The sequence below is a fragment of the Phragmites australis genome, chromosome 2, assembly GCF_958298935.1.
Source record: "Phragmites australis chromosome 2, lpPhrAust1.1, whole genome shotgun sequence".
Classification (NCBI taxonomy): Eukaryota; Viridiplantae; Streptophyta; class Magnoliopsida; order Poales; family Poaceae; genus Phragmites; species Phragmites australis.
In genome coordinates, this window is record NC_084922.1 from 41,910,092 (window position 1) to 42,033,786 (window position 123,695).

Consider the following 123,695-nt stretch of genomic DNA (forward strand, 5'->3'; position numbering starts at 1 on the left):
AAAAAGTGAGTTCCTTTGTAATACTCCATTTATATGCATTTTTATCATTTCATGTGATATTCTTCTTTAAATTCAATTTGAATTCAAATAAAACTCAAACATATACAAAATTTAGCCGTTGCAAATATTTTTTTATTTATATGATACTAATAAAAATAAAATATAAGTGAGTGTGATTTAAAGGCGGGATTTAAGGAGTCGATTAGAGCGTATAGAAAAATAGAGAAGGAATCTTTTAGAGAGACTCTCTATAGAATAAGATTTAGCAAGTCGGTTGAAGATGCTCTAAATGAATACAATGTTCATGGCATAAATGACAGAACACGACATTTTTTCTCCCAAAACAAAATGAGAAGAAAATACAGGTTAAATATACTAGTAGCTAGATCCATCAGATTACAAAATGGATAGCAAAATTTAAAGGGCACAGAACAAAATTATTCCACTCCTCCCACTCTGCAGTGCAGTTGCAGCCTCTCTCAATCATCCGACCCTAATGCACGCAACGTCAGTAAACACGATCATTGCAGGGACACACCCACACGCACACGCACATGAGAATACGGTTAGCACTTGGACAACGCCTCTTCCACCCAGCTAGCCGCGCTCAGCTGAACACTTGGAGTTGCAGACTGCATCAAACTGCACTAGCTCCGTGTCCATCGGAGGATGGCTTCACCCCATTTGCCTTCTTGCACTCCGAGTCATCTCCAACAGCGCAGGCGGCGGCGATCTCCTTGACGAACGTGGCGTCATCGTAAACTCCGCTCGTCTTGGACGCCACGGGCAGCTCCAAGGCCTCGTCGTCTTTCTCCTGGGTCTCCTTGTGCTTGCCCCAGAGCACGGAGTAGAGCCCGATCACGATCAGGACGGCCCCGAGGACGCCGCCGAGGAATATCTTCTCGGCGAGGATGAAGGAGCCCATGACGGCCACGATGATCATCATCAGGGGGCTGAACGCCGACGCGAACACCGGCCCGGTCTTCTGGATCACCAGGCCTTGCACGTAGTACGCTATGCTCGACGTCACAATGCCCTGAAACATCAGATGCATGCAAGATCCGTTAGCACTTTATCTGGCGCAACAATTATATATGTTAAATGCCAATCGATCGGAGACTCACTGCGTATGCGGCGGCGAGGAGGTTCATGTCGAAGCCGATGGTCCAGGCGGAGGGGCGGTGCTCCATGGCGAAGGTGACGACGATGGCCTGCAGTGTGCCGACGAAGCAGATGAGGGTGGTGAGGGAGAGCGGCGCCGCGTAGTGCTTCAGGGTGTGCGTCTGCAGGATGAAGAGCGAGGCCCAGGCCAAGGTGGCGATGATGACGAAGAGCGAGCCCAGGAACCCCTCCTTGCCGCTGGGGTCGATGGCGGCGACCGGCGCCTCCCCGCCGTGGCCGTGCGGCTGCACGTAGCTCGTCCACGCCATCTGCATCAGCGGGCCCTTGTACAGCGTCATCATCATCGCGCCGGCCACCGTCACCAGCGTGCCGGCCACCTTCGCCTGGCACCTCACCTTCTTCAGGTCCAACTTCTCCATCCTGCACACCGATCAATCGAACAATGTTAAATCTGAGCTCCAAGCAGCTATTTTCACTTGTGCTCATCGCATTTTCAGATGATGTATACCTGAAAATCACGGCCATCACGAAGGTCATGGCGGGAAGGATGTTGCTCATGGCGCACGCGAAGGTTGGGCCTGTGAACTTCAGACCGACGTAGTAGAAGTTCTGGTCAATGACAGGCCTGTAATTAACAACATGCACGAGGTTAATCACATGTTATTACTACTTCACAAAAGCTGACAATTAGTTCGTGACGTACTACCACTAGTCAGTACTAAACACGTTTGCTGCAGAGACCTTTTCATGACAAATAATGGAATCTTAAAATTGGAGCGTCCACTTATCTCTGTTTTTTCTCCTAAAGAGCTCAAGTTCGGTACACAAAATGACAAGACAAAAAAATTATTTGTTAATAGTGTGCACTAACCCTAGTAGTGCCAGCACGAAGATCTGGAGGAAGACCGACCATGTCATCTTGGGCCTCACCTTCCTGCCATGTCCAATCAAGTGATGGTATGATCAGCTTCGGACGAACTACTGTGCATTTGTAACAGAGCAGAGGAATAATTCAACTTGCTCCCGTTTGTGGAATTTCAGAAAGCTACCTCTCGAGGATCAGAGCGAACGGAGCAATGGAGATGGTGGCGAAGGCATGGCGGTAGACGACGAGCACGTAGTGGCTCATGCCGTGGTTGAGGGAGACCTTAGTGATGACGTTCATGCCGGCGTAGCCGAACTGCAGGGAGATCATGGCGATGTAAGGCTTGGCCGTCTCGAAGAAATCACCGTAGCAGCCCATGGTGAATGACTAGGGATAACAAGCTGCAAGCTTGGTGATCAGCAAATGGCCGGGTAGCTTGGGGCTGGAGAACTCAAGGAGCAAGACAAGGCCTTGAGCTGAAGGAGATGTGCAGGGTGCACTGCTCTATTTGTACTGCTCGCGGCAGGGGCATCTTGGACAGTTCGAGCTATTTCTTCCGATCGAGTAAGGCCGCTGGCCGGCCCATCCACGTTGGATCCGTTTAAGCGCAGACGTCGGCCATTTGCCGCGAGTGGCTTCGCCTTCGTTGGTGGCAGGGCGGGCCCACCCATCAGTTAAAGGAGTCGGTAGGCTTCTGTTGAGTTTCCTGATCGGTGGTGAACACCACCGGGACAAACAAAGAGATCTTATTTTAAAAAACATCAGTACAACTGTATATTCATATCACGATACATGTATTCACATAATATTTACTGAAGATTGAAAATATAGAGCTTAAAAATTGACAAAATCATCATAAATATCTCGCTATCGATAATATATCATCTACTTAAAAAAATTACATCTTAATAAGACACATAAAAAATAATTATAGTGTTTGATCCCGATGAGTAGAGAAATAACCACCTCCACTAGCCATCCAAGCCTAAGCCTAAAACAAAGAGATCTCGACGGCTTCTTTAAGTTGGGATAGTGCTGCGGCATCAACGTAACAAGTAGAGCGGCAAACCATCAGAATTTGGTCATATTTGACATGAACACGAGGCAACAAGATGTACATATTCGAAGACAGGAATCAGCAGAGGTATCTCCGGTGTCGCAAATCACTGTGTGCTTGTAACCTTGAAGCGATCGATCATCAGATAAGCAAACATCTATAGCCGACACGCATGCTTGCCTGCTAGTATTTCGAATGTGGCATGCAAAGACCACTCATTGTACACATAGGGAGGTCGATCGTATTGCAGAACTCGTTTTTCTTCAAAAGTATTTCGAGCAAATTAAGCTACAATGCCATTTCCATGGACATGTCGCTGTCGAGGTGCTAAAGGAGGGACCATTACATTCCAAGGCACATGTTTTTCTTTATAAACAAATCGTAGCCACAAGAAGAAAATAATACACGGTGGATGCAAGCGGCTTCGGAAAGCTACGTCTCCAAAACAGAAGCGACCCAGAACCAGACCTGAGTGCGATCTATGATGGACCATATTATAGTACCGGACTTGATGGTTGTCTCTGGCTAGGTGTTATCTGTTATCCCTCAAAGTCAGCAAATAGCTAGATCGATCGAAGAGTTCGTCTATCTCCTCCGCTGATCTCAACTCATACATAGCTAGACATCGATCGTGCCTGTTGGCGCCGTTCTCCTTTTGGCTTTTGCTCTTCCAAAAGAACAGAAGAGGAAATTGAGACAGAGTTACATGCATGAAGCCACGAACAGAGCTGTTCAGATGCATTGCACCCGCTTTTGCTGCGTGTGTCCTCTTGCACTTTCTTTCTTGGGGCACACCAGCTGTTCAGAGGAGAAGCTGGATTTGACTTGAAACTTGTATATACTAGTAGTCCAAAACCAACTGGATTTGACGGTGCTAATCTCACCTTTTCTGACGGGAGCTTGTCAGTGCTAATTAACACTTGAATCACATATTATATATACATAGTAGTACTACTACTTACGTGTGGTAGTCTAGTTGTTTGACAAGCCACATGCATTGATCTAAGCACCCTTAAGCAGGGTTTTACTTATCATTTTTGAAACGGTAATCGCTCCCTAGCGGTAACCGAAAATATACGGTTATCACGATAACCGCTCAAAATTCGGTTGAAATTCACACAAAAATTATTTTCTAAAATTTGAAATTTAAACAAAAATACCATATTCCCCATTCGATAACCAGTCGAATCGGATCGGTTACTGAGCGATTTTCTCGAATTTTCCGTATTATCGGTAACCACACGGTTTTATCGGTAACCGCTCGGTTTTCTCGATTTATCGAGCGGTTTTCTCGATTTTCAGTTAAGTTCAACAAAAACCCCTAAAAATTAGCTTAATCTTGTAAAATTAATAACTAATTCATCTGAGATTAAAATCAAGTAAAACAAATTTTGTTGGTTTCCATGTAACATGATCTACATGATAAAAGTATTTATACTCATAAAAAAGTTAAAAATTTTCTATGAGAAAATGTAATTGTTAAACCAAGTTAAATGCATAGTTTACTCTTCGCTAATCCAAAAATCATGAACCTAATTTTTTTAGTCTTCTTATATGATCCTATGTCTTTTAAAAATACATGAACTCATGAATTAGTTACTGTAACATGCAGGATTGTGTAAATATGTTGTGACTAGATTAATTCACAACCGACCTATCACACCTCTAAAATTAGTTAAACCACTTTTATTAGTTTATTTATACTATTCTTTATGTAGAAAAAATAATATTAGACATGAAAAAGTTAATTACAGTGTTGTTTCTTAATATTTTCACTTTATGCTTGTGAACTTTGTAAAAATTATGGAGAAATTAATAAAACTCTAAATGAAATGAAATCAATTTTAAAGATTCTCTTAAGATACTTCCTACACAAAAAAAATATGTGTTTGCGTGTTAAGCTTTTTCTTAACCTAAGTTAATAATTGAGCCGCATGTTTCAACTTTTTTCATTTTTTCAAACTTCCTCCCTATAGAATATGATGCAAATGACATTATTTTTGAATTTTTTTTCACATAAGGTCTTAGAATTATCTCTAGTTTTTTTTTATTTTTTTGAATTTTTTTTTATGTTTTTGAATTTTTTGAATTTAAATTCGATTATTGTTCGGTTTCTGAAACCGGACTAGAGCGGTAAGTTCGGTAACCGCGAATTTTGATCGGTTACTGTCGATAAATTGAACCCTACCCTTGAGGTGCTAGGTAGCGACGTACGCATGCATACGTAATGACAGGAGACTATAGCCTATGGGGATTAGGAGTGGCAACGAGTTAGATTGGAATAGAGTGCAGCAAGAATACATCCGATCTGAAATCCGACCCGGATCTACAAATCAAACCAAGTGCAAAAGAACCCCACCCTTAGCCCTAGTGGGGACTCAAGACCTGACAGGGCACCCGTCGCCTGTTGCGCTTCTTCTAGCTTCTTCCGGTGGCACGTAAATCTACGGGACGTAGGCAGCAGCGCTGGCAGTCACGGTGGGTCAGCGATGGGGGCCTCGGTGGCTGCTGCTGCACGGCGGCCGCCTGATGGGCCATAGGCACACGACAATGGCCAGCGACGCATAGAGTTGCGGGTCATGGTAGCCCCTAGCAGGTGACTACACCAACTAGTGTGGCTTGGGGAAGGCAACGACAGTTGGCAAGTGAGACACCAGCTGATGTGGCTTGGGGAATGTAGGAATAGGCCCAAGATATGGACTATGTGATGATGGGAGAAACGATGACGTTCTAAGAGGGGGTAAATTAGGACACTTAGAAACCTAAATCAAATTGACTCTAAAAACTTCATAAGATAAATCTATCTCAATTTTTATCTAAATATGCTCTAGGTTATCTAGTGTGTCTAGTCTACTGCTTAAAAGGATTGCAATCTACTATAGCAAGGTAAATTGTAAGTATGTAAATATGAAAACATAAATAAGGTAGAGAGACAAACTCGACATAAGAGATTTTTATCATGTGGTATCGATGGCAGGAATATCACCCTTAGTCCACGTTGGAGCTCTACAAAGAATATGCTCCCGGTCGGCACCCAGTCACGGCTATTGAGCCACCAAGTCACAAAAATAATATCTCAATCCGGATGAGCCACCAAGGCAAAGCCTCACCACAAGTCTCTCTTCCGGTCTCTTACCGTTGTGATCATTTCGAAGCTTGAGCCACCAAGTCAAGGATCTCCGTGTCCCCGTACACATTTCTTACCGTCACTCCACACCAAGTCGGAGGGTCAACAAGCTTGAGCTACCAAGGCCTAAGATGTCAGCGAGTCACCAAGACTTAAAGGCACTGACGTACCACTCTATACAAGTTAGGATCACTCGTTGATCCCTTCTTCAAGCTGCAGCACCTAGCTACAACTCACTCTAGGCCTATAAGCACTAAACACTCTCTAATCTTGTGCTTAATTGCCTTAGATAATCACTTTAAGCATTTTAGTGGCTTGGATGTCTTCTCAAGTGTGTATGAGATTCCTCTAGACTACAGCAGCATGTCACACCTTCAAATGACTGAGTGAAGGGGTATTTATAGCCTTAAACCCGCCAACTAGCTATTTTTTCAATGGCTCAGAAAAAACTGTTAACACTGGATGATCCGGTAGAACAGTAGTATTAACAGCGAATCATCTGGTGAGTACAAACTTAGAAACTAGCCGTTAAAACTCCACTCACAGCCTCTGTGAACACCGGACAATCTGGTATGCCTTCGAATCTATCACCAGATCATCGGATAGTCCGATGAGTTATCTTGAGTCATCCGAGCCTTTGAAGCCTCTCTGTGTAAAATACTCTGGTGCATTCATTCGGTGTTCATTTCATTCACACCGAACCATCTGATGAGTTGAACCTTCTCTTTTTTTCCCTGAAAATTCTCTGGTGCAACTATCTTTGTGATCACCGGACTATCCGGTGAGTTAATCTTCATTCTTTAGCAATTGCAGTTGCCTCTGCAAGAAATACTCCGATGCTATACTCCGGCGTGCACGAACCAAGCACCGGGCCTTCTGGTAAATTGATCTTTAGTTTTCTGCACTCGTATTCTTCTCTGCAAGAAATGCTCCGGTGTTACCCAGTGTAAATCATCGGACTATCCAGTGAGGTCATCAACTTTCTCCTTTTTTGTTAGAAATACTCCTGTGAGTTCAACACATAGAGCACCGGACTATCCAATGAGGCTTCAGCCTTTGTGCACAATGCTCTGATGAGTGCAAACTCCTTTACACTATACCTTCCGGTGAGGTCAATTCTCCTAGGACTTCTCTAATTCAATCAAACTTTGTCCCAATTGTGGTGATTTCTTGATGTATTGTATCCATGATACCTATTAAAATATATTTTTGACAAACATGTTAGTCTTAATGACTATGTTATCATTAATCACTAAAATCATAATTATGACTTAATAGAGCCATTTTTGCTATAGCTGACGTCGCCTCAACCACGCTTGACGCATCTGGCATCTAGTCAAAAACCATCGCGGTGTTGTGTTGTCCCCCAAATTTCCCACTGGCCACCACGTGCGCATGGGTCCCACATGCACAACTGACTCACACAATGCACGCAACATGCCCTATTCGTGCTTTGCAGGATAACACATGTCTAAACCCGCCAGGCCCGTGTGGGACCTGTGGGTGCAGAGGCCACCTCAGGCCCTGAACCTGCCTAAAATTGGACCTGACCTGACAGCCTTAGGGTCCAATTTCCCACCTGAACCCACCCCGTCGGATCTAAAACCCGCAGAGCCTCAACCTATTGCCTAATGGGGATTCTAGGCAGGAGCAGATCCATAGTGGGGATGGAGGGGCTTGGGACGTATTTGGGAGCTTCTCCTTTAATTTTTGGACATCAAATAGAAAGAAGAAGAGAATAAGAAGAAAAGAAGAAAAGAGAGAGCACCTCCTATTTAATGACCCTAGATTCACCACTGATCATGAGATCTTGTTTGTATGATCAAGAGATAACTAGCTAGAGAATCAGAGAGAGGATGCCTAACAGATCTCAAAGGATATGATTAAGCTCAGCGCACAAGCAAATCAACACTAATAAGAACGCATCTGCATACATGCTTGCGTCACAAAAGTCGACTCCAGCAAATTAAAACGCATATATAGGTCCGGCCCCTTTCTAGATCTATCTCGTCATGGAGAACTTGTAATCGGGTGTGGATAGGAACGCACAAGGCAAGTGGCAAATGACTAGCTAGCCGGACGCCCTGATTCGGAATTGAATTAGTTAGGCGAGGAGAATGATCGGTTTAAGCCATGCTTTTAATCTCGCGACGCTCCGTCTCCTCGCTCTGCTCTGTGTAAATGTGATCGATACAGTCCATAAACTAAGCCCCTCACTTTTGCCGTTCCTATCTCTTCAGCAAGTTCATTCATGTGTTCGTCGTTGTGTAAGCAGGTACCGCACGCATTATTGGATCCTCAAATGCTCACCCCCGTCGAATCATGCTTGCTACTAGCTTGTTAAAGCACCAGAGAGAAAAAAGATTGCGAGCAAAAAGCCCAGAAAGTTTGGGAGGAGCAACAGGTAGCAAAAAGATTTATATCACAGCCCTCTAACCCGGATCTAAGAGGTCACTTCTTTCTTTTTGCCCCGCTACTGTCCACGCTCTCGCCTCCTCACAAACAAGTTAGGAGCTCAATATTCGTTCAGCTGAAAATCTCTAGCGACATGGATGGTTAGGGAAGATAGTTGTATCTACTATCTGTTAAAGATTAAATTCTATATTTACTCTTTGTGTCTTATAAGACAAAATTTTCTTTCAGTAATAGACGATGTACTTTTCGATAACGAGACATGTGATGACTTTATCAATACTCAAATTTTGTACCTCTGATCTTCTTCAGCAATATATTGTATGAGTGCGTACATGTGAGATATGGGTACGTACACGTGTGTCTACAAATTGTACCGATGTTTTTTTTAAAAAAAGAAAAACTCGAGCGTTACTCCTTCCAAACCTACCAGGTGACCAGCATGAGGAGGAAGGCAACGGCCTTCTTTGGTTGGTTGGGACGGCTCAGGATGCGAGTCCACCAGCTTGCGACAGACGATGAAGTTGTCGTCCACGATGATGGGGCCAAGCTCGTAGCTCCTGACCACTGAGTCACCAGATGCCACATTCGAGTATAAAGAGATGGACAGCCGTCTCCGAATGTTGCCGACATAATTTGCAAACCGAAAGTATGCGATGATCACCTTAATTGATCGGAAAAAAGGTCGGCTATACTTAGCGACCAGCGGGCGAGGTTGGGATCAGTTGCTTGCAAAGCTCCACGGTGTGTCGGAGTTGGCATCCGTAAACGCGAACTCTGGCACGCTCGATTCTCGCATTATATTATGCGCTGCCTCCTGCTCTAAGAGGCAGGTGGCGGTTTTTACTTGCAAATATGAATGATGTTGGTTAAATTTGCTCTAGTTTTAGCTTGAGATTCCTCTTTTCTTTGACAGGAACGGCACTTTATTTGACATGTCCCGTCCAACAGCCTGCTACTATCCTAGTCCAGGACTCCAGGCTATGATTTAATTTCGGTAGTAAGCTGGGCTTTGGGCCTCAACTGCTGGACCGTTCGAAATCGCACTTTGCTACGTTCTATCTCAACCATGATAGGCCTGGCCTGGGTCCTCAGATCAGATGATGCCCGGCAACAGCATGAGTTTTGGACTTCAGAGTTGCTATCAAACATTAGTTCGGCCCATCCACTGCTGCTTACCCGTGACAGTAGCAAAGTCTTCTAAAAAAATAAGGCGCAAGTTGCCCTGAAAGAAGAAAGAAAGGTGTCACTTCGCCGCTGATACGATATTAAATATTGATTAACTGAGGGAGGGAGATTGGAGGAGGAAGGAAAGTCAGTTTCCCATCTATAGTAGCAAGAGACGACTCGTCAGACGACTTTGAGAACCAACGTCTATCTTCCAGGTTTTCCCTCCGGCGGCCTCCTCGTTGCCGGCGGGGGTGAGGATTAGGTGGATCGACGTCTAGAGAAGTTTAGATTAGTTAGGGTTTGTTCCTGTGGTGTAATGCGTGGTGTTCTGGTTGGTGGGCTGTGGCGGCGGCAGCGACGACCGGGCTTAGGGCGTGCGAGCCATTTCGAGTTGTGCGTCAGGTGCCGGTGCTGTGCGGTGTCATCGTCTGCAACCTCCCTAGCAAGCTCTTTGGCGTCTGCGCCTTTGCGCCTAGCTTTTGACTTATGGTGGTTCTAAGTAGTAGTAGCAGCTTGTAAAAGTAGCTTTTCTATTCTAGTTTTTGGCAACCCGGCTAGGCTTCTTTCAAGCAAGCCAGGTCGAGGCTTTTGGTCCCTGTGGTTCTCTTCGTCCTCTCCGGCGGAGAGGAGGATTAGTGGGTTTGTTTCTTCCTTGACTTCTTCGGCGATGATAGTGGCGTTGATGTTTTCTCCGGCGATGGTCGAGGGAGGTTGTGTGCTGTTGCGATGGGGGGGTGGGGGGTTGTTCCTCATTCCTTCTGCTGCAGTTTGTTGGTCTTCCGTTCGTTTGGCGTGTGGTCCAATCGCGTTGAAGCATGTTCTAGGCCTCCATCTTCGCTGCTGAGGGTGGAGGTGCTTGTGGTTGTCTGCCTCTTCCGAATTGGGCGACGAAGGTGCTTTTGTTGGTTCACCGTGAAGATGTGCTCGAAGGGAGGCTCTGGGGTACTTGATATTGTGCCTTCTTCATCAACGTCGGGAAGAGGAGTGGAATGGGGAGTGCTCCCTGTTATGGTCGACCTGGGCTGCTCTTTTTACGGGTGGACTATACGGTCGAACCGACGGAGGAGTGGAGGAGGAATACGAGGAGGACCGTGTTGTCTCTCATCTGTATCTTTCTTTCTTCTCTAGAATGCTGTATGCAATTTGGTGATATGCTGTGCTGTCCTTTTAATATAATACTATCCCCTTTCAAAAAAAAAAAAGAAGAAGAAAGAAGAAGAACATCCACTTGGCATTATGGTCAGAAAGTTTCACGTCTTGATCAGCAAGCAAATCTTAAACAAAGCAAAGCATCTGTCGGCATTTGCCGTCTCAAGTCTTGTCACCAATCATTTAATCTAATAAACGTCTGACGACCATATCTAGCGCGTTGGTGACACCAGCATGCAAATCTAAATTTTAATCACGTCTAGAAAATTAGGTTTTTATTTAGATCAAGACTAAAATTTAATTGCATCTTGAAAAATTTAACAGACCAATTTTTTTTCTAAAGTAAAGCTTAGATGAGATTTTTAAGCCTAAAACGCCCGTCTCCCAATTTTTGCAGGCTAAAACTTTGACTCGCTTTAAACCAAACACTATTATATTTGCTCCGATCTTAGTTAGCCTAATTTTAACATAACCAAATTTTGACTTGGTTTCTTAATTCGAGAACCTGACAGTCCTAGCGACAGCTTCCCATTAATTAAACTAGATTAAGCAATGGATACTTCTTTCTAATTTGACCAAGGAGGGTTCTGACCTTCTGCCATAAACCTCTGGGCCACATGGTACCATGCAGAACACGACGCACCAAATAATTGAGCCGAGCGGCGTGCAGCCCAGCGCCCCAGCCAGTGGTGCATAAGACGAGGAGAGACCTTGCCCCTGGGCCTCACATTCCAAGCACAGTGACCCGAATCACTCGCGTCACTCGCAAGCCAAATCGCCATGGAACTCTCCCTGACCTTATCCCCTGCTCTCCAGCTCGTCCTGCTCATCCCTTTATTCCCTCTGCTCTGCTTGCTCTTCCTGCGCCAGGACCCCAAGAAGCAGCCTCGCGCCCATGGCCTCAAGACCTACCCGCTCATCGGCACGCTCCCGCACTTCGTCAAGAACCGGGACCGCTTCCTCGACTGGTCCACTGACGTCATCAAGCGCGACCCCACTCACACCATGACCTTCAAGGCCCTCGGCCTCACCGGCGGCGCCATCACCGCCAACCCGGCCAACGTCGAGCACATCCTCAAGGCCAACTTCGGCAACTACCCCAAGGGCAAGCTTACGGTGTCCATGATCGAGGACTTTCTTGGACATGGCATCTTCAACTCTGATGGAGAACAGTGGCTGTGGCAGCGCAAGGCCGCCAGCTACGAGTTCAGCAAGCGCTCGCTACGGAACTTCGTCGTCGACACCGTTCGGTTCGAGGTCATTGAGCGCCTGCTGCCGCTGCTCGAGCGGGCGGCGCGCGACGGCCGGACGCTGGACGTGCAGGACGTGCTCGAGCGCTTCGCGTTCGACAACATCTGCCGCGTCGCCTTCGACGAGGATCCGGCGTGCCTCGCCGAGGAGGGCATGGACGCGCCCCAGAGCGCCGAGTTCATGCGCGCCTTTGACGACGCGCAGAACGCCATCATGGCACGGTTCATGTCGCCGGTCAAGTCGTTGTGGCGCGTCAAGAGGCTGCTCAACATGGAGCCCGAGAGGCGGATGCGCGAGGCGCTCGACACCATCCATGGCTACGCCGGCAAAATCGTCCGAGAGCGCAGGGAGAGAGGGGAGGCCGGGCTGGCGTGCAGGGACGACTTCCTATCGCGCTTCGCCGCGAGCAGCGAGCACAGCGACGAGAGCCTCCGGGGCGTGGTCACCAACTTCCTCCTCGCCGGGCGCGACACGACGTCCTCGGCGTTGACATGGTTCTTCTGGTTGGTATTCACCCGGCCCGACGTGGAGGACAAGATCGTGCGCGAGATCCACGCGGCGCGCGCTTCCAGCCACGGGAGACCGGGCGCAACGTTCACCTTCGAAGAGCTGCGCGACATGCACTACCTCCACGCCGCCATCACCGAGTCGATGCGGCTGTACCCGCCGGTGGCCGTGGACACGCACGGCTGCAAGCAGGACGACTTCCTGCCGGACGGCTCGTTCGTCGGGAAAGGGTGGCTGGTGACCTACTCCGCGTACGCGATGGCGCGGGTGGAGGACATATGGGGCAAGGACTGCGAGGAGTTCCGGCCGGAGCGGTGGCTCGGCGAGGACGGCGCTTTTCGGCCGGAGAGCCCGTTCAAGTACCCGGTCTTCCACGCGGGGCCAAGGATGTGCCTCGGCAAGGAGATGGCGTACATTCAGATGAAGTCCATCGTCGCGTGCGTATTCGAGAGGTTTAGCTTCCGGTTCGTCGGCGGTGAGGAGCGGCCGGGGCTCGTGCTCTCACTGACTCTGCGGATGAAGGGCGGGTTGCCAATGCAAGTGATCAAGAGGAAGAAGTAGGCAATCTAATGCTACTTAGACATGCCTGCTTGGTAGTCGTTAGTAACAAGTGTATTGTTTTGTGACTGTTCTTCTCACTTGGTCGGAGAAATAAAACGTCAGAAGGGACTCGATGTACTGTATGCCACTTGTACTTATGAACACCAGTTATAAGTGAATTTGAGCATATGAGTTGGGTTATGTTTGATACGGCGATTAATCGACATTATGGAAGGGTACTTCTCATCACTTAATCAGTGACACATTCCGACCACCAAGCAGTGCGGCAAACACGCTCCTGAAGGTTGGTAAATAGTACTCACTCCATTTCAAAATACAAGACGTGTTAGGATTTGCAAAAGTCAAATTTGTAAATTTTGATCAACGATTAGTCAAATTATATACATTTTTAATGTACAGAAGATGTATCAATATTGTAAGACCCCTCATTACCGAGGTCTCCCGTGCCTCCTGTACCAGTCCCTAGATTAAGTAGCTGATACACACAGTACAACAGTTGTAATATCACAATCAAACTTCGTATGTAAATAACAAGATTCTGGGTAAAAAAACTTACAAACCACACTAAATATTACACACATGGCCTAGCGGCCAGCAGAATAAACAACGGAAGCAAAAACCCAAGCCACAAGCAGCGAGGGAGCGAACGCGACCTCAGAGACTATTCTTCATCCCCGACTTCAACTCCTGCGGAGTCAGCATTAGATTCTTCATCTGGACGATAGCAAGAGTGAGTACGAAATGTACTCAATAAGTCCTATACTACTTCAAAGAGTTGATAGATGCATAATGGTTATTTCAAGGATAAGATTTTATGGCATAGTTTTAAGCGAGAAGCGGGTTTTATGCAACCAATTGTATCAACTATGATTTATTTCAAGATATTTTAGGTAGTTCGAAACCAATGACGAGCTGTTTCGGGGGTTTCTCGGTCCTGGGAGGGGCTACGCCTCGCTCCGCAGTCCCTTTCATCACATCTGGTGTACCTCTAGTATCACACAGCTTCTGGCAGAGTGAGCCAGGAACCATATCATATGGACATCTAATCCACACACTCAATCGTCAAAACTCACTCATCAGAAGTCTACTCAAGTGTGATCATTCCTTCGCGTGTCCATGATCGTGGACACGGCTATTCGAATAGGTTTACACTCTGTAGAGATTGTACAACTTTACCCACGCGATACGCTCAGCCTTCAAACGTAGCTAGCGGAGGAGTGAATCATACCGAGACTCTTCAAACACCTTTCTTGCCGGGCTTTTCCACGAGACACACCAAGTTTCAGAGCTGCATGTTCCGAAGGCCAGCCTCCCTTTTCAAGCCTAAGCCGGTCCCTGAACCTCCAAACAGCGGGACAGATAGACCCTTGGCTGCTCGTTGCTCTCAGCCTCCTGGTATGATGCCCAACTCAGTCCAGTGAAGGAAAAGTCAAGTCCTGCCCATACAGGACGCATGGTTGCACGGGGTGACTAAGCATGACGGCACAAGACTCGGTCCTTAAGCGGCCGGGCTAGGCATCTTCATGGGCAATGAATACCATCGTATAACTCAAGCTCCCAAGAGCATCCTCCCCGGAGGACTACTCTACCTGCCTGCGCCAAAATAGTTTTCACCCATTTTTACACATCACCTTCCATGTCTCACATGACATCAATGATTTTCCCGATCATTACGAAACTCACAACCATAAAGGAATCATGGTATATGAGTTATCATTGATAACATAAATCTTGTCTTCGAAGAGAAGTATTTTTAAAAGCAACGTCTCCGAGGAGACGTATTCCATCCTAAGCATGCTAGATATCAAGGCGTCATCTATTGTTAATATATTTAACAACAGGTATTCCTAGGGTGATATGTATTTTGGATGGTGACATGTATGGCATGGCCGTGTTGGTAGGATTCACTACTACAAGTAATTCGAAAGGAAACACGATATATAACACATGCAATAATAAGTCCGATTTTAGTTGATTAGGTATATTATTTGAAAACATAGGTTTAATATGATCAAGGAAATAGGACTTGCCTTCTCCGGAATTTTCTTCGAAGTCTTGATCGTAATCGGGATCCTCCTCACTCCGGATACTTCCGGCGCAGCACTCGCAAAACTTGGGTTGTCCTGAAATCGTGACTACGATCAATAATGACGGCATTAAAGAAGTATCAATTAAACACCAAATGAAAAGCCAAAAGAGCCCTAATGGATACCACAACGTGACAGATGAGTAGATCTTGATTTTAGATGAATTTCGGCGAAAGAATCACCGAAATCAGAGTCAGAATGGAGAAGTTACGGCTCCCGAAAGATTTAATAAAAATTTAAATCGAGAAATTAATAAATGATACTGTTCATAGGTGGGGCCCACATGCACAGTATGGTTTTGGGCCGAATGGGCTTGGATGGGCCGAATCTGGGCTTAAATGGGCTTGGGCCGGGTTTGTACGAGACGGGCTGCATAGTGTTAGGCTGCATAGTGACGGCCTGCTCGGGTTTGGGCTGGGTGGCTTAGCGGGCTCTAGGAGCTGGGCCAGCCCACTGGGCACGACCTTTGAACGGCTGGGCCGGCCTGGCAGGCCGGCGGTGCTCGGGCCGAGCCGTGGCTCAGCCGGCCAGGCCGAGTCGCGGCCTTTGGCTGGCCCAAGCAAGCGCGCCCACGCGCGGGCGAGCGCCGGCGCACGCGAGCGGCGGAGGGGAGGGGGAAAAGACCGGCGGCGAAGAATTGACGACAGCGCGCACGGGGAAACTCATCGGAGAAGCGTTTTGGCCGGGGCTTCACGAAAACAAGTGCACGCCGTCCATCTACGCGCTATGGTAGACTCGGCTGGGTACTCATCGACGGTGGCCGGCAGCGAGAACGGTACCAGAACCCAGCCGGAGAGGAGGCAGCGGTGCGGCGTAACTGGACATCACTTCTCTCGCACGAGAGAGGGGTCAATCTGGCACGGGAAAGGGGCCTAATGCCTCTAGAGCACATGGCACTGCGGTCAGTGACCACTCAGAGTGTACAAGCATATCGTCGGTGAGGTTTGCACGACGGCGCATAGCGATCTGGCGGAGGCGCACGATGATAAGCAGAAAGGAGCTCGGGCATCGCCTACATGCTATCTAGGGGGTTGTTAGGGAGACCAGGAAGCTCACCGAGCTCAAAAATGAGGAGAAGCAGGTCGGCGGCCGGCGACTTGTCGAAGTAGCAGCGGCGGCGAGGCTCGGCTATCGGCACGGATGATTTCCTGTCGGGCTCCCTGTGATTGGACGGCGGCACGAGGATGGTGACGGCTCACTGGTGAACCCTGGCTGCACGTCGTCGGTAATTGGGTGGCGGAAGGGGTCCAGCGGCGATAATGGCGATGGCGGCTGTGTTGTGGCAGGGCGGAATGGGAAGGAAGAGAGAGAGACATGCGGGGCCGCTATTTATAGAGATGGAGAGAGAGCACGGAGGTGGTGCGTGCGGGCTGGCGTCACGGGGACGTCGACGGCGAGGTGGCGGCCAATGCCCACCTTTTTCTCCGGAGCATGGGCCGACTGCGCCGGCCAAGCATGGGTGGTTTGCAAGTTGCGCGTGAAGGGCATGGGAGGAGAGAGAGGGGCGCGAGGGAGAGAGAGCGAAGAAGCGGGAGTTGGTTGGAAGGGAGAAGGAAGGAGAAGAGTGGAGGTATTGAGTCGTTGGATCGATGACACTTGGACGGTTGGCGCAGGCAGGGCGCGGGCGCGCGCTGGCGCACGCGTGAATGCGCGGCTGGGCCGGCAGCGCGCTGGCATGGGCCGAATCCGCAGGTGCGCACGCGAGTGGGCTGAAGGCGTGAGAGAAAAGGGGAAAAGGAGGTGGGCTGGTTCCGTGGGCTGGAAAAGGAGGGGGAGGAAAATCAGCCCAGGGTGAAAAAAGAGAAGGAGAAAAAAAGAAGAGAGAGAAAGGGAGGGATTTTGGGAAATAATTCAAAATGGAAAAATTTTGAATTTGAATTTGATTTTGAATTTGAGTTTAAGATTAACTCCATAGGGAAAATGTTTGAACTTTATTTGAATTTAATTTGGATGGAGGCCAAAAAGAATTTAAGGGTAGGTTTGAATTTGAGAGACATTCAAATTCAAACCTCCACATAAGAATCAAAAGCAAAAACTCAAACCAATGCAGAGACTATTTTAAGAATGATTCTAGAGTACTTCTAATTACCTAAGCAGCTTATGAACATGAACGTACATGTATACGGTTATATACATGTCCACTTATATATTCTCTTAATCCATAGTTAGGCTAATTAAGCCTAAAAAGTTTTAATTTAGAGAGAAATTTTGTAACTTGTTAACATGCTTAATTCAGGATGTTACAAATATATTCGTATTTCACATATCATTTAATAAGATGGTGGTTCGTAGCAATTAATAATATATTATAAGATAAATTAATGGTTCAAATATATTTTAAAAGATTTTCTCAAATCCTAATAAGCCTTGTAAAAAAATGGAGGGAATATGCTCTTCCTTGAGTAATCCTCAGGACCAAATTTTGCACTGTAACTTGTAAAGTGGTTGAAGGAGTGTTGGGGGTCGCCACCAATGGCCGCCGATGCCCCTTGGCTTTGCTTGTCAACATCCGAAGGCCTCCAGGCTCCGAGCCCTGGGACCCCTTAGGCTAGAGTCAAGGAGCCCGTAGCCTATTTGGCCCACTAGACTGCCATTGCCTCTAGAGGCCTCGAGATCCGTGTTGTCTCGAAGGCGCCGACCTCCGAAGCCTCTCCGAGGCCTCAGACTCCGAGTCGCCTCGGAGGGTAGGTCTCGAGGGGCCTGAGCTTCGGAGGCTGTAGACCTCCTGGAGCCCTATGAAAGCATAAGACCCCATCCAAGGACTGAAAGAGAGAGGGTCCCACCGGCACTAGCCACCTGCTACAAAGCGATTGGTATTTAATGCTATGGTGGTCAGAGGACTGACCGTTTGGACTAGACAGAGCCATCACTGTGGCTGACGATCTGCCGAGCACTGTAGCCATTTGCCATCACAGTCATCGCCATGTTTAGGTGATGTCACCATAGTTGTTGAAAAAGCTGAATTGGGCTTGCAAATGTATTACCAGGCTAGTCCTAGGGCCAGTTGTACAGTGACGACTTGTACCTCTACCAACCCCACAGGGGTATGTTTGTACACTAATGCTCTGAATGGCAATATAAATACCGACCCCTGACCATCGGGCCAAGGGGGATTCTTCAGGACTCTAGGCATTCTCTCCCTCTTCAGTTCTTCTCCAAGATTGAGCCACTCAACTGGGTTGGCTCTCGTCGCTCTCTATTCGCAGAAGGCATTTCTTCCTCCAACAATTGGTGCCGTCTGTGGGAATCTGTAAGCATTTAGAGGGGAGAGATGCCACCGAAGAAGAAGACTGCTAAGGTGGTGGCCCAACGACTATCTCCATGGCTACACCTGTCCAGGACTACTCTGGTAAAGGTAGATGTAGTGGTGGCCCGAGCTTCGGGAGCCAACGGGGGCGCCGACACCTCTTCTCGTCGTCCTCAAGCACCACCTCCAGTTGGTTCGCATGCGCCTGGGCCTCATCCCTGTCGACACGAGGCTCCGCTCCTGGACTCTAACTCACCTCTGCAGACAGACCTACAGGCCGTGTCTTTCCCTAACGGGTTCCAAACCCCTAAACTTCCTAAGTTTAAGGGCGATTCAAACCTAGATGAGTTCATTCACTCATATGCCCTCACCATTGCGGCCAACAGGGGTGGGTTGGCTACTATGGCCAAATGCTTTCCCCTCGCCTTAGAAGGGGTAGCCCTTCGCTAGTTTTGGGCATTGGATCCGAGGTCCATCTACACGTGGACCTAGCTTCGAGATACCTTCTGCAACAACTCTTCAAGACACCTTTGTCGAGCCAGTGACATCTAGGAGCCTGTTTGTCGTCAAGCAATAGCCGGGTTGTCACATCCCAAATCTCGTAAACATGTCATTGAGAATATATGAGCATCATGTTTAATTTTGAGCATTTGTTGAATGGCTGTTAAATTCAATCGACGACTTAAAAATTGTTAGCAGTCTTGAGAGTGACCTAGTTCAGAGAAATTTTGTTTATGTCCCATATAGGCCTTGAGAATTATTTCAATTTAAATGGGTTCATATTGATTTATAGTTGTCATGCAGAAATTCTTAGAATATTTGGAACACCGTAATACCTTTTATGGAATTAAGAAGATAAGGAAAAGAGTATTGTTGATTTTAGAAAAAGGGGACACTTACATGTGGGCCCACATGAGCTGAGTTTGCCCCACCACCTCTCCTTCTCCTTCATCTCACTACACAGAACATGTCATCCGAGCTGGGTCATCAGTGCCAGCTAGGCTAGAACCAGCACTAATAAAGTATCAGTGCTAGTTCGTAACTTCCCACGCTCGATCAATGATCGAGTTGGGTTGAACCGGCATTAATAGTATCAGTGCCAGTTTATAATTCGAGTCGACATTGATACTATCAGCAGACCCAAAATTTTAATACACTCTAATTTTAGCTCGTGTCTCAGGTTTGGCTCATCTCTCTTTCTCTCTCCCTTATCTCTTCAAGCTAGCACCTCACCGGCTCTCTCTCTCCCTTATCTCTTCATGCTCGCACTCACCAGCCTCCTCCTCTCAGCCTCCCTCACAAGCCTCTCTCTCCCCTCACCAACCTCTCTCTCTACTCACCGACCTCCCCCAGCCTCCCCCATCAGCAACTTCGCCCCTTGCGAGATCCACAGCAGGATCCGGCGGCCGGCCATGGATCTTGCTAGGGTTGGAGATCCACGCTGGCCGCGGCCTGGCCGTTATTGCTGAGGCTGTCATCATCGAGGCTGTCATTGTGCACGGCGTCCAGTGGTGAGCGGAAGCGGGTCAGCATTGGGCACCTCCACCGCTACGCGAGCCCCTCCTCCTTCTTTGCTACCCTGCACAAGCCCCTCCCACCCTTCCTCTCCGTCAGCGTGGCCGTGTTCGACCCACCTTGCATCGAGGTCATCATGGGGGAGGGGTTGGCTTATGGCTGTGGCCATTGAAGAGCGCGGTGGGGGCGGTTTGTGAGGAGTGTGTGGTTGGCGTGTTCTGTGGCGGTGGCCTTCGTGCCTAGTGTTTTCTTATGCAGGATGGAGCAAGGCTGTGCCGGCGAGCTGAGCGGGCAGGGGGGGGGGGAGTGGGCACGATGGCAGCGGCGACTCCAACCTATGGGCGCGATTCCACATGAGGTTGCAAGCCCACATTACCGTTTCCATCCCATTGGGGCGTGCAGGCTCCAACCTGTGGCCTCAGTGTAAGGATGTCAATAGGCTTGCACATGCCATGTTTTGGACCCATGAATGTTACCCAAGAGATGCTATTGCTCGAGGCGCAACCCCTCACTCACCCCTTAGCTCTGAAAGATACCGGCTCCCCTAGGTATCATCTTTTAGATGAGTTTCCTGAAGATTTTGCTAGATCGCCCTATAATGATGCATTTATATAGGTTAGCCTAGACTTTTATGTAATGTTGGTTCCTTATATTGTGTTAGCTCCTTTGAACTCAATTAGTATGGCAGCTATCTCTTGTATCGAACTCATTTAATTCATGGACTTGTAGGAGGATTAAGTCCCTATATTATGCCCTAAGTATGAGACTTGTTGATGTACGCTTATGATTGTATGAATATCATGATTGCTTTCATGTGTTTTCATTTCTGATGGTTGCTACCTATCTTTCGGTTGTCATCTACATGTTAGTGATGCTAATTGTTCTATTGCAAGTGTAGAAACATGTGTACAATTATCTCTAGCATGTATATTAAGTCCTTATATTATGCTCTCCATCGAGCCTACGAAGCCAGCCTCGCAGGTGAGGGCCTCTCAGGCCCCATCGCCTCTTCGGGCAAAAGGGGCTCTGACGAGGCTGAAAGCCCTAGAGGGCATAGATCATAACAGCACCAGCGCCATGGCATCCACAACATCGACCATGCACAAGGGGATCCGAACCCGCCCCAATTCAGGGGGCAGGGTGTGGGCGCTCTGGCACCTTCCTTGAACGGCTGTGCACCCTCGACCGGCAATTCAAAATGGGTACTGGTGCACTCTACATGGGGCTAGATGTGGCCATAATACAGAGGATTGCCGGACCCCTTAGCCTTCTGACATGAATATCTTGGGCAACAGGCGACGCGCTCGGCGGGGGATAAGGGCAAAGGCTAGCGGTCTGGGGGTGGTGGGTCTACCGCAAGTCGCCAAGTGGATCACCTCACCTTGCAGAACCCTCCTCAATTGGCTCTATCCCCTTCACCTCCGGCACCTACGGTGCAGCACATCAAAGAGAAGGACCAGGCCAAGCTAGTGGTCCTGGCCATAACCGGAGGAGGGACCTCTGGTGGTTCCTTCACGCGGTAGTGGAGAGGCTACCCGCGTGGGGTCTACCATGATGAGGCAACCAACATCCATCGCCATGTCTCCGAATGGACCAAAGCCCCTGTAACCTTCACCTTCGATGATGTTATGGGGTGAACTTCCCACACACCGATGCCCAAGTCGTTGCAATCGACATCGCCGACGTCGAAGTCCGAAGAGTGTTGGTCAATGGAGGAAGCTCCGTGGACCTCCTCTTCAACCGTGCCTTTGACTTGCTCCACATTCCATGGAGCCGGCTCTCTCTAGCTCAGAGGCCTCTCCAAGGGTTCAATGGGACCCCCTTGATTCCTTGGGCCAGATAGAGCGTCACGTCACCTTCAGAGAGGGCTCCGCCACATTAACCAAAGTGATCACTTTTGATGTGGTGGATGTACCCTACACATTGAATTTGATCTTGGGCTGGGGTGAATAAGTTTAGAGCAGTCTCCCATCAAAAATACTTCTGTATGAAGGTGCCAGGTTTCCAGGGGCTAATCTCCATCCATGGCGATCAAAACCTGGCTAGATGCATCGAGTACGAGCATCCTACCCCACTCGACAGTTGCTACATCCACAATATGGTTGAAGGGCCCCTCGGAGGCCCTCCTTCAGCAAGACTCAAGCATCAGGGCACTCTGAAGCCATGACTAGAGAGGGACATCAAGCATAATCTTGCAGATACTATCCACCCTGACCAAACATTTCAGATCGAGACAGACATCACTCCAGAGTAGGAAGTCCAGCTCTTAGCCCTAGTCCCCTTAGGACCTCCCCAGAGTGGACCATCGCATCATCGAGCATGCCCTCTGGGTCAACTCATAGCTAAGCATGTGCACCAGGGGCTCCGCAAGCTCTCCTCTGAGTGGGTGGAGGCTGCAAAGGAGGATGTCTAGAAGCTGCTGAAGGTCGGAGTCATCCATTAAGTTGTTCACTTCGAGTGGCTGCCAAATCCCATCCTAATCAAAAAGCCTAAAGGGAAGTGGTGCATGTGCATCAACTTCACGACGCTCAACAAGGCCTGCCCCCGAGATCCATACCCGCTCCCTCGCATCGACCAACTCATGGACTCCACGGCTGGCTATGAGCTATTGAGCTTCTTGGACGCATACTTCGGTGTCATACCCAAAATCCTAATCTAGACTTTGAGCATGCATAATCATCATGATATCATGTTTTATGTGGTTGATTTTAATTTAAGGATTAAACCCATTTAAAAAATGATACATTATTAATCAATGCATGTTTCCACCATATATTTATATTTATATCTATGAGTGGAAATGGTTTAGAGGTAGTTAGAAAGACCCTAAAGTCATTTGAGAATGGTAAGAAAAATAAAAGGAAGAAACGCGAAAAATATACTTCTCGCGGTCCGACTAGGAACTCCCGCGGTCTGACAGCCAGAACTCAGAGCATCAGTTAGAGCCATTGACTGACACTCACTCGTCTCTCTCGCTCATTTCACTCCTCACTCACTCCCCTTCACGCAAATTGAGAGAGAGAGGGAGAGGCTCACCTCGATGATCTCAATGGTCGAAGATTGACGGAGAAGACTTCCCCAAGCTCCTTCCTATTGTCTTCTTCATTGGAGATGCTTCAACGTGAGTTCTTCCACCTTGAGGTCAATAACCACCCCAGAGCCTGATCTATGAATCGAAGATTCCCCAGAGTTGGCTAATCCAATAGAAAGCATCCCCACGTCGAGGTGAGAATTCTCCTACCTTTTTCCCATTGTTCCCAAGCTCTAATCGGTCCCCATTTCATTTAGACTCGTGCTCAACCCTAGCCATGGACTTCATCCACGGGGTCCTCGAGTTTGGCCCTGTGCATGTTGCCCATATCACCTAAGAAATACTTATCTAGTCTTGCAGAGTATTTTGGTACCCTTCATGGTCGAAGGCATCACCAGGGCCTTCGTCGGTGACCTCGCCGAGACGACATCGTCAGCGGTGTGACCGCTGCTAAGACCGGTCTGACCTCCAGTTGTTACTTGGCTTGTCAAACCTTCAGTCAAACTCCATAATCAGGAGTCAGACCGCCACTAGGGCCAGTCTGACCGCCAAACCCACGGTCTAACAGCCAGACCTACTCAATATCATTTTATTCTTTGTCCGATCCCCATGGTCTGATCGCAAGCTACTTAGTACCCTGTAACCTTAAGTTGTCTTATACGAGGTTCAAACCTTTTCTTACCCAATTGATTAGCGTTCTTCTGCAAATGCTTCTTAAACACGATGCCTTTCATGTCGTTCACGATCTTGCATCATAAGCATACATTTGCATCGTTCGCTTGTTTATTTGATGCATTCTTGAATTGGCTAGAGAGTGGCGCGTTGATGGTTCAAGCGGTTGAGGCTGACATCAAAGCAGATTTGTACATGAGCAAAGCGTCGGAGCAACAAGGCAAACATCTAAGCATATTTCACTTTATACTTTGGATCGTGTGATGTCTAATTTGATACATTATCGCTTTAGGTATGTTGTGCATGTTAGCGAATCAATGTCGGGAATTGTGGGTAGAACCTATGTTGATGCACTGTTCCTACCTTAAACTATTGATGATCCCTATCCTTGTCACCTAGGTATAACAATGTTATTGTCTAACCTAATAGTTATCCGAGATGCTTAGCAATGCATAAGTCATCGGTAGAAGTCGAGCGATGGTTCGACCATCTTTCGTGAGCTATAGGGCTTAACTATTGTTTCGTAATGAAAATGATGTTGGGATGTATGGGTTGTGAGGATGAGATGAGATGTAGGTGGTTCTAGGGGTAGGTTGGTAGAGGAACCCGAATGCCATAGACAGCTTACATCGATTAAGCCCCAACTTATGTTTGTTGTTGGCTTAAGCACTTTCAATACTTCCACATATTCAATAAATGTACGAATGAGCCAATTATAATATACCATGCTAACTCTTGACTTGCGGCCCTATGACATGTAATAGAAAAAGAATGAGGAGAAGCAAGGTGGCAGGGACACACTCGCGGTAACCCCGGTGCCATAGGGGCATGCGCAAGTGGGTAGTTCCAGGTATGAGAAATGTTATCTCAGGGGCCAAGAGGATGGACCCGAGTCATGTGGGTAAAGATGTACCTCTTGTAGGGTGTCTGATCAATTTGAATTGTTACGCTCTCGGTTATGAGTATGCTTATGTTCATCCGCATCAATCGTAGAGTTTCCAATGTTTGGTTGTAGGTGATTTTGTTGGAAAGTGATTAGTGTTGGTTGTGTTGAAAAGAGTATGATTAGGTGATGGATACATTTCCTGTTTATGATCTCATGTTATGAGGTAAAAGTTGTTAGGTTGTAGATGCTTACAATCTTGATTCAACAAAAAGGCTTTAGCATATAAATTCATTTATCCTTTTTTGGCCGATTCCTTGCTACACATCCTCAAATGCATAATTCTTGAAGTCGGGTTATTATATGTACCCATTATGGATTAAGTCTTACGAGTACCTTCGTACTCATATTGCTTTTGATGAGTTTTGCAGGTGAGAAAGAAATAGTAAATGGTTAGTTCATGCCCACCAATATTGGTGATGGGCAAGAGTAGTGCGAGCTACTCATGTGATGTTGTTTTTGGGTGGTGCCTTAGGGAAAATGGCTCCACCTATCTTTTGTTCTTTATAAACTTTATTTTTCGCTGTGCAGTAACTCGAATCAATAAGGAGATGAAATTGTTCCTTTTGTCCTCCTAGCATTCATTTTCTGTAAATGGTCAAAAACTGGAATAACTTAAGGACATGTAATATATTAACATTACTCACTCTTTACTATGCCTTGATGTGATGAAGCTTATTGTAAAGGCGTATATTCTGATCGTAGGTATAAAACACATGCTAGGACTACTGAGATTAGATTCTGGTTAATCTTTGTGGTCGTGATTGTGTAAATCATCGTCCGAATGATTAATCCGAATATAATTTAGATGGTTGCTCACATCCATATACCACCAAGTGCGGATGGTCTTGGAAGACGAAGATAAAACTAGCTTCATTACCCCCTTCAGGGTGTACTGCTATATCCGGATGCCTTTTGGCCTCTGAAATATTGGAGCCACCTTCTCCCACCTGGTGCGCAAAGTCCAAGAGCTACAACTAGGTCGCAACGTGGAAGCCTACGTCGATGACATAGTCATTAAAAGAAAGCTCGAAGCCGACCACATTGCCGACCTTCAAGAGACATGCAATAGTCTCCGAATCGCAGGTGTGTGGCTCAACCCATAGAAGTGTGTTTTTGGCACTGAGATTGGGAAGCTGCTGGGATACCTCGTCTCCAAGAGAGGCGTCGAGGCCAACCTCAACAAGATCTACACCATCACAGAAATGACACCTCCACCATTGCCAAGGGGGTCCATCGACTGGCCAGCCATCTCGCAGCCATCAACCGGTTCCAAGCCAAGTCTACTAAGCACAACCTTTCATTCTTCAAAACACTGAGGGACTCCGAGTCTGTCTAATAGACGGTGGAGTGCTAGCACCCCTTCGAGGCCCTCAAGACCCACCTATCTGACCTCAGGGTGCTAGCAATACCCCTCCCCGATGAGGGGCTTGTAACACACTGATTTTCAGATTTCTCAAATTTCTAAAATTTTCCAAGATTATTGAATAGCTTCACCAGTAGTATAGGTTTAAAACCTATTTTCTTAATCAATCAATCAATCTAGGTTATTATTTTGTACGCATTACATGCTGAGTTTTGTTAGGAGACAGGTAAATGCATTAGAGTTCTTTTTTCATTTCTTTCTTTTTGGTGTTTTGAGTGAAAAAGATTTTGAAAAGGTTTTTACAAAACTCAGTAGTGAATAAATTAAGGATCTTAATGGTTGGAATTCAAAATCCTTAAATTCACCATCTATTCAATCCTTGATCAAACCTAATCCTTCTCCAGTTCAATTCAAATCTTATCCAAATTCTTGTTTAAAGTCAATCTCTCCTCTTTCTCAAATTCTACCCAAAAATCAAAATTTAAATTCCTTATCTAGTCATATTCTTGTTCAACCTCATCTTTTTCGTTTCTCTTAAATTCACTCTAAACTCAATTTAAATTCAAACCCTATTCAATTTTTTTTTGCAAAAGTTTCTTTTCTAAACCCTAGATATACCTAAAGTGTCTTTGGGCTCAATCTTTCTCAAGTCCAAACCCTTAGCCAAGTCATCTAGAAGGCCCAATACAAAGGATGCACGAAATCTGTAAATTTTCGCGGAGTCCTAGACAGCCTCATCTTCCCATAAAGTTTCAGAGTTCAAAACGGTCCCAAATGCAAATCTTGACAATATCAAAGTTCTAGGTCTCGTCGAGGACTTCGATTTGAACCTATGGAAGTCAAATTTTGGATAATGAAGCTAGAGTTATGGCCCCCGAAATCAGTGCTGCGCAGATAATTCCGAGTTCAAACAGTTTATCTTGTGGCGCATTTTTCGAAACCAAGATGACGTTTTCAGAAGTTCCAATCACTACCAACGTTTTAGATGTTTTCGAGTACTACAATTTAGAATTAAGAAACGTCCAATTTGGAATCTGGACGATGGAGATATCATCCTCGGAATAGAGAGCTATGAAAAAGGAAATCGTAACCAACTCGAACTCGAATCCGATTCGTGTTCAGTTTGGACTCCACCTCAACCAGCCGCCCCTAGCCCTATATATATGAGTTGCACGCCCTCTCCTACCCCTATTCCATGCCCCCCAAGCCATAGAAGTCGCTACTGTCTTGTCCGTGCGTCACTGGAGCGCCGCCGTTCGCCAGAGTCGCCGCCGCCGCCGCCCGTGATGCGCTGTGTCATCTTCTCCGTGAATCCTCCTTCCGCGACCATCAAAGCAATGTAATGACCCCTTCTTCTCCTCCCTTACTACTTTTTTAGCATCATACTAAGTCCCTAGCCAAGCCCTAGCCCCGGCCAAAGCCCGATCTACGCCGCCACGATCGTCGCCGTCGCGGACAACCGCGGGACAGCCACGCTGTAGCTGATTGGCATCAACGTTCCCGACCGACCAGAGGTCAAATCACCAAGCCCTTTCACCGGTGCATGTCCCATGATGTTCCCCACGCCCTCAACAACCAGGTCGGCCAGTAGATTAGCCAAACTATCGAAATCAAGCTCGACATACCCGTTGTCCGGTTTCTGGACGCGTTCTTCGCGCGCACCGGATTTGCATTCGCGTCCCCCGTCAATCCGAAGGTCATATGGATGCACCAACAGCATCACGGCGTGTCCCATTGAGTCTTCTACGTTACCCTAGGAGCCCATCCCCGTTTGTGCAGCGACACGACCAGGACGCCATTGCCAACCACAACACGTCACAACCATCACCCATCTCATCTCTGCTGATTGTTCTTCCTCTCAGTGGATGATCTATCCAAAACTATGCCATAGCATTGTGTTCCCGGGATATATAAACATCTCTATTCAAACGGTTTATCAAGTTTCATAGCCAATCTCCTGGAACGCGAGCGTCTTCGTTCTTGCATCTGTTCGCGGTCACCACCAAACCTAAAAGCAGTTATTGCTGTTTTGCCGCTACCTTGGATGACCCTTTCCAAAACCAACCATACCACTGAGTTAGTCATTCCGCGTTCTACGCCATGCTTCCCTCGTTTCACTAAAACACCACTGAAGCCGACATTGATGTCTGTGGCCACGTGACCGATCGCCATCTCCGACGAAACCCAAATCACCACCGCTACATAGAGTCACCAGTAGTATCCTTAACCTAGAAGTGCAACCTTCGGCCTTTTTGATCCATCATAGGTGATCGATACTAGACCTCAGCGTATCCCTTCTTTAATATAAGATGTTACTTGTATTGCATACCAAGTCAGCGCCACATCATTCTCCTTAGCCTAGTCAGTGAAGTCTAGTCTGGCATACACTTCTTGAATCTTGCGCAATAATGTTGTCAAGCCTGACACAATGATTGTGCGATAATGCCTTTCCTATAGGAAGATAGTTCCGGAAAATCAGTATTTCCTTTTCAGTCTAATCCATCTCTCGAAAGCTGTTCTCTTTTCATCTTAACTCCGATTTAGGCAATTCTTGTGTCCAAATGTTCCTAAAATCATCCCTATCCAACCATAGTGTTTTTAAAGTGTTTTAATGATGTTGGTATGTTTTTCTTAGTGTTTTCTTTGTGTTGTTTGTCGGTAGTTCTCGCGATTAGTCGATAACGTTCCAGAGCAGTTCAAGGAACTTCAAGATCAAGATTTCGACAACACTAAGCAGCATTGGGAAAAAGGCAAGTGTCCTTGATCATATTGAACCTATGTTTTTAAATATTTTGTTTTAAAAAATTGCATGCAATGTCTGTTAATATGATGGGTAGTCACCTATATTAGGGTTTTCCCTAGATTTTCCCTTATCATCCCTTGGAACCTAGATGGTTTATGGTTAGGTGTCCTTTGTGGGTAGATTGCTTAGCCATATTTTTGGGATGTTAAGAAGTGTCATAATCTTGACTAATGAACATATACAACATTGATGGTTAATATGTTAATGGTCTAGCAACATGGAACCTTAGGCCTTGAGCAAAGTAGTTTTGATGGTTGTCATGGTTATGATGTTGGTTTAGTGTTTGCTCAAGTAACCTAAGTAAGGACCGGTTCGTGGAGCGACAACCCAAGAAGTAACATACCAACCATGAGGTTGATATGAGTAAGGCGTGACATACTGATTAGAGTCTATCCAGTGTGTATTGGGTCAGCACAAAAGGGGGCTTCTGGGTAGGAGCTTAGCTTGCGTAAAGCCTGGCGGTGAAACCTAGTGGGCAGACACATACTGGATTAGCCTCTAGTTAGTGGAATGTGTCATACAGTGATTCATGGTGGCACACCACTAGCGTACGTTAAGTGTTTCGCGAACACGACAACATGAAATTCACTGACTCGTGGGGAAAGCTGGACAACCTCTGCAGAGTGTAAAACTGTTATAACAGCCATGCTCACGTATATGAGAGACTTGAATCCTCACATGATTAGTGGGTTGTGATTATAGGTTGTGGTTATGAGTTTGGTTGTGGTTATGGTTTTGGTACAGGGAGTACTAGATGGTTGTGGTTATGATTCTGATACATGGAGTACTAGATGGTTGTGGTTTTGGCTATAGTACAGGGAGTACTAGACGGTTATGGTATGCAAGGTAGGGAGCCTTGTATGCTGCGTATTGGACTGTATGGGTTACATTCACTTAATAATTGCTTAATGCTTTTGAGTCCAAATATGTTTTCATTACTCGTATTTACGCAAATATACCATGTGTTAGCCTATTCTTGATATAAGCCTGCATATCATTATTTTTTCCCACACTTGCTGAGCGCGTCATGTGCTCACACTTGCTATTTTCCCTATACCATGCGACATGTGTGCTGCTGCTCAGTGAGTGAAGATGTTGAAGACTATCAAGATGAGGTTGTGACGTTCTAGGCACGTGTCTCCCGGTCGGTTGCCTGCGGTGTTGTTGGGTACCAGTGCTTCTGTTCCGCTGCAGATATCTTCATAGAAGACGATATATGTCAATTGTTGTAAGAGTTTTACGTTTATTTAATAGAAGTATTTCTTTTGTTACTTCACCTGTGACGTCCTTATGTGTGTTGAACATCCTGGGCACACATAAGCCGATCTAGTTTTGGCCGTTAAAACCGGGTGTGACAGGGCTCCTCCTGTATTTATCCGCCTCCACCTCCGCAGTGAGTGACGTGCTTGTGCGGGAGAAGAATGATGGCCTCCACATTTAGAGGGCAGTCTACTATGTATCAAAGGTCCTATCCAGAGCTAAAACACGCTACATTGAGCTCGAGAAAAGGGTATATGCATTTCTGATGGTCTTGTGCAAGCTCCAGCACTACTTCCTCGCCCACGACATCACAATACCAACCTCGTACCCACTGGGCGATATTCCACAATTGGGAGGCGGCGCAGCACACAGCAAAATGGGTCGTGGACCTAGCACCCTTTGCAGTGAGGTTTGTGGCCCGCTCAGCCATCAAAGCACAAAACCTGGCCGACTTTGTCACCGAACGGACACCCCCTTGCTTGGCTCCCAACAGCCCATCCCAAAGGTGTGTGGACAATATACACTGACGGAGCCTTTAGGTTGATCGGCGCGGGGGCTGGGTCCATCCTTATCTCCCCAACTAGATAACGAGCAGTGTTTGTCGCCCACCTTGAATTCAAGGCAACCAACAACATCGTTGAATATGAAGCTGTCCACTTGGGGCTCCGGAAGGCTCGAGCCTTGGGAGCCGCTAGACTTGTCATGAAGATTGACTCTTAGGTCATCGTCGAGCACATTGGCAAAAGCTTCCAGGCTCGGCATCTGGACCTAGTGAAGTACCTCAAAGCCATCCAGATGGCCGAAGGGTCCTTCCAGGGCATTTCAGTGTGAAACATACCGTGCACGGATAACCAAGAGGTTGATACCTTGGACAAAGCTACCGCTAGGAGCAGGGACCTTTCACCAGGGGACTTCTTTGAAGTTGTCCACAAGCCGATAGCAGGAAACTCTGGTGGGACCTCCGTCACCGTCCTCTCCATCATCCTCCCAGACTAGAAGACCCCCTCATCTCCTTCCTGAATGAAACAGAGGAGCTAGTAGACCCCATTGAACTCTGTCACCTGGAGCAACGCGCCAAGGGCTACCTTCTAGAGGATGGAGGCCTTGTACAGAGCTGGAGTCTGCGCCCCCCTCCTCTGTTGCATTTCCAAGAAGCAAGGGGCCAACATCCTCTGGGAAATTCATAAAGGACTCTGTGGTAGACTGGTTGCCACCTCACACCTTGCACCCTTACAGGCAAAGGACTCCGTCATGGGCTATACTAGCCCACGATTATGTCCAATGCGGAGGAACTCATCAGCACCTACCAAGGATGCCAGTGGATGGGGTGGCGAAGCCACCGGCCTTCGACTCCTGCTGTAGCCAATTGTTCCTGTTTGACCCATGGCACATTGGGGAATAGACATGATCGGGTTGTTCCCCGAGCCCATGGAAACCTCCAGTACGTAGTGGTGGCGTTGAAGTACTTCTCCAAGTGCATTAAGGCCAAACCCCTCACAGCAATCACGTCCAGGAACATCAAGAAGTTCTTTTGGAAGAATGTTGTATGCCACTTCAGCGTCCCGTGTCAGCGCCTTCCTCCTTCTCATAGTGTAAATGAACCACCGATGTATGCAAGCAGCAGTGTTCCCCAGCCAAGCCCTTGGCTGCATTTTGTAATACATGACTAAGGAACATCTCCCAAGTGTGCCCTATCTAACTCGATCTAGAAGACCATGGGTCTCCACCCACCACACCTCAAAGGCCACAAGCCTTAATCACGTTGAGCATAAAACACTTCTCACATCAAAGGCCATAGGCCTCGACCATGTCGAGCAACAAACACTCAGCACCTCTGTAACAACCCAAATGGCTTAAGTAGTCATTAAGCATCGTAAGCATTAGTGGCATCATGCTTAATTGTTTTGATGAATTATGAACATGCATTTTCATATTAAACATAATTGTGAAAACTAATGTTAATTGACACATTGTTAAGCAACTCAAAATATGGCTATACAACATAGGGTTGGAAACAATTTTAGAAATTAGTCCCTGCAATATGAAGAATATATATGATTTTTCCCAAAATTTTGGGGATGGTTTTTTGAAGGCATAAAATTTATCACAAATTAGAAAAGGTTCCATGTTTGGAGAATTTTAGTTTGAAATTTGGCTCAGGCATTATGGGTCAAACCAGTTAAAATGGGTTGCATATGAATTGTAGTTTCACAAAAAAATTGTTCCATAATTTTTGGACCATGGGAAGATATTCTTTTTAATAGAAGAAGTGGAATGGATATTTTTGTCGGCTGGCTACTGTTCATCACCCATCCCTCCCGCTCTCTCTGTGCTCTTTGCCGCTGCCGCCGACTTCGTGGACTTTGGAGGCCGGCCAGTCCATCACGTCATCGAGTCACGGAAGCCGAGCCTTCGAGGGCAAGTGATCGATCTCGCCCTTATCTTCTCCCCCTCGCTCTCTCTGCTCTCCTCTCTCTCTCACTCGGCTGCCCAGTCCAGAGCAAAGCAGAGTGCCCCGACACGGCCGCCACCCAAATCCGCCGCGCCAGAGCACGAATCCGTCGAGCCAGAGCTGCAAGAAGCAAGAGAGAGAACCCAGGGAGTGTCACCGACCGCCTCTCAAGCGAATTCCACCTTTCCCCGGTCGGAATCACCGTGCGGGCGTCATCTTCCTCGGCGCCGGCCAAGTGGCTCCGCCCCTCATCGTCGAAACCGCCGGTCCGAAGCTTCTCCACCCCGACCAATCATGCGGTGAGCTTCTCCTCGCTCACCTCTTCCTTTTGCGCGCGTCCGTTTCCTTTGGGCCCGACGCCGGCGTAGCTCTCTACGAGAGCCGAGCGCCGCCGCCCATAGCCGCACATCACCGGCCATGCTCCGGTCAGGCCCAACGGCCAATGAGCACAACATTGAGTCCACATGCTTGCGTTGATGCTGTAGGAGTGCTCGACCGGGTCGATTAAGCCGTCGTTTGGCCGCCGACGTGCTTGACCGAGCCGCCGCCGTTGATTGCCGCTGTTTGCCGTCGATGGCTGCCCTCTGGTCGTCGCTGGCGACAAAACGTCCCTCAATCGAGTCCCCTGTGTCACACTGGTGCCGTCGGTGCCCTCCGCTGACCACGCTGTGCTGCCGTTCGCCACCGGCGAGTCCGCCGTGCCGCCGGTACTGTGCTGCCCCGCGCTCGTTCAATTTTGACCCGAGTCAAAACCCACCGGGCCCACTATCAGTGACTGTGGCTAGCCGGCCGGGTGTACAAAAAGTTTTCGGGATGTTTTTAATTCCGATATTCGAGAAAATGTGAAATTGAATTTTGGTTCAACACATAATTCGGCTGAAACTTGTAAAATACATAGAAAATTATATATAGCTCCAAAAATCATGAAACCAATTTTGTTAGGTTTATATGATCAGTGTCTACATGTTAAAATTACTCGGAGCTATGAAATGTGTATTTAAATTGCATGGGTTAATAAAACTAGTTTTGAGCTTTATTAATCCATAATTAAATATTGGTAACTCCAAAATTGATGAAATCAATTTTGTTAAATCTTGTTAATTGTTTCCCTGATCATTAAAAATAATAACCCTCATGTTAGACATGATTAAATTCCTATTTAGGGTTAAGCTTTGTGTTAAGCTTAATTAATCCAGGAAAATGAGTAGATGCTTAACATTAAGCTTAATTAAGAAAATTTTGAGGCTTTAAAACTCATGTCATGATGCATTGCATCTCCACCTTGTCATGCACTGTGGAGCATCTGTCATTGCATGTCATTTGTGCTCATCATTGTATGCGTTCTTTAGTAGTGAACGAAGAATCGGAGCGTGACGCGAGTGTGATCGAGGGTGACACCGAGGCACACCATGTATGCGAGTTCTGTTCGGGAAGTATCAGGCGAACCTCGGAGCAGCAAGGCAAGCATCTAAGCATACTGTAGACTTTGTTCAAATTAAATGGAGTCTAAAATTGATAAATTATACTTTATGTATGTTTACATGTGTTGAGTTCAATGTCGGGCTGATATGGGTAGAACCTATGTTGATGCATTATCTCTACCTTGAATTATTGATGAATCCTTATCCTTGTAGCCTTGATATATTTGGTGTCTAGCTTCAAGGATTATTCGAAATGCTTAGCAATGCTTAGGTCCTCGATAGAAGTCGAGCGACGGTGCTGCCGTTTTTCGCAAGCTTAGGGCTCAATCACTGTTTACATATACAAAGATGAGGTTGATATGGATGGTTGAGATGTGAGATTAAGGCGAGATGTGGGCGGTGTTAGGGGTATCTTCTGCCCAGGAGGAGTCCTCTAGGTAGTTCGGGAGAGGAACCCGGATGTCATAGACCGCCTGCATCGTTTAAGGTTGTCCGTCGGTACAGTTGGCTCTAGCACTTTCCGTACTCACCATATGCTGATCTAATGATAAGGTAAGCCGATTATCTTATGCCGTGCTGACACTTGCCTTGTGGCTCTATGACGCGTAAGAGAAAAAGAAAAGGAGAAGCAAGGTGGCGAGGAGCCGGAGGTGTCCGGGACACGCTCGCAGTAACTCCGGTGCCATAGGGGCATTGCAAGTGGGTGATTCCGAGTATGATAAAGGTTGACTCGAGTACCCCCCCCCTCGTGTGTACTTTCGTGAGTAGAACAAGCCGAATGGTCTTCAAGTCATGTGGGTAAAGTTGTACCCCCTGCAGGGTGTCAGAACAATTCGAATTGCCGCGCTCTTGGTCATGAGCATGCTATTGATTCATTTGTATCGGCCGTAGAGTTTACGAATATGGGATAAGGTTATGGTGTGATGGTTTTGGTTGGTGGTTTGTTAATGAGGTACTATGGTTACTATACATACATGTTCAAGTTGTGGTTTACAGGGTAGAAAGGTAGTTGTTTTTGGAGTTAAGTGTAGATGCTCACACATATGTGTCTAGGTTGCTTACCACATATGTTTTACTTAACCTTGTAGCCTACTCTTGCTAACAGCTCAATGCATAATCCTTGGAGTCGAGCTAAGTATATGTGCTCTATATGGTTTAAGTCTTGCGAGTACCTTCGTACTCATGCCTGCGCTTTCAGGTTCTGCTGGTGAGGGTGATGCGTTGTTTGGCTACTTCGTACCCACCGATGCAGGTGGTGGGCAAGAGTAGTGCACCCTACTCTGGTGAGGCGTAGCTTTTGAGGTGGAGCCTAAGGGCATATGGTTCCATTATCCTTTTGCTGTTGTTAAGGTTTATTTTCCGCTGCGTAGTTTCTCTTTGTGTAAATTGTTGCAAATGGTTGCATGCTTAAGAACTTATAATATAACTTTAATTACTCGCTCTTTCTTAAGCTATGTTGTGATATGCATGTTAGAAAGGCATGTGTTCCGATCTTGGACATAAAACACGTGCCAGGACTACCGGAATGGTATTCTGGTTAATCACTGAGGTTGTAATTATGAATAATGATCCTCCTAATGATTAATTAGAATACTATTTGGATGGTTCCTCACAACCTCGAAGACCACATGCCTTGGTCACACCTCAAGGACACATGCCTTGGTCACATCGAGCAACAAACACCCCGCACCTCAAATGCCGTAGGCCTCGGTTGTGTCAAGCAACAAACACTCTACACCTCGAAGGCCACAAGCCTCAGTTGTGTTGAGCAACAAAAAAAAACAAACACATGATACAATCACTAGTATATTGCTTCCTAGCCAGATCTACTCCCTCTCCTCCAACCGTGACTTAAGGGTCCCTACAGTCACACCCTCCTGCTGCTAACGGATGTAGCATGCGAGGGGGCCAAGAAGGAGGAGGCCTCCGAAGCATAGGCACGAGCAAAAGTTAAAGGCAAGAAAGGAAGCAAAGTCTAGGGCAAGAAGGGAAGCGAAGTTTGCCTTACATATCACAATTTTACATACCACAAGTGCAAAAACTGTACTCGACGTTATGTCGTACAATCAATCCAGTCCTAACAGATAGGATAGGTCGTGATGCCTTCGTGAAGTGTGGCAATGTGCGGAAGATTGTCTCTGCCCGCCGGAGCCACCTACCCTGCAGCCAGAGCGGCACAGTGGGCGACGACGTGGGTACTCCTGACGCAAAACCCCCACCCCTGCCAAAAAATGGAATCTCCCTGATCCCAAGGATGTGAGGATTGCACCTCGAAGGGATAGGAGTCAAAGGCCAAAAAGTATAGCTCCTTCGATGATGATGAGTCATGCACGGCCTCCACATCTTCTGTTTTGATCCGGGTCATGACGTCTTTAAAGACATCTGATGGCACTGTTCCGTCGGGGTCCTGTGGGAGAACAAAATACCGAGAGCCGCGCGGGCCAGCAGCGTCGAAAACACTCCACCACTTGGCCACCCTACGGAACAGGAGCCAGCCTCTGATGTAGGACTAGAAAGATCCTCTGGTTCCTCCATAACCAGGATGAAGTGCTCCTGCTATGGGAGGGGTAACGAAGACCTAGACAATTGGGGCGTGTAACACCTGCCTTCTGAAGTAGTGGCCCGAGCGCAAGGTTCCTCTTGCGTCGGGTCGTCGAACCAGTATGTGCAACCCCTCTGAAAGGGTTAGCTACATGACACATATGTCCCAACACAATGCATGAATAAGGTACAAAAGGGACATAGCTCCATAAAAGTTTGCAAAAAGTCAGTGTACATGAAGCATGTGAGTCGACTATACATGCTAGGTCTTTGGCCGTCCGTAGGGAAATAAGGGAAACAAAATTAAAGCCTACTCAGAGCTACACCTCTGAAGGCTGACTCTGCGGAATGTCATTCGCACGCAAAATCTGCTCCCATGGAGTGGCGTTCGGACAAGGAGGTAGCCCAGACGAAGGGATTTCGTGTTGTGGCAGTGGTCCACGAGGGGAAGCATCCAAATGGGGAGTTCCTTGGGCACTTGATTTCATGCTATCCGCCGTAAAACATGGAGTCGCGGGCTGACCATGCTTTTCCCATACCCATCGGCAAAAGCCATCCATGGCTACATGGATCTCTACTGGAGGTGCCTCAAGCCGGAAGTCCTTAGCCACAAAGTCCAGGACTGGTTGCTCCAGTGCTCCAAGCTGGCTGCACCTTGCGCGATGCAGCAGCGCCAATTGAAACACCAAAGCCACATGGACACTGGAGCTAGCATACGCCTTGGCGGCGCTGGCTGTCACCCCTACTGCGGCCCGAAGCCAGTGGAGCATTGATCCTAGATCTCCGGGCTAGAGGGTAATAATGGGCCCTTGGCCCTGAGGCCACCTAGAGCCTTTTCGATGGCATGAGTTGCCTCCATTGTGCGCTCAGACATCCTTAGCATTCCATGCGCAATGCTTCCTCTCTTGCCTGGGCTGCCCCCCCCCCCCCCCCCCGCTCTTGCTGGGCCAAGGTCAACGTGGTCTAGAGATCTTGGATCTCGCCTTCTACAGCAACGCGGCCTGCAATGGCCTGGTTAATGGCCACCTTTGCAACCCGATGGGCTTTGGCAGAATCCCAGGCTATAGCCTCCGCACATCCCTAGTGTGTTGTCTCTTCCTGCAGCCAGCCCTCCATAGACTCCACTCACTTCTCGGCCTCCTCCAGGGCATGACGGAGCCGTGCCACCTCCTCACGAACCAAGTCCTGGACCCGCCATGAGGGACTGATGTTGCGAACAGCCTAGTGCCTTCATTAGGAGCAATTGCTGTGAGAAACAATGGAGGAGGGCTAAGTTTGGTAGCCTAAGAGCTGAATCAGGAAGGCTTCCTCTAAGGATATACTTGCCAAGCTGCAGCCTCTAAGCGCGAGGCCACCTCCTCCAGAGGCCATCGAGCTAGGGATAACTCGATCTCCCCGCTCCTAAGGAGAGATGAGGCAGAGGCAAAGGTACTCAACGCCACAGGATGGAGTGCAAAGTCGTCAAGGATGAGGGACTCAAAGCTCAAGACTTGCTCTAAAGGACCTTCGGCGGCCATCACAGGGGGTGCGGTTCTTACAACCCTGACCATGAGAGCCAAGTCATGATTGGGTGAGACACTCCGGGGTGGTGGAGCTGTCACCTCCATAGTAGTAGCCTCCGGTGCCTCTCAAGGAGCCATCGGGTCCTCTTTGGGAGCCAAAAGCTCTGGGGCAGAGGCTGGTGCCAAGCTGGTTTCAATGCCCCTTACAAATAAGAAAAACGTGAACGTCGGGATCCTTCGGCAGAAACTCGGCAGGGTAGGATGGGAGAAACAGTCATAGCTGCAATGGGGCCCATGACATCATCATCATCGAAGGGGTCAATAATATCCCATGCTACATAGTTATCAAGGGAGGCCTCGCGCCACTTCCACCTTGGCCTTGGCAACCGGGTCCGAAATGGCCGAAGTCTCCTCGATCGCGCCCCTCATAGCTCCAGTGCCCTTGACACGCCTCTTACGCTTCACCCCATCCAACTCTACCTCGGAGGACTCGGCTGCTGAACTAGTGCACAAGGCTATGGTGGTAGACAGAAGCCAATTCCAAAGCGGGATCATGGGGATCACGAAGGTTGCGGCACTAGAGGTCCCGCACCCTAGCTTTCTGGTGGCCCATGGTTCTGCCAGATCTGGTCACATTGGAGCCACCACTCTGAGGTGTGAACAAACACGATTGCATCATTCCCAGCTCCCAACTAGCTCCAGATAGTGGTCCCACTCCACAATGGGAGGTTGGCTGAGGAATTCGTCCACAATCTCGGTCGTTTGCCCCTACGTAAAGCAGCCCTCTGAAAGTAAAAGGCATCTCACGTCTGTGGATTCCATGCTAGACAAAGGAGAGGACACACAAGAACTAACGGTGGGCCCTGTGTACGCGCTCGGCTCGCCTTCCTCACCTTGCTCAAAGGTGTGGTCCTAATATGTCCAGAGGGGCCAGACCCATAGCATAGTGAACTCCTCTAAGAGATCACACATGATCATTCTCCGGGCCACCCTCTGGAGGAGCGACACCCTCGAATCAAGCTGAGCCCTGGGTATGTCTACCACTGGGGTCCAGACAAAATTAATATCCCAGCTGGTGGAGTGGAGGGGGGACCCGAAGCCCACGTTGTAATAAAACCATCCCTTCACCGGGAACGCATCTTGGTACTCCCGTCGAGCTGGAAGTTCATGCTACCAAAATTGAGAGCCTTCATCTCCCCGCCCTCCGTCTGGGCCTTTGGTTAGCAGCTAGCTTCAGGGATGGCGGCGAAGAGCTCTGCTCGCCCCTCGTAGCCCTCCATCCACATGGCCCATTCGAAGGTGGCCAAGCAAGCGATGTCATTGACCGAGAGTTCGGAGAGCTCCATGTGGAAGTGGAGGAGCACCCTTCCGAGGAACAACATAGTCGGGAAGCCAAGGCCCACGTCAAAGAAGGCCTCAAAGACCACGGTCTTGTACCCCACGGTGCTAGGATCTCCCCCCCCCCCCCCCCCCACGAAGCACAAGTGTTGGACCTGGAGGGGATCTTCCCCCTCTCGACCATCCGGTCAAGCTTGGCCTCGATGATGGTTGTTACCCCCAGCGCACTGGTTGAGCAGCGATGGAGGAGTCACTACCGACATGGATTCCACCAGCATGCGCACATCAACGTCCCTACCTGCCATTGGAACCGGATCAAGTATAATATATGTTCTCATGAAACAACATGGACTAAGAAGTGCAACAACCGCAAAAGGTAACTTGAATTTGTGTTGAGAAGGTGATTCAGATGTATTAACCAAATAACTGAAATAGGATGCTCCGTATTATTACAGATAGACAATGGCTAAGAAGATTGGATGTAGAAAGTACACTTAGAGTTGGAAGCCTCAAATTGCAGTGCAATCAGAATAATCGTTTCTTCCCACTGTTTGAGTTTGTCTTTGTGCAGAGAACCTTCCTGCCCTTGGCACGCCTACGCTTCAGGACCTTTCTACCGGAAGTAGTTCGCATCCTCCTTCGGAAACCATGTGTTCGGGCAAGTGACTTCCTAGATCTTGACCTCTTGGTCAAGCAGAGGGCAGCCTTTCCAGCCCTAATCTGCATACCGCGAGATCTTCGTGTTGTTACTCTGTTGTAGCTGAACTCAATTCCCAAAGATGAACCTGGCATACACAATGATAAAATATCAGAACAATGAAGTCACTTCATTGTGAACCCAGATTAGAATTTGATTCATAAAATCTGGAATCTGCAAAAAGCACACAGGTATTCACAAATTGCTCATTTATCTGTCTTTGACTTGTTTTAGTTCTCACAATACTTGTCTGGCTGTGTTTGGATTTTGGAAAAGATTCTACAATGTTTAAGTGGTTCATCCAATCCAACATTGCTGTGCTATTAGGATTTAGGAGCATTTAGAATTGCCTTAGGTGATGGAAAAAATGATTGTGATTAAAGCAGCATCGGTGCACGAGTCTTGAGGTCAAGTCTCTTAATAGTGTTCATTTATGCTTCGACTGTATGATTTATTCTGTTATGTCAGATAATGTTTTGGACATGTGCAGCTTCTTCTTAAAACTTGATTCCTTGTCAAGTAAAATAAAATGGCAATTCTATGTACCTGTTTTGTAAGACTTTGTGATGTCTAGATGATTCAGGACAGAACACAGATACATACAGTCTACAGTTCATCAGATGCTACGGGGAGATGACAACAAATATAAAGTTCCATATTTGCTCCTTCTCATCACTTTGTAAAAACCCAAACTGATCACAAAAATAGTCAAATATGAGCATTCAAACTACTAAAGCAAAATTTGCTGATCCATGATTGATTACAGGAGTGCTCAGACTCCAGGATATAAAATTTCAGATTTTACCAAACCATTCATATCAACCAAATAGGTTCAACAGTAATTGAATTCCAGGTTTTAATCAAATTACAATATTTTCAGACAACTAACTAGGATACCTTTTAATTTTGTTTCCACACGCTAAACCAACATCAAATCCCCAATTTTTCTTATGTTCCCTATCTTGGATTGGCAACAAACCAAACAAGCTCCATACCTCCATCTCTCTTGGATAAATTTCACCGACAACTTCCTGGTATGACCACTGAATTTTGTCGAACAAATCGTACTAGAAGCTTAGAAGAACATTACATGAACATTGTGTTATGCAAAACTTGTTCCAACACGCAGTGCACCGAAGTCCAAACTCCAAGCCCGTCATTTCCCCCCTATGAGTACAAGTAGCAACTACCCTCTAGTTCCCCGACTCGAAGACCGCCCCAAAATCGAAATGCTACCACAGAAATATCAAGTAACCTATCTCACCGGCGAACGAGAAGGAGGACGTGAAGGCCAGCGACGCCGAGACCGATGCCGAGAGCGAGGCCGGGGAGGCGGAGGAGGACGAGACGAAGGAGCTCCGGAGGAACGGCGAGGCGGAGGCGCCCATCGGTACGGCATTGAAAGGGTGGGTGACGCCGCCGATAGCCGCCGCCGAGATCCTCCCGGGGTGGAGGGAGAGGGACGCCATTGGAGAGGCCAGCGCGAGCGCCATGGTTGGAGGAGTCCAAGTGCTGCTTCGGGCTAGCCACTCTCAGGTGCTTCTTTTATCTTATCCACGATAGGATGAGATAGGCCTAGTGGGCCTTCGTTTTCGGCACGTGCAAATTGGCCCATTTGACGAAATTTCTAGAGCGGGTTGATACCCGAACTTCAATACTCACTAACGAAATTGCACGGATAGTTTCAACAGTATAAAAAACACCAACAAGGAAAATAAGTACGGAATTTAAATGCAAACGGCCTAATTTCAGCACAAAGGGCTGCCTACTAGAACCACATTTGTACTCGATTATTTATCTATTATAACTTTTGGCAGTGGCGAGTCTAACATTTTAATAATTTATTAATATTAGGGGGACGTCTTAGTTCTGAGATATTTAAATGATGCACTGTGGTATTATTATAGCTATTATTGTATCGTAAACATCACGTGATATGTAAAGAGGTGAAATACCCGAAATACCTCTCTATGTACATGATTGTAGCATAATATCTTAGGAGCAGACTAATAATTTCCCCTGCCTATTCTCTCCATAAATAAACCCTCAAATGACAGGAGAGGAGGCAGTCAGAGGTTTTTCCCCATTACTCACACTTCCACAGATACACAAGCTTTCCATCTCTCTCACTCCTCTCGGCTCACCGTTTATCTTCAAGGTTGAGTCTCCTCTTATGAGCGGGGCTCTTGCCGTATGCTGTTCGGGGCACATTTTCATGCCCCAATAGATGGAGCTGTCCGTGGGAATTTGGCACAAAATGCTCTGTTAGGAAGTTGAGGAGCAGAAAGAATCTTCGTGAACCGGAGCCCTAAGCACACCCTCGTCTTCGCGCGCAGGATGGCCGCAACCTTTTGCGAGCTCTCGTCACCATCGTGGGCTCGCTGCACGGCTGCAAGCACGCGCATGGGGAGCACCACTATGGCTGCAGGCGCGCGGATTCATCGTCACAGTTGTCGGCTCACCATGCAAAGCGGTGCATGTGGGGGTGACCACTAGCGCGTAGACTCACCACCTTCCTCCGTGAGACTTGAACCCCTATCTTTCCCGCACTGACTGTCGCAGTCGCTAGCTTACTGTGCAAAACTACGCACAGGCGAAGATGTCCACCGCGTCACTACAAGCATGCGGGCTGGTTATCACTGGCTTACCCCACGGAGTGTCGCGTGGGCAAAGCACCACCGCGTTGAGGGCTGCAGACACCCTCACTAAAGTCGCGAGGCATATCTGCACCTCTGGACAAAGCGCCTTCCAATCCGAGGGTAGGCGAACGCGGAGGTAAAGTCTATGTAAGCCTTCACGAATGAGGTAAGAGCATCGCCCATTTATTATGCAAGTACTTCTGCTAGCTTTCTAAAAGCTAGAAAGTATTTCTTAGTATGGAGCCTACCATAGTCCACAGCACTGGCACGATCAGCACATTCTTGGGACTATAGAGCATGCACCACAACCTTCTTAGAGTATGTCCTCATTTATTGTGACATGATGCTGTGTGGGCCACAAGGTGCGGTGAGATCAAATCACCTAACATGCACTTGATGTGGGCTCCTGACACACACATCGTCCTTGGCCAGGATATTTATCCTCTTGGTATGGAAAGTAGTGGTATATATATCTATTTTACACGCTCTTGCAGCTTTTGCTAAGTGGCGGTAGTCGTTTTTACTTCTTCCGGTCGTGGATAGCCCTCTAGCTAGAGCATGCAGTAGGAGTTAATTCACCTGCTAGCCACTCCATTTTAGAGGTTAAAATATCTCAAGGTGGCTGACTTCTAGCCATTCCTTTTTAAGAGGCGGTACATTTAAGTCAATCTAGGGGAAATAACTGCAACTGAAACATGGCACACATTAAATCCCTTCCTGTTGTCTCAGGTTTCGCGCTCCCATAAAAACTCGCTTGGGGCTATCACACACGGAAGTGAGAGATAGCCATAGAAAATGTATTGATGCTAGGTATTTTTGTACATGTGTTCCCTGCTGATAACCTTTTTCATGCAGCAAAAAGATCATAGAAAAATCACCGAGATAGTGGCGTCGGTGTGACCGACTAATCACAATAGGAGCCACATGACCATGCACTGGCTGCAGAGTCGGGAATATGAAGGGGATCCTCACACATCGTTCCCTCTAGGCTCACTGCACCTCGAGCCGTCTCCTCGAACGCGTGAGGGGGGGATCGAACCCTCCAGGCTCACTCAACCTCGAGGGTGTTACCACTAAGCTACCTTGCCGTCCGCATAACAAACTACCTTAGTCAGGGTCGAACATGTTTGTTCTCAAAACAAACTCTATTCCGCAGTCACCATACGCCCAACATATAGCACACAAGCCCACCATATAGAACTTATTCCTACCAGGTAAAAAATAATTCACCCAGATGAAGAAGTGTTCAAACGACTCAGGACGACAATCAGCCCCAATCACGAAACCAGCTAGACTCCATACATATTTTGCCAGGTTACACGCAAAAAAAAAAAAATGTGATGCATCGTTTCATCTTCATTGCAAAAAACACATTTTGTTTAGTCAGAATCGCTCCTTGATAAGCTAACTGCTAACCACGTGAAGATTCCAATTTTCATTGGAATCTTGGCTTTCCAAATCACCTGGTATGACAAGCCATACTCATGTCGGCAGAGGTGTGAGTAAACAGATTATGTTTGCATATTTTACTCCATTGTACTGGATAATATTTCTTTTTATCCCACCTCCTTGCCAAAAAATCCTTTTCTTGTTCGGTTCATTCTGTAATGGATAGTTTTAAGAAGGTACATTGACATATGGTAAATAGGGGATATTGCTCAGGCTAGAATTCAACAGAATATTTCTCCCCCAATAGTTAGAGAGCTCCCTTGCCAGCCATCCAATCTTTTGAGCAGTTTCTCATCTAGATGCAACCGATCAATAATGTGCAGTCTAGAACAAATTGATATTTACCATTTGAACAAAGAAAATTAAAAATTGGATACTGTGAATACTTCAACTCTATGAACGGAGTGTTGTTTAAAAAGACGGCATTTTTATTTTAGATTAGATGTTGCTTTGTAATTTCTACTCTGTGTCTGGCATAAGTACTCACAATATAGCTCCAGTCCTGGCCCTCTTGATTTTTGGACTAAGCTCCCTTTTCGTCCATGGAAAATTTGATATTTATCATTTGAAAAAAGAGAATTAAAAATTAGATATTCACACTTCAACTCTATGAACGGAGTGTTGTCTAAAAGCACGGCAGTTTTATTTTAGAATAAATTTTGCTTTGCAACTTCTGTTGTGTCTGGCATAAGAGTTCTGATTTAGCCTTTTGTCTGCCTTGATTGAGCAATCTCGATCACAACGCAAGCAAATGAATCCAACTGGTCATGTTAAAGGCCGACCAAATGCTAGCATAGCGACGGTAACAACAACGTTCTGTATATACTCGATCATTCCTGTTCTCCACATCCCCCATGATGACAATGATGGATGATTTCAAATCTGTCAGCAATAGTTGGTTTAATTTACTTGTACATAACTATATGAAAGACAGCTAGCACTGGAGGTCTGGAGCTATCCTATAAACAGGTAGAAGAACGGTGTCCAGCTTTATGATCAGTTGCCTATTCCTCATTTCTTGTTGAAGGTAATAGCATTAGGCTCATCCGGGATCGGCGGCAGGCGCTGCTTCTCTTCTTCCACTTGCTCGAGCAAAGCTTGCAGTTCAGCCTCTGACAAGCTCTCCAGTCGTTTCTGTAACAGAAGCAACAGGCCAACAGTGATCAGTTTCGATATGTGCTAGCAGATGTGAAAACTCAGAAGCCGCAAGCAACTATCACACACAGATCTTGCCAAGAAAGCCCTCACCTCCATGACTTGCTTCTCGTAGTCCCTGAGCTGATGCGCGTAGGTCATGTCCTTGTTGGCCACCCGGAACATGTAGGTGGAGATCCACCCCACCGTCATCCCCAGCACCACCAGCAGCTGCACGACGTTGCCGGCCTGCAAGGGGTCGACTCCGAGGAGCTGCGCGTGCATAACGTTTTCGTCAAGGCCGAGCGTGAGTGCTAAACGAACAGCTACGAACGAACAAGGGGGGGGGGGGTGGCAAAAAAAAAAAGTGGCGACACTTCACCTCGAGCCCGTATTTGAGGCCGACGCCGAAGGCGGTGACGCCGACGCCGATCAGCAGCACGTCTTTCCTCGTGTACCCGAACGGCGCCTGCAACGAACGCGTACGCCTGCTTAGTTAGCTGTGGGCTTGGTAACGCGTGCGCGTGTTCTCACAGTTTGAGGGGTGCATCGCTTGAGGTTTGAGCACGTGAATTACCTTCTCTTGTTCCGTGGGCTGCGGATCATTCGGGCTGCTCTCTGATGGCGACGAGGTACTGCTTCTTAGCCCGAAACGCCGCCTCTGCCTCCCCGATCCGCGCAGCTCGTTCGGCGGCAACAAATTTTTTGCTTTGGAGAACAGAGAGATAACAGAGCAGGATTACATAGTTGTAAAGGAAGTTTGGGAGGTCGGCGACCGCTCCGATCAGCTAGCTAATTAACGCGAGAAAATGAGGAGCAGACAGTGAAACGTACGTACCAGAGTGGCAAGGAGCCAGGCAGGTTCTCGTGCCAGAGCGGACGCCGCCGCCGGGGGCGAACGCAGCTGCCGTGGTGGCCCTCCTGGCCGAGTGGGGGGAGATGGAAGCGACCAGAGCAGCCAGGGCTGCCGGAGCCATGCTTGATTCGCGCTACTGCCGCTCGACCGCACACCTCTCCCGCGCGCGGCCCCTTTATCTTATCCGCAGCCACCTGACAAGATGACGCTGCCGAGCCGCGCGGACGCACGTCCTCCTGGACTTCCGTTCCTCTCACAAGCCACAAGCCACAGCAAAACGGCTCACGCGAACGAAGCGAAAATATCGTGCTCGTCTGGCTAAGACGCTCCTCCCGCGCGAACCACACGCGAGGCCGTGCGTTCCCCCCCCCCCCCCCCCCCATGGCCTCTTCTGTGTTCTCCCCGCTGTTCCCCTCGCTCCGGCTGCCCGCCCCGGGTTCGCGCTCTCTTCCTGCTCCGCACGCTGTGCCGTCGACTGACAACGCCGTCCCTCGGTCGGCGCCTCTCGTCGCGGTTGCCAGCCACAGGAGGGAGCTGGTGCTAGGGGCGGCGCTGAGCGCGCTGCTCTCGAGGGCGCCGCTGCCCGCCAAGGCGCGCGAGGTCGAGGTCGGCACGTACCTGCTGCCGGCGCCGTCCAACCCGGGTTTCGTCTTCTTCCAGGCCACCCCCAAGGACACCCCTGCCCTCCGCGCCGGTGATGTCTCAGTTCTTGCCATACTTTCTCATCTGTCCCTGCATCAGTTCATCGATTGAGCTCATTTGTACCAATTCCAGGCAATGTGCAACCATACGAGTTCATCCTGCCGCCCAGCTGGAAGCAGACGCGCGTGGCCAACATCCTGTCCGGGAACTACTGCCAGCCCAAGTGCGCCGAGCCGTGGGTGGAGGTGAAGTTCGAGGACGAGAAGCAGGGCAAGGTGCAGGTGGTGGCCTCGCCGCTGATCCGCCTGACCAACAAGCCCAACGCCACGATTGAGGACATCGGCAGCCCCGAGAGGCTGATCGCCTCCCTGGGGCCATTCGTCACAGGGAACACCTTCGACTCCGACGAGCTTATCGACACCAACGTCAAAAAAATCGACGGGCAAACTGTAATTGCAAATCTTTCTTGAGTTAATTAGAACATGTTGCTGAAAAAGATAGTCGCTTATGCGCGGTCATGGTTCTTGTGATGCAGTACTACAGCTACGTGCTGGAGACTCCACTGGCACTGACCGGTTCTCACAATCTAGCAAAGGCCACCGCCAAGGGGAACACGGTGGTGCTGTTCGTCGCAAGCGCCAACGACAAGCAGTGGTCGTCGTCGCAGAAGGTTCTGAAGGCCATAGTGGACTCATTTCAAGTATGATCGCAGTAAGTTCAATTTGTGAGATAGTTGGTTTGGGTGATCAATTTTTGGCAACATCAGGCCTTTTGAGGTGAGTTGCTTATATGAGGTACTCTGACAAGGCCAACTACTGGTTTTTGAGGCTTGGAAAGTGGAGTGAAGAACGATTTTCTATCGAGTTACTATGATGGCATTGCTGTTCATAGCTTATTGGAGAGGAGAGGTTAAATGTACACAGTGATGATGAACAGATTGTTTTCGATACAACTGTAGGTTATAATCAGCTTACGCTGGTAAGTTGTAAGTGTGATTATGTGACTCCTTTATTGTCACTTTATATGCATGCGTGCAGTCATAGAAGGGCTAACATATATACACTTTTGTCTGAGTATGAAAAAGAAGTGCAATCCAGTATGTTAAACACAACAGTAGATCTTTATGCGCCTCATTAGACGACCTACCATGATGGAAAGCAACCTTGAGTTTTATTTTTTTTCCTTCGAAGAAAGCAACGCTGATGGCCATTGCACCGCAGGTCTTCTTTGTACCGTATTGTTTGCGTTTCAAATTTGCCCACAGCTGTGTAGACTATAGCAGTTCAACCGGCTGGGGCTAGTAAAAAACCCTACCGGCCAAAAAAATCAGCCAAATTTTGTAATCGGGTGTGGGTGCGCGAGTTGCAGCTCCATCTTGCACAGACGTATTAAACGATCGAGATCCAACCGAGCAGCGCAGCTGCGGGTGCGGGAGCAGCTGCCTTGTGCAAAACCTCACGGCGCCTACTGTTTTTTTTTTAATAAAGGGAGTTTTATTTTATCAAGCAAATAAAAATATTCTAGTCTCTATATCATAACGTGAATTTGGCTACTTTTTACAAACATTCTGACTATGTTGTATACTCAACAAATAGCTCATGTTTATTTTAAACACTTAATTTATTGCTAAACCTCCACCTAAATTTTGCAAAGATACCCTGTTTGTAGTTGAGAAATTAAGTTGAAATGTGTCTTAGTTTACTTGTGATGAGTGATTGATATTGATATTTATTTGGTTTGATGATCTTGGGTTTTGCATGAGCTTTGACGTGATTTGAATTGATTTGAGATTTTATTTGAGCATATTGATTATAGACTAATTGAAATTAGAGTTGGAGATACGTGTTTGCTTGTCTCATGGTGTGCAGGTGATGGATGCAACTTGACAATCGACGGTGAGATGATCAGGGCCAAGCGGAGTGATTGGTGTCGAACGATCAAGGAGGTCGGGCAGAGTCAAGGGTGATTCTAGTTGAACACGTAGAGGTCAAGCAAAGTATGGAAAGCGGATGGAGATGGCGTGTTGATATAGTCAAGCAAAGAAGATGTCGATACAAATGACAAGGCGGTCCGAAGAATCGGGGGCGGGAGAGACTTGCTGGCGGTCAGGATCGTATGATGGAGTACACATATCGATATCAAAGTGCTTGCTTAAGGTATAAGCAAAGCGATGAGTCACGCTTTAAGAAGCTTTCAAGCGGTTTCGCGGTTTGGTCTCAAAACCGTGGGAAGACTGGAAGAGTACGTGGTACCATCGCGAAGCTTTCATCAAGGCGAAGCTAAGTCGTGAAGACGCCGTAAGCGTCAGATGAATGGAGAAAAAATGGACCAAAATACTCTCGGTGGTACGTAGGAGTGTACTACAAAAGAGGGGTATTTGGAAAAAAAAAACTAGAAAACTTAGGGGTCAAATTTTTTAGTCTGTAAACAGAGAGATAGGACTATAAGAGAGTTTAATCCAGCCATTTAAACCCCCTTGTACCACCCATTTGAGAGCTTAGAATTAGGATTTTAGAGAAGAGAATGATGAATGTTTAACCTACGTAATAGGTGAGAGTTTTGATAGATAAATCTTTCTAATCTGTTTAAAATAGGGCTGATCTCTTTGAGTAATAAAATTTATATTTTTACATATGCTTGAATTCCCCTTCTTCTAGTTTCATCTATTGGTTCCCTTGCAAGTTTGCAAGTTTTTCGGTTTCCCCCTTTTGATTACATTTTGATTTTTTGGCTAAAATTTCAGCACCTTGTGAGGTCATTTTTCTTATAGCTAGAGGCATAAAATTTGTATACACATGCTTATGTGATGGGGTTTTAAATTCCCTTACCTCTAGATAATCAACTTGGAGAGTTTCGTTACTCGGTGTTCATCTTTTCTTGTTTCTTTGCAAGTTGTGATTTTTCGAGTGCTAAGACACATAGATTGATCTTAAATAGAACCTATAGTTCAAATATCATCTGTGGAGTCGTGTTGCATCGATTTTCTCTTGTTAAAACTTCACTCTATTTTTGCTTCCGCTTGAGTTTTGAGGTGCGTTGAGTGATTCAAATAGGAGAAGGCCATCGATTTCGCAAGAAATTTGTTGAGGCGTCTATTCACTCTCCTTTAGTCGTCAATCTCGTTCCTACAGTAGTCTCCAATCGACGACATGCCGATTGTATTGTTGCACGGTCCTCCTTCTTTTAAAGCAATGATCAAAATCGGATCCAATGCGTACTCTTGTAGATAATCTGCATCGAAGAGTGTATCTTTGTCTTGTCAGATACCACATCATTCCGGCTAAGTCACATCGCACAACAAATGGCAGCGACTCCAACAAAAATTTATCTCTTAAGCCCCTTCCCTAACCCATTTAGCCAAGATACAAACAAATTGGATACACTACTGGGGGATGAAGGCCAAAAGTTACCCATTACAGTTGAATTGCAATAAACAAATGTTAAATTGTCTTATTATAGTTGTAAAAATAATATTTTTCATTCCCTTGTCAATTTATTTGCACTAAGTTTTGACCATGCCTCCAATCCCCATCTTCCTCACCTCCCCATGGTAAGGTTTACAAATGTGTTTGATCTCCGAAAACTGGTCCCGCGATTACCATGAAAAACACGGTAACCACACAGTAATTCGATGGAATACGATAGAACCCGATCGAATTTTATCAAATTTTTAATTTTTTGAATTTTGAATTTAACAAAAACCAGTCCATTTGTAAACACGGTGCAGACTGAATCAAAAGTAACTGCGATAACCGAACGGTTACATACGATTTTGTGAACCATGCCCCCGGCACTGGCAACCGACGCGCCGCGATAGCTGAATGAATCCACCGTCGACCAGCTACCTCCAAGGTCCTTCGCTCACTCCTATGTCGGTCCCTGCCGTTTCCCCCTCCATTCCGCTGCCGAGCTAGTACTACGTCGTCGTTCTTCCCAACGTCCTGCCACCGGGAACCAGAGCTCCATCGTGGGCCATCGACCGACCACCTCCAAGGTCGAGGACGCTCATTCCTCCGCCAGTACCCGTTGCTTCCCCCTCCATTCCACAGCCAAGCTCATAGTCTCATATTGCGTCGCTTTCTTCCCAATGTCCGGCCACCGAGAACCAGAGCTCCACCGCCGCGTCTATGACAGTGAGTTCCCCTTCGATTCGTTACATCCACAGCTTCTCTACACCCTTGCGCAACTTAATACGGCTCAGGGCCCTCCATTCATCCCTACAGCCGATCGAAATCGTGGCGGAAAAAAAGATGGCGGCAACGGCTAGGCCGTTGCCGTTGTGTCGTTCCCGATGACTGTGGTGAATCAAAGTGGCTGAACCGGCAGTATCAGGACGCAACAACATGCACACACGCAAGGTGATAAGTTAGGATTTGCTTAAGTTCATGTAATAGATAGATTTCCTTTGTTAGATGGTTGTGACCCTTTGTTAGTTGGTTGTGATCCTCCGTTAGGGAGGCCAGCACCTGGACTATAAAGGCTGTCGAAGGTGTGCATGATTGGGTCATGAAAAAAGAATAAACTCCTTACGTCGACAAGAGCTGACATCCCGGCATGATGAAGGAGACAGTTCTTCGTCGACCTTCCCTCGATATCATCTGCATTCCAACCCTCGATATCATCTGCATTCCAACCCTCGATATCATCTGCATTCCAACACTCAATCTCATCTTCTCCTCTAGTCGCCCTTGCGATCTCCTCGCCAACCACGCCACATCAGCTTGTATTGTGTTAAGGCCCTACTTCATTTCTTCTCCAAATTTGGTAGAAGATACTTTCTCAGCGTCCTGTTATGACATAGTTTCCTTGTATGAAGAATACTCTTTTTTTTTTACGAAACTTCTGAATACTTGCTATCCAGTTGATGATCACATGTTTTGTATGAAAAATATTGCATTATTTCTTTAAAAAAATAATCCAGAATCGAAATATTCCATGCTCGAGCTCAAATGAAACACAGGATATGCCGCCATATCTGTATCTAGGCGATCAGCTGAACAAGTGCGATTGTATCAAGAAGACATCACTCGGTCGATACAACAATGATCAGGACCATACAAGGAGCAGGGTGCTGCCTACGGCAACGGAGAGGCTGGATTTAGGCTTCGTCTGCTTTGCCCGGCCAGCGTGGCTTGCCCGTGTTCGCCACTTGTAACAGCCGGCTACCGGTGCCCAGCGGCGTGTGCAAGCTCTCCTGCCGCCCGATGCAACATTATACCCTTCATATCCATCTTCAACCATATTCCCTTCATTTCGTTCTCTTTATTTTCTCTCATCTCCAACAGTTTTACTTCGAGGGGAATCGTGAAGAGAAATGAGAGAAAATCTCGTTCTGAAGGGAATGACTCTGAGAATCCCGTTGTGAAGGGAACTGTGAAGGAAAATCGTGGGAGCGCTAAAGGGAACGAAAATCCCTTCACAACGAGAATATTTCCACTGAAGGGAAGCTATTGGGGCTAGGACCATCCATATCTATATTCTCTTCATTTCGTTCTTTTTCTGATTTCTCTCCTCGTTCTCATTCACTTTATTTTCTCTTATCTTCAACAGCTTCCTTCGAAGAGATTCATAAAGGAAAATGAGAGAGAATCTGTGACGCCCACTTAAATTACTCCGGCCCAGCCCAAACTTCCGCCCGTTTAAATTGCCGCTCGGCCCAGCCTAGCCTCCATCTGTTTCCGGCCCAGCCCACCGCGCGCGCCGCTGACCAGAGGGACTCGCCGTCAGCACCGTCGTCCCCGCCGCGCTCCGCAACAGCCCGCGCCGAATCCGAGCTAATCCCGCAACCGCCGCTCGGAATCCGCCGCGCCGCCCGCCCTACGCGCTGCTCCTGCGCAACCACCCGCGCCCGCCCTCGCCTATTTAGCCGCAGCAGCCGCCGTTCCGTTCCCATCCTGCGCACGCACCGAGAAAGCCCGAGCAGCTCCGCCGCCGCCGTCGCCGAGCAATTCCGCCGCGTCAAGCCTTCTCCTCCGCGTCCGAGCTCGCCACCATCTTCGCTGAGGCTCGAGGAACCCGTTTTGCTACTCGCCGAAGTGCCTCCGCCATCGGAACCGAGTTCTCTCCGCTCGCCGGTAAGCGCCGCCGCCCTCCTCCGTCGCTAGCAGCGCCCGAAGATCCCCCGCGGTCGACTAACCTCCTCTCCGGCACCGCTGGTCTCCCAGGAAGCTTCCGCGCCCGCCGATTTCGCCTCTCCGCCGTCGCAGCCGGGTCCCCGTCGATTTCCGAGCGCCGCCGTTCGCCGTTGTCGTCGCCGACCGCCGCCAAGACCTCCCCAGCCGTCGACAAGCCTTCGGTGAGTTTCCCCGTGCCCTCCCCGTTCGGTTGCACCTTTTCCCGAAGAGTTTGGCGGCCGGCAGCGTTAGTTTGCGTGTCTCCGGCGAACTTCCTGCGAAGTCCGAGGCGGCGCCTCCGATTGCTGATCGCCGCCGGCCTGTTCCCCCCCCCCCCAATCAACCTCAGCTGTCGGATCTTCGTTGAACGCTCTTGATTAGATCGCAGAATACCCTTTCGTAGACCAGTAGAAAGCCGCCACGTGTCCTCTTTAATCCAGTCAGCAGTCAAGACACGTCAGCGTGGGTATTCCTGTCCTGCGTGGCAGAGCCAAGTCAGCCCTGGATGCCCAGTCAGCCAGTGACGTCAGCCTTGCGCATTAATTAGGATTTTCAGTATAAAAATAATTCCACCTATTCTCTGAAATTAGGGAAATTTACAAATAAACCCCTAGGCTTCACTATTTTTACATAAAGGCCCTTAGATAGTTCTGAAAAATTGCAATTAGGCCCTGGACTTTAGGATAATTGCAATTAGGCCCCTGGATTTTAGGATAATTATGTTTAGGTCCCTGAACTTTGCACATAAGCCCCTAGAACTTTCTATTTTTACAATTTAGTCCATGTAATCTTTCAGAAAAGCCCCTGTAGAGTAGATTTAGTGTAACTTTTCCATACGAACTCCGATTTAGGTGATTTTTGCGCTCCCGAGATCGTAGCAGCGTGTACTTTCCTTTTATAGCCTTTTTAGAGTTAGTTTCTCCTGTTTAGTGTGATGTATTTAGCTGTTTTGTTATTTCTTTTCGGTGTGTGCTTCGACTCTAGGAGGAGAGCAGAGTGTTAGCATTCAGAATCAAGTTTTTGAAGATTCTGAGCAGCCAACCTACGAAGGCAAGTGTCCTAGATCACCTTGATTTCACCATAGATCATTATAGTTTACTTTTCCTTAGTTGCATGCTTGTCTAATTTTGAAATCCCATGAATAGGGTTTACTAGAATTTGTGTGGCCATTCCTTGTAGCCTCTTTTGGGGTTTTGGGTCATGTAAAAGGGAGTAATGCTAGTGCAGTCAGGGATTAGAATTATTATGAAATTTGATTAATAACTATGAAACAAGTACTTGGGAGAAATGATAATCTTGTAGTCACTTGAACTTAGGGATCTCAACTGGATGGCTAGTTTGTGGTGGAGCTACACAGCAGGGTTTGTGTACGTTCTTGTGTGGGATCCTAAGGACCGGTTCTTGGAGCCTGTAACCTGGCAAAACAGCACAACCATGAGGCCTATATGGGTACGGCCTGACTAAGTAATTAGTGTTATTCACATCCTGTACGCACCAATAGTTGGTTCAGTGGCACAAGAGGGGGGTCTCTGCAGTGGATGGAATCCCTGTTAGCGGTGAAACCTCAGTGGGTGCTTATAGATGTGGAGATACTTTGTAACAGCCTTGTAGTGAGACCCCGGCCATACACCCCGGAAGTGTAAGGCAAAAAGGGAATCACGACTCGTGGGTAAAGTGTGCAAACTCTGCAGAGTAAATAAACTGATCGATCAGCCGTGCTCACGGTCAAGAGCGGCTTGGACTTCTTCAGGATTAGATGGGAACCTTAAGGGTTGGTTTTGGGTAGTCGGGTGGTGGTACTCCCGATGAGTCGGTAGCCGGATATGGGGTATCTAGTGAGTCTGGTAGTCGGATGGAATCCGATGAGTTATGTTCTTAAATTGTTGGAATAAAAATCTAGTAAATAGGTTGCTAGGTTGTTTGAGTCTGGTTTAGCTGAGCATAGTCACAGTAATCCACAAGTTGACTTTTCCTTGTCAATAGCCTGCATGTCATATTTTTTTCTCCACTTGCTGAGTACTTTATGTACTCACGATTGCCTTTTCCCTACCCTCGGATGCTGCTCAGAAGGTGAAGTCTTCGAAGAAGTTCCGGGCGAGGACGCTGAATTCTAGAAGGAAGAAGGCGTTGATTGAAGACCACGTCCTAGGCTGGTGTTTCCCCCGGACAACGTCTGTGGATGGATAGGTGTTCCGCTGCCATTTGAAGATTTATTAGTATTTTCTTTCAGACCTTCGGGTACTTTTGTAAGGAATGTTTACGTTATTTAAGACACAGTTTATGTTATCACTAATGATGTCGCTGCATATATGTAAAACTTGATCCTGGCATACATATGGAATACATCTGTTTGTTTCCTTTAAAACCGGGTGTGACAGAATCTCATTCTGAAGTGAATGATCTTGAGAATCCCTTCATGACAGAAACTATTAAGAGAAACTGTTAAAACGTTGAAGAAAAAAAAAATCTCTTTGTAAAAGATTCTGATATGACAGAAATTGGTTGGGATGGTCTATCCCTCTCCTGAAATTAAGACGGCAGGACTACACATGGTGCTGTTGCTGCGGTTCCGGCCACCTAAAGCATCCGCTGCCCGCTGGTACAAAAGATACCCCGGAGACACTGGAGCCGGAGCATCGCGTCGCACGCTTCGCTCACTTGACCAAAGCGAGACAGCAACAATGCGTCGCCGCCGCCCACCGAAAGCCAGGAGGTGCGAGAGCCACACACCGAAAGCATTTCATGTTTTCTGATGGAAAATGAATTGTTGAATCTGGAGATTGTATGATCTGTTTTCTGATTACTAGTTCATGTTTTGAAGAAAGCGTTTCATGTTTATGTATTGTGCATACTTAGTACTGCTGCAAAATAATCATATTTTGCCCACTAGGCTGTTAAGCAGAAAACTAGTTCTTAGTACTGATTCAAATTTCAATGTTTATGTGCACATTCCGAAGTGTTTCAAGTGTTGGGAGATACAAAACGCCAGCATGTGTGAAGGTGCAAGTAGCATGGTAATGGGACATGGATAAATACGAGAACTAGTTGCTAGGATCACATGTAACTCTGCACGTACCTATATTTTAGTTGTCTTCACTTGGCATTATTAGGAGTCTAGGACAATGCTCGTTTGATTTATTTCTTAAAAAATGCTCACATGATTAAGCGAGCGCAATCTTCAGCTGCTACCACAGCTGAAAGTTGTTATTTTAGTGCTTCAATTAACAAATCATCTCCCCTTCTACTCAATACACATAATCCACATTCAGCTAAAGTATCCGATCGAAAAACAAAGAAGTTTCTTAGACATAATTAAACGGCTATGTTTGAGCACGGATCAAGCTTGAAAAATTGTTCCTACTCAATCTGTCTTGGCAGAAATAGCCAGTTTCTCATTCATGCTGATTCGTATCTTTTGGATTCCTCCATCAGATGTCCCCACAGCTCTGAAAGTATATGTTTCGTTATTATATCTCATATTTTGCATTTCTGGTGCTCTTCTATATGTCAATAATTGACAAGGCAGCTTGCAGCATTTCTTACCCATCTATTTTATGATCTGCAGAGAACTCTGATCAGAGACTTGGGCACTATATCTCTGGCCAGGCTTCAAGTTCAATAAGGTTGTCTGATCTCAAGCCCTTCAAGAGAACAATAAAGCATGTTCTAACAGCCATTTCTAACATTAAAAATGCTCAATCCTTCCTGTTCACCACCATGTATGAGCTTGAGGCCAGTGTAATTGACTCACTACGGTCAATACTCTCCTGCCCAGTTTAACCAATTGGGCCCTGCGTTCCCTTCATGACACTTGAAGAACATCATACCAAGTGCAATGGCGAAGCTACCAGCCAAGGAGACTACACCTGGTTGGATACTCAACCTGTGAAGTCAGTGTTGTATATCTTGCTTGGCAGCTTTCTCTCATGTTGATACATGTGTATAAAAGTTGGTTATAGATAGACTTAGGTTATAATTAGGTGGGATAAAAGATAGAGTTATAGTTGAGCTCCTATTTTCGAGGCCATCGTATAACCGTAACGAGGATAACAATTAAATATGGGGAGAAGTGTCTGTAGTTATGTCCTAAGGATGTATGCAAGATGGCCGAACCTCATTGAACAACATCGTGTCTTGGTGTATTGATATTGTGCTTGGCTTGTCGATCTTAGTGATGCCTTTGTTAAAACCATAACAAGTGGTACCAGAACCATGGAGAAAGATCGTGTGAAGGCATGAGGAGATGTTCCACACCACGTCAGAGATGGCCAAATGGGCCTATCAGGCTAGCCCAGCACGAGCCCGGCTAGGCACGGCCTTACAGGTCCGATAAGATTAACGCGTCTACTGTGTCGGCCCGCGTGCCAGAGACACGACCCATCAGCCATTATGTCGGTTTGGGTCGTCTCGAGCATTGTTGCGGCATGGCCGGCCCAACGGGCACAACGAGGTGGGGCGGCACGGTGGCGGGGCGACACGGGGGCAGGGCGTGGCGGCTGGGCGGCGAGGCAGGGTGGCATGGCGGTGGGGCAGCGAGGCTGGGGGCGAGGCGGCGGGATGGAGCGGCACGGCGGCATGGCGGGTGGCAGGGCGACGGGGCGGGGCGACACGATAGCAGGGTGGGGCAAGGAGGGCGGGGGCGGGGTGGCCAAGCGACAGGGCGAGGCTGTTGGGCGAGGAGGATTGCGGCGGGGTGGCACGATGGCAGGGCGGCCGGATGACGGGGTGAGGAGGCTGGGGGTGGGGCTGGGCAAATCGTTCTTGCGCTAACCCATCTAAACCGAGTCGTACCGTGCTGGCTCACCGTGCCGAGGTGTCGGCCTAGGCACTGTCTGGCTAGTCGTGCAATACCATCCCGGCCCGTCTACCCTCATACGTGTGCCTAGGTTGTGCTTATAGTGTCATGTCTCGAACCGGTCCAGTAAGCACGGCTCAGTTGGCCATCTTTACACCATATAAAGCTTGCATGGTCCAGGAAGAGACATGGCGTAAGGTAGAGCATGGCGATGATCGATGGATTCGAACACTTCGAGCATGATAGCTCGAAGTGTCTGATGAGCTATATCAACGGGGATCATATCAGATATGGAGATCAAATTGATGGCGACTGAATGTTGTTGTTCGATAGGGATCGATCAGACGTGATGTTTAGGTTTGACGGTGCGGCTGAAAGACGTCGCAGACAGATATGACGGCTTCTATTCGTTATCTAATTGATAAACAATGGATCTAGATCAAAATGGCTATTATTTACTTAAGGTGAAGGAGCGATGGCGATAGCAAAAGTCTTACTGGATTTCAGATGTTGATAGTGTTGTTATGGGAAGCAAATTTTATAAGATCTAAAAAATCATCTCTCCTGTGATAATACGTATCCACTTTGCCTCTCTTCTTTAATCCAACTATTAAATCACAAGATAGATAATATAGATAAGATCTTACAAGAATCTTTCTAAATAAAATTCTATAAAATTTGCTTCGGTTTTCATGGGTCTCAGCATGATCGGCAGGATTGTACGACGACTGCGGTTGAAGTCGAGGCGCTCGACTCTAGTCGTGTTGTTTCCCTACGGTATAAGACTCAATGTGTTCGGCGTGCGAAGGCTTGGCCTACACAAGAGAATCACGTGTTGGCGTCCTCGCGTGGCGCGGTTAAGAATCCTAGGCAGAGCAGTGCGCGGCCAGTACGGGGTGCGCGACAGGCGTCGTGTGCCTGCTAGAGCAATGAGGTCCGTGGTGCGGCAACCTCATAATTTTTTATTTTTATATTTCGAAAATAAAAAATATAAACCAAGTATCCATTTGAAAAAATTGCAAAAAAATAGGCCAAGACTTCCAATAGACAATAAGTTTAAAAAAAATAAAGATATCATTCTTCCAACAAGTGACAGGTTAAAAGAATCATTGCATTCTACTAATCTTAAAATTCAAAATACTATTGAAATAGTTATGAAAAAATTTAAATAATGTATGTTGTAGAGTATACTATTATCTAGCTTAATGACTATTTTAAAAGAAATTATGACTATTTCAATAGTGTAATATAGTGTTTTTTTTATTTTTTAACCTGACTGCCCACAGCCAACCGTGAACCGTGCCCGCCTGGCCACCGCGCCCCAGCCCACACGAGCCGTCCTCGATTGGGCGCTCTGCAGGCCACGCTCCCCAGCGCGCCCAACGCCACCTCCACCGGCCCACCAAGCACACGGCAGGCCAGCGTCCAGTTGAGCCGTCCTACTCCGCAGGCCAAGCGTCCCCAAGCTACAAACTGGGTTGCGGTGGCCCGAGCCACAGGCTGCCACATGACCTGAGGTTGCAAGCTTATTTTTATATTTTGAAAATAAAATGCAAAACTAGGCTATCGTCGGCCGTTAAAAGAAGTTCCAATTCAGCATTCACACTCATGTTATAGAAAATTATAGACCAGGGGGGTCCAGCCTGAAGAAAATTATAGTACTGCTCGTTTCCAATCCATCATGCGTACGAAGCTATAGATAAAATTGAGATTTACTATTATACTAAGCAAAAAAATATTCAAACCTGCAAACATTTCCGATTTCATACTTATATGTACACCGAGTTGTCACATAGCAGCAGAACTGCCAAAGTCACAACACAAGTCAGATAACACTCCTGACTCCTAAGAGAACAGCGTAGCAAAGAAACGGCTGTCTCAAGTGTTCTTTCTTGACTCCAAACAAGCAAACATAAAACCTAGCGAATGTCAGACTCGCCTTCCATTACACTCTCTAAAGCACAAGCAAACAAATTCTAGGACGAAGTTATCTTCGTTTATTTGCAGATCTCCACTGCTGGTGGACGAAGCGCGACCCCTCCGAACTGCTCGCTGGAATACTTCTTGTATACAACCTTCAGCTTGCCTTCAGGACCAGTCAAGTGCGAGCTCACGAGCATCTTGACGCAGTCCCTGAAACCATCACAGCAAAGGACGTTATGTCTAGTTCTAGCTATCCAGATACACGATTTAGGCAGAGAGGGTGATTGACATTGGGGGCTTACATTAGCTGTGACTCACTGAACCCTGTGTGGTGTTTGAGCGTGTCAGTCCACAGGGGAGCCTTCTTCAGAGTGAGCATGGCTGCATAGACAGCAGCAGCAGCAACCATCGAAGGAAGGCGCATCACCAGACCGTATTGCATCAGTGACAACTCGGCGAAGAAGAAGACCATGTGCTCCATCTGCATTCAACCAGAGAAATTTAAGCCCATAAGCACAACATTGGTGCATCTCTGATCAACGACCCAAGGCTATCGATTTGATTCTTTACCTCTTTGTCATTTTGTATATCCGATGATGCCGCCTTCAGAAAGCGGACAAGGAATACATATGAAGTAGGAACAGTTAAATTCCACTCAAGCCTATTCAGAATTCCCTTCTCCATTGAAAGAATCTGCTCCCTGCTGTAAGCGCTATCTGATATCAAGATGAAATCGTTCACCTGAAAGTACACAAACATTTAGAAGAAGAATTTGAAAAAAATAAGCACTGCAAAGCAAAGGACAGAGATGGAAGCTTTTTGTGTACCTCGGGGGCCCAAATTTCTTCATACTTGCAAGCTATCAGCATGGCTGAAACGCCAACCAGCTGCAGCTCCCTTCGCAGGACGGGCTGTAGTGAGAGGTATTGGTCGACGATGTACATAGTCAAGTAGAGAGTCTCGGGCATCAACTCAAACTTGTGATGCACTTCAATGATCCAGTCGGCCAGGATAGCCCTCATTTTGGAATTGATCTCCACCTGGGCGTCGATGTAGTCACATGGCCGGCTCTCATGCTGCAACAAGCCAGGAAGACCACTTTCAGGGACTGCTGCTAGCAGATCAAAAAATTGGCATAGCAGAGATCGCTGCAGTTACCTCAGCAATCTTGTAGTACTTGTAGATGTCGTCAATGTAGTCCACGACCGCGAGCTCATTGTCGCCATCCAGCTTGTCGATGTCTTCGATCACTTGCCGAGCCTTATCAGTGATCCCACATGCAAACTGCAGTCCAGATGGATAATAGTCAGACTAATTCCTCATGTTTCTCATTGGGCAGAAACTTGCGACTGGAATTACTAGAGCAAGAAGTTCTTTTGACAGATCACGCACCTTAGAGCGCTCTGACATCACGGAAGTAAGGGTGTTAATGACCTTCTTCCTCGAGCACTTGCGCACAGAGCTGGCGCTGCTCTCGGACTGCGTCTTGCTCTCGTCAGAGTCAGAGCTGATTTCGATCACACGCTCAGGAGGAGGAGGCTTGGCAGGAGCCTTCCTGGCTGGCCTCGGCGCAGGCCTCGCCACCGCTGCAGGTGCAATCGCGGCATTCTGCTGCAAACCAGCGTTCCAGTTAGAATCAGATAAAACCAAATGCTTCAAGACCAGAGTTCTCCTCCAGGATGACTGGAAGAGAAGGGAGCGTGATTGCTCTGTGTACCTTGATTGCATTCTTGACAAGTTGAGCACCAAAACTTCTGGTTACAGGGCGGTTGACCAGCTCCTGCGGCTGCGGCTTCCTGTAACCAAGAACAAGTGTTCAGAGAAAGAAAGACGGGCAATGAAACAGCGACAAGAAAAGTGATTGGTTTCGTTCGTACCCTTCGGTTGCTTGGACTCTCACGACGTTGCCAATGTCGTTCAGGGCTCGACGGTTCTGGGCGTCAGCTCTGCCTGCCACGACGGCCTTCTGCTTTCGAAGAGCGGGAACATCGCCTGACGATTGTTCAGGAGACACGAGATCAGGATAGTATGAGAAATTCATCGTAAGAAGTTGTAATAAAACAAGCCTACTCGGGAATCTTTCGTACAGAATTCGACCGTCGCACAGAACAAAGAAGAACAGAGATCAGAGGCACGAGGATAAAGATTCTACAGAGGTGAGGCGATTCGTTTCAGGAATCTTGCACAATTAGGCGAGCTTGCATCCAGAAGAGCCGGCCCACCCAAAATCTAATCTTCCCACCCAAAATCTAATCTTGAGCAAGAAAAGGAGGAGCACGCAAAGAACCCGAGCAATCAAGAACCCATCTTTCCCAACAAGAAAAGACGACCAATCAAGAACCCGCCTCCAGAACCCAAGATCCGTCGGCTCACCTCTGTCGTGTTGAAGCTGCGGAGCGGCACCGGCGTTGTGGTTGCGTGTGGCCATCTCTTCTTCCTCCTCGTCGCCCTCGCCCTGGCCAAAGAGCCCGGAGAGCACGGAAGCGAAGAAAGACTGGAGGCGCGCGGCCCGCGACCCCTCTTCCCCGCCGGCGAGCGCAGCCACCGCGCGGCTCCGGCAAGCTCCTCTCTCTCCTCTCTACTTAACTGGCCCTAGTCAATCAATGGCGACGCGTAGTACAGTTTCTTTGGGGAAGAGAAGGCTGCTGATTGGGAAGGGGAGGCGGCGATATAACGAGCGGGCGCTGTCGAGCTCCCAACGGTCGGGAAGGGTTCGTATCGCAACGGTCGGGAGGAGCGGATCGGACGGCGGGGATCGGCGAGGTGGAGAAGCAAATTTTATAAGATCATTTCAGATTTTGAATATAATGAATTTGTTTCTTTAAGGTTAGGGTCGTAGTTCTGGTAGGGTGAGATTCCTCTTGGGTTCGCTTCCTACGTGAGAAGGAGCCTTTTTTTTACTGCATATTGAGTGGAGTTCTTCCTTTATAGTTTCCTAAAATATGGTAAGTGTAGTAAATATTAGGTAAGTTAAAAAAACAAATATTAGAGATTTTTTGTACCGCGAGATTGCTTGTGACACAGACAGATGAACCCAATTTTGGGCATCAACGTCTCACCCAGTACCGCAAGGTTCAGTCGTTGTTTTGTCAACATAAATCTTACATAGTGTCATGAAAAAAAAGGTGAGGGCACAAGGGCATTTTAGGTCCATCTAGCATCTGAAATAATGGTCGTCCGATGCAATGATCAAATGGCTAACGTCTCCACCAAAATAAAATCCTAGCCGTCGTCTCTCTCCCCCGTCAGCCACACTCTTCTTGACTCTTCTGCTCGAGCGACATCGTCCACCATGCCCCTCGTCGACAACCCACTTCCATTAAGGCGTCGCCTCAACTCTGCCTCCAAACCTTGCTTCCATGCCTTCGGCAAGCCTCTCCAAAGTGCCCTCTCCCTCCTCGTCTCCTGTGACTCCCCGCTGTCGCCTATTACCATGCTAACACATCTCCGACGAGCCATTCCTTTGCATCCCCCGTCGTCGAGCCCTCCCTCCACCCATGGCTCTAGCGGCACCATCGCCGCCTATTCCCGGTCCAGCCGCCACCTGTGGCCTTCCTTCTAAGTCAGGTTGTAACATCCCGAGTTTTAGCATTTTAGAATATAGTAAAATTCTCTTAAAATTAAAAATTTTGTAAGTAATTAAACCAACATAAAATTAAGAAAAATATATATATTTGAATATATATATATATATATCCTTATTGGAGGGATCGTCATTAAAGACTCCCGATGTCCATCGGCCCCAGAAGTCCGAGCTCGAAGACCACTAGGCTTCGGCCCCCTCGAGGGCCTAGGGCTCCGAGGCGGTCACGGAGGAGCCTTCCAATGCTTCCAAAAGATCAATCAGGAGGGGGCCCGCAGGCCGCCCCCCACATGCAGTGAGGAGACCAGCATTTAATGCTGGTGCAACAATGGTCGCCTGACATGATGGCGCAAGTGATGGGCGTCTTACACGATGGCACAAGTGGTGGGCGCCTGATATACTGGTGCAGTGTTGCGCCAAAATAGATGACCCATTGCTAGGACAACCGCCTTACTAGCCATATGGAAAATTACTGAGCTAGCCCGCTCTCTGGTTGTACAGTATGAGACAGATACCTCTGCGTGCCTCCTATGGGCTCATTTGTATATTCACACTCTGAATATCAGTATAAATATAGACCCTTGGCCATCAAGCCAAATGGAGAAAAAAGATTGCTCAGACAATCTCGGTGTTCCCTCCTTCTCCACCTCTCCTTCAACCTTGAGCCATTCAGGTGATTTGGCTCCCGTCGTTCTTTGTTCGTGTAATATAGTTTATTTCACCAGTAGTGGCACGTCCATGGGGAGAGAATAAGTGTACAAAACTAGGAGAGGTATGATGTCACCAAAGAAGAAGACTGTCGGGGCGATGGCTCAGGCGGTCGATTCCCCGGCCATGCCCGTGCGAAGATCCACGCAGGCTCTGCACCCAAACTAACGCTTTGCCGACACTAGCCCCTCTGCGGGCCAAAACGAGAACCTCAGGGCCAGTGGCGGTTTGGGAGTAACCCTGGCCGTGGTTGACACCAGGAACCCCGTTGGTCCGAGGGCCCTGCGACGATAACAAGGTGCGGACCTCGGGGTACCCCGGGGGGCTACGGTTGAGGCCACGGCCGCACAAGACGTTGTGGCCGACATGTATGCGCATGTAGCGGCTCTCCTGACCTAGCTGGAGGAGATGGAGGCGGCCCTACGGGTGGCACAACCATCTATCCACCTGGCCGTTGTGGCATCCATAGCGACCAACGCTACATTGGCCCAGGCTCCGGGGGCCAACAAGGACCTTGTCGTCATGATGCCTCATCACCACGTGTCTTCCGCGGTCGACCGACAGGCTGCGGGGCTTTAGGCCCGTCGATATAAGGCCCCACTCGTCTACTCTGATTCTCCCCTTCAGGCAGACCCTATAGGCCATATGCTTCCCAAACAGGTTCCAGACCCCTAAGCTGACTAAATCCAAGGGTAATTTGGACCCAGAGGAGTTCGCTTGCTCATACACCCTCACCATCGGGGCTAATAGAGACGGGAACGCCACCATGGCCAAGTGTTTTTCTCTCACTCTGGAGGGGGTAGCCCTCCGGTGGTTCTAGATGCTTGAGCCTAGGTCCATCTATGCCTGGGCCCAGCTCAGAGACTCCTACTACAACAACTTTCAGGGTACCTTTGTCTAGCCGGTAACCTTGGGAGCATGTATGCAATTAAGCAACACCCCGGTGAGACCCTCTAGTAGTACTTCCGGAGGTTCATCCAAACTAAGGCCCAGGAAAAGGGAATTTTGGAATCATCAGTCATCAACACTGCAACTCAAGGCTTGGCCTCTGGAACTCTCTTTGATCAACTACATCGACACCCAGTGCACACGATGAGCACCCTGATATGCAAATTCGAGGAATATGTACGGGTAAAGGATGAGCGGCTCCGTCGGGAGGTTGCGCTTCTCACCACGACCCCCAACGTCAAGCACAAGAAACCGGCCTCACAAGTAGGCCCCTCGCATGCCCCACCGCCTCCAATGACCAAAAGGGACTCCAAGGAAGATCACTTTCAGGGGACCGAGGACTCCAGGGTACAAAGGCCCTAGCAATGGCAAGGGCATGGCGTTCACAACATCACTCAAGCCCAAGGGGCTTTGAACATGCCCCGTTCTAAGGGGCGCAGCCGAGGACTCTCCGGAGCCTTCCTAGAGCGGCAACGTGCACCAGGCTGACAACCCAATGAGGTATACTGGTGCACTCTACAGGGGCATGACATTCCCATAACACCAAAGATTGCCTAACCCTCATCACCTTCCCAGAAGAATACCTCGAGAGGTAGGCAGCACGTGCGGCAGGGGACAGGGCTAGCAATGAGCAGCGCGAGGGTCATTGGCTGACAACAGGCCACCAAATTGACCACTTAACCTTGCCACACCATCCCCCACTGGCTATACCTCTGCCACCACCACTGCGACACATCGACGAAGGGGATCTTGCTAGGCAAGTAGTCCTCGCCATAATATGAGGAGGACCTTCCGGTGGCTCCACAAAGCAGCAGCGGTGAGACTATGTGCGGGGGTCAACCACGCCAGGACTACTAGCATCCACTGCCAAAGGAGGGTGGTGCTCGATGGGGGAAGCTCCGTAGATATATTCTTCATACATGTCTTCGACTAACTCCACATTCCGTGGAGCCAACTCTCCCCGGCTCGAAGGCCTCTTCTAGGATTCAATGGGGCTCCCCTCAATGCCTTGGGTCAAATGAACTACCGGTTGCCTTCAATGAAGGCCTCGCTATGCGGACCAAGATGATCACCTTCGACGTCGTAGACACGCCTTACACCTATAATGTCATCCTAGGCTGGGGTACCCTTAACCAGTTCGAAGTAGTCCCCTATCACAACTACCTCTGCGTGAAGATGTCTGGACCTCCTCGAGGTTGATCGCCGCATCATTGAGCATACCCTCCAGGTCGACCCGCAGGCTAGGCTTGTACGACAGGGGCTCCACAAGCTGTAACCTGAACGAGCAAAGGCCGTGAAGGAGGAGGTCTGGAAGTTGCTGAAGGACGGCATCATCCGGGAAGTCATCCACTTAGAGTGGCTGTCAAATCATGTCCTGGTCAAGAAACCTAATGGGAAATGGCGCATGTTTATCGACTTCACATCACCCAACAAAGCCTTTCCTCAAGACCCATACCCACTCCCTCGCATACACTAGCTGGTGGACTCCACCGCTGGCTGCAAATTACTGAGCTTCTAGGATGCGTACTCCAGGTACCACCAGGTGTGGATGGTCACTAAAGATGAGGGCAAGACCAGCTTCATCACCACCATTGGGGTGTATTGTTACATTTGGATGCCTTTTGGTCTTCAGAATGACAGAGCCACCTTCTCCCGCCTAGTGCAAAAAATCCTAGATCAACAATTGGGCCATAACATGGAGGCCTACATCAACAATGCAGTCATGAAGAGCAAGCTTGAAGCAGACCAAATTGCAGACCTTCAAGAAACCTTCAATAGCCTCTGGGCCGTCGGCATACGGCTCAACCTAGAGAAATATGTCTTCGGAGCCAAAGCCTGGAGGTTGCTGGGGTACCTTGTTTCCAAGCGTGACATCGAGGCTAACCCCAGCAAAATCCATGCCATTACTGAAATGGCACCCCCCCCCCCCCACAAATCCGAAGGAGGTCCAACGCCTAGCCGGTCGCCTGGCAACCCTCAGCTGTTTCCTTGCCAAATCTGTCAAGCACAACCTTCTGTTCTTTAAAACATTGAGGGTCTCTAGGCCATTGATATGGACGATGGAGTACCATGAGGCCTTCGAGGCCCTCAAAGATCTCGCCATACCCCTTGCAGGTGAGGGGCTCCTCTTATATGTGTCCGCCTCTACCTCTGTCGTGAGCGGCATGCTCGTACGAGAGGAGAAGAAGGAAGGTCGCTCTATTCAAAGGGTTGTTTTCTACATTTTAGAGGTCCTAGCCGAGGCTAAAACACGCAACATGCAACTCAAAAAGATGGCATATGCCCTCCTGATGGTCTCCCGCCAGCTCCGAAACTACTTCATCGCCCACGATATCAATGTACCAACTTCATACCACCTGGGTGACATGTTCTGAAATTGGGAGCCGACGAGATGCATAGAAAAATGGGTTGTAGAATTGGCACCCTTCGCGGTGAGGTTCGTGGCTCACACTACCATTAAGTCAAAGATCCTGGCAGACATCGTCGTCGAGTGGACTCCCTCGGCCAGGGGACCCCCGGAGGCCCCTCCCTAAGACATATGGACAATATATGCTGACAGAGCATAAGTATCCAATGGCGCAGGGGGCGGAGCCATCCTCATCTCCCTGACAGGTCAACAGGCAACATTCGCAACCTGCTTGGAGTTCAAGGCCACAACAACATCGTCTAGTACGAGACCATCCTCCTCGGGCTTTGCAACACTCGAGCCTTAGGGGCCACCCGAGTCATTATCAAAATAGATTCACAGGTTGTTGCCTAGCATGTTGATAAAAGCTTTCATGTACAACATCCAAAGCTGGTAAAGTACCACGACACTATCCGCAAGGCCGAAGGGTTCTTCCAGGGCTTCTCAGTGCGAAGCATATCTCGAGCCGACAACCATCTGGCAGACGCCTTGGCAAAGGCCGTAACCAGAGGCAGGGTCCTCCCTTCGGGGCCCTTCTTTGAAGTCCTCAACAAGACAACGGCAGGTGGCTCCCACGAGGTCGCCACCGCTGTCCTACCCATTGGGCCTCCGGATTGGAGGGCCTCCCTCTTGTCCTTCCTAAAGGGAACCAAAGAACCAGATGATCCGGTTGAACTCCAACGTATCCAATAGCACGCCATGAGCTACCTCTTGGTAGATGGAGCCATTTATAAAGCTGGAGTTTGCAGCACCCTCCTCCGATGTGTCACTATGGAGTAGGGGGTCGACCTCCCAAGGGAGATCCACAAAGGGCGTTGCGGTAGCCACCCCGCACCCCGCGCCCTCGCAGACAAAGCACTCCTCTAAGGACTATACTGGCCCACTATCATTACTGACATAGAGGAACTCGTCTGCACATGCCAAGGGTGCTAGTGGATGGGATGTTGGAGCCACCATCCTCCAACCCCGCTACAGTCAATCACTCCCGTCTGGCCCCTGGTGCACTAGGGGATGGACTAAATTGGGCCATTCCCTTGAGCCAAGAGAAACCTCTGGTACGCGATCATGGCCTTGGAGTACTTCTCTAAATGGATCGAGACCGAGCCTCTCACAGCAATCACATCCAAGAATGTCAAGAAATTCTTCTGGAAAAGCGTCATATGCCGCTTCGGCGTCCCACGACACCTAAAAATCGATAAAGGGATGCGGTTTGACTCTAGCCCATTCTGGGAATTCTGTGTTGACCTCGGCATTGAGATGAGCTTCGTCGCAGTTCATCACCCGCAATCCAATGGGGCGATTGGGCACGCCAACGGCAACATCCTCGCCGGACTAAATCGATGCCTCATCGGCCATGCTAAAGGCCTCGAAGAGCTCCCAAAGGTGTTATGGTCCCTTCGCACTATGGTCACTCATCGCATCGGGTTTACCTTTTTTCTTCTCCTATTAGGCAACAAAGTTAAGATACCGGTAGAAATCAAGGGACGCTCCCTCTGAGTCCACTTACCAAAGACCACCGGAGAAAGGGAAGTATCCCTGGACCACACAGAGGGAACAAGGCTTCATTCGTTCGAAACCTCGACCGATATATCATCGAAACCAAGGCTTGGTACAATCCTAAGGTTGCGCCATGGGCCATCAAACCCAGAGATCTAGTCCTACGACGGGCGTTGGCTCTTTGGAAGTTGCACAACAAATGGGAAGGGCCCTACCTCATACTCGCGTCTAACAGACCAGGCTCCTATCGCTTGGAGAAACGGGCGCCCCCCCCCCCCTCGAGCACACTTAGAACACGGAGGCACTCCAAAGGTATTATGTGTAAAAACAAGGTGCTAGCAGAGCATCTCCAAGAGTACATGTATATGCTAATAGAAAGTTGAAGTTTCAATCCAAGCTATTCAAATCAGCAAGTCTCAATGGGGGATGCCAAATGGAGATCATCCCTCTGGGCTCCAAAAAAACAAAAACAGAGAGAGAGAGAGAGAGAGAAGAGAGTAGCGAAATCCAAGGCCCTAAGGTTGGCGCAGGCGTTTCAAACACGGTGTCCCACCTCAAAGATTGATGCAATAGTGCCCACCGTCAATGGACAATGACGAGTTAGAAGACGCCTCCTTAGCCTTCTCCCTAGGTTCCTCCTCGTTCTTCTCCCACTCATCGATCTCCTTCTCCAAAAGATTCCAATCAACCTCCTCTTCATGATTAGAGATGTTGACATCCTCAGTCGGGGCAACCACACAGGCCCGAGGACGGCCTAGGGTAACCAAGCATGGCCCCTCTACAGGGAGGGTAGGACGATGGTGGATGGCAGTAGTCTGATGAGTAGGGCTCGGAGATCGCCTGCCCTAGGTGACAGTATAGCTGGGCAAACCGGCACTGGTATCGATGGAAGGTCACCTCGTGTCACATCCATTTTTAACGGACAAAACCAGATGCGACTTATATGTGCCCAGAATGTTCAACACACATAAGGACGACACATGTGAAGTAACATAAGCAATACTTTTATAGAATAAATGTTTAACTCTTACAGCAATTGACATATATTATCTTCTATGTAAATATCTACAGTAGAACAGAAGCATTGATACCCAACAACACCGCAGGCAATCGACCGGGAGACACACGCCTAGAACGTCACAGCCTCGTCTTGATAGTATTCACTCCCTGAGCAGTACAACACATGTCGCATGGCATTGGAAAAATAGCAAGTGTGAGAAAATGACGCGCTCAATAAGTGTACAAAAAATAATAATATGTAGGCTTATAACAATGATAGGCTAACACAAGAATTTATTTGCATAAATGTGAGTAAAGTAAACAATTGAACTTTAAAAAATATTGAGCAATTATTAAGTGAATGTAACCCAATTAAACAAACCACAAATCAGCACCCAAGGTTAACTATCTTGTATACCATAACCACCTTGTACCACCAGTATCACCATAACCATAAGCATAACTATAACCATAACCTTAATCATAACCATAACCTAAACCATAACCATAACCCAAACCATTGAATCATGTGAGGATCTAAGTCTCTCATGACCACAAGCACATCTGATATATCAGATTTTATACTCTGCAGAGGTTATCCAGCTTTCCCCACAAGATGTGATTTCATAACCTGCAAGCAAGTGACTAAAGTCTCCATTTTGCCCGTGTTTGCACAAAACACTTACACACTCCCGATGTGTGCGGCCAAGAGATCACTGCAAGGTTGTTACAAAGTTTCTTCCAGTATGTGCATGTCTGTTATGGTTTCACCACTAGGTTTTACGGAACAGACACAACTGTCCTACCCAGAAGCCCCCTCTTTAGCCGGATGGTTCTCGGGATCATAGATCCATCCCCCACAAGTCCACTTTCACTAGCCAAATGGTTCTAGCTTAAAATCCTTCCCCACACGCCTACTCCTACCGTTTGGTACACACAAACTAGAATCCACTAATTAATAAGCCACCCCCCCCCCCATAAAGGCTCATGGTTCGTACATTACTTCTTGTGTTGTCACTCCATGAACTGGTCCTTAATTAGGTCACTTGAGCAAATACTGAACCCACAACATAACCATGATCATCATCCCAAACCACTTTGCTCAAGGCGTAAGGTTCCATGTTGCTATATCAAGTTCATTACCATAGTTGCATATGTTAATTACACTTCCCAACATCCTAAAAGTATGGCTAAACACTTCTACCCAGGAAGGACACCTATCCAAAAACCACTTAGGCTTCAAGGGATGACAAAAAAATATCTAGGTAAACCCTAACATAGGTAATGGCCCATCAAATTGACACCTCATTCAATTTTGTAAAGCCAAATATTTTAAAACATAGGTTCAAGATGATCAAGAAGTACACTTGCCTTTTACCTAATGCTGCTCAATGTTATCGAAACTTTGATCTTGAAGTCCCTCAAACAAATCCGAAGCGTCATCAACTAATCGCGAACTATATCGGTGAACAAAAGCTATATCAAATAAACTCCAAATTGCAAACATAACAGAAATAGAACAATGGACTGGGATCTTGGTTGAACTAGGCCAAGAGAATAGAATTGATTGGACTTCTTATGCAGAGTGATTAAGCGATAAGAACTAGAGTTTCACATGAAATGATATAAAAGATTGACTAAAGCATTAACATGTGTGACCTACAAATTAGTATATTATTTTAATTATCAATTCATATTTGTAATGTAATGACATGTAAAGCTGATCAGGAATTATATGTCATTATCACAAATATAAACTAATCAAAATAATATCCTCATGTTGTAGGGATCTAGATGTTAATGAGGAAAAAGTACTATAGAGATGAGAGGAGTGCTATCTAAAACTAGCATGGTTGGATAGATCATATCTTTAGAAAAATTTGAGCGCAAGAATCACTCAAATCAGAGCTAAAACAAAGAAGATATGAGACTTTGAAGTTCTAGGGGCTTAAGTGCAAAATTGCCAATTTCTTGGAATCATTTTCATACTGGAAAAGATTGAATTGCTGACTGGGTTTACTTTGATGATGTGTCTTGCTGACTGGGATGACAAGTAAGCAAATTTGCTGATTTAGCCGGCTGAGGGGGCGGCTTAAGTGTCAAGGTGACGTGGCGAGGAAGCTGACTGGATTAAGAGGGTGACATGTGTCGGCTTGTGGTTAGCTGCTGAAGGGGTATGGGCTGATCTAATCAGAACCGTGCATCACAGATTGAACAACTCAGGGAGTTTGGGTGGCTAGAAGGGAGAGAGCACAGCAACAGGTCACGGTAGCGGACGACCAAAGAAGTTGTCGAACGACGCTCCAGCGCACGACACACAACGACGAGTAACGGAACGGAGAGAGGACATGAAAACTCTATTTTGGTGCTTACCTCGGGTAGATCAGCTTGGGAAGACGGTCGGCGATGATCGGGACGACGGAGGCAGCGAAAAAACTCGAAAGCTCATCGAAGAGGGGTCTCTGACGACTAAAGGGTGTAGAAGACAGCAACACAAGCTTCGGTGGTCGACGGCGGAGCCCAGGGGCGGTTCGGTGGAGGCAAGGCAGCACTAGGGCAGCTCAGCGATGAGGTAGATGGAGGCAGCGCCTATGGCGATGGTGAGCTCGAAACTCGGCGAGTTAGCTCGGGATCTCGGTGACTTTGGAACGGGAGAGAGATCGAGGAGGGTGCAGGGGCTTATATAGGTGGGTTTGGGAACGTGGGGTGGCTTGAGACTCCAAAGGCGATAGCGGGAGTCAAGTTCTACTCGGACTTGGCGGAGGTAGGCGAGACCAAGGCAGAGACGATGGAAGGGTGACCCCATGCGATGATGATGCACGGTGAAGACGGCACGGGTGCGGGCACCTTTGGCTAGCGGCACTGGTTGGCACAGCCTAGAGAGAAACGACAACAGGCACTGGGTCATGGCGACCGGACCTAGGTGGAGAGAGGGGAGGAATGGGAGAGGTCGGCTTGGGCTGGCGTGGACCAAGGAGAGGCAGGCCAGGGCAGGCTGGAGAGGAAGAGAGGGGAAGAAAGGCAGGCCGACCGAGAGGGAGAGGGAAGGCCGGACCGGGCTGGCTTAGGCTGGAATAGATAGGTTAGGTTTTTATTTTATCTTGAATTTTTAGAAAAGAGGAAAAACAAAAAAAATCCTAACAAAATACCAAATGAAGCCTAAAAAATCTCTAGAATAACTTCAGCAAGCTTTTTGAAAACATTTAAAAGCCAATAAAATATTTTAAGCTTATGAAAACATTTTGGTATTTTGGAAATTAACTATAACTGAATTGAGTTCAAATAAACTCCAAATGAGCTAAAATAAAATCCAGGAAAAACCAGAGAAACCCAACAATTCAAAATAAAACCTAGATGCCTATTTCCAGCATGAATGCATACAAACATTTATAACCTAATTCAAATTTGAATTTGAATTTAGTAAATAGAGTTTTCTTATTCTAATTATTTAATCTATAATATAATCTTGAAAAAAATTATAAATGTGAAAAATCTGAAAATCAGAGTCTGACACCCCGGCCATTTGTGCCCGGACTAGAAGGTGACAAAATAAGAGTTGCAAAGAAAAATCTCGTCTTACTCAAGGCCAAGAGCATCCCAAGGACGTGCATGGCTTATAAAGCTGCTCGCGACGAGTCCAGTTCCAGATCTAAAACAAACGGCCACATAAATGCCCCAGTTTTTTCATGTACATCTCCCATCACAGTTATTACCCAACCTACTTTCGACGCATGCACTGCTAGCAAGCGTGAAACCCCATGAGTTAAACGAGGCGATTTCCCTATGACAACCTTACCCTGTGGTAGGGTTTCTGATGTACATAACCCACAAGTCAAGCACGCTACCTTCATCACGTCCATCAGTTACTTACTACAAGTCAAGATACATCGCTACTCCGCACCTCGAAGGCATCAGCCTCGGTTCCATTGAGGTAAAAACCCTTCGCACCTCGAAGGCATCAGCCTCGATCACGTCGAGGTCGAAACCCTCTGCTCCTCAAAGGAATCAGCCTCGATTGCATCGAGGTTGAAGCCCTCCTCACCTTGAAGGCATCAGCCTCAATCGGGTTGAGATCGAAACCCTTTGCACCTCAAAGGCATCAACCTCGGTCGCGTTGAGATCGAAACCCTCTGCACCTCGAAGGCATCAGCCTCGGTCGCGTCAAGGTCCAACCCTCCGCACCTCGAAGGCATCAGCCTCGATCGCGTCAAGGTCCATACCCTCTGCTCCTCGAACGCATTAGCCTCGGCCGTGTCGAGGTCCAAGCCCTCTACACCTCAAAGGCATCATCCTCAGTCACATCGAGGTAAACACCCTCTGCACCTCGAGGGCATCAACCTCGGTCGTGTTGAGGTCGAAACCTTCCACACCTTGAAGGCATTAGTTGCGGACACATTAAGATCCAAACCCTCTACACATCGAAGGCATCAGCCTCAGTCGCATCAAGTTCCAAATCCTCTACCCCTCGAAGGCATCAGCCTCCGTCACATCGAGGTTCAAACATTTCGCACCTTGAAGGCATCAGTCTCAATCACGTCGAGGTCCAAGCCCTCTGCACCTCAAAAGCATCAGCCTCGGTCACATCGAGATCCAAACCCTCCACACCTCGAAGGCATCAATCTTGGTCTCATCAAGGTCCAAACCCTCGTCAAAGTCTAAACCCTCCTAAAAGTAATCCTACTATCGCAACCTACAGATGCCAGCAACCGCAGAGTGTGAGAGGGCCAGGGAAGGGGACAATTCCCAAAGTACAGGTCTGAGCAAAAGGCGAGGAGACAAAAACAACACATTACTTTATTATTCAGGTATCATGTATACATAAGTTGCATTTGGCAATATTCCATAATCAATCTAAGCCTAACAAGCACACCAGACCACCGCGCCTCCCTCAAGTATGACGGGACGAAGATGGCCGGCCTTGGCCTCTGGAACCATCGGCTCTGCTGGAAGACCTATAACGGCACACAATGTGATGAGGCGGGTACCCCAGGCGTGAAGACTTGTTGAAAATAGAATCTCCCCAAACCCGAGGAGTCGAGCATTCCGCTTGGAAGGGGTATGAGTCAAAGGCTATAAAATCCAGCTCCTCTGACGCTTCTGCAGCTTCCTCAGCATCCTCCTCCTTAACTCAGGCCACTACATCCACAAGGATATCCGATGGCACCAGTCCATCAGAACCACAGGGTAGAACAAAATACCGGGAGTCTTGTGGGCTAGCAGCCTCAAAGGCCGTCCACCCCTACAAAGCTCGAGCCGGCCTCCGAAGAAGAAGCACAGGGATCCCCCAGCTCCACCTTCACCAAAACATCGGTGGACACCCTTGGATCCACACATCATTGGGAATCATGAGGAAGGACAAAGCTCTCCCATCGCGAGACCGGTGGTATAGACCCGGAGGGCTCGGACGCTCAGGGCCCCTCCCCAGAGGCAACAGTCTAAGTACCTGGGATGCTTCTAGCAATCTCAGATCACCCATATTGAATGCACAAGCCCTACTCAAGGATTAGTGTCATGACATATGCACCTAGGTATATTAGCAGAATAAACAGACAAGACGAAAGGGATACATAGCCCCACTAAACGATTAGTTGGTAAAAATCAGGATACATAAAAGCAGGAGTGCCGAGCCAACATGATACGCCCATGAACCTCCCAAAAGTATACGAGAAGCAAAACATAATTCACGCGAACCCTGCTCAAAATTACACCTCTAACGGTGGATCCTGTGAGGTTTCACCCGCGCGCAGGGGCGACTAATGCGAAGTGGTGTTCACCTGTAGAAGCAATCCAGAGACATCATGTTGAGGCGTTGGTCCACTTGAAGAGGCGTCGAGACGCGAAGCCTAAGCCCCCGCTGGAAAATCCAAGCAAGGAGCTCTGTGGGCGCTTAACCGTATACGATCTGCTATGAACTACATTGTCATGGGCCGACCGTGCTTCGTCCATACATCCCGACGAAAGTTGACCACCGCTGCGCAGACCTCCGCTAGGGGAACCTCGGACAAGATGGCCTCCACCGCGGAGTCAGGGGCCGGCTGCTCTAGGACCCCAAGATGGTTGCACCCTGCAAGGCAGACTAGCTGCACCCTGAAGGCAGGCTGGCTGTATCCCAAAGGCTTCAACAGTGCTGGTAGCCGCCCCTGTGGCAGACTAGAGCCAGCGAAGCATCGGGTGCAAGCTATTCACCCCTGAGGGCAAAGGCGAGGCCTGGGCCCCGAGGCTCTTCAGCGCCATCCCGAGGACTTGGGTCGCCTCCGTCGTACAACCATCCAACCCTTCATGCTCTGAGCATAGTACATCCTCCGTGGCCTGAGTAGCCCTCCCCTCACGCTGAGCCTCAGCCATAGCAATCCGAAGATCCCAGGCCTTGCCTTTCGTGAAAACGCGGGCCGCGTTGGCTGGACCGACAGTTTCTTCTGCAACACGGCGGGCCTCGGCAACCACCTGGACCACCTCCTCTGCTTTCTCTCAACGCATCACCACCTCCTACAGGTGGCCCTCTGCGGTCACCGCTCGTTTCTCGGACTCCACCAATATGTGGCAGAGTCTGCCTACGTTAGCACATGCTGTGTCGTGAGCAAGCGCGAGGGCCTAGCGCGGGCCTCGGCAGCCACCTGGACCACCTTCTCTGCTTGCTCTCGACGCATCACCACCTCCTACAGGCGACCCTCTGCGGTCACTGCTCGTTCTCAGACTCTGCCAATGCGTGGTAGAGTCTGCCTACGTCAGCACATGCTGAGTCATGAGCCAACGCGAGGGCCTAGCGATGCGAACGGTCCAACACCTCCATCAGGACCAATTGCTGCCAGCCGTAGCGAAGGAGCATCAAGGTAGCAGCCAATAAATTACAACCATGAAGGGTCCTTTACAAACGAAAATACCTACCATGTCATCGCTCGAAGACACACTGTCACCTCTTCTGGAGGCCTCTAAGCCAGAGACCGCCTTACCTTCCCGCTTGTGGAGAGAAACGAGATGGAGGCAAAGATGCTCAACGCCTCCAAACGAAGTGTAAACTCGGATAGGGTCAGGGCTTCCATGGTCAAGCCCTACTCCGGAGGAGCGGAGATGGGCACCCTGGAGGGTCCAGAGCCCTTGGCCCCAACAGCAACCTCCAAGACTTGGTCCACGGCATTTAATGATCTCCCTCATACATTACGTTAGGTATTCAACATGCACCCCTAATCGGCATTCCAAAGTTTAGCATTATTGGAGAACTAAGGGTCCATAATTGCAGGGCCAAGGATTGCTGGAGGCTCTACTACAGATACCGCAGGGATGGTCGCACCGCTGGCCATCCTCACGAGGGGCTGCTGTTAGGGGAATCATCATTAAGGACCCTCAACGTCCCTTGGCCCTGAAAGTCCATGCCCGAAGACCACCATGCTCTGGCCCCCTCTGGGGCCCAAGGCTCTGGGGCGGTCCCGGAGCCTTCAAATCCTTCAAAAAGATCAACTAGGAAGTGGCCTGCTAGCCGCCCCCCACATGCAATGACGTGACCAGCATTTAATGCTAATGCAAGTGGCTGCATGACACAATAGCGCAAGTGGTGGCTACCTGACACGATGGCGCAAGTGGTGGGCGCATGACGTGCTGGTGCAGTGTGTTGCCAAAATAGATGACCCATCGCTAGGACAACCACCTTACCAGTCGTATGGATAATTACTGGGCTAGCCCACTCTCTGGTTGTATAGTATGAGACATATACATCTGCATGCCTCATATGGGCACGTTTGTATATTCACACTCTGAATATCAGTATAAATAAGACCCTTGGCCATCAAGCCAAAGGGAGAAAAAAATATTGCTCAGACAATCTCGGTGTTCCCTCCTTCTCCACCTCTCCTTCAAGCTTGAGCCATTCGGGTGATTTGGCTCCTGCAGCTCTTTGTTCGTGTAAGATAGTTTATTTCACCAACAATACTTCTCTCTCTCTCTCTCTCTCTCTCTCTCTCTCTCTCTCTCTCTCTCTCTCTCTCTCTCTCTCTCTCTCTCTCTCTCTCTCTCTCTGTGTGTGTGTGTGTGTGTGTGTGTGTGTGTGTGTGTGTGTGTTCAACTATATTAACTGGCTAAGTATTCCAAAGAGCACCAAATTAATTTCTCATTGAATTCATACATTAATTTAGATCATGTGCATTTTGGTTTATTGTTTTTATGGTTCCTTGAGTGGAGATTCTAATTTGAATGCCTCTCAAATTCAAATCTATTTTTAGATTATTTTTAGTTCAAATTCAATTGAATTCAAATCATCTCCCAGATCACAAAGTCCAAATCCAAATCATAATTTAAATATTCTTATTTGAATTAATTCCAAGCCCAAAGTCTCCAAATTTAAATACTCCATTTGAAGTTATCCCAAAACATTTTTCCCTTTTACCTTTTCCTTTTTCTCCCTAAGCCTAATCCTTTTCTCTCCCTCGGACCGCCGCCCCTCTCTTTCCCCTTGTGCACCCTAACTCCCCCGCCCATCCTAATGGCCCAGCCAGCCAACAAGCCCACGATCCTCTCCCTGCACGCACAGGTCTCCACACACTCGTGGACCAACTCCCACGCACTTGCCCGCCCTCATTGACTAATGGATCGCACCCTCCCCCTCTCTTCTCTCTCGCTACCGCACGAGACCCACACGTCGGAATCGTCTCCCACCTCCAGCGCATCATTGTTGCACTGTCCTCTACAACGCGCTGCTTTCCCACACCATTAAGGTGCCGGCAACTTTGTCACCCGCCCTCTCCCCTCTCTGCTCTCACATCACGCCGCCCGAGTAGCCCTGCCACATGTGACTGCGGCATCCGCCGTATGCATGGCCTGCGACCACTCTAACACGCCACATGATTTAAGGTGGACGCCGACCGCCGCGCTGCTCACCGAGGACAGCATGACACCGCCCACCTTACCACCTCTCTGTTACTCGCCCTCTCTCTCTATACAAAAAGAGCCATGTCCTCCCTTTCACCCTTTTCTCTCCACCTGCTCTGTTGTTGCCGCCATTTCTTTGCTACCGATGCCTCTTCCCCGCGAGCTGCTAAGGAGTATTGGAAGCTCTCTGCCTTCCTCGTGTCTCCTTTCTTCATCCTAGAGCCTGTAGGGAGTGCGCCCGAGTTGGAGACCGAGCAGTGCCGCCACCGCCACAGTGTCACATCACTGACCGTCAGCCTTCCCTTTGTTGTTTCCAAGCTTAGTGAGCTTCCCTAGCCCTACTATTCCTCTCCTAGGTAGCATGCCTTCGCTCTTGTATTCCACCTTCGTGTGGCAGTGTGCAGCCGCGAGTTCTTTCCCCGCTGCCGATGACCTCCTAACCCCCTGCTAAGCCAACCTTCGTGTCGTGATGCTACCGAGCAATCGTAGCCATAGATTGCGGGTGCCGTATGCACATGAATTGCACGTAGCCATTGCCCAGTTTAGCATCGCCGCCTTAACTTACCCCTGCCACAATGCTCTAATCGCCTACTGCCATTGACAACCCCGCCCCCACCAAGTCCCTCAAGGCGCGTAGGTACCAGGCATCCATTCATCGTAGTGGATCATCGATGGGCGTGAACCCAGCGAGCTCTCTGGCATGGCTCTGCCGCAATTGCTCGATGTCGCCTCCCCCTTCGCCGTTCCGCTCTGTTGGTGTGCCCGCACGCACGCACACGCATGGCTGGGCTCTTACAATGCCACCACGGCCCGGATGGGCAAGCCATGGCTCGGCCTGCTAGATCAACCCAACGGCCAAGGCCATGCCTCCATAGGCTGGCCCAGCTACCTTAGCCCGTGAATCCAAGCGGCCTGACTCCATGGGCTAAACATTGTGTAGCCTGGCCCTAGCCCAAACCCGAGCCCAGGTTCAAGTCCAAATCTAGCCCACCCGGTACTGCTCAGTTGGTCCCTGTGGGCCCCATGCTATAAATAGTACCATTTCATAATTTTATCGATTTAATTTTAGGTTCAATCTTTTGGAAGTCATAACTTCTCTGTTCTGATCCTGATTTCGGTGATTCTTTCGCCTAAATTCATTTAAATTTAAGATCTATCTTTATATCACTATTTGATATCCATTATGGCTCATTTAGTATTCCATTTAGTGTTATTTGATTCTTCTCTAGTATAGTGTGAAGTGGATCGTAATAGCGTTTGCAGAACCAGAAGACTTTATGGAGAACCTGGAGGAGCCAGTTCGACCCAGGCTTAGAAGAAGACTTCAGAGAAGGCAAATCCTATCTCCTTGATCATTTTGAGCCTATGTTTTGTAATAATCTAATTGGTCAACTTAAAACATGACTTATTATCGCATATACTATGTATTGCGCTATTTCAATTGTTGCAGTAGTTAAATCCTGTCAAACAGTTGTCATGCCTTACTATCTTATCCAGAACAAGTATCACCCAAGGATGTACCTATCATTATCTATATTAATGCCAGACGACACCATGATATCTAACATGCTTAGGATGGAATACATTATCTTCAGAAATGTCTCTAGTCGAATACAAACTCTTCAGAGATGTCGCTTCACTGTTTAAATCAATCCAACTCATATGTTGTGAATCTTTTGTGATTGTGGAATCCTTGATGTCGTGCGAGATATGGTAGGTGGTGTGTAAAATAGGTGAAAACTATTTTGATGGAGCAAGTGGAGTAGTCCTCTGGTCGAGGATACTCTTGGAGGCTTGAGTTACCTTTGTGGTATTCATTGCCAACTGTATATTGTTGTCTTGGTCGTATAAGGACCGAATCATTACGCTATGCCATCATGCTAAGCCACTCTAGTGCAACCATGTGTCCTAAATAGGCAGGACTTAACTTTTCTTCTCCCGACCGAGCTGAGCATCATACTAGCAGTCTGAGGGCAACGATGACAAGTAGGTTACTGGCCCTCTGCTTAATATTGCAAGGACCAGCAAAAGCATGGGATCTGACATCATGCACGAGGCATTTAATACTTGGAGTGTCTCATAGAAAAGCCCAATAAGGAAATATGATTGAAGTGTCTCGTATGATTTGCTCCTTTGCTTGCAACCGTTGGAGGTTGAGCATATCACATGGGTACAGTGTGTATAACCTCTGCAGAGTATAAAACTATTCGAACAGCTATATTCACGATCATGAACATGCGAAAGCAGTAACTGCACTTATTAGACTCGAGGTGTGAGTATCTTTTATGAATAAGTGTGTGGACTAGATGTTCATATGAAGAGGTTGCTAGCTTAATCCGGTAGGAATTGTGTGGTACTAGAGGTACACCATATATAATGATAAGGACTACGGAGCGAGGCGTAACCCCTCCTAAAATCGAAAACCCTTAGATATACCTTGTTACCTTGTTTGATCTATTCCAAAGTTAGCAGTAGAAAATACAACTAAATACATGTATAAATTGCTTTACACTTAAAAATAAACCGTAAAGCCTTATTATTAAGTTGTACTTTATGCATCTATCAATACCTTGAAATAGTAAAAGACTTGTTAAGTACCTTATGTACTTATTCTTACTATCATTCAGATGATGAGGTAGATGCCGATGACGTTGGAGACGAAGGCGCGGATGAGGAGTAGATTTAGTAGTCACGTTCGTACCCTAACTATCTGTGGCTTTTAGTAGATGTTTCCGATGTGCTTTTGATGGCCGTAAAACCATGTCTGTAATATACATAATGGTTTGTAGATCTATTGTACTATGTAACCTTAATACTTTTATGTATGAAACTTGATTGTAATGTTATAATTATTGTACTATATATATTAGGTACTTTATTAAAAAAACTGATACAAGAGGCATCAGAGATCCTGGAACAAGAGTATTACAGAGCCCACATCACCCAAACTCTAAGCCTCAAACCTAAAACTCTAACCATAACCCTAAAGCTTGTCAGAACTAGCCGGAGATGAAGAAGATAGGGTGAAGAGGTGGAAAGAAAAAATAATTTGGGTGCCAGCCTCCCCCATAATGCCCGGGTATCATACAGCAGTAGCTTTCCTGAGGGGGAAAAAACATGGATCTTACGCTTTTGTTCGAAATCCTGAGTGTGTCGGATACATAAGATTGGACTAACTTCACAAGAGATGAAAACGAACTCTCTAGTTCGCTGTCAATTGAGCAATATCATTCATATTAGCTCTATATTAGAGTTTAGTCAAAAAAAAAAGAACAAAGTTAGGCAAAGAAATTAAAAATACACTTATTTGGACCATCCTATGAACAAGCAGGGCATTAAACGGCCGGGAGGCATGTGACTATGCGGTCCAAGAGCTCAGTAGTAGCAGGCGTACCCACTGACAAAAGCTCCGTACTTGCTTTGGACGGAAGATACCTTCAATTGGCTCGCATGTGAGCATGGCAGTTTTTTACGGATGTTGAACTTATTGTACAGCTTATTTTTATCCACGGATTAAAACATGAAATAATTTAAAGTGGATCAGTTCGTGCAACCGGGGCTTGACGTCGTATTTTAGTAGGCACGTTAGAATGTTCTATATGGCGTACGTTGGACAGAAAACACCATGTAAAATTCAAGCTGTACATGATACAAGGGTGAATTCAGCCAAGCCTGGGATTGTTCTCATTTTTTATGATTCATGCTTCTCAGCTTTCCTAGCTGCAAATGCAAAAATGCCACCTCACATGCTCCAACGATGATTAATGTAGCAGTTGCAAAGATTTTTCCAGCACATAATCGGTATAGAAGTATAAGCCATGTTGTAGTACACAAAGTAAAGTCATCCACGCATTATAGATCCACCAAAGGTCACCTGAATATCATCAGTAAATTACTTCAGGAGTCCAGGTTACATACCACAGAAAGTGGCATCTCTACATTTTTTTATAACCAGAGGGAAATCCCTACTGACAAAACTACATTACAACCAAGCTTTCTTGTTCAAACGTTACAGATGTTCACAAGGACGATAGTCCATCATGTTTCAAGAACGTTGCTAAAGCTGCAGACAGGCAAATAAAAAGAATGCCTCCATAAGATGTATGGAAAAGGGGGAGCCTCGTGCAGTGTACAACCTCTACTCTCACAAACACAAATACCCAATCCACACCCTAAGTATGTACGTGTCGCTGTCAAAACATGCATAATTAGCAAGGGTGACGCCACGTTATGGGAGGTGCACCCCCACCCCCTCCCCCTCCAATCAAAAATTACTACTAAACATAGCTACAATGAACAGTATTTTGAAAAATTTATGTGTTTTCAATGGTAGTGCATCCCCTTCATTTAGATGCTAGCTTCACTCCTGATAATTAGCCCATCATCTGCCACCATGAACTTGGTCACCTGGACCAGTGAGCACGACCTGCATTGAGTCATGAAAAAGTGTAAGCCGCATCGCTTTCCAGAACCACAGAAAGAATCAGATTCTTGGCACAGTAACAAGACATACATTGCAATTGGAAGCGAATTTGCGAGCAAGTATAATTGCAGCATTCCTATCCCTGTCTGTTTCAAAAGCTAAAGTGTAGGACAAGCCTTTCCTAGCTTGCCAGAAAACTGCCTTAGCTGCAGCATTACCGCCACCACGGCTCCCACATAACTGGAAATTGGCCAAGAAAAACAAAGAGTGAACAACATTTGACAATTTCAACCGAGCATTTGCAGTCAATGATGTAATGCCCATTTCAACCAATCCCTTGCAGTCAATGAAGTAATGCCCATAACGCATGCAACAAAAATGAACCCATGAGAACAAAACATGCTTAATTAAATTCCACAAATTGTACAGAACAATTGGTTGCTTCTGAAATATGCTCAGAAGCCCAAGAAGGAAATGGCCAATATTCTTCAAAATTATAGCGGTAGTTATTAAGATATCCTAAGAAGATCTACTGCTACAACCACAAGCAATGAGCAAAGCATTTAATTTAGCCCTGGGGAGCATTTCAATTACACACATACTGTGATAAGACTTTACCTTCATCGTAGTGGAATACGACTCTCTTGCTTTTGTAGACCATCCTTTTCGGAGTTTTATTCTCAGCTTTCCAATGTGAAATACATGGACAGAGTTCGATGAGTAATCACGCCCATTCATTTGGGTGACTACCACCTACAAAGATGCACAGGTACAAACCCTAAATCAACTTAGCAACTTACAACAATTAAAAGCTCAACAACTGTATTTTTTCTACAGCAAATATTCATGCCAAATACAGTGAAACTCGGTTTCAATTTCACTATAATTGAGAGAAAAATGAAGAGCCTGTTTGCATATGGGGAATCCTGGTGGAATTTTGTTTTAGGGCTCAGATCCCCAACATCCGAACAGGCCCTAAATAGGTACAAAATAATGATCATGGGTGTTAGGGTAAACACCCGCCGAGGAGGCGTCAGCTGCTAGGGAAGAGATTAGATCATAGATCGGTAAGACTTAGAATATTGGAGAAAACTAGATTAATTCTTCTTGTTTGATTTGATCTAGGCGCAATGCCACACACACACAGATATATATATATATATATATATGTGTATATATATATATACACACATATATATATATACACACATATATATATATACACATATATATATATATACACATATATATATATATATATGTGTGTGTGTGTGTATATATGTGTATATATATATATGTGTGTGTGTATATATATATGTGTATATATATATATGTATATATGTGTGTATATATATATGTATATGTGTGTGTATATATATATATAGCCTGCTAGGGAGTATCCCAGCCGGCCTACAAGTCCCAATTCAAACCCACTTCTATCTCTAATTCTTATCCTGATTTAAACTAAGTAATCCTATCTTATCTCCTAAACCGAATTGATTTAAACCAAACTGGACTCTTATCTCTAACACGGACTGATTTTATCTCCTAAAACGACTAGACTTCCTCTTCTAAACTGACTCTGGACTCTTCTTGTTGCGCGGTTACTGTCCACGTGTGTGAACAGTGATCTTTCACATAACACTGGGTTTTCATGAACTCGTGGAAGGTTGTTTCCCTAAAAGCATCAAGGAAACTTTATATATCAGCAAGAAGAAAACATACATTGAACTCAGTATCTGTCCTTTTCATTAGTGAGTCCACATAACATTCAAGTCCTGCAGCTGTTCAAAGCACAATAGTGAACATCAGTCACATCAGAAGATTGTATCAAACTATTATTGACTGGCTGCTTTTGCATGATTGTCATATAATATGACAAGATAAACTGTATATTGCTTGTAAATATCTTATCTGATGTCGAATAATTGTTATATCACGTTCTACTTTGAAGATAGCAAATCAATGTAAGACTCAAACGTAGAAGGGAATGTACAAACATGGCAACAGTTACAGTAGCAAATGTCTGGGATAACTTAATTTCAGTTATTTTGTGGAGCAAACATATTTAGGATTGCCAATAAAATTTGTTAAAATAAACTCTGAAAAGGACCAACCATGATTTATAGGACCATCTGTCTGAATTGTAAATTTCTCTGTGTTCAAAATTATCTCTGCTTGCAATAGTCGGCCAACATCAAATGGTTCTGGAGCATATGTAAATTTGGTTGCTCCTACAGCAAGGCATCACAGCATCTTAACATATATGTGAATAAAGGAGAACAAAAACAATTATAACAATTTCTGGAATGACTAAATAAGATGCAAAAAAGTACAGATGCTCTAGAGAAACATAGTCATTGTAAAGATTGCTTGGAAATGATCCTGTTTCTTTGAATGACATTGGAAGAAGTCCTGCTAGCTCTGTTTTTATAACGTACCTGATATGAGCTCTCTAATGCCTCCAGAAACTACACGGTACCACTGAATTGGACAATTTGCGATGTCCGGAGCACCATCAACTCGAGGGATAATACGGAACTGTGATCCAAGGGTATCAGAGCCTTCAAGATCAAAGAGGTCAGAGATATCCTCTTCCAGCCTCTTGATCATGGCAAGCTGAAGATAAAAGGTGATGGGTGGTGATAGATATGTAGGTCCACATTAATTGAACTAGGAGACCTCAATAATATGAATTATGCCCTATGTATCTGACAGGAGATACCTCTTTCTTTAGCTGATTGCAAAGTTGAGTTTTCTCTGAGATGAGAGCCCGCAGTGCTTGAAGCTCAAATTCCATGTCGAGGACCTATGAGTGTTTTTCATGGCCATTAGTAATAAACACACTGTTCCACATATTACGAGAAGACGGTTTGCTTCTTTACTAGCTATATCAAAGGACCAAATAGTGAAGATAAAAAAAAGGGCCAAATAGTGGAGAATATATAGCATGCCAATTAAGAATTGGATACAAGATATTGAAAGAAACACAAAAACTGTACCCCCACAGAGGAAACATGATAACCGATGATGTGACACAAACCTTGCTTGGCTGGTGTAGCATTTTTATTCTTCTAGCCTCTCGAACCTCTTTCCTAAGTTCCTCTATCTCCTGATTAGGTGACAAAAATCAAGATACGTATCAATATGGCGACTGGCTATATACAAACGATGCAATAGTCACAGGTCAGTGTATGAGTAAAGCAGCATGCAAGTTCATTATGAAATAAGCACCTCCTTCTCCCTGCTACTTGACGCAGAATCATGCACCTGCAATGCTTTCTCCACCTTTTCTATCGCAGCTCTAGCCTTTTCAATTTCGGCAAGCGCAAGAGCTCTTTCCTCTTCAGCCACTTTACGGGCATCTTCAGTAGCCTAAAATACAAACATGAACAATGTAACTCACATAAGTATTAAGGTTCAATTATTAGTGCTTACCAAAACCAAAAGAGCTCATAATTACTTTTTGCAAATCATGTGAAATTGATGGTTTCTCAGTGTTCCCAAAAAACACCTTTCGTTCCAGTTAAAACATGTGTATCACATGCATATGCTATAAAACCATGTTACCATAATTATGTTGTAACCTCGTGACAAAACAAAGCAAGGTTCTTTGAGGCCTCATGTCAGCCTTCAGGCTTTCAGATTTGATTCATTACACAGTTTAAAAAGGTTAGGAAACTAATTAGACACTGATTAAAAGCTGTGACAGACCTGTTTGAGGAAGTTAGCCAACTTTTTTACTTCAGCCTTCTCATAAATTAATTCCCCTTCTCGTTGTGTCAGCTGGACAGCTAGTGCCTCCACCTGATAGCACATAATTTCATAATCACGTAGATTTTCCCCGACTAAAAGTAGCATAGAAGGGGGAAACAATTAAATTTACGATCTGAATGTAGTATAGACACTTAGATCAAGAAATGGATCTACAAGAGGCTTATAATGGCACACAAATATTAGCAAGTCATGAAATTTGTCTAGAGAAGAGGTTAACCAGTGAGATAGCTTCCTCAGCATCATCTCTATTTCGACCAGCTACACGGCCTTTCAGCGTGTCTAAAACATCTCTGAGCTTCTTCAGAAGAACTTGCCTGTCTAATGAAGCTGCTTCTCGCCTCTTAGCCTGAAATATGAAGTAACAACTTCAGAATGGAATTCCATTTCAATGAGTAATTTAACACTTGAATGTGAATATTTATCAAAGTAAGACGTAAATCATAGGTGCGGGTCATAGAAGTTTGTATTTAACTTCCCATGTGTTCATCCATTTCTTTCCAAACAACATGCTGTTTTGGAAATTGGAGCAACTTCATGAAAGAGAGGCAAACTGACTTCAGAAGTTGATTTGAGCTAGAAATGAGGATTGAGATAAAGCAATAGATTTGAGCACTGGAGCAAGCCACAGATGCTATTAATGTGAACACAATTTCATTCTTTCCCCTGTTGTCATTTCACTAACTATTAATGTTTTTATCCAGATCCAATTGCATCTGCATCATTCCCACACAAGGAATTCATGCGGAATTTCCAAGTGATGGTTCTTGTCAGGGCCTCAGGGGTGAATAATATTGTTGCTAATAAAAACAGCTTTCATCTTTGCATCAGGATTTCCTGAAAGATATCTTTGACAAAAGTAAGTACAGGAAAACTGAGTAGAATACCTCTTCAGACAACTTGGAAGCGCCAGACAGACCCTTCTCAAACTTCTCCTTGAGATCACGCACCGAGAGACGCCTTCGCTGCTCTAGTAGCTGTGCTGTTTCCTTCGCAACAATCTCCTTGAGAGGTACAGCCTCATGTGTCTCCTCTGGATCAATGATTTGGTTGTTCAGCCCAATCCGGTAGTCCGGGAAATGGCCCTTGGGGAAGTTAACATCAGATGAGACCAAATCAAGTGCCTCCTTCTGCACGCCTTCTCCAGAGTCATGGATGACCCTTGTCATGTGTGGTACTCTGACCACAAATTGAACAAGAGTATCTCAGTGCTTTTTTACACAACAAAAAGTCACAACTCACAACAATACAAGCACATCACAGTGGTTTTAGTTCATAATAGACTTATCATGTTTGCAATTTACACAGTTCATGGCAATCTAAAACAAGGCACAACTTTAAGTGGTGTAACTTTCAAAACTGAAACAGCTCCAATTCAAATTTTTTATCGCAATAGTAAAGATTTCAGATGCGAATTCCAACCATCAGGTAACAATCTCACAAAACCTTATTAAATTAGCATCGTAAAGACAGGAGCAAATTTTACAGTTGGAAATGCCAAGGCTAACATATATTGGATCACGATAAAGCGACAGCCTTTAGACTAAGATAGTTGTCTTGAATACATGAACAACTAAAATTGGTTAGTGCAAGGATGGATTCAAACCACCAGGCCCCAACAGCACTGGCACCTAGCCTAGATTGATCTTGACCGCTGCAGAGGAAGAAGAACCTAATAGAACCAAGATGCATGGATTGGGTTGGATTAGCGGGGCATCGCCAGCTCACGAATCCAACTAACAGAATGGAGAGACGGGAAAGATTTCGATTTGCTTGCTTACAGTTACAGCATACAAAAAGGTCCCTAGAAAAAAAAACTCTTAGCAAGGGAAACCATCCAATCCAGGCAAGCTATGAATGCTTACCAGCAAAAGAAGAAACCAATCGTCCGGCCAAATCTCCACTACAAACCACCAACCCAAGCGGGGAGCGGCAGGTGAAGGATCCGTCCGTCGGAAGGTGGCGCTGGGAGCCTAGGTTCTACACCTCTCCGGATCACGCATCTGCAGCTGGGACGAGACGAATTCCCTTGCTCCAATTTAGGGTTTTTAATCCTCCAGCTTTTTCAAAAGTGGGGGCTTTAATAATGGAATTGAGCCGGTGCTGTTACTGTTGCTTTCGATCTCGTGGATTCCTTTTGACGAGTGAGTACGAATTCCTGATGCACCACGAGGAGGCGACGGGACGGCGGAGGGAGGCCAAGGGGGAAGAAGGAAGACTATGGATGGCGCACTACTGCTGTGGCGTAGTAGGAGCCATGGAGGTTTTGTTTAGAGCGTGAATTTTCTCCAGAAAAAGGATGAGCTGGAAAGTCACTGAAATGTGGGGGCACCTTCTTAAACGGGCTTGGGTTACGTAATAGTTGGTGCACCTGACCTTACCCTGACCGGCTGAGAATTTTCTACCACGGATTTGCTAACATAAAATATATCCGAATTCAAACCCTCGTGCAGCTCGAGACGTTCCCCCCGTCTACTAACGGAAAAATGTGTGCCAGGATTAAAAACTACGCATCCTTAAAGCAATTGTAAATGCAAAACTACATGACATATTTTCACATGTCATGATCAGAACATTTGTTTAGCGCTCATGGGTTCTTCTTTGTCATCTCCTCCTGGTCCTGGGACGGGACGGGACGGGACGGGACGGGACGGCGGCGAGAGAGAGAGAGAGCAGGCATCTGGCGGGCGAGCGCGACGTGACAGCTACACAAAGCAGCCAGCCCTTTCGGCAGCGCAGGGTTTTGACTTGGATGGAAACACGCAACTACGCAAGCGAGCGGGGCAGCGGCGTGGACATCGCAGGCGGATCCGGATTCTCTGCATTAATATATTATTAGTGCAGAGGATTACTGTTTGTACAGTAAAAGAGTCTGGTGCTACAGTGATACGCACTTGTTAATCATATATTACTGTACCAACAGCAATCTGGTTCTATGGACAGTCGTTCCTGTACTGTAGCACGACACTGTAGAGACACTGTAACACGCGAATCTGATGCATCCGCTATGAAATCAACGGCTCAGGTCAGTCCTAAATACATTTTACTGTAGCTGTCCCATCGCGGGCCGGTGCGGCAGCCGTCCACGCGTTTGGCCTCGAATTCCCCCTGGTTCGCCATCAGCCGCCGCTACTCGTCGGTTGCTACGCCCGCGCGCGCATCAACATGACAACATCCCGGTCATTTTCCTGATCCCCGCGCGCGCATCAACATCTCATAAAGAACAGCATAAATGCCTCACCGAACCGAGCCCGGTTGATCCGGCGATGGAGCCGTCACGACAGCGACTGGTTGGAGAGCCCCGGCTGCTCGGCGAGAGCTTCAGCAGATCAATCCTGTGTTCGCAGCAGCTGGCTGCTGCCGAGCTGTTTATGCACAGGTCACGGCATTAGCCTAGGCTTGCAAACGCCAGGAGCAGAGGCTGAGAGTCCGTGACACACGAGGAGACAAAACTAGACAAGCGTAATCTGAGCCAACCACGCGTATCCTGGTTGCATCTAAACGACGACGGAACACGTAAACGTACAGCATCAACCCTGGCCAGGTATACTTGGATCAAATGATAGGGAAAAGATTGCCGATTGGCGTGTAGTTGCATGGCCTAAATTTTGACAGGAAAGGACAAACGAATGAATGATTTCTCCCACTAATTTGGGGGGGGGGGGGGGGCGGGGGGGTGGTTGAGGAGAGGATTAGCACGAACTCAAAGCACCGGTGGTTCGCTGTCTGGCTTTGCGGGTCTTTTACGAATCATTTCGCACTTCTTTTTCTCTTGGTGCATCCGATCCTGACTTGTTTATGCCTATTCCATCTCCGTCTCCATGTCCATCTCAACCCGAGAATAACGTGTTTATACTTTTCTTTTGTTTTTGAGTGAAAAACATAAAACTACCAATATTATATTATTTATAACACAAAACTATAAATATTATATCTAGTTACGCAAACTATAAGTATTATACACTAATTTCACATAAAATTCAGTTTTAATTAGATTTATCCAAAAAAAATATTCTTATATTTCTCAAAAATTCTAGACCTTTTTATACATATTCCATAATACATGTGCAACCCGTTTTAATTACATTCATCTAAAAATATATGTATAATTTAAACTAAAAATTCTCTAAAAGATTACTTTTATAATTCCTAACAATTATTAGGATCTCAAATAAAATTCTAAAAATATGCGAAAAATCATTAATATTCTTCTTATATGATGGACAAGTTTTAAATTATTTTTAACCCTAATTTATATGGTGAATATAGATGGTCAATCTCTGATAATGATTTCGGGGTATGTTAAATAGTGGATGTGTAAATGTTATTTTAGGAACTGGATGTGTGTATAGACGGTAAACTTGAGGACACATGGAGTTATATAGGTTCAAACTTACCGGAGGATAATAGTCGTACGTCATATATGTTATGGAGGATCTCAGTTGATTACAGATGATGTTCTAACTGGTTGCTAGACTTATCTCTCCCTCATACAAACGGGATCCTCATCTCTTTATATAGTAGTGAGGATGAGAACTTACGTATGGGTCTAAACAGAAAACTTCTTCTCATTCTAATATCTAACTCAAATCATCATTACGAAGGATAAAACGTGTTCACTTGCTCTGAAGGCTTCGTATATCCTATCGCCATGTGCCGCCGTGCTATCCTATAAAGTTCTACTTCGCACCATTCAATGCTACGGATGAGACACTGCACTTCTGCTTCATTCACGTCCACTTATTTGATCGGACTGCTGATAACATCTCATCCATCGTACGCCGTCGTGTCGGTCTGGAATGTTCCGCCCCATAATATTTAATACTACAGAACGGGACAATGCCTCTTTGCATCGTTCATGATTTCGTCCATTGAAACTGATGCCTACGAAAGAAAATTACTCGAGTAAATATCAATAAATATGCTTTGGACAGATTATATCAAATTTAGCCCTACGAACAATAAAACTAGTTAAGGTTTATGCATGGTATAAAGAGACCGTTCGGTTGATCCGGCGATGAGCCGCCACGACAGCGACTGGTTGGAGAGCCCCGGCTGCTCGGCGAGAGCGGCAGCAGATAAATCCTGTGTTTGCAGCAGCTGGCTGCTGCCGAGCTGTTTATGCACAGGTCACGGCTTTAGCCTAGGCTTGCAAACGCCAGGAGCAGAGGCTGAGAGTCCGTGACACACGAGGAGACAAAACTAGACAAGCGTAATCTGAGCCAACCACGCGTATCCTAGTTGCATCTAAACGACGACGAACACGTAAACGTACAGCATCAACCCTGGCCAGGTATACTTGGATCAAATGATAGGGAAAAGATTGCCGATTGGCGTGTAGTTGCATATGATTTCTCCCACTAATTTAGGGGGGGGGGGGGGGGCTGAGGAGAGGATTAGCACGAACTCAAAGCACCGGTGGTTCGCTGTCCGGCTTTGCGGCTCTTTTACGAATCATTTCGCACTTCTCTTTCTCTTGGTGCATCTGATCCTGACTTGTTTATGCCTATTCTATCGACAATGACGTGTTTATGCTTTTCTTTTGTTTACCATTTGTAATATAAAATTCCAAGTATTATATTTAGTTACGTAAAACTATAAGTATTACGTATTAATTTTATATAAAGATCGATTTTAATTAGATTTATCTAAAAAATAGTTTTATATTCTCTAAAAATCCTAGAACTTTTTATATGTGTTCCATAACACATGTTTTCTTCAGCGTTTCAACAGTTTTCCTTTACGGTTCTCGTCACGAAGGGATTTTCAAGGTCATTCAATTTAGGACGGGGTTTCCTCTACTTTTCATTCTTGATTCGGCTTGAAAAGAAACTATCAGAGATAAGAGAAAGTAAAGAGAATAAAAAAAAAATCAAGAACAGAACGAAATGAATAAAATATTATTAAAGATGATCTTACAGTATTAAAGATTGTTGCTAGGCAATTGCCAGTACAAGTTTAATGTGCAGCACTGAAAGTTGTTGGCTGTGCACTCACAAAAGTTGTTGGTTATCAAAGCCTGATAGTTAAAGGTCCCTGTGTGGTCCCTACCAGAATTCACTTGCTTGCCCACCATTGACAATACTGTGGGACAGGACCACGTTGAAGGCTTGAAGTGAAGGGGGGTCTGTCTATCATCTTACAGTTCTTAGCTCTGTGTTGCTTTGCCTTGAGTACGCATGTTTGCCTGTTTGGAGCTGTGCCAAGTTGCAGATGTAAACTAGTATCAGAGTCCCTGAATTCTACGCCCAAACATGAAATTCTACTATGAACTATGGCTGCCATTTTTCAAGCTAACGTGACTATAGGGAGATGATTTTCATGTAGTTCCATTGTGTTCCCTGCTTGGAGCCTTGAACCATCAAGCATGACCATTGATAATAGTTTTATTTGGCACACCTAAAATTTATGTGTTTTTACTGAAAAATTGTTTTTGCTGAAAACTGCTTATAGTTTTTGGCTATTAGTTTTTACGATAAATTTTTATATTATCAACACACAAAAGTCATAAAAATCATTCCTAGTCAGTTTATTAGCTTTTAGTTTATTTTATCATAAATTAATTTTTCAAAAGCCAACCATAAATCAACTTATTTATTTCAACTTTTGGCTTCTAAGAAATAAAAGTCAGTAATAAGCTAAAATAAATAGGACCAATGTGTGACTCTTATTAGAGCAATTTTCTTTCATGTTGTTCATTTTAGGCCGATGATGTTGATCTCACTAAGAACGTTCTTCAAAGAATGCAGGTGTTTATACAAGAGTGATATCATGGCGCCGCCGCTAGCGCCACTTGCTAATGAGAACACTTTTGAACAAACTAATACGTTTCTTTTTGGAGAAGCCCTCATCATTTTAAGGACTGATTTGTTTCAGTAGAGATCATAAAAAGCACCTGATAGATTATGGATCGTAAGAAGTTAGATTGTAAAAATTGTATTATAGATTGTAAAAGCTAGTGGAAAAAGGATTGTGAAATTGTTATAATCTAAGTGTAACAATTCAGCTGTTATATTATGATTATAATCTAGTTTTTATAATTCAGCTATTATATTATGATTATAATCTAGTTTTTATAATCTAACTGTTTATTTTAGCTTATAGATTATAATCATAATCTAATTTTTAAGATCGGAACCAAATATGACCTAAATCAAGGCTACTTTGTACAGACTACTTATCTATTAAGGTAGCGCGTGGGCAGATCTAGACTGAGATAGCTACAGCCTTGGGCCTAGGCCCAAAAAGCCATTAAATCTCTAACAAGAAATCAGGAAAAGAAATAGAAAGGTAGAAGGCCTAGCCTAAGACAAGCCAGCCCACCCATGACCCAGCTCAGCCCTGTAAGAGAATTACCTGAGGTGAATGTACAACGGTGCCACGCCAGGGTCCACCATTTCTCTCTGTTACTCAATTGATATTAGCACAAGTGCAGAATCTTTTTTCGTTTTGAAATCAAACTATTTTTCTTTTATTCCGTAGTGTTTATACAGTTCATAAAAAATGTGTACAACAGGAGAACTATTGTATGGTCCATATACTCAGCTTATTCAATAAAATTCACTTACACAAACAGACACCGATCGTTAAAGCATATGGGCATGTGTAGTACCTTCAAAATTTACCATATTTATAGTTCTCTTCTTCAGCTCACTTATGCACTGTCATACAACATAGCGGCATGTAACGTATCTGCCGGTTGTCTCACTGGGTCTGATGATCTTCACGACCTGACCTCGTCTGAGGCCATAGTACCTTGCAATAGGATCCGTAGTCTGTATTCTTGGAAGCTGTTTGGTCCATCATCGCATTCAAAAAAGGGAGGGGTTACATGTTTGATCTGTTCGATTTCCTTCAACTCCTAGCAGCGGAGAGTTGAGCTGGGATAGAGATCTTATGACTTTAACGTTATCATATCTTCGTCACTGATGTATAGGTCTAAATTCACGCGTCAGCGATGAACATTGAAATCAAGGGATCCTCATCTGTTGAGCTAAGGCCTGCCCTGTTGAAGGTGACATAAGATGTCCACACTACACACCAGTGGAGTGGGTGTGGGTCCGTTATTCAGATGCGCTCGAGGGAGGAACGTGCCATGCATGTTGTGCTAGAGGATTAGGTAGGATCTGGCTATTATAGTAAGGTAGTATTAATTTTTATTTTATCTTTAATATTGTTTGAGATCTAAGTTATTATGTATTCTATATAAATAGTTTACAAGGTTTAATATAAATCATCTATAATTATCGTAGTATATTCATATTTCTATATGGTATAGAGCTGGCATCGCTCCTAAGCTGTTGCCTTCGTAGCTTCCACCGTGCCACCCCTATGAGATGATGTGATCTCCATCATCTCTCCTGAGGGTAGCGCAACCCGTAGTTTAGTGTTTGTGTCACCAATCCAAATATTGGCTTCCACCAATTAGATATTTCTCTGATTGTCTTTAGATTGGGTTTTCTCTATTTTTTCTGATTATAGATCAGTTTGTGTCGTCTTGCCGACCTGTTGACGTTCCTCGCCTCCAGACTTCACCGCCTCGACTTCAACCTCTCTGGTGTCTCCTCTCCTCCATGGCATCGCGACTAGACGCGACACACTCGGCAGCATGGCCCTCATCTACGACCTTCCTAGCGCGTCGTCTGTCATCGTCATCGTCATCACGTCGGCTTGTCATCCGCAAGCACGAGCCCGTAACACCACCGAGAACAAGTCTGTCGGTGCACCGCCCATCATGATTGCAGCTCTAGCACTTGTGGTCATGCCATCATCGTCGTTGTTGCCTCCTCTCCAAGCAGTGACTCCACTCCATGTTGCTTGTTCTTGTCACCATGCCATCTATCGCTCCAAGTTAGCGCATTTCTTCAACACATCCAGGCTGTCACTGTCGCCCCCATTGAGGCCATCGCCACTGCCAGTCGAGGTCCTAAGATAGATCAAACTAGATTTGTGCACGCGTGTGCTCGTGTTGGTGCTTTAAGCATGTATCCTCCTCCACGATTACGATCACAATCACCTCACTCTCGGCTACCTCAGCAACAAAAGGGTTATCATCATCTTAAGCAAATTATCGGCTTCCACTCCAGTCTGAGCATCCGCGTTGCTCACGCTACGATTGCGGGGGATGTTAGAGTATATGCTAAATGATCTGTAAGGATCTCGGCTATTATAGTGGGGTAGGATTATTTCTATCTTATATTTATGATTGCTTGAGATTCAAGCTACCATGTACTATTGGAAACCATCAAATAATATTTTAATTAATTATTAAGCCTATCATTTACATGATCATGACTACAATGATTAATCAAAATATGATCTCGTTAGTCTCGGCATGTGTTTTATACCCAAGATTGGAACACACGCTTTTCCAACATTGTCATCACAGCAAAGCTTAATAAAGAGTGAATAATAAAATTATATTACAAGTATTTAGAGGATTATCATTTACAATAATTTGCAACACACGAACACTAGGAGTAGAAGGACAGTCACATCTCTTAGCCACTAGAAATACTACGCAGCGAAAAATAAAATCTATGAACAACAAAAGATAAGTGAGGTCATTTGCCCTGAGACACCATCCCAAAACCTCGTCACTCTAATGGTTTGTATTACTCTTGCCCATCACCTACATCGACGGCGTAAAGTAACCAAACACTAGCTCCTCCTCATCTGTAGCACCTGTAAAAATAACGTGAGTACGAAGATACTCACAAGACTTAATCCATAATGAGTATATATAATAACTCGATTCCAAGAATTATGCATTTGGATGAGTTAGCAATGAATTGACCACAATGTTAAGTAGATTCATATGCAAAAGCAATTTTGACACAAAAGTGTGAGCATCTACACTTAACTACACATACTCTTCTATTCTGAGATCCATAACACAAAACATATTTATAACATAACCATCTTATCTCATCAATAGCCATTACCAACTATTTCCCAACATACCATACCATCATCCCACATCGGTACTCTACGACTGCTGCAAATGGATGGAAGCATGTTCATGACTGAAAGTGTGACAATTTAAATTATTTTTACACCCTATAGGGGTACATCTTTACCCACATGACTCGAGTATCATTCAGCTTACATGAACACACAGGTCCACACAATGGGTACTCGTGTCAACCTACAAACCTACAAACCTATTATGAGGTCATTTAGAACTACTTCCAGAGCAAATTAGATACACCTACAAACCTATTATGCCTACGACACACGAGACGTGCAAGCCAAAGGGTCACAATTACATGAGGTATTCGACTCATCATTCCTACAATCAAATATGTGGTTAGTACGAAAAGTGCTAGAGCAAACTACAATAACGGTTGGTGCTTAACGATGCAAGCAGTCTATGGCATCTAGGTTCCTCTCCCAACTTACCTCTAGCACACTCATATCTCGTCTCATCCTCACAACTCATACTTTCTAATATTATTATTATCCTTGTGAACAATAAATAATCCATAAGCTTACGAACAATGATTGAACCACCGCTCGACTTCTACCGATGGCATATACATTGCTAAGCATATCAGAGAAAACTTTTAAATTAGACAACAATATTGTTAACCCAGGTTACAAGGATACGAATCATTAACAATTCAAGGTAGAGGTAATGCAGCAACATAGATTCTACCCATATAACATGATATTGGAACTCTAACATGCATATCTTACATAAGTAGTAACTTATCAATTGAGACTCCACATGATCCAAATTATGAGATGAAATGTGCTTAGATGTTTGCCTTGCTGCTCTGGCGTCTGTCTGACACTTCCTGCACAACACTCATAAAACTCCGATGGTTCAGTGTCGCCTTCGATCACTTAGATAGTCAGCACACTACTCTTTAAACAAACCAAGAATGCATCACATGAACAAATAAAAGACAAAAAGGTGTCCATATGATGCATGCTTGAATAACAATAAAATGTCGTGTTTTGAAAACATTTGCAGAAGATCGACAAATGACTCGAGTTAGAAAAGGTTTAAACCTCGAATAAGGCATCCTAAGTTCATAAGGCTTTGAGCAGCTGGTGGTCAAACCAACGGTATGACGGCGATCAAACTGTCGGTGTGAGAGAGTTTTGTGTTCTGGCGATCAGATCGGACCCCTAGCCGCTCAGACCGCATGGTCTAGCGATCAAACCGGCCCTAGTGGCGATCTGATTTCTAACTATAGAGTTTGACTGAGGTTTTTACCTACAACCGAAGGTCAGACTGGCTTGAGCGGCGATCAAACTACAAGCCCCTGCCAGCAACACCTTGACGAGGTCGTCAGCGAAGGCTTCAGCGATGCCTTCGACCATGAAAGGTACCAAAGCACTCTAGGAGACTAATGAAGTGCTTCTAGAGTGGTTTAGACAATATTCACCGAGCCAAACTTGGAAAGTTCCATGGATGTGATCTAGGCTAGGGTTGAGCTCAAGTCTAAACAGAATAGGGACTGTTTAGGGCTCAAGAACAACAGGCAAACAGTAGGAGATGTCTCAACTTAGCATAAGGAAGCTTTCTATTAGAGGGGATCACTCTAGGGAAGCTCTGATTTGGAGATCGGGCTTCGGGGTGGTGTACGGGCACGAGGTGGATGAATCCATATAGAAACGTCTACGGCGAAGAGGAGGAAGGGGATGAGCTTGGGGAAGTCTCTTCCGTCTATCTCTGGTCGTCAGGGTTGTCCTCTCCCTTCTCTCTCTCAGTTCATGTGAAGAGTGTAGGTGATAGTGAGAAGTGAGAGAGAGATAGAGAGAACTGATCAATTCATTAAGTGGGTGCTCTACGCTCTGGTAGTTGGATCGTGAGAGCTCCCGATCAGATCGTGGGAACAATCTTTTTTTCTTTTCTTCTTCTTCTTCTAAAAAGTTTTGGGTTTTTCTAAAGGTCTCTAAACTATTTTTTACTTACAAATATACTCATATTGAGGTAGGGAAAAGACGTAAAGGTTCCAAACTCAAAACCTGTAAAATCCGATTGAATGTTTAAAATAATAATTGTACATGTAAAACATAATATCATGATAATTATGCATACTTAATTACGTAATTAACGCTTGTGATGCTACATATACTCTGTAGAAACAACACACGAGGCTCTAGAGATGCCTAAAGGGGTCTTATCAACTAGGCCGGCTCGAGGCACGACACTGTAGGCATGGTCTAGGCACAGCACAGCGTAAGTCGAGGCGGGCCAGGCTAGCACGGCACAAGATCATAGGTCGTGCCTGCGCCGAGCGCCCGAGCGCACGGTACGACATGCTTACACGGCATGACCTGACTGAGTCGAGCCGGCACGAGCACGACCCAGCCCGGGTCGGTACGGGCATGACACGACCAGACACGATCCGACCTGGCACACCTAGGTCCGACTATTTTCTATTTTTAAAATTTTGTAGCTATTTTTTTTATCTATTTTATATATTTTCTATCTCATTTTAATCTATTTTCTATATACTTTGTAATTTTGTAGCTATTTATTATTTTTTTACCGCCCGTGCTCCGTCAGACCACTTGTGGCGTTATGCCCACCATGCCCGTCGTGGCTACCGGACCAGCCTACTGCAATCGTGTCCGAATCGATCCGGCACAACACGATAGCTAATGGACAGTGCCATGGGCCGAGGAAAGCCACGTATGCTGACACCGTATAGCCCGTTATAATAGCTAAGCCGTTCAGATTGTACGGTAGCCAGAGCATACCTAAACGGGTTAGTACCGGGCACGACGGCTGCAGCGCGAAGCAGCTATGTGCCATCGAACCGTACACACAGCCATGCCATTTTACACTTGCATGGCAAATGGAAAACGAAGACATGTATATACTAGCAGCAATCTGATTCTTAGCAGAGAGATTGCTCAGTGCCAATGCTAAACCATAGTCGCAGGTACACCCAGCGCAAATGACCCTAACTTTGGAGTTCGATTGGGCTCGCTTCATAGAAGAAACTGGGCTCGATCAAGCTGTTTCCTCGAGCTTTTTTATTTTTTTATTTTTTTATTAAAAATTTAAATAAATTGATTCTTTGTGAAAAAAATTATAAAACTAAATGTCTACCGCCCTCTCGTAGGACGGTTAGACCTTACCGCCTCCTAAGAGGTCGGTAAACAGTCCCACAGACTCTTACCGTCTTTTTATGGGGTGAACAGGCTTACAGCCCTCTCTCAAGCTACAGTATACGGACATGGTGAACAGTACTTTGAAGTTCAATTTCCGTTTCATCCCTATTCAAAACAGTGATGTTCTGTTACTCCAAAAATTCTAAAACTTTTTGTACATGTTCCATAATTCATGCGCAACCCATTTCAATTGAATTCACCCAAAAATCATGTGTAAACTTAAAACTAAAATTTTCCAAAAAAGACTACTTTTATAACTTATAGTAATTGTTAGGGCCTCAAATAAATTTCTAAAAAACTAGTAAAATTCACTAATATTCTTCTTATGTGATGTGATAATTTCTAAAATTATTTTCAGCCCTAGATTATATGGTAAAAAAGTGGATTCCTTTGTAATGCACCATTTATATGCATTTTTATAATTTCATGTGATATTCTTCTTTTAACTTAATTTGAATTCAAACATATATAAAAATAGTGCTAAAAATAATTTTAGAAATTACTACATCATATAAGAAGAATATTAGTGAATTTTAACTGTTTTTTAGAAATTTATTTGAGGCCCTAACAATTGCTAGAAGTTATAAAAGTAGCCTTTTTTTTGGAGAATTTTAGTTTAAATTCTACACAGGATTTTTGGGTGAATTCAATTAAAATGGGTTGCACATAAATTATGAAATGTGTACAAAAAGTTTTAGAATTTTTGGAGTAACAGAACATCACTGTTTTTGAATAAAGAAGATATAAGGAAAAATTGAACTTCAAAGTACTGCTCACTGATATTTACTGTTCATATAATGTAGTTTACTGCCTTTAAGTAGTAAACGGTAAGAGTCTGTGTGACTGTTTACTATTTTTTTAAAGAACGGTTAGATCTTTTATTGCTCTCTTACATCGTCCTTTGAGGGGACGGTAGACGTCTAGTTTTATAATTTTTTTATAAAAAATCTATTTATTTAAATTTTTAATAAAAAATATAAAAATAAAAAAAAACTCCTGTTTCCTCGACCTGCAATATTGCTCGCTTCATAGAAGAAACTGGGCTCGATCAAGCTGTTTCCTCGACCTGCAATATGTAACAAGGTCACTGGAGATGATGGATGACGAAGAAGACTTCCTCGAATGCCCATACATATGTAGCACGAAAAAGAACCAACTACAAAACACACAAAAAAAAAAGGATTACGCACAGATGATTGGACGAACTACCCGACCAGTCCTCTTTTTGTTGAGAAACCCGTTCTCAAACAAGTTGCGAGGACATTTTCGTACACTTGTATGGTGCAATCATGACACATACTGTGTCTGACCTTGTACCCCAACTGCTCATCTCTAGCGAGCAACACTGCAACTTATCCACGGGCCTCACCTAAACCGCGCTGGCCAAAGATTCTTCCACACGCCATCCTGCCCACGAGACTTTCCAGCGATTAAAATTTCGCCAAATTTTTATTGAAATTTCGTGAATTTTAGAGATTTGAAGGGAAACAAAAAAATATCTAATTTTAATTTTTTTTCATAGACATATAGAACACATAGAGCAGATGAAGAAAAATGATACAAATTTTGTCTTTTCACCAATGAAAAAAAAATTATAAAACGAAATTAAAATCCTGGACATGGCTGCACCGAAGCAAAATACGCACAGATCAGATCCAATATTGGAACAGCTAAGAACAGGAAAGCCCCACACGTGAGCACTGACGGTCGCGCACGTGCCCCACACGTGCGGCCCCCGGAAAAGCTGAAGGGTCACATGCCCTCGGGCCCACCACCAGTGGAGCCGTAGCGCGGACGCGTCGGGGAATCGTTGATGACCGGACCTCACCTCGCACCAACCGGCACCCACCACCTACCAAAAAACGTACCCCACGATTGAGCCCACCCTCACATGGGCCAGCCGCTCCCGTGGCCCGCCACTCACGCAGCCGTAACCTGGCGAGGAGTCTACCTGCTCACCGACTCGTGGGACCAGAAACAGATACAATCCACATGTCAGTGAGAAATGGCGGGGATGCCTGGACATCGTTCGCCAGTTGCGCCGACACGCGGGGGCCAGCGCGGCGAAATACTCAGGGGCAGTTTGGGAACAGACCGGATCTGATTTCCGAGTGGGCCCTGCTACAGACGGGTCGCGGGTAACGCCGACTATCCAATTCTTAAGTGGGCCCAGACGGGAGACGGCGATATTTCTAGGGGCACTTCGGGTAGTTCGCTGCAGGGGGGGAAATTTGAAAATCACGCAAGGCGGAGAGATCTGGGCCGTGCGTCGCGAGGAGGGGCTGGAGGGAGAGGGCGCGGGCCGTCCGATGCTTGCCGCTGCCACCGCCGCCTACGGCTATTTAAGGCGCACTGCCGTCGCCGCACTCTCCCTGACCGCCTCCACCTCCCCGATCTTTCTCTACCCCTCGCTGCCGGTCGGTCGCCTCGCCGTTTGGATCGTCTCGTACCTCGTAAGTTTGAATGCCTTTGTGGTGCTGTTGATTTGTGTCCTTAGGTCTGATGTGTAAGGGCGGTTTTAGCCGTTGTTTTGGCGATGTAATCGGAAATGCGCTTAGATCTGCGCCGGGGGTGGGGGGGGGGGGGTTAGCTGATTTCTACCGGGGAACGTTACGGCTCAGTAAGTATTTATCTGTATTCCAATAAAAATGATTCGATTAGTCTGGTGTCAGAGTGCGTAGTTGCGGATTTGTGGGATTTCGAGATGCTTTTGCGGCTAATATCTTGATCTCGTGGATGACCCAGTTTGTTACTGCAGACTGTTTCGGAGATTTATTATGAAGTCTTATGTACAAATTTGGGCTACCAGTTTGGGGATTTTTTTCTTCTTCTGTGAGATCTAAAAGCAACGTGCCCATTTGAGACACTTCAAGCATATTTAGCTTGGAATTATAATCACGAGGCACTCTCTAGTAGATCCGCTGTAAATGTTGATGCATTTAGTAGGTGATTCAGTGATTGAGGTGTGTAAACTAGTTTTGAAACCCCGGATCTGGATGGGTTCTATGCGATCTGTGTAGGAGTTCTGTGACATTTCGGATCTGAAACAGTATGGATTGTTAGCTTCTCCTTATCGTGCAGGATGTTAGACATTTGTTTGTTTTAGGCGACATAGGTTGTATTTTGAAACACCCACCTGATGAAACTCGGCACCCATGCATTTTAGTTTGGGAGTTTATTTTGAGCTACCAGTGTTAGACTTGCCCCCACATCTTGTTGTATGGTAGCCGAATCTGGACTGCTGTAGCACAATTTGAGCTTCTGAATTTTATGATTTCAAAGTTCTAATTCAGTGGTGAAGGGTTTAGACATGCTTGATCTATGCAACTCGAGGAGGAAAGCAAATGCCTCTCCATTGACGCTGTATCTTTGAGTTAGTGTGTTTGCTGCAGTATCTGAAATTAATTCTTCTATGTGGTTCCCTTCCATTTCTAGGGCGAAGATGAGAGAGATCTTGCACATCCAGGGTGGGCAATGTGGCAACCAGATCGGTGCCAAGTTCTGGGAGGTGGTGTGTGATGAGCATGGCATTGACCCTACTGGGCGGTACACAGGCACCTCTGACTTGCAGTTGGAGCGTGTCAATGTCTACTATAATGAGGCCTCCTGCGGTCGCTTTGTGCCCCGTGCTGTTCTCATGGACCTTGAGCCTGGGACAATGGACAGTGTCCGCACTGGACCCTATGGTCAAATCTTCCGCCCTGACAACTTCGTGTTTGGGCAATCTGGTGCTGGGAACAACTGGGCCAAGGGCCATTACACCGAGGGTGCTGAGCTCATTGATTCTGTTTTGGATGTTGTGAGGAAGGAGGCTGAGAACTGTGACTGCCTGCAAGGTATTTTACTATTTGAGCTCAATCGCTGCTGTTTGGGCAATCTGGTGTTGGTAACTGAGAACTGAATTGCTGATGTTTGATAGATCGGTTCCTATTGAATCGGTTTGATGGTAGAGGCTTATGTGAAAATTGCTTCTATACTGTTTTGAATTGATTTACTGTGCCTGTGAATTTTCCTCTATGACAATGTACACCTTAGGTGATGCTATACCAGGGCACTACAATATCTTGTTAGTATGAAACAACAATTGCACATGAGTCGATTCACTCATTTTCATTGTATGGCCTACATTCTGCATTGTCCTAAATGACATTGATAACTCTTGCTGATTGTTAAGTAAATCCATATTAATCCATCTAGATTTAGAGTTGGCTGTAGATTCTTAAAAGAGGTCTATCTTGTGTAACATTGGCACATCTTATCACATGATCAGCACTAACTTATAGTCCATGATCTGCATACGAGGTATGGTATTCTGTTCTTTATTGCCAACCAAATGGTTTGATATAAAAAGCCTTTATCAGTGCAAATATTCCCTGACATTATCTGAAATTTAACAGCAATTATAGAATTACCTATACTTGACGTGTATTTGGTGGGCAAATGTACTGCATTCGGTATTTTTCATGCCTAAGCATCTAATTTTATCATATTGCACTGAAAACTAAAGCCATCTGTTTGAACAGGATTCCAAGTATGCCACTCTCTTGGTGGTGGTACTGGGTCTGGTATGGGTACGCTGTTGATATCAAAGATCAGGGAGGAGTACCCTGACCGCATGATGCTGACATTCTCAGTTTTCCCCTCACCGAAAGTATCTGATACGGTGGTTGAGCCATATAATGCTACTCTCTCAGTTCATCAGTTAGTTGAGAATGCTGATGAGTGCATGGTTCTTGACAATGAGGCCCTCTACGACATCTGTTTCAGGACTCTCAAGCTGACCACACCTAGCTGTAAGCAGCTTCAATCTTTCTCAATTATATTGTTTCTTACTAGTACTGCAGATGTGTACATGCTTGTTCGCCCTACTTTTTTTCCTCTTAGTACATACCATGATGCTATATTATCATTGATGCTACACCTTTTCATGGTCCTTTTGATCGATGCTGTCGATATTGGACTGCAAATTATACTTTTTAGGATAGCAGGGATCATGCTAAAAATATGCTGCAGCAACTCCCCTAGGTATCTTATGATTGAGGGAACTTGAAGAATGGCAATGCTTCCTTTTTGTTTTGAACCTAAGCTAATGAACTTGTTAGGGCCAGGGATTTAGTCAGGCTGAAAGAAAAGCAAAGTTGATTTACTCATAATTGGACACTTGGAAATAAAGGGGGCTTTCACATTCCTGAATAATTAAGCTTGAATGTACTCAATTTGGATATGTTTGATTTTGTTGCCTTCAACATATACACACATCATTTTCAGTTAGTATTGCCACTGTAACATAACATATTCTCCATGTTTGTTAATTTCTGCAGTTGGGGATTTGAACCATTTGATCTCTGCCACCATGAGTGGAGTCACATGCTGCCTAAGGTTCCCTGGTCAGCTGAACTCCGACCTCCGCAAGCTTGCAGTGAACCTTATCCCATTCCCCCGTCTCCACTTCTTCATGGTCGGGTTCGCTCCGCTGACATCTCGTGGCTCTCAGCAGTACCGTGCCCTCACTGTTCCGGAGCTCACACAGCAGATGTGGGACGCCAAGAACATGATGTGCGCCGCCGATCCTCGCCATGGCCGTTACCTTACCGCCTCAGCCATGTTCCGTGGAAAGATGAGCACGAAGGAGGTCGACGAGCAGATGATCAACGTCCAGAACAAGAACTCGTCCTACTTCGTCGAGTGGATCCCCAACAACGTGAAGTCCAGCGTGTGTGACATCCCGCCGAGGGGCCTGTCCATGGCGTCCACCTTCATCGGCAACTCGACGTCCATCCAGGAGATGTTCCGGAGGGTGAGTGAGCAGTTCACGGCCATGTTCAGGAGGAAGGCCTTCTTGCACTGGTACACCGGCGAGGGCATGGACGAGATGGAATTCACCGAGGCCGAGAGCAACATGAACGACCTCGTGTCGGAGTACCAGCAGTACCAGGACGCGACCGCCGACGAGGAAGGTGAGTACGAGGACGAGGAAGGTGAGTACGAGGCGCAGCCCGACGACATGTAAGGAGGCATGTGACTGTGAAGCTTGGTGGTTCTAGGGCAGACAGACTACCATGAGTTTGGTTGTTCCTTTCTGTGTTGATGCCATGTTACTGCTAGCGTACCATCGCCCTTCTGCCCTGGTTGATGCTTGTGTTTTCCATATGCTATGGAACCTTGCTTTTGGCACTGTGTTATGTATGCTCTGCGTTTGAGTTTTCTGGTGAGTTTTGAGTCTTTCGTGTTAAAACTTACGTGCATTTCTTTGACTGATTTTGTGCATTGATATGTGACAAGCAATAAGCATAGCTGGTAGAGCCGACGACATCTCGCTCTGAAAGCTATTGGTAGACCTGGAAATGCGAAGCAACTGGCAGTTACTAACAAGCTACTGATAATAAACATAGCCAGTTTTATCAACCTTTTCCATCCGATTCCTCGATTTCGCTTCCAAATACTTCCAGGCTTCGAGCTGTTAGATTCTCCTTGCTCGTCCCTGGCTTCAGTTGGCCAGATAGCGACATGCCCACATGACATGTCTAGCTGCCTAGCTTTCAATTACCAAGTGCTGGCCAATGATCATTGAACACATTTCGCCAGATCTGGATCCTCTGCACTGCAGCAGAGGGTACACACATGGGATGCACATGTCCATTTCGCCATGCTGGTTTAGCAATTAACATGGGATGCACATGGCCAGAAAGTGTAAAAGTGTATGAAACATTAGACATTCACAACAGCAACTGAGAAGTGGAATTTGCTGCGAGCAAGTGGAGAGAGCAACTGTTTTTTAAATCGACAAACAAGTGTATTCATTGTGTTTCTTTCCTCCTTTTAGTTTCTGTGTTACACAATTATTAGTTCCAACGATAAATGCTGAAAAAAACAAAATCTGTAACAGAAGAACCAATTAAATGATTCACATCCGTTGATGTACAGAGAATCTACCCATCTTTTGTCCGGGGAATCCTTACTGCAGAGCTTGTGCTTCAAGCAGAATGTTCGAGGCTAAATTGACATCGTAGTTTGTCAATGCAAGAGCCTGCATTGCTGAGCTACGATCGAACCCCATGGAAACAAGCGCAGCAATAGAAGACTCTGGGGGGTCTTGGGTAGCTGTGCGCACGCCCTGAATAAGATACAGTAATCAGGAGCAAAACTCAATTAGGAAAATAGGGATAAAAGACGAATCTGCAAAATCTATTGTGTTCAATCTTCGTACTTGAATGAAGCACAAAGAACAATGGACAACATGCATATGAATTACTTCCAAGGTTAAGTGTACTAGGAAATCATTCTTCAGGAGTACTAGGAAATGAGATCGTGTTTACCTAAGGTGCTCACTTCTAAACTATCAAACTTAATTTTTGATTATTCATTTTCGAAACAAACTATAACAAATCTACATAACCGGTATTTCGCTTAAGTGCTGCGAACCATGCTTTTAAAAATGCCAAATGGTTTTGATCCAGCACTGCTTTAGGAGTTTGGAGGGTATCTTGATTTTATACTCTTTTAATCTATCAATAAAATCAACATGTTGCAACAAGGGAAGGATCTCAATTTGATTTACCTGCTCAGAAGGATTTCTTCCATCAGTTTCTGTAGTCGGTAATCCTTGATAAGAATTGTTAGGGAAGGGCCATGATAATCGCGAGAAGATCGATGTTGCAAACTCTGGGAACTGTAATCATTAGAAGTTTCTTTTACATCACAGCAGCAGGTAATTGTAAAGACAACTATAGGTACATGAAAAATATGTATGGGAGCAAAGCAAGCTTTAGCATGGAAACAAAAGTACCAAGATTTAATGATTTATATCAAGGTCATCAGTTGCTATTGCCTCAGTGAGAAATCTAAAGATGGATTTTGGATGAGACATAAGTATACCAATGTAAATGGCTTTTAGAAAGCATGGCTATTAATTCACATTTCTGGAAGGATCTCGATATAGTTACCTTCAACCTGCGGATACCAAATGTATTCAGACGATACAAAAGCCCAGCCAGTATGCCAGAAAGTCCGGGTATAACAGAACGTCTTCCAGATGAGAAAAGAAGCTGAAGATAGAAATCAAATATGTAAAGCCGTGATATAGTGGAATATTTGAAACAAGTGAAGGCAAACTTGGAACTTAACCTGGAGTCCTGCCAAATATACAAATGATTTGTCACTTATGCTCAGTCTGAATACACGAAACCTCATTGAGATCGGAATGTCAAAGAAGAATGGCACATAAGATGCAAAAATGAGGCCATATGGTCCTGACGTCAATGGATTTAGAGAAGGATCTGCATTTCTGATGTCAGATAAGAACTGTATACAATATACAAAAAGCGAAATTTCTATCAAAGTGAAACAAGAAAAAGGAATGAGGAACCCCAAATAATCACAAGCACAAATAAAAAAAAACTAAGAAAACAACTAGCAAATAATAGAGAGATAAATAAACCTAACATGACAAAAACTGGTAACTTTCTTAGCTAAATCTTGTTCCTCGACTATCATGCACGCTTCATATGAAGCTCGTTCAGGGCAATGACCAAGAGAGATATACTGTCTTTGATGGTAGTTCATGGACTGAGGACACATGATCAGTCCACAAAAAAATAACTTTAAAAAAACAAAAACAAAAATGGGTACAGCCTGATTGGTTACCGGCCTCTTAGTTATTACACAACCTAACCAGCCAATTCTTAGAAGCAGTAAATGGAACTCTAGATCATTTATGCACAGAAACATATATTGAAGGCCAGTAGAGTTTGGTCATGACACATGTACAATGCAAGCTCTATGGTATGTACATTCGAAATCTACTCATTAGACAAGTGGAAACCTCTGCGCACTGATATAGTTCCATGCAGTAAAAGCACCCCTTATTTCAACTATAATACACCATTACATGTAAGCCATATGTTTTCCTCAAATCTTTAACGGGGTTCATCAGACTTTTCGTAATCCCTAGGGCATATCAGGTAATTTGGTTATGATGAATTTTCTTTTTGAATGAACGGTTTAGTTTGCAATGTTACAACATACACAAGCAATTTACATGTTAGGGAAACTACTACAAATGTGGCTTCCCTTTTGGTCCCAGTGTTCACACCTAAAGGAGATGGATGATCTAGTTTGGTATCCTTCCACATATGGTACAAAAGCAGCATAGCTGAAATAATGCAAGATATCCATACCAAAAACAAACCAATCGAAATTCAATAGTAGTTTAAGCAGGATTTCGCAAAAGTGTGCATTAGCAACAAAATAAAGGATACCTTTCAGGTAACCTAAAGCAAGGATCTGGAGCAGTACAGACACTGTGGTGGAGAACACGATGAAGACCTATATGTTCAAATAACTACATCAGCATAAGCAAATGGTATTAGAAGGACTGTATGTCCAACACCTTAAGCAGAAAATTACTTACTGCATACTTGTTCGAACCTATTTGCCGCTCGAACACCCTAAAGTAGTACAGCAGGGCCACTCCGAAGATCAGCTCAGGCGACGAGGAGAAAGCAAACAACGAGGCGATCAGCCTCCATATACTCAACTTTTCATAAACACTCTGCATTGAGAAGGGAGGCGAACCCAATCAGCTGAATTTCACAACACTGCCATATGATTCCCAAAGACATCTAGGCAACTGTAGCTGAAACCAAACCAAATTGACACAGGCAGCTATAATTCCACGATATCTGCAGCTTGAAAACAGACCACAACGAAAAATTTGAGCTACAGTTCTGGCCTCTCGATGGCAGAACACAACAAGCAGTGTTTCCCCGAAGTTAACGGGTGTTTGGTGGAGCAGCTGAGATCTAGTGCGAGCACCGAGTAAGGGCGACTTGCCTGGTAGGACAGGCCGAGGTCGAGGAAGCGGCCGCGAAAGCCGAAGGGGACGGAGAAGAGCGCGGCGGCGATGACCACGGCCCTCGACGCTGGCGCGTTGTCTGCACGGCACCAGATCGCATCGCGCTTAGACGGCTAGCCGTAACAACAGAGAGAGAAGAGAGAAAAAAAAAAAAGGACGCCGAAACGACAGACAGCCGCTTCGGCTCGGTGAGGAAAGAGAGGGCGAGAGGGGTAGGTGGAGTACGGAATCCCGGGAGACCGCCGATCATCGCCGGCGGCCGCGGTGTCGGGGGAGGCGAGCTGCTCGGCGCCTTGGCTGGCCCGGTCTGGTCGGTGGACGCGTGTGTGCCAGGTGAGTAGCGACTTCTCGAAGCGTTGGAGTCTCTACAGGACCAACTACAGCGGGATTTTTTTATTTTTATATTTTCTAACCTAAATAATTAAATAAATATACACTAATAATTGTTTTTACAAAATTAGACCCTCCCACCGCCCTCTCATGCATTAGAAAATAAAAGGCAGATGGAGCCCTTACCGCGCTCTCTCTGTCGGATGAACAGTACCCGCTTTTTTCCCTAATTTTTCTCATTTTTTTTCTCTATTTGGCTAGTAGCATTGCGCTGCTCCAAAATTAAAAACAAATTAGAGTTTATAATTCATGATGAATCTATTTTACAAGGATTCACGTTTCAAAATAAAAAAAACTACACAGAGGACTACTTTTGGAACTCCTAATAATTTTTAAGATTAAAAAATTCCTAAAAATCTAGAAAAATTCACTAATATTCCTCTTATATGTATTAATAATATATAAAATTATTTCCAACCCTAGTTTATTTGGTGAAAAAGTGAGTTCCTTTACAATACTACATTTATATGTATTTTTATCATTTTATGTGATATTCTCTTTTTAATTCAATTTGAAATAAAAAAAACTCAAACATGCACAAATTCAAAAAAATTCAAACATCCATAAGAGTTTGGATGAATTTGTGCATGTTTGAATTTGTTTAAATTCAAATTGAATTAAAAAGAAAATATCACATGAAATGATAAAAATACATATAAATAGAGCATTGCAAAGGAACTCATTTTTTCACCAAGTAAACTAGGGTTGGAAATAATTTTATATGTTATTAAGACACATGAGAGGAATATTAATGAATTTTTCTGATTTTTTGGGATTTTTTAGGCCATAAAAATTGCTAGAATTTTTTGGGTATTGAGGTAAATTCTTTTTAAAATGAATTAATAAGGAATTACATAAAAAATAGCTTCGTAAATTTTAGAGCAGGACAACCACACTATCCAAATAAAGAAAGAGAAAAAGAGAAAAAAAAAATAGAAAAAAAAGTTGGTACTGTACATCCAAGTCCAATGGCCTCATGAAAGGGCAGTAAGGGCTGACGGTGGCACCCTAAGCATCAAAGGGCAGTAGATGTTTAATTCTGCAAATATTTTCATCTAAAGTATATTTATTTAATTATTTATGTTTGAAAATATAAAAATAAAAAACTCGTAACAGTGAGCATGGCACCTGGCTAGGGATCAGGTTTGGTTGGGTTTGAAGTGGGGCCGGGTAGGCATCCAAGCATTTGGACAGTGGCTTTAGCCCAGCCCAGCCAATCTAACAAGGCCCAAAGAGCTAGGCCTAGGCAGTAGGCCTGGTATGGTGGTAGCACTAGACAGCCTGAAATTAACTGAGACTCTTTTTTAGCCTGCGGGGATGGACCCGTCCAAAAATTGAGCGAGATCATATCAGTGACTGAGACTTTATAACTTCACAAAAAAACCTAATTTATTTAAGTTCACTGAAAAACAAGAATTGAGCGGAGCACGTGCCCTAGCTAGGTCTATGTTGGGTCCGCCCATGGCATCCTGATTGGTAGATCACATATCAGATTGTAGTTTAGCAAGCCCTGTCATGCAATGGTTGATTTTTTCCTATTTAGTCTCTCATGTGTACTTCAGTAACTAGACCATACTTTCCGGTAATTGGGAAATGACAATACGTACTTCTGCAACACGATTTAGAAAGAAAAAAAGAATTAGCAAGCCATAAAAAATATAATAGTAGTTTTTTTAGAATCGAACCTCCTTATCCGAAGCTTTCATTCAAGACTATTTTTATGGAGGCATGCGATACAGGGGATCAAGCCCCGGTGAGCTTAGCCACACCCTTATGCCTTACCATCGTGCTCCATGCATGTTCACATATAAGAGTAGTTCCACCAAATGGTATTATCATAATCCAACGCATTGCGCCGACGCTAAACGGAGCTTTAGCCATGTCCCAATCCCGCATCCACTGCCGTTGCCAAGTCACCATCTCCTCTCCGATCGCGGCTACCACATGAGGGCTGCCGATGAAGTGGGCAACCAATGTGATCTATGCCAACAGAGACGGATTAGCCCTAGGTGCACCTGAAAATCAACATATTACTGGTCCAAACTGGATATTAAGGGCTAGTTTGTTGCGTGAATTTTTAATAGCTTCAGTAAGATTGTAAAAATAAAGATTCTCCTAGCTACTTGCTGTATCTGAAAGTTATAAAAATAAAAGAATAAATGATAATGCTTAATGAAGCTACTTGCCTGAAATGTTTCTGTTTGACTTACAGGGGGAAAGTACTCACAAGCACGACAGCAGGTTCCGCTCTTGTATACAGGTGCAGATGTCCCCCAGAAGTTACATATCCGAGACATAAAATCCTTGCTACCTGTGCATGTTCGGTTCATGGTTAAGGACCCAAACCACTTCTGGCTACTTGGCTGCTACTAGACGCTCATTCCAAACAAAGATTGGAATTTGCCGCCCATCAGTCCGCCTCTTGCGGCCAAATCATTCTCCTCCTGTTCCTCTCAAACTTTTCAATTCCACTTTGCATATTGGCCAATGTCCATGCCTCCGGTTCCTCTGAAACCTCTTCGTTCAACAGGCCGCCGTCAAGACTGAGTTAGGCACGGCTCTGCCGCCACATTCATCAGCCACGACTTGCAGGCCTAGCAAAACTGCTCACTTGCCAACACATTTCAAGCACCTAGTCAGATTCATGCAGAAGTTTAAGCAAAGCGCACACTATCCGCGCAGCTGACGCCGCTACGTACGCTATGGTCCTTGACTAACATGACGGAAAATTGGCAGCATCGGTCAAAGACTAAAATTAGCTGGATCGCAATTTATGGCATTACATTCTGAAGAATCATGTTACATAAACCACCAGGATACGACAGCACAAGGCGAAAACTGGATAAATCTGTACATCGTTCGTAGACTATTCTTGTTCTAATAATATTGGACAGAGTAATTCTTCTGCATCAAATATCTGTAGCAAAAAAGATCCTTCAGACATGTGAAGGGTTTCAGAGTTGTTCGGACGAATGCTGCAGCTCTCCAGAACTGTACATCGGGAATTTGGGGTGGAGATGCGCAGAGCGCGAAAATTATCTTCAGTTGATGACATCAACCGGCCAGAACCTTCGCCACGTCGATATCTCGTCTTTGCTCTGGAGCTTCCTGATGCCTCCGTAGAAACCGTCCGTCTCGTCCCCTTTCTCTCTGTGATCCTTCCTGCTCACAGTGGTCTGCCTCCATCGCGAGCCTGGGGCGTAGTGCTGGAACTCCAGGACCACCATATCTGCTAGAAACAAATGCGTCCACCAACCTGAGAAAACCTTTGCAAATTCTGGGGCAAAAAAATACTACAAGTAGCTGAGAGCTATGTAATTGACGCCTAGTATCACCAACGGAAGGCACATGGAAAATTCATAGTCAATTTGTGCAAATGCTATGTTTATCTGTATACGGTCCTAATCCATATCGACAGACAAAAATGGCCCTAGATACTGGGAAGATAGTATATGAGCAACGCATGGATATATGAATGGCACAAGATCCACAGGCGAAGAATAATACTACTACTAGTAAGACTGTAGCCAATGCGTATCTAGCAAGTTGTTCTTTGGGGGACAAGACCACGGATCTTGATCCTCGAAAAGAAGAAAGTAGTATTTGTTTTCTTTTCATCTCTGAGGGCAACCTATCAGTACAAGCAGGAGAAATAGCCGCACTCTTTTGTACGGTAACCACGCCTCATTTCAAAATTTAATCCTGTCCGCACGTGTTATTGCCGACAATATCCAAAGGGGAGAGAGAGAGAGAGAGAGAGAGAGAGAGAGTGAAGTGGATCTTTACCGTCTTCGTGGCAGCGACACAGATGCTCGTTCGCGTTGCACGACTCCTGGTGACCCACGACACCATACCACCAGCCTGTAATCCATCAAAAGAGCATCATATCAACCACTAAACCAATCGAAGTCATTGTGTAATGGCATCTTCAGCAATTTGCAAGTCCATTCCAATATGATCATCTTGTGTTTACCAGAAGCAATACAAGGATAAACTTTAGCTGCCTTTCGCAGATGATGTGAGCATGTACCGTAGGGGAAATCCTTGTTCTTGCGCCACTGGATCTCGAAGTGGTGACCCGGACGCAGCTCCTCCAGGCAGTCCGACACATGCAGATCGTGCGGCGGCGTGCTCACCGGCGGGGCGCGGATCCTGCTCCACTGCACGCCGTCCTCCTCCTTCGCCGGCTTCCGGCCGTGCGGCGGGTACCTGTCAAAGAGACCGACTGCCCATCATCACCAGTTTAAAACCCTCACAATCACAAGAAGTTGCATCCAAAAGATCTCTGCTCCCAATCACAGCAAATTGCAGTCAAAACAATCTCATCCTCTTCATTCTCTCCTAACATTTCCCAGTCACTGATTTAAATGCACATGCTGATGGTGCATGCCATGAAATGTGAGCTTGACAGGTGCACGGAATAGCCTCATCTGGGGTCAATTCAGTCGGCCTCGGATCACAACAGTGAACTGCTACCAGCAGCAAGAGATTAATTACCTCGCGGTGAAGGTGTCAGTTCGCCTGTCATAGCGGAGGTGCGCGTCGTAGCACGAGAGCACGAAGCCGACATGCCCGTCCTGCTAAAGACATTCTCCCGGTATGATTAAACGATCTGTGCACTTAACCTAATGTAATTACGACTGATTAAGTGGTGGATTGGTACTACCTCGCGGTTGTACACCTGCGCGGGGAACCAGAACTCGCCGCACTCGAGAGCGCGGTACCACGCAGCCACCGTGTCCACCGCCGGCGCGGCGGGGGCGGGCTCGGCGGCAGATGCGGGGGTGGCGGTGGCGTCGCCCTTGAGCCAGCGGCAGCCGATCCAGGAGAACGGCGACGCGCAGGCCAGCGAGTCCACCCAGCTCCTGCGGCGGCTCGGCCTCGGCGGGCCGGCGCGGCTCCCCTTGGCGCCCAGCTCCGCCTCCCACTCCTTCCGCGCTGCGGCGCCGAGCACGAGCCCCCACTTCCGGCGCAGGTGGCGCTCCCACAGGGTGTCAGCTGAGCAGCGGTCCCTGAGCGCGGCGCACACGCACGCCATCGCGGCGAGCGACGCTGGGGCGAGCTCCTCCAGTACGCGGTCCAGCGCCAGCTCCGGCAGGTCGAGCAGCGGGAGGCCCGCGGCCACGTCCTCCTTCGGCACCACCAATGCGGTCGCCGCCGCGGGCTTCGCCTTGAACGGCTGAGAAATCATCCTCGCCCCGCGCTCCCGCTCCTTCCTCCCCGCGGCGGTGGAGTGGTGCAGCAGCTCCCGCACGAGCAGCAGCGCGAGGAGCCCGAGCTCGCGCACGAGCTTGCAGCAGGGCTTAGTGGCGGGCGCGACGAGGAGCAGCGTGAAGGCCGGGATGGTGGATATAAGCAGCAGCGGAAACATCTCAGGGCTCGTACCAATCAACACAACAAAGGCGGCGATGGTGGTGGAGGTGCGATGGCAGCGCCACCAAAATCCCGATGCGCCCGCGTTCAACTACGCAGACGCGGACACGGCGAGGGAGCGGACGTACGCGCGGGGGTTGGATAGGCTCGCGCGGTCCCGCCCGGCCCCGGAAAGCGGGAACAGTGGTGCGGAGGTGCCGACGGCAGCTTTGCGGCCGAATGATTCCTGCCTTCCTCTCCTCCGCGCTGCTCGCTGCAGCTGCCTTCCCTTCCTTCCCCCCTCTGCTTTTGAGGAGCCAGGCCAGGCAAGCAATCCAGCCAGCCCCACCCAAAAGCACCACTGTCTACTCCACTAGTACTAGTACTAGTAGTACTACACTCGTCCTGCTCCTATCTTTTGTACGCCAAGAACACGCAGTGGCTGGCGCAGGTGTGTTACTGCTCACTGCCATTGGCGGCGCAGGTGTGTTACTGTGTAGGATTGAGAATGAAGATTACAAAGAGGTGAATATATCTATTAATAATTTCGTATGGAATAGATTTTTTTTAATTTTGATCCTCCAACATACTTTTAATTTTGAGCGGAAGCAAAATACTAAAGAGACCAAATAAGATAAAAATTTTCAATACAATATGACTCTACGAATGTAATATTAATCATATATTTCATTCAAGACTATTCTCATATATTTCAATACAATATGTCATTGTGTTCGAAAGCTTGCAACTTTGAAGATACACAAAACAAAGATGAGATTATTGGACAAGTAAACTCTCCAAGATAATAGTTTAGAGCTAAGAGAATTGAAGACCACATCGCATATGTATGTGTATATAAATTCTATGCCTCTACAATCAAGAAGAACAATTTTCGAAGATGTTGAAATTTCAGTCTAAAAGAAAAAATAAAAACCAACAATAAAACATCGATAACTTGCAAGGGAACCGATAGAAAGAAACTAAAAACAGAAAAACTCAACTATATAAAAAATACAAACTTCATTACTTAAAGAAATCAACGCTATTTTACATGGATTAAAGATTTTTTCTTAAAAAAATCATCAAATCAACTCAGACAATCTTATTAATCACTCATCATAAATAATCCAATGCATAATCTAACTTGGTTTCTCACATTGCTCACTACCACTAACGTAGTGGCTACTCCTCCACCTTTGCCCATGCTTAGACCATCTCAAGGGAGTCTCTTAGCGAATGAGAATTTCTTCATGAAAGAACTTTTGTTCATTTCAGCGCTCTAACATTTTCCTTCACGATTCTTATTACAAATAGATTTTTAAAGTCATTTTCTCTATGATAATATTCTCTCTTATTTTTTTTTACGAATCATTTTGAAAGTAAGCTGTTGGAGTTGAGATAAAATGAAAAGCAAAAAGAGAAAAAAAAATTAAGAAAAAAAATAAAATAAATGGAATATGGTTGAGAATGGTTTTACTCCGTGGACGGACGGAGGATTCGGTTGGTGCGGTGTATATTTGCCTTTGTGGATGGCGAGTAAGAGAATCTCCAGTAGATGGCCATCTGATCCGCATCTTCATATTTGTCCGCCTCCTGTAAAAAGAACTTTAGAGTATAAAAAAACTGATCATTACTATACACTCGCTATCCAACGGGAGAGGATCGTTAAATTTGTCTGGTCAGTGCGGCTCGCCATCCCTTCCTGCCTCCGTTCTCAGCATCGTTCGCTGGTTCCAGCGCTCGTCCGTCCATAGATGGTCAGTTGGTTAAATGCTTCCTCTCTGTTATAAATTTAAAAGGTAAACTTCTAGAGTTTTTAAAATCATATCGATTTTTATGCTTATAGAATAAATAACAGAGAATTCGTTTTAACTGGTTTCAGCTAAAAATCTCTTACAATTTCTAAATGAATTTTTTTCAAATTTGATTATTTTTTACTTCACTTGAAATTTTAGGGCATAAATTTATTTCCCAAGATCAGAAAAAATTCTTAAATATTCATCTAAAATAATATACTAATTTCTAAACTATTGAAAACCTTAAGTTACATGAAAATTTTTAATGTGGTGAGGATATCTTTTCTTATCATTAATCGTGTGGAACTACTCTTATAATATGTGTGTTTATGTGTTAACTGCTCTTACAAATTCTTACAACACATGCGTTTATGTGATAATTGCTCTTATAAATTCTTACACCACGTGTGCTATATGATAATTGCTTTTATAAATTTTTTACAACATGTGTGTTTGTGTGATAACTGTTTTTACAAATTCTTACAACACGTGTTCTTATATGGTAACTGCTCTTATAAATTTTTATAAAATAGCCGTGACAAGAAACAACTATTACAAATAAAATATAGTATATGAGATATAAAGAGTGAGATTTAACTAGTCTGCTAAAGTGTAAAAAATGTAAAGAAGAAATATTTTAAAATTGATAGACAATAAAGATATGACTAATTAAATTTGACTAGACTGCTACAATTGCTCTAAATCCAGTGGGTTAGAGCATGTACATTCATTGGTGCTAAGAGAAGCTAAGAGAAAAATAAGTTATTATTGGTGCTAAAGATGTTATATTAGTGCTAAAACTAGATTCCATAGCATCAACGCTAAAATTTACTACTGATACTAAACTTTATTTTAGTAATTAAATTAAATATTTTAAATCACTTTAACACATATAAATATATGTTAAAAGACACAACACAGATAGTAAAAAAGAGATAAAACAAGCTAACTATGCTCAGCGTCTCATAGAGGTGGTAACGTACATGCTCTTATGACGTAACAACAGTTAACAAAGTATGGAACGGAGAGAGAGTAACCGTCTACTTGGTTGGCTGGACGGGACCGTACAAGACCAGCTCTCGTTTTGTGTTTGGACGTCTAAATCATGCATGATTCAGAATAAAATCTGATACAGATTCTCAATATATTATCTCCTGCTGAATTAACCCGTACAAATTCGGCCGAACCACACCCTGTCCACGACCGACTAGTCCGACGTGAATAGTACTCGTCACGTGTGAACAATACTCAGTACTCGCCAAATGACAGCACCACACGCCTTCTTTTTGTTGCTTAAAAAATCATAGAATTTTTTTATAATCCATATGCAACTAAAAAAATATAAAAAGACTACCTTTATAACTTTTAATAATTATTTATGCCTCAAATAAATTCTTAAAAATCTAAAAAGATTTACTAATATTCATCCCGTGTAATGAATTAATTTCTAAAATTATTTACATTCTAAGTTATATTGTGAAAAAGTGAATTCCTTTATAACACTCTATTTATATGTATTTTTATCATCCTATAACTCATTCAGCTAAATAAACAAAATCTTTTATCAAGTCGTCCTATTTATATAAACAACGAAACAAATTCTTATACCATCATGTATATCTAACCAAACAACCTACTTATACTATTTTATCCAGGACCATCCTATCTAGTCTCATCATATCCAACACTATACATTCCATTCAACTTTATTCAACCAATCAAACGTTACCTAACAAGACACACCGAGAGAGAAGGTCGTATATTTTGTAGGTTTGGTGGAGGAAATGATGGTGGTTGGTTGACGAAGACAAGCAATAGAGGCTAACCCCGAACACCACCACCCTACAAAGGTTCTTTGGTTGTGACTTAGAATGCTAAATTAAAATTTGTTCATAGATAATTTGGTTAACGTTTGGTTTAGAGTCAAAATTCGGCTACGCTTGATTTTTTTTACCATGTTCATCTACAGTCAATTGGTAGCCTGAGCAAGTTATGGGTGGTCTGAGTTTTGGTTTAGCTGCACTGGCAGCAAGTGCTGAGGTGTTAGCTCGTGGCTGTCTGCACTTCTTCCATTACCAAGCTTCAAATTACAATATTTGCTAAACCATATATCTAATTTATAATCTATTTGAACCGTTGTGTTTTTTAAAATTAAATATACAAACAAGGCTCACGTTGACTATATTTTAATATAAAAAATAGTTACATTTGAGTTCTACATGTCATGCTCTAGACTTTTAAAATAATTAGCATGGTTTCAATACCTTTTTTATGCTCAATTTGATACTACCTAATTTTGACTTATTCAAACACCAAATATTATTTTTATCTAAATTTTACATTCCCTTTACTTTAGTCATAACCGATATTTGATCAGACTTGTTAGTTGTTAAACCAAACAATCCCAAATGAGGTGCCAAACCTGTTTTTTAAGCAAGTAAAAAAAATCCATTGTTGCTGTCACCGAGCCGATCTCTGTCCTACATCTTGCGCCGAAAATAATCTTTCGTGTTGGTCTCAGAAAAGAAACGGACGGGGATTGGCGAGGGTGGTTAAGCAGCCGAAACAAAAGCGAAGCCGTGGGTTGCATCCAAAGCTGCCGACTGCCGAGGTGGGGACGAGCACGCCCCGAGTTCTCCTTGGTTGCTCAGACAGTTAGGTATCTGACGCGAGCCCAACTGCAAGCACTTCGTCGGCGACGACAAAAGTGCTCGTGTTACCCCCAGCAGCACCTGCACGGGCACTGTTGCGGTCAAAAGTTGCAGCTGAACTACTCTATCGGCGGCACCGATGTGCAGCAGCACTAGTATAGTACTCTCAAAATAAATAACGTTTCAAAATTAAGTATAAGTATTAAGATAAAAATAATTATTATTATCTTAACTACTATTAATATTATTTATTATAAAAATAAGATTTTGTATTGAAAAGAGAGTTATTTAATGAAGATGTAAGATTAAAAAAATTAGACTAAAATTACTTCAAAATTATATAATGTTATATATTTTGAACATTATAGAAGAGACTAAAAATATTATCTATTTAAAAAAGTAGCTAATCTAGTTTATATGTAGTTGCTAGTGTAACTGCAACTAGCAGCCGTCAGAAGCAAATCTGGAGGTCAAGACCAGGGAAAACAATACATTAATATACCCCCAAAATTTGTATGCAAGATGAGCTTACAGGACTGCCAATCAAGCGAGCCACCAGGTTTGAGAATAAGGTGGGATCCAAGAATGTAGTGGCTGGTGAATCACTGATCAAAAAGCGGATTTTTGAGAGATTCTTCATCGATCTAGTGGCCGGTGAATCACTGATCAAAGAGCGAGCAGCCGCCAGGTTTAATGATTTTGTGGGATCCCTGGATGTAGCGGCTGGCGAACCGCTTCTTCTTCCACAAAGATTCAGACAAAACCGAGCTTGGATAGAACTGAAGAAGATTTGGCGAACGAAGAAAAAGGTAAAAGGGTTTAAAATTAATAAAATCAAAGGAGGTTATTCAGTAGCCATCGCAGGTTTCATTACTTTTCTTCCATTCAAATTCAAAAAAGCTCTTTAAAAAAAAGGATAGCGAATGCTCGATTCACCATTGATAGCTTTATCCCTAAAAGGAGGGATATTGTGATAATAGCGGCAGATCAAACAAGAACTTGATGAAAAAAAAGAAAAGATAGATAAAATTCTTAATACTGCAGCATAGTCTCTGTAACAAAATCCCTGTAACATACCCTGTTGTAGCAGTCGGTCTGGATCGTTTGCCGTTGAAACGGACGGCTAAAATCACACGCAGTCCTTTGAGTTGCAGTCGGTGGGGATCTCAGTCCGGGAGTAGCGATGTATTTAGGGTCTATTCGGTTGCTAGTATGTTTTAGTCTGGCCAGTATCTAGTGAGTTAGATTAGGTTTAGTCAGGCTGCAGAGATGTAATATAATCTGCAGAGATGTAATATAATTTGTTTGGTTAGTTGTATACGTTTAGATTGGTTGAGAAAAGACTGCGTTTGGTTGCTTGTATAAGTATATATTTTATTATAAAGAAATTTACTTTTTTATCAAATAATATAGGGTTAAAAATATTTTTATAAATTAGTACATCACATGATGAGAATATTAGTGATTTTTTTCTAATTTTTTAGAATTTTTTTGAGGCATAAAATTGCTACAAATTATAAAACTATATTTCTTTGAAGAATTTTAATTAAATATCAGTTTAGGGTTTTCGGATCAAACTAATTAAAATAAGTCTAAGTAGTTCGTTTATAAAAATGTTTAGAATTTTTAAATCACTTTTAAACCTTTAAATAAAATCAAGAATTAAATAAAAAATACACCTATCCACTATGAACAACGCTGCATCAAGAGAGCCAGCCCCGGCGGTCCACGGAGCCAGACCGGCGCAACGAATTTGCATCGCTGTGGCCTGCCCGGCGTGATCGCCGAGGCAACCAACTGCGCGGGGCCTGGCCCCGCCATTCTAGCAGGCAACCAAACAGGCTATTAATGTTCTTTCTGTGCCCGTTCTGGCATGGATCGTTAGCGACGTTTGGTGTCTGATTGTGCCCGTTTTTCTCAGTGAAAGGGTGAAAGAGGAAAAGGAGAAATGTAAGTCCTACTACTAGTGCCCTCTTCTGACTTTCTTGCGCAGCCGACTAATGAAAGAAGCACCTTTTGCATCTGATGGTGTGTTGACCTGATGACCAGTGTCCTCAAATTGACCGATTTGTCCGGACACCAATTGAGGATCGCTCTCTCAGAGACACAGCAGCAACATGTCGATGCCAAGTTGCCAACCTATAGCCACCTCTTGTAGCATCAAGGGCGAATTGCACCAGCAGTTGTTGCGAGGCCTTTTAGGCTATCAGTGATAATTGGGTGGCTCCAGTTTTTTTCTTCATATGATACGGCTGGTTGTTTTCTTTCCTAGATCTACCGAGGGCGAAAAGAATTGGTCTCATTTTTTCTCATATGATACGGCTTGTTGGTGCAAGCGATTCGATCAGACCACTCTAATCTGGATTGCCCGTGCTGGAATGTTCCCGAAAAGCATTTTTAGATCGAGGAGACGGAATAGGAATCGTGGTAGAAAAGTGAAGGGAATGTTTACCAGTATTTTGAGTAGTGTAGTATACCCTTTGGAGTTTGGAGACAACAAATCACGTGCTCGAATAAGGAAGGGACCAGAGCCGGCTTCTGGCACCAGTCGCACGATTCAAGGGAGCGTGACGTCAAAGAAACTTCGTCCGCGTGTCGTGCTAAGTTTGGAGGATTGGAAAGCCCTGCGAGCAACGAGTGGAGATGTAAGCAACGTTTTTATCGCGCTCTACCGAAAGGGCATGGCTTTCAAGAGATAAAAAGAGAACTTTCTGAAGTCGGGCAGATACATTCGATGCCACGATTGCTACGGCTCTACAAGCGGAGTTTCCTAGAAGTTCAACTCGAGCACGAAGCGTTGATAAAACTTTAGTGCATCTTTGCACCTCTTCTAAGGGCGTGTACAGTAATGTCTACCAGAGACGTCATATGAGATTTTAGATGATAGGTAGGAGAAAGAAGATAGAAGTATTGTCTAGTATTAAATATATTCTCACATACAAGAGTAGAGTCACAAGATAAACAGTATACATAACTTTTCTTTATGAACATATATGTGAACAGTTTTTCATATATAATGTCTTGCGGACAATATTTTTATAAACAGTGATCGTGAAAACAATTCATTGCACATAACTATTCACCTAGACATAGAATAATGTTCATGGGTAATTTTTACCCGTGCCTTTCCTCTCAAAAGTCAGAGCAATCGGTGTCCGTCCTTTTTAGCCAAAAAAAAAAAAAAACTCGGACACGAGCCGTGCGGCGTGACAACTGTTTCGCTCTTTAGGGTGTGCGGACTGTAAGGACGCTCGTAAAGAGCGTGTCCCCAGTCATCTGTCACTAATTCACTATGCTCGTCTCAACATTTTAGTATCACTGTATCACGCGTCTTCTTCCTTGTCATAGCGCACCGCCATCATCGGCGTCAGCGCCACGCCGTCACCGCACCGCGCGCACACCCCGTGCCTGCAAGTCGGCAACGGAAAAGCTAGCATGCACGCCAAACGTCTCAGCCGGCGGCGCCGTAATCCGTTCCTCGCTCTAGACATAATGGCCCGATCAGCAGTCCAAGTTGGGCGGGCGGGGCGGCTACAGCAAAGCTCCCGAATGCCAAGGCTCGATGTCAAATCGTCAACAACTTGATGACCCATAGACTCCCAACTCTCCAAGCAATGCATTAGGCAGAACTCCACGATATCTCGAGCGCACGCATATTCCTGCTACTCGCGACG

General features: G+C 45.7%; 10 protein-coding genes across 16 annotated transcripts; 3 read left to right on the top strand and 7 right to left on the bottom strand.

Annotated features, from left to right (window-relative positions):
• Positions 1–286: 286 nt before the first annotated feature.
• LOC133908948 (WAT1-related protein At5g07050-like) lies at positions 287–2,531 on the bottom strand. The gene is made up of 5 exons (XM_062351183.1): positions 2,172–2,531; positions 1,994–2,056; positions 1,631–1,747; positions 1,125–1,542; positions 287–1,036 (listed from the first exon to the last, which is right to left on the bottom strand). The coding sequence occupies exons 1-5, from the start codon at positions 2,363–2,365 to the stop codon at positions 638–640; spliced, it is 1,191 nt and encodes a 396-aa protein (XP_062207167.1). The 5' UTR covers positions 2,366–2,531; the 3' UTR covers positions 287–637.
• A 9,080-nt stretch (positions 2,532–11,611) lies between these two features.
• On the top strand, positions 11,612–13,387 carry LOC133908949 (cytochrome P450 CYP94D108-like). Its single transcript, XM_062351185.1, has one exon. The coding sequence runs from the start codon at positions 11,683–11,685 to the stop codon at positions 13,219–13,221; it is 1,539 nt and encodes a 512-aa protein (XP_062207169.1). The 5' UTR covers positions 11,612–11,682; the 3' UTR covers positions 13,222–13,387.
• A 26,398-nt stretch (positions 13,388–39,785) lies between these two features.
• Positions 39,786–41,635, bottom strand: LOC133908950 (large ribosomal subunit protein bL34c). Its single transcript, XM_062351186.1, has 2 exons — positions 41,361–41,635; positions 39,786–40,184 (listed from the first exon to the last, which is right to left on the bottom strand). The coding sequence occupies exons 1-2, from the start codon at positions 41,587–41,589 to the stop codon at positions 39,925–39,927; spliced, it is 489 nt and encodes a 162-aa protein (XP_062207170.1). The 5' UTR covers positions 41,590–41,635; the 3' UTR covers positions 39,786–39,924.
• Positions 41,636–44,980: 3,345 nt separating this feature from the next.
• On the bottom strand, positions 44,981–46,410 carry LOC133908952 (uncharacterized). The gene is made up of 5 exons (XM_062351188.1): positions 46,157–46,410; positions 45,896–46,026; positions 45,701–45,787; positions 45,433–45,591; positions 44,981–45,318 (listed from the first exon to the last, which is right to left on the bottom strand). Exons 1-5 carry the CDS (start codon positions 46,293–46,295, stop codon positions 45,196–45,198), a joined length of 639 nt encoding a protein of 212 aa, XP_062207172.1. The 5' UTR covers positions 46,296–46,410; the 3' UTR covers positions 44,981–45,195.
• An 88-nt stretch (positions 46,411–46,498) lies between these two features.
• Positions 46,499–47,874, top strand: LOC133908951 (psbP domain-containing protein 6, chloroplastic-like). Its single transcript, XM_062351187.1, has 3 exons — positions 46,499–46,868; positions 46,949–47,265; positions 47,352–47,874. Exons 1-3 carry the CDS (start codon positions 46,556–46,558, stop codon positions 47,520–47,522), a joined length of 801 nt encoding a protein of 266 aa, XP_062207171.1. The 5' UTR covers positions 46,499–46,555; the 3' UTR covers positions 47,523–47,874.
• An 11,494-nt stretch (positions 47,875–59,368) lies between these two features.
• Positions 59,369–62,299, bottom strand: LOC133908953 (cyclin-B1-1-like). 2 transcript variants are annotated; one of them, XM_062351190.1, is made up of 9 exons: positions 62,021–62,299; positions 61,525–61,639; positions 61,365–61,443; positions 61,040–61,255; positions 60,806–60,931; positions 60,475–60,723; positions 60,218–60,388; positions 59,950–60,128; positions 59,369–59,857 (listed from the first exon to the last, which is right to left on the bottom strand). In XM_062351190.1, exons 1-9 carry the CDS (start codon positions 62,073–62,075, stop codon positions 59,722–59,724), a joined length of 1,326 nt encoding a protein of 441 aa, XP_062207174.1. In that variant the 5' UTR covers positions 62,076–62,299; the 3' UTR covers positions 59,369–59,721. The 2 variants fall into 2 exon arrangements, with proteins under 2 accessions (XP_062207174.1, XP_062207173.1); XM_062351189.1 differs by having other exon boundaries at positions 61,040–61,258.
• A 20,208-nt stretch (positions 62,300–82,507) lies between these two features.
• Positions 82,508–89,262, bottom strand: LOC133908954 (stomatal closure-related actin-binding protein 1-like). 2 transcript variants are annotated; one of them, XM_062351192.1, is made up of 13 exons: positions 88,711–89,262; positions 87,733–88,049; positions 87,066–87,194; positions 86,786–86,878; positions 86,306–86,446; positions 86,115–86,183; positions 85,797–85,880; positions 85,513–85,690; positions 85,189–85,305; positions 84,797–84,855; positions 83,690–83,824; positions 83,162–83,311; positions 82,508–83,074 (listed from the first exon to the last, which is right to left on the bottom strand). In XM_062351192.1, the coding sequence occupies exons 2-13, from the start codon at positions 88,012–88,014 to the stop codon at positions 83,030–83,032; spliced, it is 1,482 nt and encodes a 493-aa protein (XP_062207176.1). In that variant the 5' UTR covers positions 88,015–88,049; positions 88,711–89,262; the 3' UTR covers positions 82,508–83,029. The 2 variants fall into 2 exon arrangements, with proteins under 2 accessions (XP_062207176.1, XP_062207175.1); XM_062351191.1 differs by having other exon boundaries at positions 87,733–88,024; positions 88,711–89,176.
• A 13,062-nt stretch (positions 89,263–102,324) lies between these two features.
• Positions 102,325–106,191, top strand: LOC133908955 (tubulin beta-5 chain-like). Its single transcript, XM_062351193.1, has 4 exons — positions 102,325–102,432; positions 103,415–103,815; positions 104,503–104,772; positions 105,301–106,191. Exons 2-4 carry the CDS (start codon positions 103,422–103,424, stop codon positions 105,987–105,989), a joined length of 1,353 nt encoding a protein of 450 aa, XP_062207177.1. The 5' UTR covers positions 102,325–102,432; positions 103,415–103,421; the 3' UTR covers positions 105,990–106,191.
• Positions 106,192–106,720: 529 nt separating this feature from the next.
• On the bottom strand, positions 106,721–110,213 carry LOC133908956 (rhomboid-like protein 20). 2 transcript variants are annotated; one of them, XM_062351195.1, is made up of 8 exons: positions 110,058–110,213; positions 109,811–109,911; positions 109,406–109,529; positions 109,237–109,303; positions 108,104–108,263; positions 107,923–108,024; positions 107,538–107,648; positions 106,721–107,093 (listed from the first exon to the last, which is right to left on the bottom strand). In XM_062351195.1, the coding sequence occupies exons 1-8, from the start codon at positions 110,080–110,082 to the stop codon at positions 106,935–106,937; spliced, it is 849 nt and encodes a 282-aa protein (XP_062207179.1). In that variant the 5' UTR covers positions 110,083–110,213; the 3' UTR covers positions 106,721–106,934. The 2 variants fall into 2 exon arrangements, with proteins under 2 accessions (XP_062207179.1, XP_062207178.1); XM_062351194.1 differs by having other exon boundaries at positions 108,104–108,255; positions 109,389–109,529.
• Positions 110,214–112,966: 2,753 nt separating this feature from the next.
• Positions 112,967–116,077, bottom strand: LOC133908957 (F-box protein At2g26850-like). 4 transcript variants are annotated; one of them, XM_062351197.1, is made up of 5 exons: positions 114,889–116,077; positions 114,720–114,799; positions 114,196–114,431; positions 114,009–114,083; positions 112,967–113,451 (listed from the first exon to the last, which is right to left on the bottom strand). In XM_062351197.1, exons 1-5 carry the CDS (start codon positions 115,591–115,593, stop codon positions 113,264–113,266), a joined length of 1,284 nt encoding a protein of 427 aa, XP_062207181.1. In that variant the 5' UTR covers positions 115,594–116,077; the 3' UTR covers positions 112,967–113,263. The 4 variants fall into 4 exon arrangements, with proteins under 4 accessions (XP_062207181.1, XP_062207180.1, XP_062207182.1 ...); XM_062351196.1 differs by having other exon boundaries at positions 114,720–114,802; XM_062351198.1 differs by having other exon boundaries at positions 114,253–114,431; positions 114,720–114,802; positions 114,889–116,076.
• Positions 116,078–123,695: the final 7,618 nt, after the last annotated feature.

Bases quoted from the DNA above. Each gene is read 5' to 3' on its own strand.
- LOC133908950 (XM_062351186.1), bottom strand. From the start codon at position 41,589: ATGGCGCTCGCGCTGGCCTCTCCAATGGCGTCCCTCTCCCTCCACCCC. The intron at 40,185-41,360 runs GTGAGATAGGTT...TGTGTATGCCAG, and splicing joins GTCCTCCTTCTCGTTCGCCG to GTTCATCTTTGGGAATTGAG.
- LOC133908949 (XM_062351185.1), top strand. From the start codon at position 11,683: ATGGAACTCTCCCTGACCTTATCCCCTGCTCTCCAGCTCGTCCTGCTC.
- LOC133908952 (XM_062351188.1), bottom strand. From the start codon at position 46,295: ATGGCTCCGGCAGCCCTGGCTGCTCTGGTCGCTTCCATCTCCCCCCAC. The intron at 45,788-45,895 runs GTAATTCACGTG...CGTTCGTTGCAG, and splicing joins AGCCCACGGAACAAGAGAAG to GCGCCGTTCGGGTACACGAG. The intron at 45,592-45,700 runs GTGAAGTGTCGC...ATGCACGCGCAG, and splicing joins GCCTCAAATACGGGCTCGAG to CTCCTCGGAGTCGACCCCTT.
- LOC133908956 (XM_062351194.1), bottom strand. From the start codon at position 110,082: ATGATCGGCGGTCTCCCGGGATTCC. The intron at 108,256-109,236 runs GTATCCTTTATT...TCAGAAATGCAG, and splicing joins TGCTTTAGGTTACCTGAAAG to ATCCTTCTCTAAATCCATTG. The intron at 107,094-107,537 runs GTAAATCAAATT...TATCTTATTCAG, and splicing joins GAAGAAATCCTTCTGAGCAG to GGCGTGCGCACAGCTACCCA.
- LOC133908951 (XM_062351187.1), top strand. From the start codon at position 46,556: ATGGCCTCTTCTGTGTTCTCCCCGCTGTTCCCCTCGCTCCGGCTGCCC. The intron at 46,869-46,948 runs GTGATGTCTCAG...TACCAATTCCAG, and splicing joins CACCCCTGCCCTCCGCGCCG to GCAATGTGCAACCATACGAG. The intron at 47,266-47,351 runs GTAATTGCAAAT...CTTGTGATGCAG, and splicing joins AAAAAATCGACGGGCAAACT to TACTACAGCTACGTGCTGGA.
- LOC133908948 (XM_062351183.1), bottom strand. From the start codon at position 2,365: ATGGGCTGCTACGGTGATTTCTTCGAGACGGCCAAGCCTTACATCGCC. The intron at 1,543-1,630 runs GTATACATCATC...ATCGGTGTGCAG, and splicing joins GTGATGGCCGTGATTTTCAG to GATGGAGAAGTTGGACCTGA. The intron at 1,037-1,124 runs GTGAGTCTCCGA...CTGATGTTTCAG, and splicing joins TCCTCGCCGCCGCATACGCA to GGCATTGTGACGTCGAGCAT.
- LOC133908953 (XM_062351189.1), bottom strand. From the start codon at position 62,075: ATGGCCACACGCAACCACAACGCCGGTGCCGCTCCGCAGCTTCAACAC. The intron at 60,129-60,217 runs GTAAAGAATCAA...GGTTGAATGCAG, and splicing joins ATATACAAAATGACAAAGAG to ATGGAGCACATGGTCTTCTT. The intron at 59,858-59,949 runs GTAAGCCCCCAA...TGATGGTTTCAG, and splicing joins TTCAGTGAGTCACAGCTAAT to GGACTGCGTCAAGATGCTCG.
- LOC133908955 (XM_062351193.1), top strand. From the start codon at position 103,422: ATGAGAGAGATCTTGCACATCCAGGGTGGGCAATGTGGCAACCAGATC. The intron at 103,816-104,502 runs GTATTTTACTAT...CTGTTTGAACAG, and splicing joins GAACTGTGACTGCCTGCAAG to GATTCCAAGTATGCCACTCT. The intron at 104,773-105,300 runs GTAAGCAGCTTC...TAATTTCTGCAG, and splicing joins CAAGCTGACCACACCTAGCT to TTGGGGATTTGAACCATTTG.
- LOC133908954 (XM_062351192.1), bottom strand. From the start codon at position 88,014: ATGACAAGGGTCATCCATGACTCTGGAGAAGGCGTGCAGAAGGAGGCA. The intron at 85,881-86,114 runs GTTTGTGTCACA...AAACACTCATAG, and splicing joins TGCTACACCAGCCAAGCAAG to GTCCTCGACATGGAATTTGA. The intron at 84,856-85,188 runs GTTGGTCCTTTT...TGCTTTGAACAG, and splicing joins AGATGGTCCTATAAATCATG to CTGCAGGACTTGAATGTTAT.
- LOC133908957 (XM_062351196.1), bottom strand. From the start codon at position 115,593: ATGTTTCCGCTGCTGCTTATATCCACCATCCCGGCCTTCACGCTGCTC. The intron at 114,432-114,719 runs GTAATTAATCTC...TCTCTTTGACAG, and splicing joins ACTGACACCTTCACCGCGAG to GTACCCGCCGCACGGCCGGA. The intron at 114,084-114,195 runs GTAAACACAAGA...GATGGATTACAG, and splicing joins TTATCCTTGTATTGCTTCTG to GCTGGTGGTATGGTGTCGTG.